A 108,551-nucleotide genomic window follows, 5' to 3' on the forward strand; every position below is an offset into this window, starting at 1 on the left:
CTGAGCATAGCAACATAGCAATAGCATTACAGAGCATAGCAACAATATGACTGAGTATAGCAACATAGCAATAGTATTACAGAGCATAGCAACAATATGACTGAGTATAGCAACATAGCAATAGTATTACAGAGCATAGCAACAATATGACTGAATATAGCAACAATATGACTAGTATATCAAATGTATGACAGAGCATAGCAACATGCTTTGAGTTCATCGTGACAAAACAGGAAACTTGCAAATTAATGTGTACAGCAATTTTATAAATTTTTCAAATCAGTGCCTCGCAACGTTTTGAAAAGTTTACAGAACAGGCCAGACATTGTTCGTGTACACAGATAAATATCCCACTGGTTACAATGTCGAATAAAGTACAACCCCTGGCAAAAATTATGGAATCACCGGCCTCAGAGGATGTTCATTCAGTTGTTTAATTTTGTAGAAAAAAAGCAGATCACAGACATGACACAAAACTAAAGTCATTTCAAATGGCAACTTTCTGGCTTTAAGAAACACTATAAGAAATCAAGAAAAAAAGATTGTGGCAGTCAGTAACGGTTACTTTCTTAGACCAAGCAGAGGAAAAAAATATGGAATCACTCAATTCTGAGGAAAAAATTATGGAATCACCCTGTAAATTTTCATCCCCCAAATTAACACCTGCATCAAATCAGATCTGCTCATTGATATTGACCCTATGTGTCTTTTTGCAAGGAATGTTTTTGCAGTTTTTGCTCTATAGCAAGATGCATTATCATCTTGAAAAATGATTTCATCATCCCCAAACATCCTTTCAATTGTCCAAAATATCAACATAAACTTGTGCATTTATTGATGATGTAATGACAGCCATCTCCCCAGTGCCTTTACCTGACATGCAGCCCCATATCATCAATGACTGTGGAAATTTACATGTTCTCTTCAGGCAGTCATCTTTATAAATCTCATTGGAAAGGCACCAAACAAAAGTTCCAGCATCATCACCTTGCCCAATGCAGATTCGAGATTCATCACTGAATATGACTTTCATCCAGTCATTCACAGTCCACAGTTGCTTTTCCTTAGCCCATTGTAACCTTGTTTTTTTCTGTTTAGGTGTTAATGATGCCTTTCGTTTAGCTTTTCTGTATGTAAATCCCATTTCCTTTAGGCGGTTTCTTACAGTTCGGTCACAGACATTGACTCCAGTTTCCTCCCATTCGTTCCTCATTTGTTTTGTTGTACATTTTTCGATTTTTGAGACATATTGCTTTAAGTTTTCTGTCTTGACGCTTTGATGTCTTCCTTGGTCTACCAGTATGTTTGCCTTTAACAACCTTCCCATGTTGTTTGTATTTGGTCCAGAGTTTAGACACAGCTGACTGTGAACAACCAACATCTTTTGCAACATTGCGTGATGATTTACTCTCTTTTAAGAGTTTGATAATCCTCTCCTTTGTTTCAATTGACATCTCTCGTGTTGGAGCCATGATTCATGTCAGTCCACTTGGTGCAACAGCTCTCCAAGGTGTGTTCACTCCTTTTTAGATGCAGACTAATGAGCAGATCTGATATGATGCAGGTGTTAGTTTTGGGGATGAAAATTTACAGGGTGATTCCATAATTTTTTCCTCAGAATTGAGTGATTCCATATTTTTTTCCTCTGCTTGGTCTAAAAAAGTAACCGTTACTGACTGCCACAATCTTTTTTTCTTGATTTCTTATAGTGTTTCTTAAAGCCAGAAAGTTGCCATTTGAAATGACTTTAGTTTTGTGTCATGTCTGTGATCTGCTTTTTTTCTACAAAATTAAACAACTGAATGAACATCCTCTGAGGCCGGTGATTCCATAATTTTTGCCAGGGGTTGTACAAACCTGCTCTCAGGACCATACAGAAGAAAAAAAATGCATACAATAAATGGTGCATGTTTTGTTGTGATAAAAAGACACTTTGTAAATGGTTCATGGGAAAAGTTAACCATCCTTTGCCAGTCCCAACAGGCACCACAGTTACTTATCCTTATTATTTACTTTTGTCATATTTTCTCTCAGAAACATGGCCCAAAATTGTTTGCGTGAACTGTGACACAAATTTAATTTTATCCTTCCCAAAACAATCTCACACAGCCAAAACACAGCCCCACCAAATAAAGTTTCTTCAGTGCATATTTTTATGCGGTTGTAAGGTAAGTGTGTTTATTACAGCCATCAACTGCTTCTAAAATATGAAAAGCAGATTTTATTCATAAAACTGTGACATTGAAAGTACACCTACATAACATAGCAGCAGATATACTGAAAATCTGATGCAAATTTGCGTTGATTCTGTAACAAACAAGTTAAGAGTACAAATAATTTTTAACGTGTGTTCCTTTTACATCACATTCAAAACTGCGTTTACGTTTAACAATACATCAACTCCTCCAGTAGATGGCAGCTACGAGCACCACCAATGAATCTTCGAGGAGTGAAGCAATATCCGATACAATGATCCAAAAAGGTTCAAAATCCATTTCGACTGAACGTAAAGCAGTCACGCCAATGAACGCTTAATGCCGATGTTTATTTGCAATTTCATGACAAAGTGGGTACACGTGTATGTGTATATGCTGGTCTGTGGCCTCATATGACCTGGAATTTGGTTGTAAGTAAGCTTCATCGCTATAAACCGAAGCTTTTCTTTTTGTTGACAGTATCTGTTTCTAGGTAACAGTGGTAACTACGGACAGTGACAAGGCTCAAAATTTACTGTAGCGCAAAAACGAAAAGTAAGCAAAGTAAATAAAACATTAGTTTCATAGTTTCAGTTGATAATCGTTATATATATATATATATATATATATATATATATAATATACACACCCATTTTCTCAATATTACAAGTATCTCAGTACTACAAACAATATCAGTAACACAGTACTTCAAGCTGTCTTTTGTAACTGTAGAACTGGAAAAAGAATGACTTCTTTCCTTTATTTCCTGAAGAGGAACTTGCAGAATTGGAGCATGTCTTAATGTAATATACTGCAATATAAAAAATATTTATATCATGATACAAAGTTCAAGCATTATTATGTCAAAACATGTTTTTGAATAGAAGAGTTTTAATAACTTATGTGTGCAATTAAATTCAATTTTATGAATGTACCCAGTGAAACCATCAGATCTCCATTTTCAAGAAAAAAACATTTCTATTACTTGTCTTTTGGTGCAAAAAGCATGCAGTTGTAAATTTAAAATATCACCTAAAGTGTAATTGAACAAACATATCTGGATTATGATTAACATCACTACAGTGAAAAAAGTGAAACACCAGTGCACTTCATTCAAAGTACTTATTTACATTTGTCTAATGGAAAATTGTGGTTTCCAGTTTAAATCTGCTGGAATCACTTTACCAAATCATAAATATACATTGTGAATAACTAAAAAAAAAAAAAAATAGCTGTAACAAATTTCATCATTTTTTTAAGTTGATCCAAAGTATCATTTTTTCCAGTGTACTCTGTACAATATCCTACAATACAGAAACATTATTAAAATATTGATATATATTCTAATTGCAGGTCTGCACACATGTACACTCTTGTGATTGCTTTGATTTCTTTGTAATTATGTTTGTATACGCTATATATCGTTGCAAGATATCTTAATCCAACTTGCCATATATGGAAGGTCACAGGTTGAGTTTCAATTTTAGGCTTTGCAGCAGTGTATACAAAAATGTTCAATTTTATGTTAACACATTCAGCCTTGACTCATGGAAGACGTGTTTTAACCTTGAGGCTGATCACTTTTCCGTTCTGACTGTAATTTGTGCAGCTTCACTCAGGCGTACGTGATGACCGCATACTCGGAGTTGGTGCTCATCTTGCGACCGATCTCTCTGGGCTGAGGAACGTGCAGCCTGTCAGCTGAACGGGACATCTGCAGGTTACACCTGAATTCGTCAGCCCACAACTGGAGGAAAAGGACAGAAAAAGTTAAGCATACTTTTCTAAGTATCATTTGTGGCAGGTTTCATGACAGATACACCGATAGTCTGTGGTGAACCAAAAAATAAAATCTATTCATCTCAGTAGCCATTTATGTTTTCTGCACAGAATAGTTTATATAATTTAGAAAATCACCTCACAGCTTGATGTGCAAACCAAAAAAAAAAACAAAAAAAAAAACAAAACAAAAAGAAAAACCCAAAGCTATAAAACAAAGCGTGAATGCATTATTATATTAGGTGCATCCGCTAGTGGCCAGGTGTGTAATAGATGCCGCCTCTACTGCTTGGTACAAATCATGGTTTGAGGATCACAGCGTGGTTCAAATCACGGTATATTTCTGTTGGGATTCCTCATGCAGATATAGACTAAAGCCTTACGTAAACTTTTTTAAAAACTAATATCACTTGAAATGTTCAACCATTTTTACATTCCTTTTTGCATAATCACATTAAAAACCAACATCTGAATATAAAGCATAGTCAGTTGCAGACCACATGTTTTTAAAAATGACACACGGTCCACAGTTTGGTTTTGGTTTTTTGTTGGACCCCAACTATCTATCCATATATGCATATGAGCACTTTTCCCAGAATCTTATTTGTTGTGTGGGCAGCTGTGGCAATAATATACTTAATATGATATGGTTTTATTTTTGAATTTGAATTTATTAGACACCCATGCACAACAGAATTTCACTCGTATATAAACAACCAAACTCATAACAGAAAAGTCAAAGGCGAACAGAAAATAAACAAAGTACATGGTGCCTAAAGGCACAGGCAGAAGCTGTGCTTATCAAAGCCTACACCCCTGTATAAAGTCAATTATTAGTCCCTGTATTAGTCAATTTCCAAGTTTTTTTGTGGAATTTTATCACAAATAATAATAATAATAATAATTATTATTATTATTATTATTATTATCATCATGCTCTGTCTCACACCCTATGACTGCTATAAATCTGCAGATACTCACTGATAAAATGCAGCACTAAATATTTAAATGAATGGCAATAACAACAATTTAAGTAATAACTTTAAATAATTCTAAATTTTGGGATCACAAGATGATAGTGAACACTCCATCTTCCTCTCACCTCTTTTGGAGCTCCAGGAGTCAGATAAGTAATTTTGGTGAGCTCTGGCGTGCTGATACCTCGGACGGGAATCATGATGTCAGCATATGGCACCTCAGCATCACTGTCATCTTCTGGGTTGAAAGAATGATTTTATTATCGTGAGTCATGCACCAAATGTTACGTCGGACCGAAGTATGCTTTGAACCACCAATTACCTTGTGTAGGAGTCGTCACTGTCACTCTGCTGCATTGTGTTGACGATGACCCTGAAGAATATGAAGAGCATGAATGCCGAGATTGCATTTAAAAGGATCAGTTATTGTGTGCTGCTATACTGTACATTTACTTTTAGCTGGCATGACAGCAGCATGAGAAGATCGTGGCGAGCTAAAAGATGATGGATGAAGAAATGAATAAAGAATTTTACACAAAGATGAAGTATGTGTTTTGAATGTTCTTTAAAAGCTACAGTGTGTAGGATTTGGCATCATCTAGTGGTGAGGTTACAGATTGCGTTATTCGTTCCCCTTTCACAGTTTTATTTCCCTTCAAATTTTCGCTTTTTTTTTGCAAATGGGGATTCATGTGCTTTTCCTTTGCTTGTGATAAGCAAAGACACTGTTGCACATAATGATACACTAATGAACATCTGGTGACAAAGACTATATTCGATTTTTCCTGATGAACACCTCTAAATCCTGTACACTGTAGCTTTCAATTCTGATTTGTACCCGTAAAAACTCACCCTGACAAGGAAACAGCAGGATTCCCTGGCAGAAACGTGGCATTATGAGTACTTAGACAAGTACACTGTGTGCATTTTGAATTCAGAAACTGCAAGCACATGCTTGTTTGTCATGTCACATTTCTTGTAGTTACCTTTACTATTCCTGCTGTGTCTGTTCCGGCTGAAACACAGATAAAAAGCCAATGCTGCAAGCACCGTGGCAACGGCAATCGTAACTCCTGCTACAATCTTAATTCCACCAAATTCTCCTGTTATTGGAAACAGTGGCATTAGTGTGGATGTGTATACAGCAATCAATTAAAATACATGCTCTGGATAAAATAACAGCAGGTCGGGGAATGATGGATGACATGAATTCAACATGCAAATTCCAGTTCCAAATTGCAATATATAGAGAAAAGTCCAGATAAGTACATTACAGTTGCATAATAAGAAGTCTAAGAAATCTGCTGTCTAGTGATTGACAGAAAAATTATGATACACCTGAAGCCAAAAGCGTTCCCCTCTCTGAAGCCACTTCAAGTGTTTTATCTTTCATAAATGCAGTTTTCTTCAATGTCAAAGTTAGTAAATCTGTTGTGCTGTGACACAATGGAAAAAGCATCAAACTATTATTAGATCACTGCCAATACTATACTCAACAAAAATATAAATGCAACACTTTTGGTTTTGCTCCCATTTTGTATGAGATGAACTCAAAGATCTAAAACTTTTTCCACATACACAATATCACCATTTCCCTCAAATATTGTTCACAAACCAGTCGAAATCTGTGATAGTGAGCACTTCTCCTTCGCTGAGATAATCCATCCCACCTCACAGGTGTGCCATATCAAGATGCTGATTAGACACCATGATTAGTGCACAGGTGTGCCTTAGACTGCCCACAATAAAAGGCCACTCTGAAAGGTGCAGTTTTATCACACAGCACAATGCCACAGATGTCGCAAGATTTGAGGGAGCGTGCAATTGGCATGCTGACAGCAGGAATGTCAACCAGAGCTGTTGCTCGTGTATTGAATGTTCATTTCGCTATCATAAGCCATCTCCAAAGGCGTTTCAGAGAATTTGGCAGTACATCCAACCAGCCTCACAACCGCAGACCATGTGTAACCACACCAGCCCAGGACCTCCACATCCAGCATGTTCACCTCCAAGATCGTCTGAGACCAGCCACTCGGACAGCTGCTGAAACAATCGGTTTGCATAACCAAAGAATGTCTGCACAAACTGTCAGAAACCGTCTCTGGGAAGCTCATCTGCATGCTCATCGTCCTCATTGGGGTCTCGACCTGACTCCAGTTCGTCGTCGTAACCGACTTGAGTGGGCAAATGCTCACATTCGCTGGCGTTTGGCACGTTGGAGAGGTGTTCTCTTCACGGATGATGCGAAGGAGATGTGTTGCACTGCATGAGGCAAATGGTGGTCACGCCAGATACTGACTGGTATACCCCCCAATAAAACAAAACTGCACCTTTCAGAGTGGCCTTTTATTGTGGGCAGTCTAAGGCACACCTGTGCACTAATCATGGTGTCTAATCAGCATCTTGATATGGCACAGCTGTGAGGTGGGATGGATTATCTCAGCAAAGGAGAAGTGCTCACTATCACAGATTTCGACTGGTTTGTGAACAATATTTGAGGGAAATGGTGATATTGTGTATGTGGAAAAAGTTTTAGATCTTTGAGTTTGTCTCATACAAAATGGGAGCAAAACCAAAAGTGTTGCGTTTATATTTTTGTTGAGTATATATTGCTTGGAACTCCATCAGGAGTTCATTTTTTTTTTTTTTGTGATATTGATTCAAAGTTTTATTAGTGTCACATCAAAGGAGGTTTTATCTTTTAATTTAAACTGAAGCCCAAGAACCATCATTGGTAGATAGAATAAACAGATATGTGTTGGGATAGCAACATATGAACAGCTAAACTGACCAAGTAGTAGTAGTAGTAGTGACAAACCAGAATATACTGCCACACAAAATCATTGCATTATGTGCAAATTTTTCATTAATGCCAGACAAATCAGACAAATGGAATGAGATAAAAAGGTAATGTGTAACTGTAGTGGAATAAATTGTAAATTAAATCCAAACATCATGTTTACTGCATAAACTAAGTATTGTTGTGAATTAACAAATTGTGTGCTGTTTTCATACTACTATCTTAAATAATGTAAATTCTGCTTATTTTTCCTCCATGTGGTACAGATCTGATTTTTTGTGTAATGTCAACATGCCAAATCATATTTTTAGTATATCAGATTGATTTGAGTTTAATTCTTGGCGTGACTGCTGCATGAACAGTCTACTGTTTTGAATAGATCAAACACAAAACCTGTTATTTTTCATATTATTCATTTTTAGAGAGGGGGTGGGGCGTGTATGTGTTCTGATTTATGTTTCCCATTTGATTTGTATGTCATCGCTATCATTGTGATGGATTGGTGATGCTCAGGCCAGATATGTGTCAGTTACTGTGGGGATCACATAACGACAAAAGTTTTTTTGTTTTTTTTTTTTCAGTTGGAAATATGACTTGGCAGCACATTTACTGAATTAAAACAGAAATATTTTTTGGTCTTGTACTTTAACATACATATGAACAACTGATATTGTTTGAGCCTAATTTATTAAGGTTTGCGTGTGTAAAAACATGCATAAACACTATTGCTCTTGCTGTGCACAAAGAGGATTACATCTGTCAAATGCACAAAACAGAATATGTAGTTAATTTAATGTATTTGGCTTTATGAATATGCAATTTGGGGGTTTTGTCCACCTGAGTGTGCAAACTAGAGGTGGGCGGATCGATCCTAATATCGATAATATCGATAGCAACGCTGGTATTGATATTGAATGATCCTCATGTAAAAAGATTGATACACAAGCTTTTTTCTTTCCTGCATGCACTGACTGCTGCGCATGCAGTTTCATCAAAGTCTGCTCTCTGTCTGTAAGAGCAGCGCTGCGCTGTGTCACACAACACAGAGCAGCACACCCTTGTATTGTGGTTTGTCAGTCCTCTACCTCAGGAGATTTTGTTTTAAGTTGTGTTGAGTGATATTTTTTTAAACAAAAATGTTGATTGTGATAATAAAGTATTTTGTTGTCATGTACAATGTTTGGCGAACTTTTATCCTAGGTTTTTTGGATCCTTTGGATCTATGAAGCTTAAATATGAAAACGTATCGGTATTGATGTCACAGATACTGGGCCTGTATTTACTTGGTATCGGATCAGTATCGCCCACCTCTAGTGCAAACTTCTGGGAGAAAACATGCAAATAGGTGAGATTTGCAAATGCAACATGATTTATCAAGGACAAAAAGATATTCAGTGGATGCTGATTTTATCTGTATTTTGCAAGTTTCAAACTGTACCATTAACTGAATGTACTTGACATGCTGCTGTTCCACAACACTGTTCCAGCATAACAGTCGGCTCCATACACACAAAAAAATCAATGTCAGACATATTTAAAGATTTTAACAATTTACTTGATGGTTTTTCCTCTAAGAATAAATGTCTCCATGTGTAACAGGTGGAACAGAGTACATTTTGGTGCATCTCATGACAATTCATCATTGAGGTGTCACACTGTGTTGTACAAATCAATACACACACAGATCTCAGGGTCTGGGATAATGCATGCACAGTGTGTGATTTGTGCTATGTTCATTGCACACAGACAGCTGTGCGTTGTACCGGCAGAAAGCAGCATAATTATTCACCATTTTGCTTCCATACTGTGGATGGAAGAATGGGTAAATCTCTGAAATAAGATGTATATTTTTTTAGTTACCAGCATGTGAACACACTTGTGGCAGAGTGTGTGCATAAAGAAGCACAATGTGGATACTGCAAGTGAATCCTGATCAATTCAGTTTACAGAAAACAGCAGAAGGCCTCACACCAAGAAATGACATAAAAGAGGAAGGTCACGTGTAGAAGAATTTTTAGGTCCATATTTGAACTGTGATGAACTATCAAGTGTCCTGATCCGAACTGTATGTCCTCTGGTTGAACTAGCAGGTGTTCAACCCAAAAAAAGGGGCTAGTCATTCAGTCTGTCAGGGGCTTTCCAAGGCCTCTTAGGTGCTTTCCCGCAGGCCACGTGCAGGGGCCTCAGGCCAGCTGCACGTGTGGCTGAGGCCACGTGCGGAGGGGGCCTCAGGCCAGCTGCACCTGTGGCTGAAGGTCTTTTAAAAAAATCAGTTGTAAATCCTTCACGTTTTAATGGGAGCGTTTGTCACATTGAAATAATGGCCTAACACCTGCTTAGGGTTCACTAGAGGACGCTTCCAATAGAAAACCATGTCTTGGGAATGAAATAAATAAAAAAGTCGAAGGAGGAGCGATGCCCGCGGGTCTCCAATAAATAGATGAGCGCGGTTGTCACCTATTCAGTCTCTCTAGAGGACTCAGTTTGTCTAAGCTCTGTGTCGAAGGCTTAAATAAACTTAAAAACTCTGTGCATTTTATCTTGCTTAAGGCTGAATTATTCTAAAGTGTTGTATCCTTTTTCTAGCATATCACTTGCAATTAGTTTGTGTTATCTAAATGAAGACATCCCGAGAAGACTAAAGACGAGCCGCGACTCACGTCTGGATTTGAGGAAATTCTTATTTACAATGAGAGTGGTGGATACATGGAACAGCCTGCCAGAGGAGGTAATACCACCACAGTGTGTAATCAGTTTGACAAACAGATTAGACAAACACTGGAGAAATGATGATAGTGAATGTAAGACAAACAGCATTAGATAAATCAATGAAATGTATGAGATAAAGAGGTGCTTTGCAGCTGCATCCAGTTACTTAATTGGCTGATTTAGTTTCATTTTGTGCTTACTGCCACTAACGTGCAAAATCCTCATTTACTCACTTTACCGGCCACCATCAATTGCACAATTACTTTTAGTAAAACACTCCCAAAACTGTCTCTATCTTAACCCATGAAAGTTTGGATTACGCATGCAATTTAGCAGTCGTTATCTGGGATCTTTGTTATTTCTCGTGTTTTTTGTTACCAGCACCAATGTGGCTATGCTTTTTCCAATTTTTATATAACATGAAGGGGGAGTTGTGAAGTGTGATTCTCTGTAGCGTCATTTAGAGGCAAAAACCCTAAATATTCAGAAAAATTATCAGTCAGCTTCATGCTAACGTTACTTCCTGCTTCTTGTACCCAAGTTACAATTTCACCTATGCCGATGGCTGCTCAGTCACATGTACGTTCACTAAAAAACAGATTCAGCTGATGAATTCAAATATTTTGAATGACTCTTACATCCTCACAGACAGGGATTACAGTGGCTCGACCTAAACGTGACAAGCCCCAACTCTGCCCACCCTCAAATCGGTTCTGAATCAGCCTTTTAAATCATGTAGTAAGACTCCAGATTTACAAACATGAATGTGAACTGTCCAGACAAGAAGATCAGACAAAAACAACAACAATAAAAGGGCGGAGGTAAGATTTGGATCAATTCAACTGCTAATGTGAACATGGCTTGTAAAGCCACCTTGACACTTGCACAAATTTGATCCCCGTATTGGCACACAATGTTGCGTGCCAATGAGTAAACTGTTGTAAACCGTGCAAGACTGCACACCAGTGCACAAAGAAAATTTTGAAATGTTCAAATCTTCTGGCATGCATAAATTTCATGCCACTTGCGTGAACTAGTTCTGGACTTTGCAACTTGTTTGCAAACACTTCGTGTCACTCCGCGTCATTGCGCGCAGGGCCTCGCACAACTTACAACAATTCATGACGAGTTTACTCACTGGGCAGCCGAGCTGCTCTGTGTCATTGTGATCCTGTCAGATCTCAGAAGCTGAGCTGTGCAGGACCTGGTTAGTGCTTGGATGGGAGACCTCTTTGGAACACCGGCAGCTGTGTGTGTTTCTCCGGGTTCCACCGGAGTTGCATCAGGAAAAGCATCCGGCGTACAACTTGTGCCAAATACCAATGCGGATCTGGCTGTATCCGCTGTGGTGACCCCGATCAACAGCCGAATGGACAACAACAACATGACGGGTTTACTCATTGGCACGCAAGACTGCGTCCCAGTGCGGGGATCAAATTTGTGCAAGTGTCAAGGTGGCTTAAGTGTCATCTCACCTCTTCCTGCATCTTTTGGTTCAACTGGAAGAGATGCTGGAAAATGTAAAACATACATGAGGTTTATATTTATGATCATCGTACAGTAGCGTGTGTGTCCTTATCACACATTTTACTGCGTACTCACCGTTCTTGTGATCAGTCTGAGGGTGAAGCAGCCAGCTCGGGGAAGTTGTTTGAGCTAAAAACAAAGCAGTTTTCATTGAGGTTAATTCAAAATGACTTCTTACTTTGTAATATTTGCTTACTTATCAGTATCATAAGATATGTGTACTTTATGTACCGTGGAAATACAGCGACACGACACGTTGTGTCTCTTGTTGGAGTTGGGGGTGTTCTTTATCTTCTGTGTAACAGGAGTAGTTGTACTTTACATCTTCCGTGGACACATTTGATAAATGCAGAGAGACGGTGCAGAAGTCGCTCCCGCTGGGTTTTCCAAGGCAGACAGAATTGGCCGATGTTTTGCTCCAACAGCCTCGAATGAAGCCAGAAGAACAGTTGTAGGTGCAGTTCAGCGTAACAGAATCGCCCAGAGTTACAGGCATGACTTCAAACATCATCTCCATGTTCTCAAAGCTCGTCAAGTCTGCAAAGATAGGAAAGAAATATGTCCACGGTCGCCTCAAATACACAACATGCGTGCAGTGTTACATATATGAATAAAGACAGCACTTTACCTTGGACCATGCAAAGAAAAAGTAAAATGATGAAGGCTGAGACTGTCATTGTTGCATTCAGTTTCTCGGGTTCAAACTGCGTTAAAATGTGTTGTGCTCTTATTTTGTTGCTGAGCTTGCACCTGGGTTGTACTGAGCAACCCACACATTTGCACAAATCCAGGGGTACAGGAAGTGGTACACCACAGGATTCAGAGCTGCATCAAAAAAAAAAAAAAGAAAAAGTATAATTCACAACTTTCCATTCACTGCAACCAGTTTCCTGCAAAGGAAAATTCAGTTAAAAAATATGTAGAAAAAATATTCTCTAATACGATGGATGATACGCCAACATTTTTAATTGGATCTAATGGTTTGTGCTGTTAAAAAAATGCATTTGCATTTAGTTGACCACTATTAAATGATTATGTGGTATGTGCAAAGTGACATGCAAAGAAATTGGCCACCATTGAGCTTTTACACATTTAAAAGAATTTTATGACATCAAATAATAATATCAATTACAAAAAAAAAAAAAAAAAAAAAAAACTAGAGCAGCGCACTCGTAGAGCGCAAACCTCCAGTTTCCAATTCCACAAAGTTTTACCTTGGAGAACATTTTCAATGTCAAAGTCATGTTAGAAGTGGCTTTTCATAAGCTAAATTAGATGTGATCAAGTATCAGAAGTATGTATTTAGTTCTTGAATCAAAGTTTTTTTTTGTGGTGTTGTCAGGTTTCTTTTTTTTTTTTTCAACTTTTTCGGTTTCTGAATTCTTTTCAGATAATATTTACAGAACATTGGTTATCTCTGCTATGCACAATTTGTCATTGCTTTTTGGCACTTTCACATTCTGTGGACGTAGCTGAAATTTCACATCTTTTATGGAAAATTCTCTACCACGGAAGTGTGAATGGTGAATTAGGAGACAAAATCTGCACAACACAAAGCCTGCATACTCAGCAACAGAAGTCTTTCTCTTTTGAAGCTGTCATGGGTGTGTTGGTGGCTTCCCTCACAAATCCCACTTAATATAACACAACTACATCATTACTTTTATAGCCACTTCACTTTAGAAAGTTGGAGTGTAGATCCAAGTACATTTCTGAGTCCCTGAATATCTCTTACAGGTCAGTTAAATGAATCATAAAGACATTAAAGTGCACAGTAGGAACAAATGAGGGAAGCCACCAAGACTCCTGCGACCCACTTGACACTTGGATTTTGGGGGATTTTGTTGTCATTTTTGCTTCTTCTCTCTGTTCAACTTTTAAATTTGTTATATACCCTGTATAAATGCAGTAACTGAGAGGATGTGTTTGTTGAGGTAGTACAGAGGCTGGCTTTAGTGCATCCTCATTCATTATGAAAATGGAAGCTGCGGTTACACCGCTGTCAGCGGTCGCATGGGAATCACATTTCATGCTCCAATTTCACTTTCGCTGACGAAGGACCTCTCATTTAATGCCCCGGAACAATCAGTCACATACACACAACCTCAGCTGAAAAATATAACTCAACACGTGTGGACTTAATTAGAGATTCAGTCCTAACGAGCTCAATGAAGGTAATGCATCCACTGTGTTTTGCGGTTTTGTGGATTTTTCTGGTCAAGGCACAAACCAGACTGGTGTCAGGTAAGAGCAATATTGTTCTGTGTGGAAGAAACTCCACCAGCATGGAGAAGACAACTAAAAGTGTCTTAACTGACATATTTCTGTGTGTGAGTGCAGACGGTCCTCAGAGTGAAGCTGAAGAAGAGCCTCAGTGTTCAGAGGGGATGTATGTCTCACACCGGCTGTGTCTGCAGTGCCCCTCTGGTCATTAGTAAGTTATCACATATCTTTGAATCAAGCTCTTCACAAAGTATGTTTCATTTCACCCACATCTGTTGATTTATTTGTTTGTTTGTTCAAAATATTTGAAGCCAAACTCCATGAATATTGGTAGAATGATGGATGTCGTCAGGAGGGAGAATCCAATAAATTGCTCTTTTAACTGCAAGCTCCATATGATTAAATGTGTAATACATATAGCTTCAGAATTGTTATGTGTGTCTTGGTGGCTTCCTTCTCTACTCTGTTCCTTGAAGCTGTGACTGGTGATGCAACAACTAAAGTTGCACTATGCACAAACGGCACTAAACACCTACAGAATTTTAATGGGTACCCTGGTGGCTTCCCTCACTAGTCTCAGAGTCTCTCTTCCATGAAGCTGTAACAGGTGATGCAACAGATTATGTAGTCTCTCAGATCACAGCCACGGATTCCTGTAGCTCCTTCAGAATTGTCATGGTTGTCTTGGTGGCTTCCCTCACTACTCTCCTAGTATGCTCCTTGAAGCTGTGATTGGTAGTGCAACAGTCAAAAAGCTGCACCATGTACAGTTTTTCTAATCACATCCACAGAGGCCTATAACTCCTTCAGAATTGTCATGGTGTCTTGGTGGCTTCCCTCACTACTCTTCTAGCCTCTGTTCCTTAAAGTGGTGACAGGTAATGCAACAGTCAAAAGTTGCACAACGCACAAAGGGCAATAACACCTCCAGAATTTTAGTGTGTGCCCTGGTGGCTTCCCTCACAAAGTCTCCGAATCTCTCTTCCATGAAACTGTAACAGGTGATGCAATAGACTATGTAGTCTCTCAAATCACAGCCACAAAGGCTTAGAGCTCCTTCAGAATTGTCATCAGTGTCTTGGGGGCTTCCCTCACTACTCTCCTAGTATGCTCTTGAAGCTGTGACTGGTAGTGCAACAGCCAAAAGTTGCACCATGTACAGTTTTTCGAATCACATCCACAGAGGCCTATAGCGTCTTCAGAATTGTCATGGTGTCTTGTTGGCTTCCCTCACTACTCTTCTAGCCTCTGTTTCTTGAAGCGGTGACAGGTAATGCAACAGTCAAAAGTTGCACTCTGCACAAAGGGCAATAACACCTACAGAAATTTATTAGGTGCTCTGGTGGCTTCCCTCACTAGTCTCGTCCATGAAGCTGTAACAAGTGATGCAACAGCCTATGTAGGCTCTGAAATCACAGCCACAGAGGGCTACAACTCCTTCACTATTGTCATGGGCATATTTTTGGCTTCCCTCACTAGTCTCCTTCAAGCACCACCACAATGGAGCTGAAATGAAGCATTCAAGATGTGCTCTTAATGTAGACTGTCAGCTTTAATCTTAGGCGTTTAACAAAAATAAGGAATGACAGCAATTTTTACACAAAGTCGCTCCATTTTCAAGTAATTGGACAAAGTAAACTTCAGGATTATTGTTTTTTATCAATCATCACTTTTACAGCTAGTTTTCTTTTGACAAGTCAGGGGATGGATACATGAATATTTCTATGATTCTGTGGCTGGTGATGCAGACACTGTGTGACAGTGTGCAGTCTCTCACATCACACCCACACAGTCCTCCATCTCCTTCAAAACTATCATTGTGTCTGGGTGGCTTCCTTCACTGGTCTCCTTTAGACACATTTTGTACAGAGTACTGTACATTCAGAAATCTGCAATTGTGTGTCTTCGGTTTTCTAATGAATATTGTTATACAGGAAGTCAGTGAGATCTTACACTCAATATAAATATATAGATGTTGCTCTTGAAGAATCACATGTATTGCAAACTGGTACATGCTGTCAGTCACAAGTAACACCATAAATTTATATATATATATATATATATATATATATATATATATATATATATATATTTATTTATTTTTACATTTTCTTGACGTAGTTGTCCTGGAAATGTGTCAGCACCACACAGATGTCCAACAGGAACATTCAACCTCTACACTGGGAAAAGCAGAATCAGTGACTGCAAGGTAATAACACAAAAGGCATCGGCACACCACCTGGCACCTGACTGAGCTCATCATTTTTTTTTTTTTTTGCCACTTAATAGGAAGGAATGATGATGTGTATGATTCGTTCCTGTGTGTTTCAGCCGTGTTTTCCAGGTCTGATCAGTTCAGAGGACAGAGTGGACTGTCGGTTGTGTCCTGCAGGTTTCTCTTGTGATCCAGCCAATGGGAGCCTCTATCTTTGTCCTCCTGGACAACATTCTCCTGAAGGGGTCCTTCACTGTCTGACGTGTCCGGCGGACTCTGTCTGCATTGCCGGGTTCCCTCAAAAGGTTGTGATGACAGCTTGTCACTTCCAGATTAATCCTCCAAAGAGCTGTTATGTGATAGGAAAAAAAACAACAACTCTACAATTAATGTGAGCACAATAATACTTTGTCTTTTTCACTTCCCTCTTATGGTCTCTCAGTGTGGGCCAGGCAAAGAGCCAAGTTTAGAGCACACCGAGTGTATCGACTGTCCACAAGGGTTCTATTCCACTGTGTGTACGATCAAGTGTCTTCAGTGTCCAGCAGGTATCACTACAATAAAATTAACTGATAATATATCTGAAATGACAATAACTACATTAACAAGAGGCTCTCACATATCAAGGGACAGTATGGTTTGGAACCCAACTAATATATTGGTTGGTCAGTCATGTTGGGTGATATGAGCCTTTTATAAATCTATCAGTATTGGTGTTATTTTTGCCAGTTATTTGCCATTATTATTCACTTATCTTGGCGGTGACATTGAAGTCTAAGATTAACCTATGAGGTCAGGAGAAACATTGAAGATCAAAATCCTGCAGAACAACCAAGTCATGAGGGCCATGGTCCTTCCATTCTATTATAGTCCATTTGTGAGACTTGAGCTGCAGCTTTGGCCTAAGGTGATGACTGGATGTTTGTTTTTTTGGTACCATGCTTCTCTGGACAATGCTTGGATACCGCTGGAGTGACTAAAATTAACCATGCTACTTGCATTGTGATGGGACATCAGCTGCAATTTTACAATCATGTGGCATTCTTCCTTGAGCATGATCCAGTGTGCAAGTACCTCAACAATGAGGTACTTGCACACTGGACCCAAACACCCAAAAATGGCCAAGTAGATGCCCACATGTGACCTGACTACAGCAGACACATGGCTGCTTTCATGAGCTGGGGGATTAACCAGTATCCTGGTTCAATATGAATCAGTTTCTGGGTGGTTTCATGCTGTGGTGGATGCAGCACCACTAAAAACCTATGATGCAAGTTGCTTTGACAATGCTTAATGTTCCATTAAGACATAGAGAAAGATTAATAACCAAAAAGGTGCAAATATCAAGGCATGTGGCACTGTGACATAAATACAAACAAACAAGGGTGCAATTTAGAACTAGAACGTAATTTTGCTTGCATAGACTGATTTTGGAGATCAAGCAATAATTGCAGATGGGCTTTCTGAGGTCCCAGATAGCTTTTCTGATTTCCTTTTCTAACTTTCGGAATTTAGTAAATTAGCATATGGTCCATTGATACTTATGTGTAGACACTAGTCCCTAGAGGCAACTATTTTTGGTTTCAAATCTGGGCAAATGTAGTCCCAGAAAATTCCGAATGTGACAAGCAAGAAACAAGTGTTGTAAACAAGTCAATGCTGCTAAAAATACAAACTTGCAGAAACAAAGATACTATTCTGACATGGTTTGCACATAAGACTGACATAGCATGTTTCAAGTACACACATATATGTCAGAAGGTCAGGGGGACATACCATATTCTGTCCCCCCTGGTTGAAAAGGTGGGGGGGCATGTCCCCCCTATCTCCCACCAAATTGCGCCCATGCAAACAAACAAGTCATTGCTAAGCACGGGTGAGACATAGCTAAAAAATCCAAATGGGACTCTCCCTGTGAGAATATGCATTTATGCAAACTTTAAAGTGCACTAATTCCATGTACTCCACATAAGGCATGCATGATCAGAATATCTACTTTCCACTGCTAAGCACTGGTGAGATATCGCTACAAGTTAAAAAAAAGTACAGAACCTCCTCAAAACATAACCAACTTATCTGCTTCTCAAAGTCTGTCTATGTTGGCAATATCATGTATCCAACATGCCTCATTCTTGAGTTATCATTTTCAGAAGAATACACACACAGAGACGTAATTCATTTTACAAGGTGACAACATCTAAATTTAGAGATTCTTGATAAAACAGTAAAAGTTAGTTCTCCGTCTGCCACAGGAAGCTACTGTCCAGACAGGGGAATGTCACAGCCGCTGGCCTGCGCTCCTGGATGGTCATCATCACCTGGTCAGACCTCTTGCCGCAGCTGTAATGACACCTTCACACCATGTGGGGGAGATATTGCTCCCCACTGGAGTCAGCCTGTCCAGAGGTCAAGCCAACTGGTGACCTGTCGGCCAGGGACGTATAAAGACACCACTGAAGAGTTACGTTGCCTGATTTGTCCCACAGGTAACCATTTTTCTCAAATAATTTACATTGAAATTCTAGAAAATCCTTCAATCCATTTGTTGTAACCACAGGTCATTACTGTGCGGGAGGTGTGGCTGTACCCTGTCCGGCAGGAACATACGGCTCTATGGAGGGTCTGCAGAGGCTGAGAGACTGCACAATCTGTCCTGCAGGTGTGCATGTATTCTCATTCACTAACCTGTTTAGTTGACACGCCTTGCAATAATGGCCTCCTGACCTTCTCTAAAAATGCTTTTCTCCAGGGTTTTACTGTCTAGAAGGAAGCTCACAGAGGCCGACCTCCCAGTTTATGTGTCCACAAGGCTATTACTGTGAAGACGGCACTGCCACCCCTCACGGGTCACCTTGTCCTGCTGGAACAGCTGGGGAACAACTGGGACAGACAAGTAGGGCGGCTTGTAAGAGATGTAGCGAAGGACGCTTTTGTCCTGAAGGTACGTCTGAGCGCTGATAGTCAACGGAACAGCAAACACTGAAATATAAAGAATCGCCCTGAAGAATGAAGAGAAAATGGGATACAACCTGTTTTATATGAGTTAGAGGAGTTGTATTATGCAAAACCAGATTTTACGTATTGCAGTTGAATATGGTTGGTGTAAATGTGATTGTTTGTGACAGGTTCTTCTGGTCCTGGTTTGCCTTGTGCCCGTGGGAGATACTGCCCGGCTGGCACCTTGGAAGAAGTAATCTGTCCTCGAGGCACCTTCACCCCTCATCAAGGAGCAATAAGTGAGGATAAAATGAGACAATGCAAACCTCTGCTAATGTGCAACCGTCTCTGGTGAAATTTTGAGAGGGCTTTATATTCATTTGTTTTCAAGAGTTCAGTCCAAAACCAAAAATGGTTAGTTGAGGCAATCTTGCACTTTAATGTTTCGGTGTCAGTGTGCAAAATATTCAAGAATTTGAACACACTGTTTTCATTTCATTGCTGCGAACCTATACATTTGCCCTCTCGTTTTCCAATAACTTCTCATTTTAAATTGCATTTTTCTCAGTTTATAAAAAATAGTCAAAAGTTTTTGCATCTGAAATCTACTGTTCGCCTTTTCATCTGATTGGTCACCTTTGTCTCTGATTGCTGATCCTTGTTCCTTTTCAAGTTCACAAGTTCAAGGTGTTCAACCCCCCCCCCCCCCCAAAAAAACCCCCAAAAAAACAAAAAAAGGTTTTTGGGCTGTTAAATCCTTGGTTTATGCAGGATAATGGAAAAAGGATGGTGCTGTAATCCAAAATTTCTTGGATTGAATCACTAAATTGACTGCCCCTTGTCACATGTTCATGATGTTCTTGGACAGAATTTCAATGTCTGTTGAATTGGTTGACCTCAGAGTTGAATCTCTGCTTTTTGCAGATGATGTGGTTCTGTTGGCTTCATCAGGCGGTGACCTCTGATGCACACTGAGCAGGTTTGAGGCAGAGTGTGAAGCGACTGGAATGAGAATCAGCACCTCCCAATCTGAGACCATGGTCCTCTGTTGGAAAACAGTGGATTGTCCCCTCTGGGTCAGGGGAGAGTTACTGCCCCAGGTGGAGGAGTTTAAGTATTTTGTGGTCTTGTTCCTGAGTGGGGGTAATTTGGAGCATAAGATCAAGAGACAGATCCAGGTGGCGTCTGATGTTTTACAGACGCTGTACCAAACCTTCAGGGTGAAGTAGGAGCTGAGCCTGAAGGTGTGACCAGTCAATTTATGCTCCTATCTTCACTTGTGGTCATGGACTTTGTGTAATGACTGAAAGATAACTGATATAAGCAGAGGAAATGAGATTCCTCCATCGGGTAACTGGGCTTACACTCCTGGACAGGGTGAGAAGCTTGACTATCCATGGGGAACTCAAAGTAGAGCTGCTGCTTCTTAGCACTGATAGGAGCCAGCTGAGGTGGTTGGGTCATCTGGTGAGGATGGCCCCTTGGTTGTCTTCTTTCGGGAGGTCTTCTAGGCACATCCAACCGGGAGGAGGTCCTTGGTCTTTCACAAGGATTATATCTCTAAGCTGGTTTGGGAACACCTTGGGACCCCCCCCAGAAGAGTTACAGAACTTGGCCCAGAATAGAGAAGTATGCTTGGCATGCTGGTGCTTAGCTGCTTAGTCTGCTGCCACTACGATCTGGACCTGGTTAGTCAGGAGAAAATGAATGAAAAAAAAAATTTGGGCGCTGTGCTTTGGGGAAGCTGTGCACATAAACGTCCAGCTTTGTCTCACCAATGATGAAAGATGCATGATAAGGAACCAGAAATGAAACAAACCAACTGATGTGCTTCCTAAAGGCCTTGTTGTTAATATCAAGTATCCATCATGTATCAATATTCCATCTCAAGGTGTTTTTTATTATGTTTTAATGTATTTTATTTATTTGTTTTATATTTTATGCATTTTTTTAATTGGCGCCATGTGGTGCTGTATTTTGTGTGCGTACCATCTCTACATCAGTGAACTGTCAGTGGTCCTCCAGCCTTTTTTTGAGGGGGGTAGGATTAGCACTTCAGCCACCATAAAAACACCATGTAAAGCTAAAACCTTAAAAAGTAAGATTCTTGCTCCATTCTCCGTGGGAGTAACTCTGCAGCTGCATTCTATCGGAAGGCCACGCACTATGAGGCGGATCATGGAAAGCTGTTTGGAGCCTCATCTCTGGATAAGAAGAAACCACAGAAGAGCACGAAGGGTCTTCTCTGTGGAGGATGGCGGATGGTGCGTTGGTAACGGGTCATCCTCTGCATGGTGGTGTCCAGGTCCAAGCCTGAAGTGGCTGAGGTGGTGTTATAAGAAAAAAATATTATTATGCTAAAATGTCAAGATTTCAGGTACAGTCGTGGTCACACATATATCCTTAATGTCACAATCAGGGGTATAATATGAGCCTTTTTATTAACGGTTATAGCTCTGCAGTCTGTCCACAGTGAGCCAAAAGTAATAAGACACTGCTGGAAACTATCAAAGAAACATTAAGAGACTATTTGAAAATGACAGATTTTTCATGTGATGAAAGAGGAAAAAATGAGAAACTGCAACAGATGGGCATCAAGGCGCCAAACGCAGAGGGTTTCTATTTTAGAAATAAATATTATGTGCAAAGCTGTAGCTGGCAATCCAGTATAAAGAAAATGATAGAGGACTTCCAAGGGAAACTAGTGTGTGAATTTCATGAGCTGCAAGTATGAAATATAGTTGGACCACAAAAAGTCAAAATGCTTCTTTTATAAATAACTGATATCTGTTATGTTTGAAGTATATAAATATATCTTATCGCGACAGTCTTCTCCTCGGCTCCAGTCATCCAAGCCTAATACTACAATATTATTCTGACTTCTTTCCCCCCAAGGTGTTAAAGATTGTCTCAAATGCCCGACTGGGTTTTACTGTCCTGAGGGGACCAGTGACCCAGTGCCCTGCCCACAAGGAACCTTTAACCCCTTAGAGGGTCAGGACGAACTGTCTGATTGCAGGGACTGCTCAGCTGGGAAGGCCTGCACACAGGTTGCTCTGAAAGCCCCTGATGTGGAATGCATGCAAGGGTAAGACTTAAGAAAACATTTCTGTCATTTTTTTTAAAGATACAGGTTGATGGTCTACCTGCTGGGCATTGCTGCCTCATGCAGCCCTACTGGTACCTTTGTGCAACTGTAACACCTCTGTCATCAGCTGTGGACCACCAGTCATGGATGTTTTGCTCCTTTAACCCCAATACATGTCCTAGTGGCAGAGCGATGGCAGGGATCTTTCCTTGCCACCCCTTCCTGGCTGATGCCCTAGGTGTCATTTGGCCTCCAACTCCTATGTTTCATCCTTAGCCATAGCCAGAAGCTGCCCTTCTCCACCTCCTCAGCCAGAGCTTCGATGGCTTCCCGGTACCCCATTCCTGTGCATCCCATGTCGTGGAGTAGGTGAACAGTTGAGAACCCGACAAAGCCCCTACATCCCACTTTCATGGGGCACATGCCGCCAGTTCTGCATACTTGGAATGCTTCCGTTCACAGGCAGCGTCCATACCCTCTTCCCACAGGACAGTGAAATCCACCAGCAGGATGGTCTTGTGTGACTCTGACCACATGATCAGGTCTGGCCAGAGTGATGTTTCTACAATCTCTCTGGGGTACTGGAACTTTTTCCACAAGTCAACCCTCATGGTCCACTCACTGCTGGGTAGGAGGAGTCTTGATGTTTCTCTCTGGTGGAAGGGGTTGATGTTCTGTCCTGCCCTTGAAAATGGGATGGGAAGTCTTGCTGGAGTAGGAGGTCTATGTTAGACTCCTTTCTGCTTGACTCTGCCACCTTCCTCAGCACCAGATCATGTCGTCACCTGTAGCGGCCTTAGGACGATGCTCTCTTGCAGCCCGACAGGATCTTCTGGAGGCTTGCATTGATGGTATTACAAAGTGGACAGGTTCTTTGACACCAAACCATTAGTGGAGGTTTCAGGGACAAGGTAGGTTGTCGTAGGTGGATCTGATCAAGAAGCTGAGCCTGGCTTTGGAGATCTTCCACAGCTTGGACCATGACATGGCCTGTCTGTGATGCCTTCCCATGACAACCAGCTTCTTTGTTGGCTCTGAGACACTGCTTTCATGTTAAGGTGTTTCTGCTCCATCCTTGTCACTTCTGCCACCACCATAGCTCTCCGCTCTTCCTTGGATGCCTTTTACCAGAAAAGGGGAGCTCACCCCCCCAAGGCCTGCTCCTCCCTCCTCCACTTGACCAATTACCTTGTTGTGGTATAGCCAGACCAACCTTTTCCTGGGCTTTCCTCTTTCTCCCTGTTTGTATCTATGAGCCAGCTGCTCTCACCAGCTGGTCAGTGGATTCCCTCAGCTCCAACACCACCCGAGCCTTCTCCTGCTTGTATCCCAGGCTGATGGATCGCAGCGGCAGTTGTAATGTGTTCCTGCCGAAGAGGCCTACGTCTGATAGACATCTTGGCAGTCCCAGCCACTTCCTGATGAATAAGTTTGCCAGCCTGTCCATCTTATCTGCCACTGAGGAGAGGGCTTTGCTCTTCTTCAGAGGTGAAATCACTCTTGGGTACAGTATGAAGTGGAAGCTCTATACATTGTACTTGCTGGAGAGTTGGCTCTGATTGATCCTGGTCAGGCCATTTGTGAGCTGCTTTCTCACTACTTCCCCCATTTGCCTGTCAGAGAGCTCTGCCATGTAGGTTTGACCCAGGCTACAGATGGGTTGACATCAAGCAATGGGATCTCCTCACCACCTACGACAAAGATGGTATGGTGGCACCTGACCCCTTTCCTCATGGACGACTATGCCATTAGCATGACAGTTGTGTTTTGCACAACATTTATCTACTTTTTACAGTTAAATATATTTGGGGTTTCATGTAAACATCCTTAAAAGTTCACCAGTGGTTTATCTAAATATGTAGAACTTACCCTACAATGCACAAATATGAAGCACTGTCTTAGACTTCGCTGACGTATGTCACAAAGTCCATATTTGAATTATTGCTTGTTTTGTCAGACACACCCACATAATCTGTGGAAAAAAAAGAGTTTATTCAGCAAAGACACTTACTGTTCTTCTGAGAGGGCAGCGCAAGCAGCTTCTTTCCATTTAAAGCAGCAGGCACACATGCAACTCAATACTTTCACTTTTAAGAATATACATCATGTCAGTTTCTATGGATTATTTAATATCCATTTTTAAAATGTTTGGTGTCCCAGAGTATATTAACTTGATATGAATATGTTTCATAGGACATCTGCTATCGAGATATTTTTGTGCTATTGTTTCTGCATTCCAGCCTTTGTGTCTGCTTTTGTGTGACTCCTAGGTTTGTCTGTCCCCCCGGTTCCTCTCAACCCAACACCCTGACAAATGCTTGTCCACCGGGTACACTGAGTAATCGAACAGACCTCACTGATCGCTCACAGTGTCAACAGTGTCCAGCACGATATGCCTGCCTACGAGGTGCCACTCACTTTTCATACACACATTTTAATTCCTTCGACCTTAAATGAGTCAGTTTCAGGCAAAAGTGAATAACTGTAATTCATTTTTAATTTTGGTTAATATTGATGGAAATCAGAGCAGATGTGGTTGTTGTGGAATTTTCATGATGTCAGCAGAGAAATGAGACTGATGAGCAAAGACCACCAGGAATCAATATATGATGCAGAGAGAGAATTAACTGCAGTTGAAGCACATTAACAGATATATCTGGAGAAAAGTCCCAACGGACATGCAAGCAAACATAAAACACAGTCTTCTCATCTTAGAAACTCAGAGAGCCATCTTAAGGACTCCTGCCTTAGTAAAACAAATCCATAATACAGACGTGGCCTTTGGTTAGGGCCCCTTCACACATAGTGCAAATTTGGTCGAAATGAGTACAAAGTGCGCTTGAAGCAGGACTCATATGCAAGAAGTGTAAATTCCTAGCTGCCTCGAACGCCTTGTACACCTGTTGCTACAATTATTTGCGCACACCAGCGGCTGAAAACAGAGTGTGTGCTGTGCGAGCCCATTGAACCCTCTCGTGGCAGGTGTCGGCCAAATTCCAGCTGACACACACAAACATTGAACACCGCTCGTGTGACACTTAGAAAATGTGTGGCCATCCATACTATCATCACGAAAACAGTCAGCAGACACTCATTGTTGAACTGGATGTAAAATCTGTCTAATTTGTCTAAATGCCCCACGACTCTGGAGTTGCCGAGTGCACATGTGACGCGCCAGAGTGTCGGCTCCCCCCACAACACACGTGTGCGTGTCACGCACTCCCCCCCGGACGAGGCGCCTCTCATCTGATCACAAAGTGACACCTTGGTCTGTGCACTGAACAGATGGGGGCATGGCAGCTGTTGACAACTCTGGTCATGGACATCAGAGCTGCAGAACATGTACCGTGTTTTGATGGACACGCGCGTGTGTGCTTGCTGTCCTCACATTGAAATACATAAAAACATATATTGCTTCTGTGACTGGCTGGAGAGCGCACACATTGACAGGTTTTTCCAGCTGGAACGGACCGTCAGTTCATGTGGACATGCAGCAGGCGATCTGAACGTCATATCTGTCTGACAGGACAGTGAGCGGTGCGCCGCAGGACTATATGACAGGCTAAAAGTATGACAAATACGCCACTTGCAGTCACTTAGCAGAAACACGCTGTACCAAACAGCGTTTGGTCAGTTATCAGAGTGCTTTTTTCTTTTTTAGATAAAAGGTTATCTGCTTGTTGATTTTAACCATTTCACGCTCCTGTTATAAGACACTGATTGTGGTGCAGTAGTAAAGTTTCCGTTTGGTAATCAGAACATGTGGGTTCAAATCCCATGAGTGGTATTTTTTTTTTTTAACCAGGGTTATTTAATCGCGTGGTTCTGTATTGCATCCCCCTTTTATGTATTATTTATGTCAACCCAGTGATATTCACAAATTATACAGCTGGTTTTTATTTTATTTTCCTCCACATAAGCAGCGCGATGTGGTGCACCTCGTCCCACAGTGCGAGCAGCTGTAGCAGTGTGCTCCTGCTTGAAAGACACCGTCGTGTGCACAAACCATAGCACGGGGAATGCGCACGCCTGCCTGTCGGTGCAATGTTTCGTGGTGCGCTACTTCGAACTGTTTTGCTGTATTTTGACCAAATCTGCACTGTGGGTGAAGGGGCCCTTAGTCTGGGACACAATCAGATGTTTTGTTGTGGACTCGGAGAAACACAACCTGTTCTATAAACACAGGCCAGCAGGTGATGGATGACCTTGGCCCAGTATGCAGACATGGGGGAACAACAATTTTTCACAGACAGTGGTTGAACTTTTATGTAGCTTAACTGTGACCTGGTAGACATGTCTGGGCTTATTGGAGAGAATAATCTTATCAAATGCACATGATGGAAATTAGGAGAAGGCGTGGTTGAAGTTACATACACTGTATCTTAAAATTAATTTGTCAGCTGCTTACATTTCCAAAGCCGAGGTTTGGTGGCCACCAAGGCCACTGCTGATTGTATTATCACCACAGTTACTTCGTCAGACCTTCCAGTAATCATTAAGCATTATGTGCACCTGTTTGTATTTTTTTCTTATTGTTACAGGAACTGGTGGTGTCCAGAGGCCACCACTCACATGTTTTGCAGGACATTATTGTCCTCCTGGAACAATGTTCCCCACCCAATACAAGTGTCCAGTGGGCACATGGAGCAGTCAGAGTGGCTTGCAAGCTGAAAATGAGTGTCAGCCATGCCCACAGGGCTGGTACTGTCTTGCTGGGTCTGGATCTCCAACAGGCCGATGTAGCTCTGGACACTACTGTCCTGAAGGTACATGTACATAAAATAAAAGTGCAGGTAGTGATTCATTTCATCCATGCAGTATCAAATCATAACATGAGTCATCTCAAGGTGCTACTCACAAGCAAGGTTCAAAAGAAGTTTTAACAAACTCATCACAAGAACCAGCATAAAACTTTCCAATGAACAGAATAAGCAGTCAATTATTTGTAATTACAGCTTTCCCATAATCCTTTGTGCTCCTGTGACATCACGCCACTGCCGTCTTTGTAATAGTAAAATCACAAAATCTCTCCTTGTGAAATCTGAGCAGCAAAAACAACACGGGCCCTTTTTAAGATACAATTGCAGATGGAGGTGTTTGTACAGGTCTGTATTTTGAATTAAATAATGAGGTCAAAAGCTTTGGTTTAGTTCACACAGGTGTCTTTTGTAGGTTTTGACACCAATGTGGCTGCGCATTGGTGTCAAATTATTATTTGTGTACTTGTTAATTCGAGGAAATAAAGAATGTGGATGAGGTTGCATGCTGTGATCAGCAGTGCTTTCTAATTGCAGTTTCCGTGTTTTACCACGAGATGATGTGTGTATGCACAGTCAGAACTGTACATATTTTTACACATATTCCCAAGTATAAATTGGTAAATTACACAGTTTGTGTATAAATGTTTGTGTGCATGGTTTAAACACAAATCTGTATGTATTAACAGTTGAAGAATGAGGCCCCTGGAGTTGAAAAGTTCCACGTTTCACAGCATCAGGGAAAGATTCCTGTACAGGAACAAACTTCATCTTTCCTTGACGCTGTGTCGTGTGAATGCTCCTGAAGAATCTTTTTTCATAAAGCATGGCCCCAAATGTCCAATACCGTACTTCTGTTCTCATCTCTTTTGTTGAATCAAAATATTCTTTGTACAAACCACAACCTACTTTCATGCACCTCCTTAGATAGTTCTACTTTTTTGTACCTCAGTGTTCTCTCATTTGTGATTTTGTCCTTTCTCTTTTGTGTTGTATTGAGCTTCCGCTGCACACCCTTCAATGCCCATGCCTCATTGCAGAACATCGTTGTTGGTTAGATGATTGTCCTGCTAACATTACCATGAAACTTCAACTTGAAATCTGTTGCCGATGCATGAAAAATATATATGTTTCTCAAGATGCTTAGTAAACATTTCAAGATTGCACACATCTTTGGGTACTAATTGTTGTTGCATCACCAGGGACTGCATATGGCTCCCAGTTCCCTTGTCCTTCAGGCACCTACAGCACCCGGATGGGGAACAGGCATCGAGAAGACTGTATAGTTTGCCCTGAAGGATCGTTCTGTCAAGATGGCACTTCCAAACCTTCACCTTGTCCTCCGTAATTATTAACTCTTTGTCCTCTCAGAAAGGCGAGCCAGGTTGTGTGAATGAGGATTACATGATGGATCGACTTGGTGTAATTTGCGTGATTTAGTATTTTCACTTGCCTTTTCCCAGCTCCACATTTCGTCCTCTGAAAGGAGGTCAGAGGCTGGAGGACTGCTCTGCGTGCCCTGCTGGCTATTTCTGTCCCCGCTCAGCCACCGTCAACCCCCAAGTGTGCGGAGCTGGAAGCTACTCAGTAAGACCCCGTCCAGTGGCATCTCCATAGAGGTTTTTGATTTACTAGTGTTGGGGCTTCATAATTTGTAACAAATATGCAAAATGCATTTTAAAGTAACATTTAAATGCGTTTTATATACTCATTAATTTGCAAACAGCACACAATAGATCAAACTAACAACAGCAGTTATTAAAAAAATTAGAACAGGCTGTCAGAGCTGAGCACTCTCAACTTTACACCATTAATGACAACAATAGAAGATGACTTACTCCGCTGGCATAACTTACCACTTACCATAATTGGCAGAATAGCAGTCGTAAAAATGAATATATTACCTAAATTAAACTATTTATTTTCAATGATTCCAATCCATCCCAAACCCACCTGGTTCAGAAAATTAGATTCAGTCATTTCCCATTTCTATTGGAAAAACAAACCACCAAGAATAAAACTAACTACTCTGCAAAAAAATACATTTCAAGGAGGTCTAGAAGCACCAAACTTTCAATTATACTCCCTGGCAAACCAACTACAATACATATATAAATGGACACACCCTACCCAATCTGATATCATCTGGCTAGACTTGGAACAAACTCTGTGCAAAGACATAAACATATCAGACATCCCTTTTATTACAAAGTCCATTAAACACCATACATACTTCAACGTGGTCACAATAGCCTCCACCCTGACAGCCTGGTGGAAATTCCACCAAATCACTAACTCCACTCTTGCCCCATCTAACTTCACTCCACTGTGGAATAACCCGGACTTTGTAAATAATAAAAAATCACTTAACTTTAACACGTGGGCTGAAAAGGGTATCACTCACATTAACCATATCTTCAATTCCAATGAACTTTTACAATTTCCACTCCTGATCCAGAGGTTTGGCATCGGGAGCAATCAGTTCCTGAAATACCTGCAATTAAAATCAATTCTACAAACAAAAATACATTTCAGATCATCAAATCTACAGCTCCCACCTGCAATATCACAATTAATTAATCTATCTTCATCCAAAAAATTACTCTCCAAAATATACAAAATTATTTTAAAACCTCTTCAAGAAATATCTCTGCCGACATCCAAATGGGAAAATGATTTGTCAATTTCTCCCGATGCCAACTTCTGGAATCAAATCTGTAAAAATATTTATTTTATGACTAATAATGCAAATTTACAATTGATACAATACAAAACACTGCATAGAACACATTACACGGGGGAAAGGTTATCAAAAATGGGACTCACATCAGAAATTTGCATGCACTGCACAGAGAACTGCAGACACATACATTCATGCAACATGGCACTGCACCCCCATCAGACACTTCTGGGAACAGGTTACACAGGCACTTTCATCCTTGCTGGACTGCCACATCCCATTATCTCCCGCACTCTGCTTGCTAGGGGACACTTCACTAATTACCAAAAAACTATAGATTTCAAACTGGTCCTCATAGCTCTAACCATCGCCAAGAAAACTATCCTCATGAACTGGAAAACACGAAACCGTATAAACATCAATTATTGGAGAAATCTTCTCACAGACTTCTGCATCACAATGCATCACACTGCAATATTCTTCACCTCCCTACAATGACTCAGCAGAATCCCAACCCTCCCACTTTCGGGGAGGAGGGAAGAAGAAAGAAAAGGAAGGAGGGAGAAGGAGAAAGGAAAGGGAAAGGGAAGGAAAAGGGAGGGGAAGGGAAGAGAAAAAAAAAAAAAAATCAAAACCATGTCACTCTTGACAGCACACTCGCCTCTACCCCCCTCACAGAACCCACTGGCATCTGGTAAATATTAATAACTTTTCTCTCATAACCTCACACCAGTTGTATGTGTGTATGTATGTGTGTATATATATATATATATATATATATATATATATATATATATATATATGGGTGTATGGGTGTATGTGTATGTATATGTATGTGTATGTATGTGTATGTATAAATATGTATATAATTTTTTTTATTTTAGGCTATTTATATATTCATTATTGATAATATAATAATTATTGATAATATTCTAATAATTATTTTTATATGATATATGACATGATATATGTGTGTATGTGTATATGTATGTATGTATGTATGTATGTATATATCCTTCCTCAGTTTTTCACGAAAATTTTACGATTACTTATATGATTAACGGCTGCATGAAATACTAATAGTGACAACAACAAAAGGACAGGTTAAATTAATATATATATTTAATATATATACATTAAAGATAATTAAAAATAAAACACTGCACATTCAAGGATCCGGTCTGTTTGTTTTTAATGCACTACATTCCACAATGTTTTTAATGCACCATACAAGATGAGACCCACACACAGACAAAAAAAAAAAGAATGGGTCAGATACAACGCAGTAATCAATGTCACACTATTTTGAAAGGTTGTTTAATCATTGTTGTTGTTGCTGTGGTACGGATTGATGTTATGATTATTGCTATTAATATACACAGATATATATTTTCAACAAAAATATAAAACACACCACTTTTGGTTTTGCTCCCATTTTGTATGAGATGAACTCAAAGATCTAAAACTTTTTCCACATACACAATATCACCATTTCCCTCAAATATTGTTCACAAACCAGTCTAAATCTGTGATAGTGAGCACTTATCCTTTGCTGAGATAATCCATCCCACCTCACAGGTGTGCCATATCAAGATGCTGATTAGACACCATGATTAGTGCACAGGTGTGCCTTAGACTGCCCACAATAAAAGACCACTCTGAAAGGTGCAGTTTTATCACACAGCACAATGCCACAGATGTCGCAAAATTTGAGGGAGCGTGCAGTTGGCATGCTGACAGCAGGAATGTCAACCAGAGCTGTTGCTCGTGTATTGAATATTCATTTCTCTACCATAAGCCGTCTCCAAAGGCGTTTCAGAGAATTTGGCAGTACATCCAACCAGCCTCACAACCGCAGACCATGTGTAACCACACCAGCCCAGGACCTCCACATCCAGCATATTCACCTCCAAGATTGTCTGAGACCAGCCACTCGGACAGCTGCTGAAACAATCGGTTTGCATAACCAAAGAATTTCTGCACAAACTGTCAGAAACCATCTCAGGGAAGCTCATCTGCATGCTTGTCGTCCTCATCGGGGTCTCGACCTGACTCCAGTTCGTCGTTGTAACCAATTTGAGTGGGCAAATGCTCACATTCGCTGGCGTTTGGCACGTTGGAGAGGTGTTCTCTTCACGGATGAATCCCGGTTCACACTGTTCAGGGAAGATGACAGACAGCGTGTGTGGCGTCGTGTGGGTGAGCGGTTTTCTGATGTCAATGTTGTGGATCGAGTGGCCCATGGTGGCGGTGGGGTTATGGTATGGGCAGGCATCTGTTATGGACGAAGAACACAGGTGCATTTTATTAATGGCATTTTGAATGCACAGAGATACCGTGACGATATCCTGAGGCCCATTGTTGTGCCAAACATCCAAGAACATCACCTCATGTTGCAGCAGGATAATGCACGGCCCCATGTTGCAAGGATCTGTACACAATTCTTGGAACCTGAAAATGTCCCAGTTCTTGCATGGCCGGCATACTCACCGGACATGTCACCCATTGAGCATGTTTGGGATGCTCTGGACCGGCGTATACGACAGCGTGTACCAGTTCCTGCCAATATCCAGCAACTTCGCACAGCCATTGAAGAGGAGTGGACCAACATTCCACAGGCCACAATTGACAACCTGATCAACTCTATGCGAAGGAGATGTGTTGCACTGCATGAGGCAAATGGTGGTCACACCAGATACTGACTGGTATCCCCCCCCCCCCCCAATAAAACAAAACTGCACCTTTCAGAGTGGCCTTTTATTGTGGACAGTCTAAGGCACACCTGTGCACTAATCATGGTGTCTAATCAGCATCTTGATATGGCACACCTGTGAGGTGGGATGGATTATCTCAGCAAAGGAGAAGTGCTCACTATCACAGATTTAGACTGGTTTGTGAACAATATTTGATGGAAATGGTGATATTGTGTATGTGGAAAAAGTTTTAGATCTTTGAGTTGATCTCATACAGAATGGGAGCAAAACCAAAAGTGTTGCGTTTATATTTTTGTTGAGTGTATGTGTATATGTATATATATATATATATATGTGTGTGTGTGTGTGTGTGTGTGTGTGTGTGTGTGGGTATGTATGTATGTATGTATGTCTGTGTACATGTATGTATATATGTATATATACCTCCTTGTGTATCATGTCTGTATTGTTTTATGTTATATGGTTATTATCCTCTTGCATTTATTTCTTTATATTACCGTTGTTGCCAGTGCTCGTTATTGCGTTTCGTTTTATGTTGTCATGTTGTCTTTGTCCTCTTGCCTTTATCTTTATTTATATTTGTTGCCAGGGCCTGTTATTGTTTGTCCCTATTTTCTGCACATTTATGATCTGTTATTAATTGTTTATTCTCCCAGATGTTAAATTTGTTGTGAAATAACACTCGTGTACTTTCTCTGTGCACACACACACTCTACACACATGCACATTCCTCCATATACTTTCTGTATCCCTTTATTTATTTGTGTTTCTGTCATGTTGTATGATTGTGCTATATGTTGTTTTGTAAAATAAAGGGAGAAAAAAAAATTTGAACAGTTACCCTTCTGACAGAACTTGAAAGCAAATGGAAAATTGGTAAAACTTACAAACAGAACAGTTGACAACTATGCAGAAAAATAGGACATATCCAGGTTGGAGGTGGTGCTGTCCTCCTTCACTCTTTCTGAATGTTGGATTGTCACATTTGTACTTTCCAATTTCACCTCCTTCTGGTCCCTCGACAATGACTTTTAGTTCTGTTAGCATGCCAAAGCAAACAAAATAATTGGGGTTTGGGGGAAACTTATCTTGTATTATCACGCAAGTGTTATGAAGTCAATCAACTGACCACTTGATTGTTTATTCAGCCCATTAGGGCACCTTCACGCATAACACGAAAGATGCAGAAACCGAAATAAAATCCACAAACAAAAACGACATGGGAAAGCATGAAAAGTTCCACCTGCTGTCGGGAGGAATGCACGGTTGGACAGGCATGCACGATACCGCGGTGACGGTTTTGTGCATGCTAGTGTTCACACGCACAAACACAGTGGGAGCACATGGAAAGTCGTGCACACAGCAGCGGAGGGAAAAATTTATAAAACACCACAATTTATAATACTTAATTCCTGTTATAAAGAGCAGATTTATCCTCCATCAAGACGTACACCAGGAAGTAATGAAATGATGTGGATTACTGTTCTCTCTTTCATGTTTTATATGAATTACTTGATGCACTCGTTTCATGAAGAGCCGGCCAGCTCCCGTCTCATGAAGAGTCGGCTCCCATCTCATGAAGAGCTGGGCTCTTGCGTCATGAACATATCAGCCAGCATGGCGTGTCCAGCGAGCAGTGATCGCTGCATATGTGATATGTGTTTTAATTATTACAATGTAGGGAAATTCTGCAGTGACACGTGTGATACACACGCAGACCACATGTGTTGAGGGGAAAGCCGACACTCTGGCACGCCACATGTGTGTTGCTTGGCGATGCCATAATCGTGGGGCACTTTGACAATTTTCACAGACAGCTTGAATGTGGTCAGCTCCTGTCTACTCTTGTACCAGGAGTGCGAATAGCCCCACTTGTTCTAAGTGTCCAGTGAGCGGTATTAGATGTTTGTGTGGGACACCTGGAATTTGGCTGACACCTGCCGAAAGGGGGATCGAATGAGCACATGCAGGGCATTCGCTCTTTCAGCCGCTGGTGTGCGCGAACGGTTGTGGTGACAGGTGTACGAGACGTTTGAGGCGGCTCCGTTTTTTCGCAAATGGCATGCAATTCCTCCTTCGTGCACTAGTCGGCTTCAGTCGTGTTATGTGTGATGGGGCCGTAATAATATCTCCCAGGTGCAATGAAACCTGAAGAATCCCCATCAGTTAGATCATCCATCCCTAAGCTTTAGAGCATTGGGGCCCACTTTGAAATTTGAAAATCATCTGGGGCCCACCCAAACCTTTTATGACAATACTGATCGATTCATCAGATGAAGAATTATTTCCATATATAAACATGCTTTGACTTCTGAGGACAGTTTTAAAAATAAACCAAAATAGCTGGGCAATTTTAAACTTTATTACATGATTGAAAAAGCAAATATTCATTTGTTGATTTTATTTAAATAAGCAGACCAGTATGGTCTAGCTGAGGTACTCACAGCACACGGGGGGTCACACACTTTGAGACTCACCAAATTAGAAAATGTTAATGGTGATTAGAAATCAAGTGTGAAAACAAGTTTTTTGAATGTTTAATATCAATTAGCGCAGTTATGGTGCAGCTATTGAAATTCATTGGAGGTGGAGGGATGCGGCCCCAACATATCCAACACTACAGGGCCTGGTCTAAAACATGGTCCACTGATAGAATCATCAGATAGCAAAGCTGATTTTTTTCGGCTTGTCCTTCCTTAAAGCATTCTCCTATTTTTAGGTTCCCATCCCACACACAGAGGTATTGTCTAACATTATTCATTGTCTATGTTCTGTCAGCCTGAGTACCAGTTGAATACATTATTAGAAGCTCATCCTTTGCTGTCATTAGTGTTTTTTCCCACCACTTTCCCAGTCAGATGTTTGTTGCCCTGGGGGTTTTCAGTCTGTCTTTGAATGTGGCCCTCCTCCGTGCTTGTTGTTATCTTTAGCTTCAGCCATTTGAATCTTCCTCCTGTCCTGCTGTGTGTAGGATGAAGGTTCTGCCGAGTGTTCTCCGTGCCTGCAGGGCCACTACTGCAGCAACGAAACCACCAGTGAGGAGGCCATGCTGAGCATCATGGTGTGCCCACCAGGCTTTCTGTGCTCTCAGGGCTTAGCCAGAGACCCTCAGCGCTCAGCCACCCTCTGCCCTCAAGGCTTCTACTGCCCCGGAGGAGGCATAGTGAGTTAGAGATATCGACAGATGCTTCAATTAAACATTTTTCAAAAGTAACACACATTGTTGGTGTATTATGATAAAGAACAGTAGTTTTTGATTCCCCCCACATAGGATCCCAATCCTGTGCCATGCCCCAATGGTACCTACGGTGAATTTCCTGGTCTGCGTGATGTCAGTGAGTGTGTCCAGTGTCCCAGTGGGAAATACTGTTACTCTGAGAAGCCTCGGGAGCAGCCTCTTACGAGACCGGTAAAATGTGTAACCACTCAAAAATAAAAACAATGTGTGAAAAACTCTAATATAATACCAGTTATCTCATATATTGTGTGGCTTCAGACTGGGTCATGTCCAGATGGGCACTACTGCCCCCGTGGGACTGGATACCCGTACACCTACCCTTGCCAGGCGGGCCAATTCAAGAACCACACACTCGGTCACAGTGGCGAGACATGTATTTTATGTCCATCCAGGCATTATTGTCACACTCCAGGATCTCACACACCGATAGTCTGTCCTCAGGTAGTATTAATCCACACTCTGAAAAACAGCTTTGTTGTGCGAGTGAAAGTGTGACTCTCTCTTCCCTTTCTATGTGTGTGTTACTCTGAATGTGTGATCTCAGCACGTAACATATTTCTCTCTCTGAGATTGTTTTGTATTTATGTCCAGCAATTAATTCAGATTTACCACATTTGCAACAACAACAACAACTGCTTCATTTCCTCCCCCAATTAAAAACAACAAAGCAAGGATTTACCCAGGATGAGCATAAAAACTGGACATTAAAGATGTAAATAACATAGCAGCAGCAGCAGCAAAGTAATGATAGAGATACTGAGAACTAAAAAGGGCACTCTGTTGTGAAAGTGTAGGAACACGGACCCACAACAGGGGGCGCAATGAACGGACAATGGAGAAGGTAAATAACAAGATTTACTACTGAAACAAGCACAATTAATATAACAAACACAATTTGGGGTCGAATCCGCTGGTGTCGTGTGGGCAGGCTCGAAGGTAGGAGACGTCCGTCTCAGTCGAACCGGAACCACCCAGATCTCCTCTGCCACCGAACCCTGGAAATACTGGAACCGCCAAGTCCCGAATTCCCAGGTGGCCACTGCCTCCGCTCGTCGGATCCGGTACTGCTGGCAGGAGAGCGCAACAACACACAGGCGTGGATGACCGCACCCAGTAACGGAGAGGGGAGAAGCCGCCTCCACCTCTTGTCAAAGAACAGCAGGAAGGTGAGTACTTATCCAAACAATGAAGCTATCTGTAGTCACCAGTCCTGAAAAGGTTTAACGGGTTTAGCTGGTTATGCGATATATAAATGCAGAGAATACTACCTTAGTCTTAGGCGATATCTCGGCACTGAGGTGGAGACGCCGTCCTCCTGATATACCTCTGTGCTGAGTGGAACAGCTGTGTCTGGTGATGGGTGACAGCTGTCACCCAGGCTACTCCCATGATGCGGCAGCGCCCTCTGGTGCCTGGAGCCCGCACTCCAGGCAGGGCGCCCTCTGGTGGTGGTGGGCCAGCAGTACCTCCTCTTCAGCGGCCCACACAACAGGACCCCCCCCTCAACGGGCGCCTCCTGGCGCACGACCGGGCTTGTCCGGATGGCGACGGTAGAAGTCGGCCAGGAGGGCCGGGTCCAGGATGAAACCCTTCTTCACCCAGGAGCGCTCCTCGGGTCCGTACCCCTCCCAGTCCACCAGATACTGAAAACCCCGGCCCATCCGACGGACATCAAGGAGCCGGCGGACAGTCCAAGCCGGCGCTCCATCAATGATCCGGGCAGGAGGCGGCGCCGGACCCGGGGTGCAGAGGGGTGAGGTGTGAAGGGGCTTAATCCGGGAAACATGAAAAACTGGATGTATCAGCAGTGAGGCCGGAAGCTGGAGCCTCACTGCGGCGGGGTTGACGACCTTGAGGATCTTATACGGTCCGATGTACCGTTCCTGGAGTTTTGGTGAGTCGACCTGTAGAGGAATGTCCTTGGTGGACAACCAGACCTCCTGCCCAGGACGATACTTGGGGGCCGGGGCTCGTCGCCGGTCTGCATGTTTCTTCGCCCTCGTCCGGGCCTGCAACAAGGCAGAGCGGGCGGCACGCCACACCCGACGGCACTTCCGTAGGTGGGCCTGGACCGAGGGCACACCGACCTCTCCCTCAACCACCGGAAACAAGGGGGGCTGATACCCCAAGCACACCTCAAACGGGGAGAGGCCGGTGGCTGATGACACTTGGCTGTTGTGGGCGTACTCGATCCAGGCCAGGTGGGTACTCCAGGCCGTCGGGTGCGCGGCTGTCACACAGCGAAGTGTCTGCTCCAGTTCTTGATTCGCCCGCTCTGCCTGCCCGTTGGTCTGGGGGTGGTACCCAGACGAGAGGCTGACCGTGGCCCCCAGTTCCCGGCAGAAGCTCCTCCAGACGTGTGAGGTGAACTGGGGACCGCGATCGGAGACGATGTCTGATGGTATGCCATGCAGACGGACGACGTGGTGGACCAGGAGGTCCGCTGTCTCCTGGGCCGTAGGGAGCTTCGGGAGGGCCACGAAGTGGGCCGCCTTGGAGAAACGGTCCACTATCGTGAAGATGACGGTGTTTCCCTGGGACGGCGGAAGACCCGTGACGAAGTCCAGGCCGATGTGGGACCAGGGGCGATGAGGCACGGGCAGTGGCTGTAGCTGCCCTGAGGTCTTCCTGTGGTCGGCCTTGCCCCTGGCGCAGGTGGTACAGGCCTGGACGTAGTCCCGGACGTCGGCCTCCAGGGATGCCCACCAGAAGCGTTGCCGGACGACTGCCACGGTCCTTCGCACCCCTGGGTGACAGGAGAGCTTAGAACCGTGACAGAAGTCCAGGACTGCAGCCCTAGCCTCTGGTGGGACGTATAGTCTGTTTTTTGGTCCGTTTCCGGGGTCCGGGACACGGGTCAGGGCCTCCCGGACGGTCTTCTCCACGTCCCAGGTGAGGGCGGCCACGATAGCGGACTCCGGGATGATGGGATCCGGGGGATCCGACGGTTCCGTTTTGACCTCATCTTCGTGCACCCGGGACAATGCATCCGATCTCTGATTCTTGGTCCCGGGACGGTAGGTAATCCGGAAGTCAAAACGGCCAAAGAACAGTGACCAGCGGGCTTGCCTGGGGTTCAGCCGCTTGGCGGTCCTGATATACTCCAGGTTCCGATGGTCAGTGAAAACCGTGAATGGCACGGCTGTTCCCTCCAACAGATGTCTCCACTCTTCGAGGGCCTCTTTCACAGCAAGGAGTTCCCGATTGCCGACGTCATAGTTCCGTTCAGCGGGGGTCAACCTGCGAGAAAAATAGGCACACGGGTGAAGGACCTTATCGGTCTTCCCGCTCTGGGAGAGCACCGCTCCTATCCCTGAGTCCGAGGCATCCACTTCAACCACTAACTGGCGGCTAGGATCGGGCTGCACCAGAACTGGTGCAGATGAGAAGCGCCGTTTCAACTCCTTGAACGCGGCCTCGCACCGATCCGACCAGGTGAAGGGAACTTTTGGAGAGGTCAGGGCTGTCAGGGGGCTAACTACCTGACTATAGCCCTTGATGAACCTCCTGTAGAAATTAGCAAAACCGAGGAACTGTTGCAGCTTCCTACGGCTTGTAGGTTGGGGCCAATCTCTCACCGCCGCAACCTTGGCCGGATCCGGGGCGACGGAGTTAGAGGCGATTATAAACCCCAGGAAGGACAAAGAAGTGCGGTGGAACTCACACTTCTCGCCCTTCACAAACAGGCGGTTCTCCAACAACCGCTGCAGAACCTGACGGACATGCCGGACATGAGTCTCAGGATCCGGGGAAAAGATGAGTATATCGTCCAGATACACGAAGACGAACCGGTGCAGGAAGTCCCGCAGGACATCGTTTACCAACGCTTGGAAGGTCGCGGGAGCGTTAGTGAGACCGAACGGCATGACCAGGTACTCAAAATGACCCAACGGGGTGTTAAATGCCGTCTTCCATTCATCTCCCTTCCGGATCCGAACCAAATGATACGCATTCCTAAGATCAAGTTTGGTGAAGATATTGGCTCCATGCAAGGGGGTGAACACCGAATCCAACAGGGGCAACGGGTATCGATTGCGAACCGTGATTTCGTTCAACCCCCTATAGTCAATGCATGGACGAAGCCCGCCATCCTTTTTACCCACAAAAAAGAAACCAGCACCCATCGGAGAGGTGGAATTCCGGATCAACCCGGCAGCTAATGAGTCCCGGATGTAGGTCTCCATTGATTCACGCTCCGGCCGTGAGAGGTTGTACAGCCTACTGGACGGAAACTCACTGCCTGGAACCAAATCAATGGCACAATCGTACGGGCGGTGGGGAGGAAGCGTGAGAGCCAGATCCTTGCTGAACACGTCAGCGAGGTCATGGTACTCCGCTGGCACCGCCTTCAGATTGGGCGGGACTCGGACCTCCTCCTTAGCTTGGGAGCCGGGAGGAACCGAGGAACCTAGACACTCCCGATGGCAGGTTTCGCTCCACTGAACCACTACCCCGGACGGCCAATCGATCCGGGGATTGTGCTTTAGCATCCATGGAAACCCCAAAACCACACGGGAGGTGGCCTGAGTCACGAAGAACTCGATCACCTCCCGGTGGTTACCTGACACCACCAGAGTTACTGGAGGTGTCTTATGTGTGATTGGTGGGAGTAGGGAGCCATCTAGCGCCCGAACCTGCACAGGCGAGGTAAGAGCCACCAGAGGGAGCCCTATCTCCCTGGCCCATCTACTGTCAAGCAGATTCCCCTCAGAGCCCGTGTCCACCAGTGCTGGGGCCTTCAGGGTTGAATCCTCATAAAGGATCGTGACTGGGAGTCGTGTAGCAATGTGGGTGTGTCCCACGTGAATGTTTTGGCCCACCCCTGGCCCAGTCTCTAGGGGCGGGCGTTGGAGTTTAACCGCTCGGGGCAGTCGTTTGCGAGATGCTCACTCGAGCCACAAACATAACAAGCTCCGTGGGCCCGCCTCCTTTGTGCTCCAGGTGCCCTAAATGTTGCCCTGCTCGTGTCCATAGCTTCGTCAGCAGGGGGAGCCATAGGCGCACGGAGCGCAGAGACAGAGGAGCGTGGGGAGGGCGGAGCTCGATCGGACCCGGAAGGGAGAGGGACGACGCGTGCCTGGCCACGCCCTTCGCCTCGTTCCCGACGGCGTTCTTTTAACCGGTTGTCGAGTCGTATGACTAGATCGATGAGCCCATCTAAATCCCGCGGTTCGTCCTTAGCCACCAGGTGCTCTTTTAGGACCAGAGACAGTCCGTTTACAAAGGCAGCGCGGAGGGCAGTGCTATTCCAGCCGGATCTCGCCGCCGCGATGCGGAAGGCGACTGCATAGGCAGCTGCGCTCCGACGCCCCTGTCGTATGGACAGTAGTGCGGTTGAAGCGGACTCTCCTCTGTTGGGATGATCGAACACCGTTCTGAGCTCCCGTACAAACCCATCGTATGTATGAAGGAGCCGTGAGTTCTGCTCCCAGAGCGCTGTAGCCCAAGCGCGTGCCTCCCCGCGAAGCAGATTTATCACATAAGCTACTTTGCTAGCATCAGTCGCGTACATCACGGGACGCTGAGCGAAGACGAGCGAACACTGCATAAGAAAGTCCGCGCACGTCTCCACACAGCCTCCGTACGGTTCTGGAGGGCTTATGTATGCTTCAGGGGACGGAGGGAGGGACCGTTGAACGACCAGTGGAACGTCACTTTCGCGCGCAGGGTCCTCGGGAGGGAGAGCCGCAGCGGCGCCCAAAGGGCGTGCCTCCACTTGTGCGGCGAGAGCCTCCACCCTGCGGTTTAGGAGAACGTGCTGCTCGGTCATTAAATCGATCCGAGAGGTGAAAGCGGTGAGGATCCGCTGCAACTCACCGATTACCCCTCCCGAAGCCTCCGCCGCGCCTTGGTCTTCCATTGGCCGTTCAACAGCCGGTTGACGCCCCTCGGGATCCATGACGCTGGCCGAGATATCCTGTTGTGAAAGTGTAGGAACACGGACCCACAACAGGGGGCGCAATGAACGGACAATGGAGAAGGTAAATAACAAGATTTACTTCTGTGAAACAAGCACAATTAATATAACAAACACAATTTGGGGTCGAATCCGCTGGTGTCGTGTGGGCATGCTCAAAGGTAGGAGACGTCCGTCTCAGTCGAACCGGAACCACCCAGATCTCCTCTGCCACCGAACCCTGGAAATACTGGAACCGCCAAGTCCCGAATTCCCAGGTGGCCACTGCCTCCGCTCGTCGGATCCGGTACTGCTGGCAGGAGAGAGCAACAACACACAGGCGTGGATGACCGCACCCAGTAACGGAGAGGGGAGAAGCCGCCTCCACCTCTTGTCAAAGAACAGCAGGAAGGTGAGTACTTATCCAAACAATGAAGCTATCTGTAGTCACCAGTCCTGAAAAGGTTTAACGGGTTTAGCTGGTTATGCGATATATAAATGCAGAGAATACTACCTTAGTCTTAGGCGATATCTCGGCACTGAGGTGGAGACGCCGTCCTCCTGATATACCTCTGTGCTGAGTGGAACAGCTGTGTCTGGTGATGGGTGACAGCTGTCACCCAGGCTACTCCCATGATGCGGCAGCGCCCTCTGGTGCCTGGAGCCCGCACTCCAGGCAGGGCGCCCTCTGGTGGTGGTGGGCCAGCAGTACCTCCTCTTCAGCGGCCCACACAACACACTCAGACTAAATACTGATCTCCTTTTTACAAATATACACGAAAATGGTTCCAGTTTAGGTTTAATGTTTTGTTTCACATTTTAAGGAAAAAAACAATGTGCAGATAAATTGAAATAGTTTACTCTCACTAAAACGTTGTACAACCCCAGTTCCAATGAAGTTGGGACCTTGTGTAAAATGTAAATAAAAACAGAATACAGTGATTTGCAAATCCTCTTCAACCTATATTCAATTGAATACAACACAAAGACAAGATATTTAATGTTCAAACTGATAAACTTTATTGTTTTTGTGTAAATATTTGCTCATTTTGAAATGGATGCCTGCAACATGTTTCAAAAAAGCTGGGACAGTGGTATGTTTACCACTGTGTTACATCATCTTTCCTTCTAACAACACTCAATAAGCGTTTGGGAACTGAGGACACTAATTGTTGAAGTTTTGTAGGCGGAATTCTTTCCCATTCTTGCTTGATGTACGACTTGTCCGGGGTCTCCGTTGTCGTATTCTGCGCTTCATAATGCACCACACATCTTCAATGGGTGACAGGTCTAGACTGCAGGCAGGCCAGTCTAGTACCCGCACTCTTTTACTACGAAGCCACACTGTTGTAACACGTGCAGAATGTGGTTTGGCATTGTCTTGCTGAAATAAGCAGGGACGTCCCTGAAAAAGATGTCGCCTAGATGGCAGCATGTGTTGCTCCAAAACCTGGATGAACCTTTCAGCACTGATGGTGCCATCACCGATGTGTAAGTTGCCCATGCCATGGGCACGAACACAACCCCATACCATCACAGATGCTGGCTTTTGAACTTTGCGCTGGTAACAATCTGGATGGTCTTTTTCCTCTTTTGTCTGGAGGACATGACGTCCATAATTTCCAAAAACAATTTGAAATGTGGACTCAGACCACAGAACATTTTTCCACTTTGCATCTGTCCATTTCAAATGAGCTCCGGCCCAGAGAAGGCGGCGGTGTTTCTGGATGTTGTTGATGCATGGCTTTCGCTTTGCATGGTAGAGTTTTAACTTGCACTTGTAGATGTAGCAACGAACTGTGTTAACTGACAATGGTTTTCTGAAGTGTTCCTGAGCCCACGCGGTAAAGATCCTTTACACAATGATGTCGGTTTTTAATGCAGTGCCGCCTGAGGGATCGAAGGTCACAGGCATTCAATGACGGTTTTCGGCCTTGCCGCTTACGTGTAGAAAGTTCACCAGATTCTCTGAATCTTCTGATTACATTATGCACTGTAGATGATGGAATCCCTAAATTCCTTGTAATTGAACATTGAGAAACATTATTCTTAAACTGTTGGACTATTTTTTCACACAGTTGTTCACAAAGTGGTGATCCTTGCCCCATCTTTGCTTGTGACCGGCTGAGCCTTTTGGGGATGCGCCTTTTACGAGCATACCCAAAAGCATACTCCTTATGAGCATACGAGCATACTCCTCATATACCCAATCATGACACCTGTTTCCAATTAGGTGTTTCTTGAGCATTCATCAACTTTCCCAGTTTTTTGTTGCCCCGTCCCAACTTTTTTGAAACGTGTTGCAGGCATCCATTTCAAAATGAGCAAATATTTGCCCAAAAACAAAAAAGTTTATCAGTTTGAACATTAAATATCTTGTCTTTGTGGTGTATTCAATTCAATATAGGTTGAAGAGGTTTTGCAAGTCATTGTATTCTGATTTTATTTACATTTCACACAACGTCCCAGCTTCATTGGAATTGGGGTTGTAAAACACGGAACAAAGCAAATCACATATTCATATGTATTTTTCAGTCAAATTCGTACATATCCTAGGTATTCCCATATATTCCTCTGCCAGTAGGCTGTGATCATATCTCTGAAGACAACATAGCGGATCAGTTCTGCAAAAAATAAAGTAAAGTAATAATAAATAAAAAAAAATTCAGTGTTTTCTTATGGGCTCCTTTACATATAGTGCGAATTTGGTTGATTTGTGCAGAAAGTGGCCATGAAGCAGGAACCGTGTGCAAAACGTGTAATTTCGGAGCTCTCTCCAACGCCTCGTACCCCTGTTGCTACAACTATTTGTGGACACCAGCGGCTGAAAGACAGAGTGTGCGCTGTGCAAACCCATCGAACTCTCTCGCGACAGGTGTCGGCCAGATTCTTGCTGACACGTGCATCTAACATCTAACAACAACATCTAACACCGCTCGCATGGCACTTAGAAAATGTGTGGCCATTTGTACTATCATCACGAAAACAGTCTGCAGACCACCACTGTCGAGGTGGATGGAAATTTGTCTAAGTGCCCCATGACTCTGAAGTTGCCGAGTGTGGCATGCCAGAGTGTCGGCTCCCCCCCAGCACATCAATCAATCAATCAATCAATTTTTTTTTTATATAGCGCCAAATCACAACAAACAGTTGCCCCAAGGCGCTTTATATTGTAAGGCAAGGCCATACAATAATTATGTAAAACCCCAACGGTCAAAACGACCCCCTGTGAGCAAGCACTTGGCTACAGTGGGAAGGAAAAACTCCCTTTTAACAGGAAGAAACCTCCAGCAGAACCAGGCTCAGGGAGGGGCAGTCTTCTGCTGGGACTGGTTGGGGCTGAGGGAGAGAACCAGGAAAAAGACATGCTGTGGAGGGGAGCAGAGATCGATCACTAATGATTAAATGCAGAGTGGTGCATACAGAGCAAAAAGAGAAAGAAACAGTGCATCATGGGAACCCCCCAGCAGTCTACGTCTATACCAGCATAACTAAGGGATGGTTCAGGGTCACCTGATCCAGCCCTAACTATAAGCTTTAGCAAAAAGGAAAGTTTTAAGCCTAATCTTAAAAGTAGAGAGGGTGTCTGTCTCCCTGATCTGAATTGGGAGCTGGTTCCACAGGAGAGGAGCCTGAAAGCTGAAGGCTCTGCCTCCCATTCTACTCTTACAAACCCTAGGAACTACAAGTAAGCCTGCAGTCTGAGAGCGAAGCACTCTATTGGGGTGATATGGTACTACGAGGTCCCTAAGATAAGATGGGACCTGATTATTCAAAACCTTATAAGTAAGAAGAAGAATTTTAAATTCTATTCTAGAATTAACAGGAAGCCAGTGAAGAGAGGCCAATATGGGTGAGATATGCTCTCTCCTTCTAGTCCCCGTCAGTACTCTAGCTGCAGCATTTTGAATTAACTGAAGGCTTTTAGGGAACTTTTAGGACAACCTGATAATAATGAATTACAATAGTCCAGCCTAGAGGAAATAAATGCATGAATTAGTTTTTCAGCATCACTCTGAGACAAGACCTTTCTGATTTTAGAGATATTGCGTAAATGCAAAAAGCAGTCCTACATATTTGTTTAATATGCGCTTTGAATGACATATCCTGATCAAAAATGACTCCAAGATTTCTCACAGTATTACTAGAGGTCAGGGTAATGCCATCCAGAGTAAGGATCTGGTTAGACACCATGTTTCTAAGATTTGTGGGGCCAAGTACAATAACTTCAGTTTTATCTGAGTTTAAAAGCAGGAAATTAGAGGTCATCCATGTCTTTATGTCTGTAAGACAATCCTGCAGTTTAGCTAATTGGTGTGTGTCCTCTGGCTTAATGGATAGATAAAGCTGGGTAGCATCTGCGTAACAATGAAAATTTAAGCAATACCGTCTAATAATACTGCCTAAGGGAAGCATGTATAAAGTGAATAAAATTGGTCCTAGCACAGAACCTTGTGGAACTCCATAATTAACTTTAGTCTGTGAAGAAGATTCCCCATTTACATGAACAAATTGTAATCTATTAGACAAATATGATTCAAACCACCGCAGCGCAGTGCCTTTAATACCTATGGCATGCTCTAATCTCTGTAATAAAATTTTATGGTCAACAGTATCAAAAGCAGCACTGAGGTCTAACAGAACAAGCACAGAGATGAGTCCACTGTCCGAGGCCATAAGAAGATCATTTGTAACCTTCACTAATGCTGTTTCTGTACTATGATGAATTCTAAAACCTGACTGAAACTCTTCAAATAGACCATTCCTCTGCAGATGATCAGTTAGCTGTTTTACAACTACCCATTCAAGAATTTTTGAGAGAAAAGGAAGGTTGGAGATTGGCCTATAATTAGCTAAGATAGCTGGGGTCAAGTGATGGCTTTTTAAGTAATGGTTTAATTACTGCCACCTTAAAAGCCTGTGGTACATAGCCAACTAACAAAGATAGATTGATCATATTTAAGATCGAAGCATTAAATAATGGTAGGGCTTCCTTGAGCAGCCTGGTAGGAATGGGGTCTAACAAACATGTTGATGGTTTGGAGGAAGTAACTAATGAAAATAACTCAGACAGAACAATCGGAGAGAAAGAGTCTAACCAAATACCGGCATCACTGAAAGCAGCCAAAGATAACGATACGTCTTTGGGATGGTTATGAGTAATTTTTTCTCTAATAGTTAAAATTTTGTTAGCAAAGAAAGTCATGAAGTCATTACTAGTTAAAGTTAATGGAATACTCAGCTCAATAGAGCTCTGACTCTTTGTCAGCCTGGCTACAGTGCTGAAAAGAAACCTGGGGTTGTTCTTATTTTCTTCAATTAGTGATGAGTAGAAAGATGTCCTAGCTTTACGGAGGGCTTTTTTATAGAGCAACAGACTCTTTTTCCAGGCTAAGTGAAGATCTTCTAAATTAGTGAGACGCCATTTCCTCTCCAACTTACGGGTTATCTGCTTTAAGCTACGAGTTTGTGAGTTATACCATGGAGTCAGACACTTCTGATTTAAAGCTCTCTTTTTCAGAGGAGCTACAGCATCCAAAGTTGTCTTCAATGAGGATGTAAAACTATTGACGAGATACTCTATCTCCCTTACAGAGTTTAGGTAGCTACTCTGCACTGTGTTGGTATATGGCATTAGAGAACATAAAGAAGGAATCATATCCTTAAACCTAGTTACAGCGCTTTCTGAAGACTTCTAGTGGCGACTCTGTTTTGAGAAATGTGAAGTTAGCGACACCAGCAACCATTGTCAATTGTCTTCCGGGGGCCAGAGCAGGCGACATCGAAGGACATTTGAAATTGCTGGCTAAGGCTAAGCGTAAATTGGTAAGATTGTAATTCACGTCGCAGTAATGACACTCGGTTACGCCAATCGGAGGTCACTAAAATTAACATTGAATCGGTGTGTAACTTTGCAACAACAATGTCGGACTCTGTTGTTTTCTCTGGGCCCCTCCCCAATCAGACCGGAGTGACATGTTTAGCCGCATGTTCTCCTTGAATTGCTGGCTGTCTGAGTGGTGTCCAAAAAATGAGGTGGGCTTCATTGATAATTGGCAAAGCTTCTGGGGAAAACCTGGTCTTGTTAGGAGAGACGGCATCCATCCCACTTAGAGGGAGCAGCTCTCATTTCTAGAAATCTGGCCAATTTTTTGGGATCCTCCAAACTGTGACTGTCTAGCGTTGGGACCAGGAGGCAGAGCTGTGGTCTTATACACCTCTCTGCAGCTTCTCTCCCCCTGCCATCCCCCTATTACCCCATCCCCGTAGAGACGGTGCCTGCTCCCAGACCACCAATAACTAGCAAAATCTATTTAAGCATAAAAATTCAAAAAGAAAAAATAATATAGCACCTTCAATTGCACCACAGACTAAAACAGTTAAATGTGGTCTATTAAACATTAGGTCTCTTTCTTCTAAGTCCCTGTTGGTAAATGATATAATAATTGATCAACGTATTGATTTATTCTGCCTAACAGAAACTTGGTTACAGCAGGATGAATATGTTAGTTTAAATGAGTCAACACCCCCGAGTCACACTAACTGTCAGAATGCTCGTAGCACGGGCCGGGGCGGAGGATTAGCAGCAATCTTCCATTCCAGCTTATTAATTAATCAAAAACCTAGACAGAGCTTTAATTCATTTGAAAGCTTGTCTCTTAGTCTTGTCCATCCAAATTGGAAGTCCCAAAAAACAGTTTTATTTGTTATTATCTATCGTCCACCTGGTCGTTATTGTGAGTTTCTCTGTGAATTTTCAGACCTTTTGTCTGACTTAGTGCTTAGCCAGATAAGATAATTATAGTGGGCGATTTTAACATCCACACAGATGCTGAGAATGACAGCCTCAACACTGCATTTAATCTATTATTAGACTCTATCGGCTTTGCTCAAAAGTAAATGAGTCCACCCACCACTTTAATCATATTTTAGATCTTGTTCTGACTTATGGTATGGAAATAGAAGACTTAACAGTATTCCTGAAAACTCCCTTTTGTCTGATCATTTTTTAATAACATTTACATTTACCCTGATGGATACCCAGCAGTGGGGAATAAGTTTCATTACACTAGAAGTCTTTCAGAAAGCGCTGTAACTAGGTTTAAGGATATGATTCCTTCTTTATGTTCTCTAATGTCATATACCAACACAGAGCAGAGTAGCTACCTAAACTCTGTAAGGGAGTTAGAGTATCTTGTCAATAGTTTTACATCCTCATTGAAGGACAACTTTGGATGCTGTAGCTCCTCTGAAAAGAGAGCTTTAAATCAGAAGTGTTCTGACTCCGTGGTATAACTCACAAACTCGTTAGCTTAAGCAGATAACCCGTAAGTTGGAGAGGAAATGGCGTCTCACTAATTTAGAAGATCTTCACTTAGCCTGGAAACAGAGTTTGTGCTCTATAAGAAAGCCCTTCGTGAAGCTAGGACATCTTTCTACTCATCACTAATGAGAAAATAAGAACAACCCCAGGTTTCTTTTCAGCACTGTAGCCAGGCTGACAAGAGTCAGAGCTCTATTGAGCTGAGTATTCCATTAACTTTAACTAGTAATGACTTCATGACTTTCTTTGCTAACAAAATTTTGACTATTAGAGAAAAAATTACTCATAACCATCCCAAAGATGTATCGTTATCTTTGGCTGCTTTCAGTGATGCCGGTATTTGGTTAGACTCTTTCTCTCCGATTGTTCTGTCTGAGTTATTTTCATTAGTTACTTCATCCAAACCATCAACATGCTTATTAGACCCCATTCCTGCCAGGCTGCTCAAGAAGTCCTACCATTATTAATGCTTCAATCTTAAATATGATCAATCTATCTTTGTTAGTTGGTTATGTACCACAGGCCTTTAAGGTGGCAGTAATTAAACCATTACTTAAAAAGCCATCACTTACCCAGCTATCTTAGCTAATTATAGGCCAATCTCCAACCTTCCTTTTCTCCCAAAGATTCTTGAGAGGGTAGTTGTAAAACAGCTAACTGATCACCTGCAGAGGAATGGTCTATTTGAAGAGTTTCAGTCAGGTTTTAGAATTCATCATAGTACAGAAACAGCATTAGTGAAGGTTACAAATGACTCTTTTATGGCTTCGGACAGTGGACTTATCTCTGTGCTTGTTCTGTTGGACCTCAGTGCTGCTTTTGATACTGTTGACCATAAAATTTTATTACAGAGATTAGAGCATGTCATAGGTATTAAAGGCATTGCGCTGCGGTGGTTTGAATCATATTTGTCTATAGATTACAGTTTGTTCATGTAAATGGGGAATCTTCTTCACAGACTAAAGTTAATTATGGAGTTCCACAAGGTTCTGTGCTAGGACCAATTTTATTCACTTTATACATGCTTCCCTTGGGCAGTATTATTAGACGTATTGCTTAAATTTTCATTGTTACGCAGATGATACCCAGCTTTATCTATCCATGAAGCCAGAGGATACGCACAAATTAGCTAAACTGCAGGATTGTCTTACAGACATAAAGACATGGATGACCTCTAATTTCGTGCTTTTAACTCAGATAAAACTGATGTTATTGTACTTGGCCCCACAAATCTTAGAAGCATGGTGTCTAACCAATCATTACTCTGGATGGCATTTCCCTGATCTCTAGTAATACTGTGAGAAATCTTGGAGTTATTTTTGATCAGGATATGTCATTCAAAGCGCATATTAAACAAATATGTAGGACTGCCTTTTTGCATTTACGCAATATCTCTAAAATCAGAAAGGTCTTGTCTCAGAGTGATGCTGAAAAACTAATTCATGCATTTATTTCCTCTAGGCTGGACTATTGTAATTCATTATTATCAGGTTGTCCTAAAAGTTCCCTAAAAAGCCTTCAGTTGGTTCAGAATGCTGCAGCTAGAGTACTGACGGGACTAGCAGGAGAGAGCATATCTCACCCGTGTTGGCCTCCCTTCATTGGCTTCCTGTTAATGCTAGAATAGAATATAAAATTCTTCTTCTTACTTATAAGGTTTTGAATAATCAGGTCCCATCTATCTTAGGGACCTCATAGTACCATATTACCCCATTAGAGCGCTTCGCTCTCAGACTGCGGGCTTACTTGTAGTTCCTAGGGTTTGTAAGAGTAGAATGGGAGGCAGTGCCTTCAGCTTTCAGGCTCCTCTCCTGTGGAACCAGCTCCCAATTCAGATCAGGGAGACAGATACCCTCTCTACTTTTAAGATTAGGCTTAAAACTTTCCTTTTCGCTAAGGCTTATAGCTAGGGCTGGATCGGGTGACCCTGGACCATCCCTTGGTTATGTTGCTTTAGACGTAGACTGTGTTTCATATTATTGTATGGCCTTGCCTTGCAATGTGGAGCGCCTTGGGGCAACTGTTTGTTGTGATTTGGCACTATACAAGAAAAAAGTTGATTGATTGATTGATAGTGTAATGAAACTTATTCCCCACTGCTGGGTAGTCCATCAGAGTAAATGTAAATGTTATTAAGAAATGAATGACAGAAATGATCAGACAGAAGGGAGTTTTCAGGGAATACTGTTAAGTCTATATCCATACCATAAGTCAGAACAAGATCTAAGATATGATTAAAGTGGTGGGTGGACTCATTTACATCTGTACGTGTGGTTCCCCCCGCTCGCACGTGGGGCATCTTTCATCTGTTCACAGAGTGACATCTTGGTCTGTGCGCTGACAGGACAGGGGGCGTGGCTGGCTGCCCCATAGCTGTTGAGACATCTCAGGTTCTGGACATCACAGCTGCAGCACACGTCCAGTGTTTTGACAGAGGCGCACATGTGTGTGCTTGTGTGTAAATCCATAAAAACATATATCACTTTTGTGATGGGAGGAGAAACGGGCCGTCAGTCTGTTTGGACATGCAGCAGGCAATCTGACTGACTGTCACGTCTGACAGGGCATGCATGTCGGGCCGTGAGCAGTGCACTGTAGGACCAGGACAAGCCAACAGTGTGACACATACGCCACTTTCAGTCATGTATCAGCAGAAATATGCCGTACCAAACAATGTTTGGACAGTCATCACAGCACTTTTTTTTCTTAGAAAATATCTTTATCTGCTTGTTGATTTTATCCATTTCATGCTCCTGTTATAAGAGAGTGATTGTTGTGCAGTGGTAAAGTTTCCATCTGGTAATCAGAGTATGTTGGTTCAAATCCTGTGGTGTTTTTTTTTTTATTTAACCAGGGTTATTTAACAACCTCTTGATGACTGTATGTCTGTGACCATGGATCATCTACAGAGGAACAGATGGATCATATTTGTATTGGCCACTTGATAAATGCAGTGTTTTTATATTGTGTGTGGGTTTATTTCATTTTAAATACATCCATCTCCTTCCTTATATCAGGCAGATTCCCACAACTTTCACAGGACTGCAGTTGTAGCCCAGTGGTAAAGTTTCTGACTGGTAATCAGAGCTTTCAGAAGGTGTGGTTTGAGTCCTATGGGTGGCATGTAATTTTTATTTTCAGCAGCTGCATGATGTGTAACCACATTGCGCACTTGCTGTGAAAAAGCTGTGTTCCCGCGTGCACAAAACCATTGCAGCATGTATTTTTAAATTCTTTATTTAGTTTTCTTCACAGCAACTGCTGGCAGTGTGTTCCTGTGTGCACGAACCATCACACTGGAATCATGCATGCCTGCCTGACGTTGCATTGTTTCGTGGTTCAATCATACGAGCTGTTTCACCATGAGTCGCTCTGAGCTGTACGTATTCACACTATGTGTGATGGGGCCCTAAGCTCTGCATTGTTGTTCTAACCCCACAACCATAACTCGTGTTTCTGAATACTAAATGTGAAATGTGCATTGACTGTGGGATTTCGTAGGGATATGCAAAAATATATGCGATGTCACACAAAATGTGCCATGACAATATCATTTCAAAAAAGATGAAAACAAAATTGTATTTTACCACCCGCAAGCAACAATGGCCTTACTGGCCACAAGGAAACTGCACTTAGCAATGAAACGTCACTGAACAAGTCCAGACATGCCTCTATGGCAGCATTCCAGTTTAAAATATATAAACGAATAACCACAATTAAAATGTTAATTGAACCTCCTCCTATAGGTAATATTTGCATCTTTTGTCTTCACGTGTATATATGTTATAATCCAAAATTTCAAAGCCGAATATGTAGTTTTACAGACCTACTGATGGAAATTGTGCCTGTACTTGCAGTGCTATGCTGATGACACATGTTTATCTCTCTGTCTAATGGTAAAATGATTTAAGTCCCATATTAAAAAAACATGCTATGTATGCATGGGCGCAATTTGGTGGGGATAGGGGGATATGTCCCCCCCACCTTTTCAACCAGGGGGGACAGAATATGGTATGTCCCCCCCCCCCCACCATCTGACATATATGTGTGTATTTGAAACATGCTATGCCAGTCTTATGTGCAAACCATGTCAGTCTTATGTGCAAACCATGTCAGAATAGTATCTTTGTTTCTGCAAGTTTGTTTTTAGCAGCATTGACTTGTTTACAACACCCATTTCTTGTTTGTCACATTCAGAATTTTCTGGGACTGCATTTGCCCAGATTTGAAACCAAAAACAGTTGCCTCTAGGGACTAGTGTCTACACATAAGTATCAATGGACCATATGCTAATTTACTCAATTCTGAAAGTTAGAAAAGGAAATCAGAAAAGCTATCTGGGACCTCAGAAAGCCCATCTGCAATTATTGCTTGATCTCCAAAATCAGTCTATGTAAGCGAAATTATGTTCAGTATGAGTGTTGTCATTAGTGCCACTTCGAAAATTAAATTCATGATAAGTAATTTATCCTAAACTTATGATCTGTTGTTTTTTCAAATTTATGCAAAAACAAATCTTGAGAAAAAAAATACAGTATGCGATAGTTAATAATGATTACGAGTCTGTTCTTTCATATTTATGAATACATTTTACCACATTGCAGTTGTTTTTTTAATGAGAACTCAACCTATCATTCTTTTTGAGTTCTACACATGTGGTGATACCTTATTTACACCAAGATGTTAATAAAATTAATGCTGGCTATTTTCAGAATAAAGTACTTATATCCACAGTTTCAAATTGCATAAGTCAAATGGTGTCCACTTTATAGTCTTCTCAAAACATTAAAATTGTTCTGGATGCTCAGAATGCATCTGAGATATCACTTGTTGGTTAAATTAATCAAACAGTCTGTTTTGAATTTGAGTTTTCATTTCTAAAACAGCGAGCTGGGCAGAAATCTCAAAAGACATGTTGGATGGTCATTTTTAAATTTTGAAAGTGATGGGAATAACAACAATCAGGATAGAATTTAAATGACAAGCCCACTCACCAAAACTCAAAGTTCCATCTGCAACTCTTTAAATGCAGTGTAATTAAACTGCACCTTGTCCAGAATGCAGCAGTTCGCGTCATTATGCAAACGGTCCGATACAAATGTATCACATGCACTCAAATCCCACTGCAATACAGAAGTCATTCCTTAATCTGTTAGTGTACTTAATAGTTTGATTGGGCCGGCTCACTGGCAACAGCCCAGTCAGACCTCTGTGGTCACTCAGTGATGGTCTTTTAATTCAGCAGAGAATTAGTTATTAATATGACAGAGGCAAAAAGAAAGGCCTCAGCAAATCAACATGAATTATCCAGAAAAATGTTGCAGGATCAGTTGGACCAACCCACTAAACAAAAATCTTTTTCTCATGTTCTCTCTGTGTGTCCCTCTGCACATCAATCTGTCATTCCATTCACAGGGCTTCTACTGCGCAGAGGGCAGCTCCTCCCCTGAACCGTGTCCCGAGGGCACCTACGGTTCTCGCCCAGCTCTTGGTGATGCGTCTGAATGCTCCCCTTGTGGTGGAGGCCAGTATTGCGCTGGTGTGGGTCTGACAGCAGCCTCCGGAACCTGCAAAGAACGCTTTTACTGTCGAGAGGGGGCCAAGTCTGCAGTATGAAAGTCTTCCTTTCATAATTGATCAACTAATCCTTCTTAGTCATGAATAATAACGTTGTCTCTAAATGATTTGGTGCTGCAGAGAGGAAACCTTCACACGCATAACTCAAAGAAATGCCAACTTGTTCGATTGAAGCTACAGGGTGTAGAATTTAGTTTCATCTGGTGGTGAGGTTACAGATTTCTCTTACCACTCACTTTGTTTCCTTTCTGATTGTCACTTCTTTGGTGACAGGCAGTCATGCTCCCTTGCCATCTCTTGTGAACAGCATTATGGTCTCCACAATTTCACCAATAAATAAGTCAGGCTTCTCAAACTTCTCTGCAACCACTAAAGAGCGTACAGGCGAGCGACCACTGACTCCTTTTCTTTTTCTTCAGTCATCCAGCCACATGGCACAGTGCAAAAGGTGGAGTAAGTCTGTCCCTTTTGGGCTACTGTAGCAACATGCCGGCCTCCATGAGGAGTCCTGCTACCATGTGAAGAGCTTATTCTAAGCTTATGAAAACACATTGATGTGTTGCTGCAGGTAACTATCATAGACTGTAAAATCCTGGTCTCTGGCTGGGACCCTACGTGACTTAGGCGGGACAAACGAAGCTCAAACACGCCCATCACAGAGTTACTGAATGAAAAGCTAAGAGGCTAACCTTGGTTTGGGTGTTTTATTAAAAGCATTTTTTGGATGGACTGGGTGATTTTTATCATAACTGATTGTGTGCAGAAATTAAAAATTATGATCAGCTTATTTCCTCGTGAAATCATGAATTAACCAGACCGAACATCACCAAGGTTCCAAGGTTGTTACAGCCAGGGGTGGCAGCGGGGACAAGTTCCCACTACCTAAAAAGTGCTCCCATATGGTGTGTGTCTCAAATAGCCTCTGGCAACCAAGCCCAGCTCCTGGCCTGCTTGTATGGCTTAGCTTCTAAACCCGGCAGAACTGTTTCTACTGACTGGAGAAAGGCGGGTCTCTTGCGCCTCAAAATCAGTTGCTTCAGGTGGATGGAACTTGTCAGCCTAGGAAGGCAGTTCATCTAGGAGAAGGAAACTGTGATCTCAAACCTCCACTGCCTTGCGGCTATAGCCAGGCTTGGACACCGCTTTCAGGAGTAAACCTTGAGGAACAATCTGGAGTCGGAGGTAGTCTGTTGCTGAACTTCAGCACTTCCTCGGCAACTCCTGTGACGCTGCCACTGCCAAACTGCATTGGCTTCTGCCTTTCCTTTGGACCACAGTAACGTGGAGAGGGGGGGACCTGGTGCATGGGCAACAGCAGATCTTCCTCCCACTGTGGCCAAGTGCTTGCTCATAGGGGGTCGTTTTGACCGTTGGGGTTTTTCATAATTATTGTATGGCCTTGCCTTACAATATGGAGCGCCTTGGGGCAACTGTTTGTTGTGATTTGGCGCTATATAAGAAAAAAGTTGATTGATTGATTGATTGATTTGCCTGCCCAGGCTTTGTAGCTCCACTGGAGAGGACATTCTAGCGTCATTGCATGATACCAGCGGATGCCAAGAGGGAACATCATTAAGCAACCGATAGCTGCTCAAAGTGTTAATGCCGTTTGCATACAAAATAAAAAATCACAAAAATTTCACTCGATGGAAATACTGTAGCCAGACATCTTAGGACAATTAATCATACAGCAAGACAAGTTATTACAGCTGATAGATTTTATGGGTTGTTACCAATATCTGGTAAAAATTTAATGTTAATAGAACTTTTATAAATATAGTTACTGAAAAAAACTAAAGTAACTATGTAACATATACTCAACAAAAATATAAACGCAACACTTTTGGTTTTGCTCCCATTTTGTATGAGATGAACTCAAAGATCTAAAACTTTTTCCACATACACAATATCACCATTTCCCTCAAATATTGTTCACAAACCAGTCGAAATCTGTGATAGTGAGCACTTCTCCTTTGCTGAGATAATCCATCCCACCTCACAGGTGTGCCATATCAAGATGCTGATTAGACACCATGATTAGTGCACAGGTGTGCCTTAGACTGCCCACAATAAAAGGACACTCTGAAAGGTGCAGTTTTGTTTTATTGGGGGGGGATACCAGTCAGTATCTGGTGTGACCACCATTTGCCTCATGCAGTGCAACACATCTCCTTCGCATCATCCGTGAAGAGAACACCTCTCCAACGTGCCAAACGGCAGCGAATGTGAGCATTTGCCCACTCAAGTCGGTTACGACGACGAACTGGAGTCAGGTCAAGACCCCGATGAGGACGACGAGCATGCAGATGAGCTTCCCTGAGACGGGTTCTGACAGTTTGTGCAGAAATTCTTTGGTTATGCAAACCGATTGTTCCAGCAGCTGTCCGAGTGGCTGGTCTCAGACAATCTTGGAGGTGAACATGCTGGATTTGGAGGTCCTGGGCTGGTGTGGTTACACGTGGTCTGCGGTTGTGAGGCTGGTTGGATGTACTGCCAAATTCTCTGAAACGCCTTTGGAGACGGCTTATGGTAGAGAAATGAACATTCAATACACGAGCAACAGCTCTGGTTGACATTCCTGCTGTCAGCATGCCAATTGCACACTCCTCAAATCTTGCGACATCTGTGGCATTGTGTTGTGTGATAAAACTGCACCTTTCAGAGTGGCCTTTTATTGTGGACAGTCTAAGGCACACCTGTGCACTAATCATGGTGTCTAATCAGCATCTTGATATGGCACACCTGTGAGGTGGGATGGATTATCTCAGCAAAGGAGAAGTGCTCACTATCACAGATTTAGACTGGTTTGTGAACAATATTGAGGGAAATGGTGATATTGTATATGTGGAAAAAGTTTTAGATCTTTGAGTTCATCTCATACAAAATGGGAGCAAAACCAAAAGTGTTGTGTTTATATTTTTGTTGAGTGTAGTTACTTTACTTGCTGTGTATAAATACTTTCACCCCCCAATTGTTGTCAAGGAGGAGAAAGTAGCTACAAAGACCAAATCAGGTTTTTTTTTTCCCCCTTATACCAGTTTAAAACGTTTTACCATGGCTCCTATCGTAACCTGCCTGCTTCTATAGCCAATCTCAAGCAGCCATTCAAGGAATTGCAATTTCACTTTTGATGACCGGAGGTTTGGGCTTGGTAATTATACACAATGAACAGATGGTTATGAATGCTTTGTTTCATTTCTGCTAATAAACACCCTTAAATCCTGCACCGTGTAGCTTAAGTGTATGGCATAACTTTACGATAAGATACGGAATACTTGCAGAAACATCATGTTGTTATTTTTAATGGCCATTCAAAGGATGTATTTGCTTCATGTTAGTTTGTCTCGTGTATCGTGTCTGTGTTCAGACTCCATCTGATGGGCTTACAGGAGGATTATGTCCACCTGGAAGTTACTGCCCACACGCATCATCTTCCCCCCTCCCCTGTCCCGCCGGAACCTTCAGCAGCAGTACTGGCCTCCGCAGCCTTCAGGAGTGCATCACCTGTCCACCAGGGTGATTTTTTTGTTGTTGTTTTTATGAGTAATACTAATTTTGAGAGAAATCCAAGGCTTTCCACTGTGTGCCTCTGCCTGTCAGTTTCTATTGCTTAGGTTCCAACAACACATCACCCTCTGGGCCCTGTTTCCCTGGTTACTATTGTACTGGAGGCTCACCTTCACCTGTTCAGAATGAGGCAGAGGAGGGTTATATACCTTGAAAGGAGCAGTCAAGGAAGAACCGTGTCCTCTCGGCACTTTCCAACCGGTATGTTACCTTATCTTGTTCTCCAGTATTACACATAAAGTAGAAGGACAAACAGATAAAGCTTCAATACGTAGGATTTAGGGGTGTTAATTGGCAAAAAAAGAAAAAAATACCTTCATAATCCAGATAAGCGGCAGAAAATGTATCAATCAGACAACTGTTCATTTGTGTATAATTTCTTGCAAAAACAAATCAATCAATCAATCAATTTTATTTATATAGCGCCAAATCACAACAAACAGTTGCCCCAAGGCGCTTTATATTATAAGGCAAGGCCATACAATAATTACGTAAAAACCCCAACGGTCAAAACGACCCCCTGTGAGCAAGCACTTGGCGACAGTAGGAAGGAAAAACTCCCTTTTAACAGGAAGAAACCTCCAGCAGAACCAGGCTCAGGGAGGGGCAGTCTTCTGCTGGGACTGGTTGGGGCTGAGGGAGAGAACCAGGAAAAAGACATGCTGCGGAGGGGAGCAGAGATCAATCACTAATGATAAATGCAGAGTGGTGCATACAGAGCAAAAGGCTGCACAGAGAACTGCAGACACATACATTCATGCAACATGGCACTGCACCCCCATCAACACTTCTGGGAACAGGTTACACAGGCACTTTCATCCTGCTGACTGCCACATCCCATTATCTCCCGCACTCTGCTTGCTAGGGGACACTTCAGTAATTACCAAAAACTATAGATTTCAAACTGGTCCTCATAGCTCTAACCATCGCCAAGAAAACTATCCTCATGAACTGGAAAACACGAAACCGTATAAACATCAATTATTGGAGAAATCTTCTCACAGACTTCTGCATCACAATGCATCACACTGCAATATTCTTCACCTCCCTACAATGACTCAGCAGAATCCCAACCCTCCCACTTTCGGGAGGAGGGAAGAAGAAAGAAAAGGAAGGAGGGAAAGGAAAGGAAAGGGAAAGGGAAGGAAAAGGGAGGGGAAGGGAAGAGAAAAAAAAAAAAATCAAAACCATGTCACTCTTGACAGCACACTCGCCTCTACCCCCCTCACAGAACCCACTGGCATCTGGTAAATATTAATAACTTTTCTCTCATAACCTCACACCAGTTGTATGTGTATGTATGTGTGTATATATATATAATATATATATATATATTATATATATATATTATATGGGTGTTGGGTGTATGTGTATGTATGTATGTGTATGTATGTGTATGTATATATATATTTTTTTTATTTTAGGCTATTATATATTCATTATTGATAATATTAATTATTGATAATATTCTAATAATTATTTTTATATGATATATCTTAGTGTGTATGTGTATATGTATATGTATGTATGTATGTATATATCCTTCCTCAGTTTTTCACGAAAATTTTACGATTACTTATATGATTAACGGCTGCATGAATACTAATAGTGACAACAACAAAAGGACAGGTTAAATTAATATATATTTAATATATATACATTAAAGATAATTAAAAATAAACACTGCACATTCAAGGATCCGGTCTGTTTGTTTTTAATGCACTACATTCCACAATGTTTTTAATGCACCATACAAGATGAGACCCACACACAGACAAAAAAAAAAGAATGGGTCAGATACAACGCAGTAATCAATGTCACACTATTTTGAAAGGTTGTTTAATCATTGTTGTTGTTGCTGTGGTACGGATTGATGTTATGATTATTGCTATTAATATACACAGATATATTTTTCAACAAAAAATAAAACACCCACTTTTGGTTTTGCTCCCATTTTGTATGAGATGACTCAAGATCTAAAACTTTTTCCACATACACAATATCACCATTTCCCTCAAATATTGTTCACAAACCAGTCTAAATCTGTGATAGTGAGCACTTATCCTTTGCTGAGATAATCCATCCCACCTCACAGGTGTGCCATATCAAGATGCTGATTAGACACCATGATTAGTGCACAGTGTGCCTTAGACTGCCCACAATAAAAGACCACTCTGAAAGGTGCAGTTTTATCACACAGCACAATGCCACAGATGTCGCAAAATTTGAGGGAGCGTGCAGTTGGCATGCTGACAGCAGGAATGTCAACCAGAGCTGTTGCTCGTGTATTGAATATTCATTTCTCTACCATAAGCCGTCTCCAAAGGCGTTTCAGAGAATTTGGCAGTACATCCAACCAGCCTCACAACCGCAGACCACGTGTAACCACACCAGCCCAGGACCTCCACATCCAGCATATTCACCTCCAAGATTGTCTGAGACCAGCCACTCGGACAGCTGCTGAAACAATCGGTTTGCATAACCAAAGAATTTCGCACAACTGTCAGAAACCATCTCAGGGAAGCTCATCTGCATGCTTGTCGTCCTCATCGGGGTCTCGACCTGACTCCAGTTCGTCGTTGTAACCAATTTGAGTGGGCAAATGCTCACATTCGCTGGCGTTTGGCACGTTGGAGAGGTGTTCTCTTCACGGATGAATCCCGGTTCACACTGTTCAGAAGATGAACAGCGTGTGTGGCGTCGTGTGGGTGAGCGGTTTTTGATGTCAATGTTGTGGATCGAGTGGCCCATGGTGGCGGTGGGTTATGGTATGGGCAGGCATCTGTTATGGACGAAGAACACAGGTGCATTTTATTAATGGCATTTTGAATGCACAGAGATCCGTGACGATATCCTGAGGCCCATTGTTGTGCCAAACATCCAAGAACATCACCTCATGTTGCAGCAGGATAATGCACGGCCCCATGTTGCAAGGATCTGTACACAATTCTTGGAACCTGAAAATGTCCCAGTTCTTGCATGGCCGGCATACTCACCGGACATGTCACCCATTGAGCATGTTTGGGATGCTCTGGACCGGCGTATACGACAGCGTGTACCAGTTCCTGCCAATATCCAGCAACTTCGCACAGCCATTGAAGAGGAGTGGACCAACATTCCACAGGCCACAATTGACAACCTGATCAACTCTATGCGAAGGAGATGTGTTGCACTGCATGAGGCAATGGTGGTCACACCAGATACTGACTGGTATCCCCCCCCCCCCCCCAATAAACAAAACTGCACCTTTCAGAGTGGCCTTTTATTGTGGACAGTCTAAGGCACACCTGTGCACTAATCATGGTGTCTAATCAGCATCTTGATATGGCACACCTGTGAGGTGGGATGGATCTCAGCAAAGAGAATGCTCACTATCACAGATTTAGACTGGTTTGTGAACAATATTTGATGGAAATGGTGATATTGTGTATGTGGAAAAAGTTTTAGATCTTTGAGTTGATCTCATACAGAATGGGAGCAAAACCAAAAGTGTTGCGTTTATATTTTTTGTTGAGTGTATGTGTATATGTATATATATATATATATGTGTGTGTTGTGTGTGTGTGGTGTGTGTGGTAGTATGTATGTATGTATGTCTGTGTACATGTATGTATATGTATATATACCTCCTTGTGTATCATGTCTGTATTGTTTTATGTTATATGGTTATTATCCTCTTGCATTTATTTCTTTATATTACCGTTGTTGCCAGTGCTCGTTATTGCGTTTCGTTTTATGTTGTCATGTTGTCTTTGTCCTCTTGCCTTTATCTTTATTTATATTTGTTGCCAGGGCCTGTTATTGTTTGTCCCTATTTCTGCACATTTATGATCTGTTATTAATTGTTTATTCTCCCAGATGTTAAATTTGTTGTGAAATAACACTCGTGTACTTTCTCTGTGCACACACACTCTACACACATGCACATTCCTCCATATACTTTCTGTATCCCTTTATTTATTTGTGTTTCTGTCATGTTGTATGATTGTGCTATATGTGTTTTGTAAAATAAAGGGAGAAAAAAAATTTGAACAGTTACCCTTCTGACAGAACTTGAAAGCAAATGGAAATTGGTAAAACTTACAAACAGAACAGTTGATATGCAGAAAAATAGGACATATCCAGGTTGGAGGTGGGCTGTCCTCCTTCACTCTTTCTGAATGTTGGATTGTCACATTTGTACTTTCCAATTTCACCTCCTTCTGGTCCCTCGACAATGACTTTTAGTTCTGTTAGCATGCCAAAGCAAACAAAATAATTGGGGTTTGGGGGAAACTTATCTTGTATTATCACGCAAGTGTTATGAAGTCAATCAACTGACCACTTGATTGTTTATTCAGCCCATTAGGGCACCTTCACGCATAACACGAAAGATGCAGAAACCGAAATAAAATCCACAAACAAAAACGACATGGGAAAGCATGAAAAGTTCCACCTGCTGTCGGGAGGAATGCACGGTTGGACAGGCATGCACGATACCGCGGTGACGGTTTTGTGCATGCTAGTGTTCACACGCACAAACATGGGAGCACATGGAAAGTCGTGCACACAGCAGCGGAGGGAAAAATTTATAAAACACCACAATTTATAATACTTAATTCCTGTTATAAAGAGCAGATTTATCCTCCATCAAGACGTACACCAGGAGTAATGAAATGATGTGGATTACTGTTCTCTCTTTCATGTTTTATATGAATTACTTGATGCACTCGTTTCATGAAGAGCCGGCCAGCTCCCGTCTCATGAAGAGTCGGCTCCCATCTCATGAAGAGCTGGGCTCTTGCGTCATGAACATATCAGCCAGCATGGCGTGTCCAGCGAGCAGTGATCGCTGCATATGTGATATGTGTTTTAATTATTACAATGTAGGGAAATTCTGCAGTGACACGTGTGATACACACGCAGACCACATGTTTGAGGGAAAGCCGACACCTGGCACGCCACATGTGTGTTGCTTGGCGATGCCATAATCTGGGGCACTTTGACAATTTTCACAGACAGCTTGAATGTGGTCAGCTCCTGTCTACTCTTGTACCAGGAGTGCGAATAGCCCCTTGTTCTAAGTGTCCAGTGAGCGGTATTAGATGTTTGTGTGTGGACACCTGGAATTTGGCTGACACCTGCCGAAGGGGGATCGAATGAGCACATGCAGGGCATTCGCTCTTTCAGCCGCTGGTGTGCGCGAACGGTTGTGGTGACAGGTGTACGAGACGTTTGAGGCGGCTCCGTTTTTTTCGCAAATGGCATGCAATTCCTCCTTCGTGCACTAGTCGGCTTCAGTCGTGTTTGTGTGATGGGGCCGTAATAATATCTCCCAGGTGCAATGAAACCTGAAGAATCCCCATCAGTTAGATCATCCATCCCTAAGCTTTAGAGCATTGGGGCCCACTTTGAAATTTGAAATCATCTGGGCCCACCCAAACCTTTTTGACAAACTGATCGATTCATCAGATGAAGAATTATTTCCATATATAAACATGCTTTGACTTCTGAGGACAGTTTAAAAATAAACCAAAGCTGGGCAATTTTAAACTTTATTACATGATTGAAAAAGCAAATATTCATTTGTTGATTTTATTTAAATACAGACCAGTATGGTCTAGCTGAGGTACTCACAGCACACGGGGGTCACCACTTTGAGACTCACCAAATTAGAAAATGTTAATGGTGATTAGAAATCAAGTGTGAAAACAAGTTTTTTGAATGTTTAATATCAATTAGCGCAGTTATGGTGCAGCTATTGAAATTCATTGGAGGTGGAGGGATGCGGCCCCAACATATCCACACTACAGGGCCTGGTCTAAACATGGTCCACTGATAGAATCATCAGATAGCAAAGCTGATTTTTTTCGGCTTGTCCTTCCTTAAAGCATTCTCCTATTTTTAGGTTCCCATCCCACACACAGAGGTATTGTCTAACATTATTCATTGTCTATGTTCTGTCAGCCTGAGTACCAGTTGAATACATTATTAGAAGCTCATCCTTTGCTGTCATTAGTGTTTTTTTCCCACCACTTTCCCAGTCAGATGTTTGTTGCCCTGGGGGTTTTCAGTCTGTCTTTGAATGTGGCCCTCCTCCGTGCTTGTTGTTATCTTTAGCTTCAGCCATTGAATCTTCCTCCTGTCCTGCTGTGTGTAGATGAAGGTTCTGCCGAGTGTTCTCCGTGCCTGCAGTGCCACTACTGCAGCAACGAAACCACCAGTGAGGAGGCCATGCTGAGCATCATGGTGTGCCCCACAGGCTTTCTGTGCTCTCAGGGCTTAGCCAGAGACCCTCAGCGCTCAGCCACCCTCTGCCCTCAAGGCTTCTACTGCCCCGGAGGAGGCATAGTGAGTTAGAGATATCGACAGATGCTTCAATTAAACATTTTTCAAAAGTAATACACATTGTTGGTGTATTATGATAAAAACAGTAGTTTTTGATTCCCCCCACATAGGATCCCATCCTGTGCCATGCCCCAATGGTACCTACGGTGAATTTCCTGGTCTGCGTGATGTCAGTGAGTGTGTCCAGTGTCCCAGTGGGAATACTGTTACTCTGAGAAGCCTCGGGCCCTCTTACGAGACCGGTAAAATGTGTAACCACTCAAAATAAAAAAATGTGTGAAAAACTCTAATATAATACCAGTTATCTCATATATTGTGTGGCTTCAGACTGGGTCATGTCCAGATGGGCACTACTGCCCCCGTGGGACTGGATACCCGTACACCTACCCTTGCCAGGCGGGCCAATTCAAGAACCACACTCTCGGTCACAGTGGCGAGACATGTATTTATGTCCATCCAGGCATTATTGTCACACTCCAGGATCTCACACACCGATAGTCTGTCCTCAGGTAGTATTAATCCACACTCTGAAAAACAGCTTTGTTGTGCGAGTGAAGTGTGACTCTCTCTTCCCTTTCTATGTGTGTGTTACTCTGAATGTGTGATCTCAGCACGTAACATATTTCTCTCTCTGAGATTGTTTTGTATTTATGTCCAGCAATTAATTCAGATTTACCACATTTGCAACACAACAACACAACTGCTTCATTTCCTCCCCCAATTAAAAACAACAAAGCAAGGATTTACCCAGATGAGCATAAAAACTGGACATTAAAGATGTAAATACATAGCAGCAGCAGCAGCAAAGTAATGATAAGATACGAGACTAAAAAGGGCCTCTGTTGTGAAAGTGTAGGAACACGGACCCACAACAGGGGGCGCAATGAACGGACAATGGAGAAGGTAAATAACAGATTTACTACTGAACAAGCACAATTAATATAAAACACAATTTGGGGTCGAATCCGCTGGTTGTCGTGTGGGCAGGCTCGAAGGTAGGAGACGTCCGTCTCAGTCGAACCGGAACCACCCAGATCTCCTCTGCCACCGAACCCTGGAAATACTGGAACCGCCAAGTCCCGAATTCCCAGGTGGCCACTGCCTCCGCTCGTCGGATCCGGTACTGCTGGCAGGAGAGCGCAACAACACACAGGCGTGGATGACCGCACCCAGTAACGGAGAGGGGAGAAGCCGCCTCCACCTCTTGTCAAAGAACAGCAGGAAGGTGAGTACTTATCCAAACAATGAAGCTATCTGTATCACCAGTCCTGAAAAGGTTTACGGGTTTTAGCTGGTTATGCGATATATAAATGCAGAGAATACTACCTTAGTCTTAGGCGATATCTCGGCACTGAGGTGGAGACGCCGTCCTCCTGATATACCTCTGTGCTGAGTGGAACAGCTGTGTCTGGTGATGGGTGACAGCTGTCACCCAGGCTACTCCCATGATGCGGCAGCGCCCTCTGGTGCCTGGAGCCCGCACTCCAGGCAGGGCGCCCTCTGGTGGTGGTGGGCCAGCAGTACCTCCTCTTCAGCGGCCCACACAACAGACCCCCCCCCAACGGCGCCTCCTGGCGCACGACCGGGCTTGTCCGGATGGCGACGTAGAAGTCGGCCAGGAGGCCGGGTCCAGGATGAAACCCTTCTTCACCCGGAGCGCTCCTCGGGTCCGTACCCCTCCCAGTCCACCGATACTGAAAACCCCGGCCCATCCGCCGGACATCAAGGAGCCGGCGGACAGTCCAAGCCGGCGCTCCATCAATGATCCGGGCAGGAGGCGCGCCGACCCGGGGTGCAGAGGGGTGAGGTGTGAAGGGCTTAATCCGGGAAACATGAAAACTGGATGTATCAGCAGTGAGGCCGAAGCTGGAGCCTCACTGCGGCGGGGTTGACGACCTTGAGGATCTTATACGGTCCGAGTACCGTTCCTGGAGTTTTGGTGAGTCGACCTGTAGAGGAATGTCCTTGGTGGACAACCAGACCTCCTGCCCAGGACGATACTTGGGGGCCGGGGCTCGTCGCCGTCTGCATGTTTCTTCGCCCTCTCCCGGGCCTGCAACAAGGCAGAGCGGGCGGCACGCCACACCACGGCACTTCCTAGGTGGGCCTGGACCGAGGGCACACCGACCTCTCCCTCAACCACCGGAAACAAGGGGGCTGATACCCCAAGCACACCTCAAACGGGAGAGGCCGGTGGCTGATGACACTTGGCTGTTGTGGGCGTACTCGATCCAGGCCAGGTGGGTACTCCAGCCGTCGGGTGCGCGGCTGTCACACAGCGAAGTGTCTGCTCCAGTTCTTGATTCGCCCGCTCTGCCTGCCCGTTGGTCTGGGGGTGTACCCAGACGAGAGCTGACCGTGGCCCCCAGTTCCCAGAAGCTCCTCCAACGTGTGAGGTGAACTGGGGACCGCGATCGAGACGATGTCTGATGGTATGCCATGCAGACGGACGACGTGTGGACCAGAGTCCGCTGTCTCCTGGGCCGTAGGAGCTTCGGGAGGGCCACGAAGTGGCCGCCTTGGAGAAACGTCCACTATCGTGAAGATGACGGTGTTTCCCTGGGACGCGGAAGACCCGTGACGAAGTCCAGGCCGATGTGGGACCAGGGGCGATGAGGCACGGCAGTGGCTGTAGCTGCCTGAGGTCTTCCTGTGGTCGCCTTGCCCCTGGCGCAGGTGGTACAGGCCTGGACGTAGTCCCGGACGTCGGCCTCCAGGATGCCCACCAGAAGCGTTGCCGGACGACTGCCACGTCCTTCGCACCCCTGGGTGACAGGAGAGCTTAGAACCGTGACAGAAGTCCAGGACTGCAGCCCTAGCCTCTGGTGGGACGTATAGTCTGTTTTTTGGTCCGTTTCCGGGTCCGGGACACGGGTCAGGGCCTCCCGGACGGTCTTCTCCACGTCCAGGTGAGGGCGGCCACGATAGCGGACTCCGGGATGATGGGATCGGGGGATCCGACGGTTCCGTTTTGACCTCATCTTCGTGCACCCGGGACAATGCATCCGATCTCTGATTCTTGGTTCCCGGGACGGTAGGTAATCCGGAAGTCAAACGGCCAAGAACAGTGACCAGCGGGCTTGCCTGGGGTTCAGCCGCTTGGCGGTCCTGATATACTCCAGGTTCCGATGGTCAGTGAAAACCGTGAATGGCACGGCTGTTCCCTCCAACAGATGTCTCCACTCTTCGAGGGCCTCTTTCACAGCAAGGAGTTCCCGATTGCCGACGTCATAGTTCCGTTCAGCGGGGGTCAACCTGCTTAGGAAAAATAGGCACACGGGTGAAGGACCTTATCGGTCTTCCCGCTCTGGGAGAGCCCCGCTCCTATCCCTGAGTCCGAGGCATCCACTTCAACCACTAACTGGCGGCTAGGATCGGGCCCTGCACCAGAACTGGTGCAGATGAGAAGCGCCGTTTCAACTCCTTGAACGCGGCCCTCGCACCGATCCGACCAGGTGAAGGGAACTTTTGAGAGGTCAGGGCTGTCAGGGGGCTAACTACCTGACTATAGCCCTTGATGAACCTCCTGTAGAAATTAGCAAAACCGAGGAACTGTTGCAGCTTCCTACGGCTTGTAGGTTGGGGCCAATCTCTCACCGCCGCACCCTTGGCCGGGTCCGGGGCGACGGAGTTAGAGGCGATTATAAACCCCAGGAAGGACAAAGAAGTGCGGTGGAACTCACACTTCTCGCCCTTCACAAAACAGGCGGTTCTCCAACAACGCTGCAGAACCTGACGGACATGCGGACATGAGTCTCAGGATCCGGGGAAAGATGAGGTATATCGTCCAGATACACGAAGACGAACCGGTGCAGGAAGTCCCGCAGGACATCGTTTACCAACGCTTGGAAGGTCGCGGGAGCGTTAGTGAGACCGAACGGCATGACCAGGTACTCAAAATGACCCAACGGGTGTGTAAATGCCGTCTTCCATTCATCTCCCTTCCGGATCCGAACCAAATGATACGCATTCCTAAGATCAAGTTTGGTGAAGATATTGGCTCCATGCAAGGGGTGAACACCGAATCCAACAAGGGCAACGGGTATCGATTGCGACCGTGATTTCGTTCAACCCCCTATAGTCAATGCATGGACGAAGCCCGCCATCCTTTTTACCACAAAAAAGAAACCAGCACCCATCGGAGAGGTGGAATTCCGGATCAACCCGGCAGCTAATGAGTCCCGGATGTAGGTCTCCATTGATTCACGCTCCGGCCGTGAGAGGTTGTACAGCCTACTGGACGGAAACTCACTGCCTGGAACCAAATCAATGGCACAATCGTACGGGCGGTGGGGAGGAAGCGTGGAGCCAGATCCCTTGCTGAACCACGTCAGCGAGGTCATGGTACTCCGCTGGCACCGCCTTCAGATTGGGCGGGACTCGGACCTCCTCCTTAGCTTGGGAGCCGGGAGGAACCGAGGAACCTAGACACTCCCGATGGCAGGTTTCGCTCCACTGAACCACTACCCCGGACGGCCAATCGATCCGGGGATTGTGCTTTAGCATCCATGGAAACCCCAAAACCACACGGGAGGTGGCCTGAGTCACGAAGAACTCGATCACCTCCCGGTGGTTACCTGACACCACCAGAGTTACTGGAGGTGTCTTAGTGTGATTGGTGGGAGTAGGGAGCCATCTAGCGGCCCGAACCTGCACAGGCGAGGTAAGAGCCCCAGAGGGAGCCCTATCCCTGGCCCATCTACTGTCAAGCAGATTCCCTTCAGAGCCCGTGTCCACCAGTGCTGGGGCCTTCAGGGTTAATCCTCATAAAGGATGTGACTGGGAGTCGTGTAGCAATGTGGGTGTGTCCCACGTGAATGTTTTGGCCCACCCCTGGCCAGTCTCTAGGGGCGGGCGTGGAGGTTTAACCGCTCGGGGCAGTCGTTTGCGAGATGCTCACTCGAGCCACAAACATAACAAGCTCGTGGGCCCGCCTCCTTTGTGCTCCAGGTGCCCTAATGTTGCCCTGCTCGTGTCCATAGCTTCGTCAGCAGGGGGAGCCATAGGCGCACGGAGCGCAGAGACAGAGGAGCGTGGGGAGGGCGGAGCTCGATCGGACCCGGAAGGGAGAGGACGACGCGTGCCTGGCCACGCCCTTCGCCTCGTTCCCGACGGCGTTCTTTTAACCGGTTGTCGGAGTCGTATGACTAGATCGATGAGCCATCTAAATCCCGCGGTTCGTCCTTAGCCACCAGGTGCTCTTTAGGACCAGAGACAGTCCGTTTACAAAGGCAGCGCGGAGGGCAGTGCTATTCCAGCCGGATCTCGCCGCCGCGATGCGGAAGGCGGACTGCATAGGCAGCTGCGCTCCGACGCCCCTGTCGTATGGACAGTAGTGCGGTTATTGAAGCGGACTCTCCCTCTGTTGGGATGATCGAACACCGTTCTGAGCTCCCGTACAAACCCATCGTATGTATGAAGGAGCCGTGAGTTCTGCTCCCAGGAGCGCTGTAGCCCAAGCGCGTGCCTCCCCGCGAAGCAGATTTATCACATAAGCTACTTTGCTAGCATCAGTCGCGTACATCACGGGACGCTGAGCGAAGACGATGCGAACACTGCAATAAGAAAGTCCGCGCAGTCTCCACACAGCCTCCGTACGGTTCTGGAGGGCTTATGTATGCTTCAGGGGACGGAGGGAGGGACCGTTGAACGACCCAGTGGAACGTCACTTTCGCGCGCAGGGTCCTCGGGAGGGAGAGCCGCAGCGGCGCCCAAAGGGCGTGCCTCCCTTGTGCGGCGAGAGCCTACACCCTGCGGTTTAGGAGAACGTGCTGCTCGGTCATTAAATCGATCCGAGAGGTGAAAGCGGTGAGGATCCGCTGCAACTCACCGATTACCCCTCCGAAGCCTCCGCCGCGCCTTGGTCTTCCATTGGCCGTTCAACAGCCGGTTGACGCCCCTCGGGATCCATGACGCTGCGGCCGAGATATCCTGTTGTGAAAGTGTAGGAACACGGACCCACAACAGGGGGCGCAATGACGGACAATGGAGAAGGTAAATAACAAGATTTTACTTCTGTGAAACAAGCACAATTAATATAACAAACACAATTTGGGGTCGAATCCGCTGGTGTCGTGTGGGCATGCTCAAAGGTAGGAGACGTCCGTCTCAGTCGAACCGGAACCCACCCAGATCTCCTCTGCCACCGAACCCTGGAAATACTGGAACCGCCAAGTCCCGAATTCCCAGGTGGCCACTGCCTCCGCTCGTCGGATCCGGTACTGCTGGCAGGAGGAGAGAGCAACAACACACAGGCGTGGATGACGCACCCAGTAACGGAGAGGGGAGAAGCCGCCTCCACCTCTTGTCAAAGAACAGCAGGAAGGTGAGTACTTATCCAAACAATGAAGCTATCTGTAGTCACCAGTCCTGAAAAGGTTTTAACGGGTTTAGCTGGTTATGCGATATATAATGCAGAGAATACTACCTTAGTCTTAGGCGATATCTCGGCACTGAGGTGGAGACGCGTCCTCCTGATATACCTCTGTGCTGAGTGGAACAGCTGTGTCTGGTGATGGGTGACAGCTGTCACCCAGGCTACTCCCATGATGCGGCAGCGCCCTCTGGTGCCTGGAGCCCGCACTCCAGGCAGGGCGCCCTCTGGTGGTGGTGGGCCAGCAGTACCTCCTCTTCAGCGGCCCACACAAACACACTCAGCCTAAATACTGATCTCCTTTTTACAAATATACACGAAAATGGTTCCAGTTAGGTTTAATGTTTTGTTTCACATTTAAGGAAAAAAACAATGTGCAGATAAATTTGAAATAGTTTTACTCTCACTAAAACGTTGTACAACCCCAGTTCCAATGAAGTTGGGACCTTGTGTAAAATGTAAATAAAAACAGAATACAGTGATTTGCAAATCTCTTCAACCTATATTCAATTGAATACAACACAAAGACAAGATATTTAATGTTCAAACTGATAAACTTTATTGTTTTTGTGTAAATATTTGCTCATTTTTGAAATGGATGCCTGCAACATGTTTCAAAAAAGCTGGGACAGTGGTATGTTACCACTGTGTTACATCATCTTTCCTTCTAACAACACTCAATAAGCGTTTGGGAACTGAGGACACTAATTGTTGAAGTTTTTGTAGGCGGAATTCTTTCCCATTCTTGCTTGATGTACGACTTGTCCGGGGTCTCCGTTGTCGTATTCTGCGCTTCATAATGCACCACACATCTTCAATGGGTGACAGGTCTAGACTGCAGGCAGGCCAGTCTAGTACCCGCACTCTTTTACTACGAAGCCACACTGTTGTAACACGTGCAGAATGTGGTTTGGCATTGTCTTGCTGAAATAAGCAGGGACGTCCCTGAAAAAGATGTCGCCTAGATGGCAGCATGTGTTGCTCCAAAACCTGGATGAACCTTTCAGCACTGATGGTGCCATCACCGATGTGTAAGTTGCCCATGCCATGGGCACGAACACAACCCCATACCATCACAGATGCTGGCTTTTGAACTTTGCGCTGGTAACAATCTGGATGGTCTTTTTCCTCTTTTGTCTGGAGGACATGACGTCCCTAATTTCCAAAAACAATTTGAAATGGGACTCAGACCACAGAACATTTTTCCACTTTGCATCTGTCCATTTCAAATGAGCTCCGGCCCAGAGAAGGCGGCGGTGTTTCTGGATGTTGTTGATGCATGGCTTTCGCTTTGCATGGTAGAGTTTTAACTTGCACTTGTAGATGTAGCAACGAACTGTGTTAACTGGACAATGGTTTTCTGAAGTGTTCCTGAGCCCACGCGGTAAAGATCCTTTACACAATGATGTCGGTTTTTAATGCAGTGCCGCCTGAGGGATCGAAGGTCACAGGCATTCAATGACGGTTTTCGGCCTTGCCGCTTACGTGTAGAAAGTTCACCAGATTCTCTGAATCTTCTGATTACATTATGCACTGTAGATGATGGAATCCCTAAATTCCTTGTAATTGAACATTGAGAAACATTATTCTTAAACTGTTGGACTATTTTTTCACACAGTTGTTCACAAAGTGGTGATCCTTGCCCCATCTTTGCTTGTGACCGGCTGAGCCTTTTGGGATGCGCCTTTTACGAGCATACCCAAAAGCATACTCCTTATGAGCATACGAGCATACTCCTCATATACCCAATCATGACACCTGTTTCCAATTAGGTGTTTCTTGAGCATTCATCAACTTTCCCAGTTTTTTGTTGCCCCGTCCCAACTTTTTTGAAACGTGTTGCAGGCATCCATTTCAAAATGAGCAAATATTGCCCAAAAACAAAAAAGTTTATCAGTTTGAACATTAAATATCTTGTCTTGTGGTGTATTCAATTCAATATAGGTTGAAGAGGTTTTGCAAGTCATTGTATTCTGATTTTTATTTACATTTCACACAACGTCCCAGCTTCATTGGAATTGGGGTTGTAAAACACGGAACAAAGCAAATCACATATTCATATGTATTTTTCAGTCAAATTCGTACATATCCTAGGTATTCCCATATATTCCTCTGCCAGTAGGCTGTGATCATATCTCTGAAGACAACATAGCGGATCAGTTCTGCAAAAAATAAAGTAAAGTAATAATAAATAAAAAAAAATTCAGTGTTTTCTTATGGGCTCCTTTACATATAGTGCGAATTTGGTTGATTTGTGCAGAAAGTGGCCATGAAGCAGGAACCGTGTGCAAAACGTGTAATTTCGGAGCTCTCTCCAACGCCTCGTACCCCTGTTGCTACAACTATTTGTGGACACCAGCGGCTGAAAGACAGAGTGTGCGCTGTGCAAACCCATCGAACTCTCTCGCGACAGGTGTCGGCCAGATCTTGCTGACACGTGCATCTAACATCTAACAACAACATCTAACACCGCTCGCATGGCACTTAGAAATGTGTGGCCATTTGTACTATCATCACGAAAACAGTCTGCAGACCACCACTGTCGAGGTGGATGGAAATTTGTCTAAGTGCCCCAGACTCTGAAGTTGCCGAGTGTGGCATGCCAGAGTGTCGGCTCCCCCCCAGCACATCAATCAATCAATCAATCAATTTTTTTTTTTATATAGCGCCAAATCACAACAAACAGTTGCCCCAAGGCGCTTTATATTGTAAGGCAAGGCCATACAATAATTATGTAACACCCCAACGGTCAAAACGACCCCCTGTGAGCAAGCACTGGCTACAGTGGGAAGGAAAAAACTCCCTTTTAACAGGAAGAAACCTCCAGCAGAACCAGGCTCAGGGAGGGGCAGTCTTCTGCTGGGACTGGTTGGGGCTGAGGGAGCGAACCAGGAAAAGACATGCTGTGGAGGGGAGCAGAGATCGATCACTAATGATTAAATGCAGAGTGGTGCATACAGAGCAAAAAGAGAAAGAAACAGTGCATCATGGGAACCCCCCAGCAGTCTACGTCTATACCAGCATAACTAAGGGATGGTTCAGGGTCACCTGATCCAGCCCTAACTATAAGCTTTAGCAAAAGGAAAGTTTTAAGCCTAATCTTAAAGTAGAGAGGGTGTCTGTCTCCCTGATCTGAATTGGGAGTGGTTCCACAGGAGAGGAGCCTGAAAGCTGAAGGCTCTGCCTCCCATTCTACTCTTACAAACCCTAGGAACTACAAGTAAGCCTGCCGTCTGAGAGCGAAGCACTCTATTGGGGTGATATGGTACTACGAGGTCCCTAAGATAAGATGGGACCTGATTATTCAAACCTATAAGTAAGAAGAAGAATTTTAAATTCTATTCTAGAATTAACAGGAAGCCAGTGAAGAGAGGCCAATATGGGTGAGATATGCTCTCTCCTTCTAGTCCCCGTCAGTACTCTAGCTGCAGCATTTTGAATTAACTGAAGGCTTTTTAGGGAACTTTTAGGACAACCTGATAATAATGAATTACAATAGTCCAGCCTAGAGGAAATAAATGCATGAATTAGTTTTTCAGCATCACTCTGAGACAAGACCTTTCTGATTTTAGAGATATTGCGTAAATGCAAAAAGCAGTCCTACATATTTGTTTAATATGCGCTTTGAATGACATATCCTGATCAAAAATGACTCCAAGATTTCTCACAGTATTACTAGAGGTCAGGGTAATGCCATCCAGAGTAAGGATCTGGTTAGACACCATGTTTCTAAGATTTGTGGGGCCAAGTACAATAACTTCAGTTTTATCTGAGTTTAAAAGCAGGAAATTAGAGGTCATCCATGTCTTTATGTCTGTAAGACAATCCTGCAGTTTAGCTAATTGGTGGTGTCCTCTGGCTTCATGGATAGATAAAGCTGGGTAGCATCTGCGTAACAATGAAAATTTAAGCAATACCGTCTAATAATACTGCCTAAGGGAAGCATGTATAAAGTGAATAAAATTGGTCCTAGCACAGAACCTTGTGGAACTCCATAATTAACTTTAGTCTGTGAAGAAGATTCCCCATTTACATGAACAAATTGTAATCTATTAGACAAATATGATTCAAACCACCGCAGCGCAGTGCCTTTAATACCTATGGCATGCTCTAATCTCTGTAATAAAATTTTATGGTCAACAGTATCAAAAGCAGCACTGAGGTCTAACAGAACAAGCACAGAGATGAGTCCACTGTCCGAGGCCATAAGAAGATCATTTGTAACCTTCACTAATGCTGTTTCTGTACTATGATGAATTCTAAAACCTGACTGAAACTCTTCAAATAGACCATTCCTCTGCAGATGATCAGTTAGCTGTTTTACAACTACCCATTCAAGAATTTTTGAGAGAAAAGGAAGGTTGGAGATTGGCCTATAATTAGCTAAGATAGCTGGGTCAAGTGATGGCTTTTTAAGTAATGGTTTAATTACTGCCACCTTAAAAGCCTGTGGTACATAGCCAACTAACAAGATAGATTGATCATATTTAAGATCGAAGCATTAAATAATGGTAGGGCTTCCTTGAGCAGCCTGGTAGGAATGGGGTCTAACAAACATGTTGATGGTTTGGAGGAAGTAACTAATGAAAATAACTCAGACAGAACAATCGGAGAGAAAGAGTCTAACCAAATACCGGCATCACTGAAAGCAGCCAAAGATAACGATACGTCTTTGGGATGGTTATGAGTAATTTTTTCTCTAATAGTTAAAATTTTGTTAGCAAAGAAAGTCATGAAGTCATTACTAGTTAAAGTTAATGGAATACTCAGCTCAATAGAGCTCTGACTCTTTGTCAGCCTGGCTACAGTGCTGAAAAGAAACCTGGGGTTGTTCTTATTTTCTTCAATTAGTGATGAGTAGAAAGATGTCCTAGCTTTACGGAGGGCTTTTTTATAGAGCAACAGACTCTTTTTCCAGGCTAAGTGAAGATCTTCTAAATTAGTGAGACGCCATTTCCTCTCCAACTTACGGGTTATCTGCTTTAAGCTACGAGTTTGTGAGTTATACCATGGAGTCAGACACTTCTGATTTAAAGCTCTCTTTTTCAGAGGAGCTACAGCATCCAAAGTTGTCTTCAATGAGGATGTAAAACTATTGACGAGATACTCTATCTCCCTTACAGAGTTTAGGTAGCTACTCTGCACTGTGTTGGTATATGGCATTAGAGAACATAAAGAAGGAATCATATCCTTAAACCTAGTTACAGCGCTTTCTGAAAGACTTCTAGTGGCGACTCTGTTTTGAGAAATGTGAAGTTAGCGACACCAGCAACCATTGTCAATTGTCTTCCGGGGGCCAGAGCAGGCGACATCGAAGGACATTTGAAATTGCTGGCTAAGGCTAAGCGTAAATTTGGTAAGATTGTAATTCACGTCGGCAGTAATGACACTCGGTTACGCCAATCGGAGGTCACTAAAATTAACATTGAATCGGTGTGTAACTTTGCAACAACAATGTCGGACTCTGTTGTTTTCTCTGGGCCCCTCCCCAATCAGACCGGGAGTGACATGTTTAGCCGCATGTTCTCCTTGAATTGCTGGCTGTCTGAGTGGTGTCCAAAAAATGAGGTGGGCTTCATTGATAATTGGCAAAGCTTCTGGGGAAAACCTGGTCTTGTTAGGAGAGACGGCATCCATCCCACTTTAGAGGGAGCAGCTCTCATTTCTAGAAATCTGGCCAATTTTTTGGGATCCTCCAAACTGTGACTGTCTAGCGTTGGGACCAGGAGGCAGAGCTGTGGTCTTATACACCTCTCTGCAGCTTCTCTCCCCCTGCCATCCCCCTATTACCCCATCCCCGTAGAGACGGTGCCTGCTCCCAGACCACCAATAACTAGCAAAAATCTATTTAAGCATAAAAATTCAAAAAGAAAAAATAATATAGCACCTTCAATTGCACCACAGACTAAAACAGTTAAATGTGGTCTATTAAACATTAGGTCTCTTTCTTCTAAGTCCCTGTTGGTAAATGATATAATAATTGATCAACGTATTGATTTATTCTGCCTAACAGAAACTTGGTTACAGCAGGATGAATATGTTAGTTTAAATGAGTCAACACCCCCGAGTCACACTAACTGTCAGAATGCTCGTAGCACGGGCCGGGGCGGAGGATTAGCAGCAATCTTCCATTCCAGCTTATTAATTAATCAAAAACCTAGACAGAGCTTTAATTCATTTGAAAGCTTGTCTCTTAGTCTTGTCCATCCAAATTGGAAGTCCCAAAAAACAGTTTTATTTGTTATTATCTATCGTCCACCTGGTCGTTATTGTGAGATTCTCTGTGAATTTTCAGACCTTTTGTCTGACTTAGTGCTTAGCTCAGATAAGATAATTATAGTGGGCGATTTTAACATCCACACAGATGCTGAGAATGACAGCCTCAACACTGCATTTAATCTATTATTAGACTCTATCGGCTTTGCTCAAAAAGTAAATGAGTCCACCCACACTTTAATCATATTTTAGATCTTGTTCTGACTTATGGTATGGAAATAGAAGACTTAACAGTATTCCCTGAAAACTCCCTTTTGTCTGATCATTTTTTAATAACATTTACATTTACCCTGATGGACTACCCAGCAGTGGGGAATAAGTTTCATTACACTAGAAGTCTTTCAGAAAGCGCTGTAACTAGGTTTAAGGATATGATTCCTTCTTTATGTTCTCTAATGTCATATACCAACACAGAGCAGAGTAGCTACCTAAACTCTGTAAGGGAGTTAGAGTATCTTGTCAATAGTTTTACATCCTCATTGAAGACAACTTTGGATGCTGTAGCTCCTCTGAAAAAGAGAGCTTTAAATCAGAAGTGTCTGACTCCGTGGTATAACTCACAAACTCGTAGCTTAAAGCAGATAACCGTAAGTTGGAGAGGAAATGGCGTCTCACTAATTTAGAAGATCTTCACTTAGCCTGGAAAAAGAGTTTGTTGCTCTATAAGAAAGCCCTTCGTGAAGCTAGGACATCTTTCTACTCATCACTAATTGAAGAAATAAGAACAACCCCAGGTTTCTTTTCAGCACTGTAGCCAGGCTGACAAAGAGTCAGAGCTCTATTGAGCTGAGTATTCCATTAACTTTAACTAGTAATGACTTCATGACTTTCTTTGCTAACAAAATTTTGACTATTAGAGAAAAAATTACTCATAACCATCCCAAAGATGTATCGTTATCTTTGGCTGCTTTCAGTGATGCCGGTATTTGGTTAGACTCTTTCTCTCCGATTGTTCTGTCTGAGTTATTTTCATTAGTTACTTCATCCAAACCATCAACATGCTTATTAGACCCCATTCCTGCCAGGCTGCTCAAGGAAGTCCTACCATTATTTAATGCTTCAATCTTAAATATGATCAATCTATCTTTGTTAGTTGGTTATGTACCACAGGCCTTTAAGGTGGCAGTAATTAAACCATTACTTAAAAAGCCATCACTTGACCCAGCTATCTTAGCTAATTATAGGCCAATCTCCAACCTTCCTTTTCTCTCAAAGATTCTTGAGAGGGTAGTTGTAAAACAGCTAACTGATCACCTGCAGAGGAATGGTCTATTTGAAGAGTTTCAGTCAGGTTTTAGAATTCATCATAGTACAGAAACAGCATTAGTGAAGGTTACAAATGATCTTCTTATGGCTTCGGACAGTGGACTTATCTCTGTGCTTGTTCTGTTGGACCTCAGTGCTGCTTTTGATACTGTTGACCATAAAATTTTATTACAGAGATTAGAGCATGTCATAGGTATTAAAGGCATTGCGCTGCGGTGGTTTGAATCATATTTGTCTAATAGATTACAGTTTGTTCATGTAAATGGGGAATCTTCTTCACAGACTAAAGTTAATTATGGAGTTCCACAAGGTTCTGTGCTAGGACCAATTTTATTCACTTTATACATGCTTCCCTTGGGCAGTATTATTAGACGGTATTGCTTAAATTTTCATTGTTACGCAGATGATACCCAGCTTTATCTATCCATGAAGCCAGAGGATACGCACAAATTAGCTAAACTGCAGGATTGTCTTACAGACATAAAGACATGGATGACCTCTAATTTCGTGCTTTTAAACTCAGATAAAACTGATGTTATTGTACTTGGCCCCACAAATCTTAGAAGCATGGTGTCTAACCAGATCATTACTCTGGATGGCATTTCCCTGATCTCTAGTAATACTGTGAGAAATCTTGGAGTTATTTTTGATCAGGATATGTCATTCAAAGCGCATATTAAACAAATATGTAGGACTGCCTTTTTGCATTTACGCAATATCTCTAAAATCAGAAAGGTCTTGTCTCAGAGTGATGCTGAAAAACTAATTCATGCATTTATTTCCTCTAGGCTGGACTATTGTAATTCATTATTATCAGGTTGTCCTAAAAGTTCCCTAAAAAGCCTTCAGTTGGTTCAGAATGCTGCAGCTAGAGTACTGACGGGGACTAGCAGGAGAGAGCATATCTCACCCGTGTTGGCCTCCCTTCATTGGCTTCCTGTTAATGCTAGAATAGAATATAAAATTCTTCTTCTTACTTATAAGGTTTTGAATAATCAGGTCCCATCTTATCTTAGGGACCTCATAGTACCATATTACCCCATTAGAGCGCTTCGCTCTCAGACTGCGGGCTTACTTGTAGTTCCTAGGGTTTGTAAGAGTAGAATGGGAGGCAGTGCCTTCAGCTTTCAGGCTCCTCTCCTGTGGAACCAGCTCCCAATTCAGATCAGGGAGACAGATACCCTCTCTACTTTTAAGATTAGGCTTAAAACTTTCCTTTTCGCTAAGGCTTATAGTTAGGGCTGGATCGGGTGACCCTGGACCATCCCTTGGTTATGTTGCTTTAGACGTAGACTGTGTTTCATAATTATTGTATGGCCTTGCCTTGCAATGTGGAGCGCCTTGGGGCAACTGTTTGTTGTGATTTGGCACTATACAAGAAAAAAGTTGATTGATTGATTGATAGTGTAATGAAACTTATTCCCCACTGCTGGGTAGTCCATCAGAGTAAATGTAAATGTTATTAAGAAATGAATGACAGAAATGATCAGACAGAAGGGAGTTTTCAGGGAATACTGTTAAGTCTTCTATATCCATACCATAAGTCAGAACAAGATCTAAGATATGATTAAAGTGGTGGGTGGACTCATTTACATCTGTACGTGTGGTTCCCCCCGCTCGCACGTGGGGCATCTTTCATCTGTTCACAGAGTGACATCTTGGTCTGTGCGCTGACAGGACAGGGGGCGTGGCTGGCTGCCCCATAGCTGTTGAGACATCTCAGGTTCTGGACATCACAGCTGCAGCACACGTCCAGTGTTTTGACAGAGGCGCACATGTGTGTGCTTGTGTGTAAATCCATAAAAACATATATCACTTTTGTGATGGGAGGAGAAACGGGCCGTCAGTCTGTTTGGACATGCAGCAGGCAATCTGACTGACTGTCACGTCTGACAGGGCATGCATGTCGGGCCGTGAGCAGTGCACTGTAGGACCAGGACAAGCCAACAGTGTGACACATACGCCACTTTCAGTCATGTATCAGCAGAAATATGCCGTACCAAACAATGTTTGGACAGTCATCACAGCACTTTTTTTTCTTAGAAAATATCTTTATCTGCTTGTTGATTTTATCCATTTCATGCTCCTGTTATAAGAGAGTGATTGTTGTGCAGTGGTAAAGTTTCCATCTGGTAATCAGAGTATGTTGGTTCAAATCCTGTGGTGTTTTTTTTTTTTATTTAACCAGGGTTATTTAACAACCTCTTGATGACTGTATGTCTGTGACCATGGATCATCTACAGAGGAACAGATGGATCATATTTGTATTGGCCACTTGATAAATGCAGTGTTTTTATATTGTGTGTGGGTTTATTTCATTTTAAATACATCCATCTCCTTCCTTATATCAGGCAGATTCCCACAACTTTCACAGGACTGCAGTTGTAGCCCAGTGGTAAAGTTTCTGACTGGTAATCAGAGCTTTCAGAAGGTGTGGGTTTGAGTCCTATGGGTGGCATGTAATTTTTATTTTCAGCAGCTGCATGATGTGTAACCACATTGCGCACTTGCTGTGAAAAGCTGCTGTGTTCCCGCGTGCACAAAACCATTGCAGCATGTATTTTTAAATTCTTTATTTAGTTTTCTTCACAGCAACTGCTGGCAGTGTGTTCCTGTGTGCACGAACCATCACACTGGAATCATGCATGCCTGCCTGACGTTGCATTGTTTCGTGGTTCAATCATACGAGCTGTTTCACCATGAGTCGCTCTGAGCTGTACGTATTCACACTATGTGTGATGGGGCCCTAAGCTCTGCATTGTTGTTCTAACCCCACAACCATAACTCGTGTTTCTGAATACTAAATGTGAAATGTGCATTGACTGTGGGATTTCGTAGGGATATGCAAAAATATATGCGATGTCACACAAAATGTGCCATGACAATATCATTTCAAAAAAGATGAAAACAAAATTGTATTTTACCACCCGCAAGCAACAATGGCCTTACTGGCCACAAGGAAACTGCACTTAGCAATGAAACGTCACTGAACAAGTCCAGACATGCCTCTATGGCAGCATTCCAGTTTAAAATATATAAACGAATAACCACAAATTAAAATGTTAATTGAACCTCCTCCTATAGGTAATATTTGCATCTTTTGTCTTCACGTGTATATATGTTATAATCCAAAATTTCAAAGCCGAATATGTAGTTTTACAGACCTACTGATGGAAATTGTGCCTGTACTTGCAGTGCTATGCTGATGACACACTGTTGTTTATCTCTCTGTCTAATGGTAAAATGATTTAAGTCCCATATTAAAAAAAACATGCTATGTATGCATGGGCGCAATTTGGTGGGGATAGGGGGGATATGTCCCCCCCACCTTTTCAACCAGGGGGGACAGAATATGGTATGTCCCCCCCCCCCCCCCACCATCTGACATATATGTGTGTATTTGAAACATGCTATGCCAGTCTTATGTGCAAACCATGTCAGTCTTATGTGCAAAACCATGTCAGAATAGTATCTTTGTTTCTGCAAGTTTGTATTTTTAGCAGCATTGACTTGTTTACAACACCCATTTCTTGTTTGTCACATTCAGAATTTTCTGGGACTGCATTTGCCCAGATTTGAAACCAAAAACAGTTGCCTCTAGGGACTAGTGTCTACACATAAGTATCAATGGACCATATGCTAATTTACTCAATTCTGAAAGTTAGAAAAGGAAATCAGAAAAGCTATCTGGGACCTCAGAAAGCCCATCTGCAATTATTGCTTGAGCTCCAAAATCAGTCTATGTAAGCGAAATTATGTTCAGTATGAGTGTTGTCATTAGTGCCACTTCGAAAATTAAATTCATGATAAGTAATTTATCCTAAACTTATGATCTGTTGTTTTTTCAAATTTATGCAAAAACAAATCTTGAGAAAAAAAATACAGTATGCGATAGTTAATAATGATTACGAGTCTGTTCTTTCATATTTATGAATACATTTTACCACATTGCAGTTGTTTTTTTTAATGAGAACTCAACCTATCATTCTTTTTGAGTTCTACACATGTGGTGATACCTTATTTACACCAAGATGTTAATAAAATTAATGCTGGCTATTTTCAGAATAAAGTACTTATATCCACAGTTTCAAATTGCATAAGTCAAATGGTGTCCACTTTATAGTCTTCTCAAAACATTAAAATTACTGTTCTGGATGCTCAGAATGCATCTGAGATATCACTTGTTGGTTAAATTAATCAAAACAGTCTGTTTTGAATTTGAGTTTTCATTTCTAAAACAGCGAGCTGGGCAGAAATCTCAAAAGACATGTTGGATGGTCATTTTTAAATTTTGAAAGTGATGGGAATAACAACAATCAGGATAGAATTTAAATGACAAGCCCACTCACCAAAACTCAAAGTTCCATCTGCAACTCTTTAAATGCAGTGTAATTAAACTGCACCTTGTCCAGAATGCAGCAGTTCGCGTCATTATGCAAACGGTCCGATACAAATGTATCACATGCACTCAAATCCCACTGCAATACAGAAGTCATTCCTTAATCTGTTAGTGTACTTAATAGTTTGATTGGGCCGGCTCACTGGCAACAGCCCAGTCAGACCTCTGTGGTCACTCAGTGATGGTCTTTTAATTCAGCAGAGAATTAGTTATTAATATGACAGAGGCAAAAAGAAAGGCCTCAGCAAATCAACATGAATTATCCAGAAAAATGTTGCAGGATCAGTTGGACCAACCCACTAAACAAAAATCTTTTTCTCATGTTCTCTCTGTGTGTCCCTCTGCACATCAATCTGTCATTCCATTCACAGGGCTTCTACTGCGCAGAGGGCAGCTCCTCCCCTGAACCGTGTCCCGAGGGCACCTACGGTTCTCGCCCAGCTCTTGGTGATGCGTCTGAATGCTCCCCTTGTGGTGGAGGCCAGTATTGCGCTGGTGTGGGTCTGACAGCAGCCTCCGGAACCTGCAAAGAACGCTTTTACTGTCGAGAGGGGGCCAAGTCTGCAGTATGAAAGTCTTCCTTTCATAATTGATCAACTAATCCTTCTTAGTCATGAATAATAACGTTGTCTCTAAATGATTTGGTGCTGCAGAGAGGAAACCTTCACACGCATAACTCAAAGAAATGCCAACTTGTTCGATTGAAGCTACAGGGTGTAGAATTTAGTTTCATCTGGTGGTGAGGTTACAGATTTCTCTTACCACTCACTTTGTTTCCTTTCTGATTGTCACTTCTTTGGTGACAGGCAGTCATGCTCCCTTGCCATCTCTTGTGAACAGCATTATGGTCTCCACAATTTCACCAATAAATAAGTCAGGCTTCTCAAACTTCTCTGCAACCACTAAAGAGCGTACAGGCGAGCGACCACTGACTCCTTTTCTTTTTCTTCAGTCATCCAGCCACATGGCACAGTGCAAAAGGTGGAGTAAGTCTGTCCCTTTTGGGCTACTGTAGCAACATGCCGGCCTCCATGAGGAGTCCTGCTACCATGTGAAGAGCTTATTCTAAGCTTATGAAAACACATTGATGTGTTGCTGCAGGTAACTATCATAGACTGTAAAATCCTGGTCTCTGGCTGGGACCCTACGTGACTTAGGCGGGACAAACGAAGCTCAAACACGCCCATCACAGAGTTACTGAATGAAAAGCTAAGAGGCTAACCTTGGTTTGGGTGTTTTATTAAAAGCATTTTTTGGATGGACTGGGTGATTTTTATCATAACTGATTGTGTGCAGAAATTAAAAATTATGATCAGCTTATTTCCTCGTGAAATCATGAATTAACCAGACCGAACATCACCAAGGTTCCAAGGTTGTTACAGCCAGGGGTGGCAGCGGGGACAAGTTCCCACTACCTAAAAAGTGCTCCCATATGGTGTGTGTCTCAAATAGCCTCTGGCAACCAAGCCCAGCTCCTGGCCTGCTTGTATGGCTTAGCTTCTAAACCCGGCAGAACTGTTTCTACTGACTGGAGAAAGGCGGGTCTCTTGCGCCTCAAAATCAGTTGCTTCAGGTGGATGGAACTTGTCAGCCTAGGAAGGCAGTTCATCTAGGAGAAGGAAACTGTGATCTCAAACCTCCACTGCCTTGCGGCTATAGCCAGGCTTGGACACCGCTTTCAGGAGTAAACCTTGAGGAACAATCTGGAGTCGGAGGTAGTCTGTTGCTGAACTTCAGCACTTCCTCGGCAACTCCTGTGACGCTGCCACTGCCAAACTGCATTGGCTTCTGCCTTTCCTTTGGACCACAGTAACGTGGAGAGGGGGGACCTGGTGCATGGGCAACAGCAGATCTTCCTTCCCACTGTGGCCAAGTGCTTGCTCATAGGGGGTCGTTTTGACCGTTGGGGTTTTTCATAATTATTGTATGGCCTTGCCTTACAATATGGAGCGCCTTGGGGCAACTGTTTGTTGTGATTTGGCGCTATATAAGAAAAAAGTTGATTGATTGATTGATTGATTTGCCTGCCCAGGCTTTGTAGCTCCACTGGAGAGGACATTCTAGCGTCATTGCATGATACCAGCGGATGCCAAGAGGGAACATCATTAAGCAACCGATAGCTGCTCAAAGTGTTAATGCCGTTTGCATACAAAATAAAAAATCACAAAAATTTCACTCGATGGAAATACTGTAGCCAGACATCTTAGGACAATTAATCATACAGCAAGACAAGTTATTACAGCTGATAGATTTTATGGGTTGTTACCAATATCTGGTAAAAATTTAATGTTAATAGAACTTTTATAAATATAGTTACTGAAAAAAACTAAAGTAACTATGTAACATATACTCAACAAAAATATAAACGCAACACTTTTGGTTTTGCTCCCATTTTGTATGAGATGAACTCAAAGATCTAAAACTTTTTCCACATACACAATATCACCATTTCCCTCAAATATTGTTCACAAACCAGTCGAAATCTGTGATAGTGAGCACTTCTCCTTTGCTGAGATAATCCATCCCACCTCACAGGTGTGCCATATCAAGATGCTGATTAGACACCATGATTAGTGCACAGGTGTGCCTTAGACTGCCCACAATAAAAGGACACTCTGAAAGGTGCAGTTTTGTTTTATTGGGGGGGGATACCAGTCAGTATCTGGTGTGACCACCATTTGCCTCATGCAGTGCAACACATCTCCTTCGCATCATCCGTGAAGAGAACACCTCTCCAACGTGCCAAACGGCAGCGAATGTGAGCATTTGCCCACTCAAGTCGGTTACGACGACGAACTGGAGTCAGGTCAAGACCCCGATGAGGACGACGAGCATGCAGATGAGCTTCCCTGAGACGGGTTCTGACAGTTTGTGCAGAAATTCTTTGGTTATGCAAACCGATTGTTCCAGCAGCTGTCCGAGTGGCTGGTCTCAGACGATCTTGGAGGTGAACATGCTGGATTTGGAGGTCCTGGGCTGGTGTGGTTACACGTGGTCTGCGGTTGTGAGGCTGGTTGGATGTACTGCCAAATTCTCTGAAACGCCTTTGGAGACGGCTTATGGTAGAGAAATGAACATTCAATACACGAGCAACAGCTCTGGTTGACATTCCTGCTGTCAGCATGCCAATTGCACACTCCCTCAAATCTTGCGACATCTGTGGCATTGTGTTGTGTGATAAAACTGCACCTTTCAGAGTGGCCTTTTATTGTGGACAGTCTAAGGCACACCTGTGCACTAATCATGGTGTCTAATCAGCATCTTGATATGGCACACCTGTGAGGTGGGATGGATTATCTCAGCAAAGGAGAAGTGCTCACTATCACAGATTTAGACTGGTTTGTGAACAATATTTGAGGGAAATGGTGATATTGTATATGTGGAAAAAGTTTTAGATCTTTGAGTTCATCTCATACAAAATGGGAGCAAAACCAAAAGTGTTGTGTTTATATTTTTGTTGAGTGTAGTTACTTTACTTGCTGTGTATATAAATACTTTCACCCCCCAATTGTTGTCAAGGAGGAGAAAGTAGCTACAAAGACCAAATCAGGTTTTTTTTTTTCCCCCTTATACCAGTTTAAACGTTTTACCATGGCTCCTATCGTAACCTGCCTGCTTCTATAGCCAATCTCAAGCAGCCATTCAAGGAATTGCAATTTCACTTTTGATGACCGGAGGTTTGGGCTTGGTAATTATACACAAATGAACAGATGGTTATGAATGCTTTGTTTCATTTCTGCTAATAAACACCCTTAAATCCTGCACCGTGTAGCTTAAGTGTATGGCATAACTTTACGATAAGATACGGAATACTTGCAGAAACATCATGTTGTATTATTTTTAATGGCCATTCAAAGGATGTATTTGCTTCATGTTAGTTTGTCTCGTGTATCGTGTCTGTGTTCAGACTCCATCTGATGGGCTTACAGGAGGATTATGTCCACCTGGAAGTTACTGCCCACACGCATCATCTTCCCCCCTCCCCTGTCCCGCCGGAACCTTCAGCAGCAGTACTGGCCTCCGCAGCCTTCAGGAGTGCATCACCTGTCCACCAGGGTGATTTTTTTGTTGTTGTTTTTATGAGTAATACTAATTTTGAGAGAAATCCAAGGCTTTCCACTGTGTGCCTCTGCCTGTCAGTTTCTATTGCTTAGGTTCCAACAACACATCACCCTCTGGGCCCTGTTTCCCTGGTTACTATTGTACTGGAGGCTCACCTTCACCTGTTCAGAATGAGGCAGAGGAGGGTTATTATACCTTGAAAGGAGCAGTCAAGGAAGAACCGTGTCCTCTCGGCACTTTCCAACCGGTATGTTACCTTATCTTGTTCTCCAGTATTACACATAAAGTAGAAGGACAAACAGATAAAGCTTCAATACGTAGGATTTAGGGGTGTTAATTGGCAAAAAAAAGAAAAAAATACCTTCATAATCCAGATAAGCGGCAGAAAATGTATCAATCAGACAACTGTTCATTTGTGTATAATTTCTTGCAAAAACAAATCAATCAATCAATCAATTTTATTTATATAGCGCCAAATCACAACAAACAGTTGCCCCAAGGCGCTTTATATTATAAGGCAAGGCCATACAATAATTACGTAAAAACCCCAACGGTCAAAACGACCCCCTGTGAGCAAGCACTTGGCGACAGTAGGAAGGAAAAACTCCCTTTTAACAGGAAGAAACCTCCAGCAGAACCAGGCTCAGGGAGGGGCAGTCTTCTGCTGGGACTGGTTGGGGCTGAGGGAGAGAACCAGGAAAAAGACATGCTGCGGAGGGGAGCAGAGATCAATCACTAATGATTAAATGCAGAGTGGTGCATACAGAGCAAAAGGAGAAAGAAACACTCAGTGCATCATGGGAACCCCCCAGCAGTCTAAGTCTATAGCAGCATAACTAAGGGATGGTTCAGGGTCACCTGATCCAGCCCTAACTATAAGCTTTAGCAAAAAGGAAAGTTTTAAGCCTAATCTTAAAAGTAAAGAGGGTGTCTGTCTCCCTGATCCAAATTGGGAGCTGGTTCCACAGGAGAGGAGCCTGAAAGCTGAAGGCTCTGCCTCCCATTCTACTCTTACAAACCCTAGGAACTACAAGTAAGCCTGCAGTCTGAGAGCGAAGCGCTCTATTGGGGTGATATGGTACTATGAGGTCCCTAAGATAAGATGGAACCTGATTATTCAAAACCTTATAAGTAAGAAGAAGAATTTTAAATTCTATTCTAGAATTAACAGGAAGCCAATGAAGAGAGGCCAATATGGGTGAGATATGCTCTCTCCTTCTAGTCCCCGTTAGTACTCTAGCTGCAGCATTTTGAATTAACTGAAGGCTTTTCAGGGAACTTTTAGGACAACCTGATAATAATGAATTACAATAGTCCAGGAAATAAATGCATGAATTCGTTTTTTAGCATCACTCTGAGACAAGACCTTTCTAATTTTAGAGATATTGCGCAAATGCAAAAAAGCAGTCCTACATATTTGTTTAATATGCGCATTGAATGACATATCCTGATCAAAAATGACTCCAAGATTTCTCACAGTATTACTAGAGGTCAGGGTAATGCCATCCAGAGTAAGGATCTGGTTAGACACCATGTTTCTAAGATTTGTGGGGCCAAGTGCAATAACTTCAGTTTTATCTGAGTTTAAAAGCAGGAAATTAGAGGTCATCCATGTCTTTATGTCTGTAAGACAATCCTGCAGTTTAGCTAATTGGTGTGTGTCCTCTGGCTTCATGGATAGATAAAGCTGGGTATCATCTGCATAACAATGAAAATTTAAGTAATGCCGTCTTATAATACTGCCTAAGGGAAACATGTATAAAGTGAATAAAATTGGTCCTAGCACAGAACCTTGTGGAACTCCATAATTAACCTTAGTCTGTGAAGAAGATTCCCCATTTACATGAACAAATTGTAATCTATTAGATAAATATGATTCAAACCACCGCAGCGCAGTGCCTTTAATACCTATGGCATGCTCTAATCTCTGTAATAAATTTTATGGTCAACAGTATCAAAAGCAGCACTGAGGTCTAACAGAACAAGCACAGAGATGAGTCCACTGTCTGAGGCCATAAGAAGATCATTTGTAACCTTCGCTAATGTTGTTTCTGTACTATGATGAATTCTAAAACCTGACTGAAACTCTTCAAATAGACCATTCCTCTGCAGATGATCAGTTAGCGGTTTTACAACTACCCTTTCAAGAATTTTTGAGAGAAAAGGAAGGTTGGAGATTGGCCTATAATTAGCTAAGATAGCTGGGTCAAGTGATGGCTTTTTAAGTAATGGTTTAATTACTGCCACCTTAAAAGCCTGTGGTACATAGCCAACTAATAAAGATAGATTGATCATATTTAAGTCATGAAGTCATTACTAGTTAAAGTTAAAGGACTACTCGGCTCAATAGAGCTCTGACTCTTTGTCAGCCTGGCTACAGTGCTGAAAAGAAACCTGGGGTTGTTCTTATTTTCTTCAATTAGTGATGAGTAGTAAGATGTCCTAGCTTTACGGAGGGCTTTTTTTATAGAGCAACAGACTCTTTTTCCAGGCTAAGTGAAGATCTTCTAAATTAGTGAGACGCCATTTCCTCTCCAACTTACGGGTTATCTGCTTTAACCTGCGAGTTTGTGAGTTATACCACGGAGTCAGGCACTTCTGATTTAAAGCTCTCTTTTTCAGAGGAGCTACAGCATCCAAAGTTGTCTTCAATGAGGATGTAAAACTATTGATGAGATACTCTATCTCACTTCCAGAGTTTAGGTAGCTACTCTGCACTGTGTTGGTATATGGCATTAGAGAACATAAAGAAGGAATCATATCCATAAACCTAGTTACAGCGCTTTCTGAAAGACTTCTAGTGTAATGAAACTTATTCCCCACTGCTGGGTAGTCCATCAGAGGAAATGTAAATGTTATTAAGAAATGATCAGACAGAAGGGAGTTTTCAGGGAATACTGTTAAGTCTTCAATTTCCATACCATAAGTCAGAACAAGATCTAAGATATGATTAAAGTGGTGGGTGGACTCATTTACATTTTGAGAAAAGCCAATTGAGTCTAATAATAGATTAAATGCAGTGTTGAGGCTGTCATTCTCAGCATCTGTGTGGATGTTAAAATCGCCCACTATAATTATCTTATCTGAGCTAAGCACTAAGTCAGACAAAAGGTCTGAAAATTCACAGAGAAACTCACAGTAACGACCAGGTGGATGATAGATAATAACAAATAAAACTGGTTTTTGGGACTTCCAATTTGGATGGACAAGACTAAGAGTCAAGCTTTCAAATGAATTAAAGCTCTGTCTGGGTTTTTGATTAATTAATAAGCTGGAATGGAAGATTGCTGCTAATCCTCCGCCTCGGCCCGTGCTACGAGCATTCTGGCAGTTAGTGTGACTCGGGGGTGTTGACTCATTTAAACTAACATATTCATCCTGCTGTAACCAGGTTTCTGTAAGGCAGAATAAATCAATATGTTGATCAATTATTATATCATTTACTAACAGGGACTTAGAAGAGAGAGACCTAATGTTTAATAGACCACATTTAACTGTTTTAGTCTGTGGTGCAGTTGAAGGTGCTATATTATTTTTTCTTTTTGAATTTTTATGCTTAAATAGATTTTTACTAGTTATTGGTGGTCTGGGAGCAGGCACCGTCTCTACGGGGATGGGGTAATGAGGGGATGGCAGGGGGAGAGAAGCTGCAGAGAGGTGTGTAAGACTACAACTCTGCTTCCTGGTCCCAACCCTGGATAGTCACGGTTTGGAGGATTTAAGAAAATTGGCCAGATTTCTAGAAATGAGAGCTGCTCCATCCAAAGTGGGATGGATGCCGTATCTCCTAACAAGACCAGGTTTTCCCCAGAAGCTTTGCCAATTATCTATGAAGCCCACCTCATTTTTTGGACACAACTCAGACAGCCAGCAATTCAAGGAGAACATGCGGCTAAACAGGGGCCCAGAGAAAACTACAGAGTCCGACATTGTTTTTGCAAAGTTACACACCGATTCCAATCTTACCAAATTTACGCTTAGCCTTAGCCAGCAGTTTCAAATTTCCTTCAGTGTCGCCTGCTCTGGCCCCCGGAAGACAATTGACTATGGTTGCTGGTGTCGCTAACTTCACATTTCTCAAAACAGAGTCACCAATAACCAGAGTTTGATCCTCGGTGGGTGTGTCGCCGAGTGGGGAAAAACGGTTAGAAATGTGAACGGGTTGGCGGTGTACACGGGCCTTCTGTTTAGAACTACACATCTTCCTCACAGTCACCCATTCGGCCTGCTTTCCCGGCTGCTCGGGATCTGCTGGAAGGGAACTAACGGCGGCTAAGCTACCTTGGTCCGCACCGACTACAGGGGCCTGGCTAGCTTTAGAATTTTCCACGGTGTGGAGCCGAGTCTCCAATTCGCCCAGTCTGGCCTCCAAAGCTACGAATAAGCTACACTTATTACAAGTACCATTACTGCTAAAGGAGGCCAAGGAATAACTAAACATTTCACACCCAGAGCAGAAAAGTGCAGGAGAGACAGGAGAAGCCGCCATGCTAAATCGGCTAAGAGCTAGTAGCTGCGCTAAGCTAGCGGATTCCTAAAAACACACAAAGTGAATAATGTGTAAATAATTTAGAGGTGATTCAGCAGAGGGAGTGCTTTAGTAAGGCACGTGAAGATTACACTGTGAAAAAATCGTTATCTAGTTAACTAGATCAATCTAACTGCGCAGATTAAACAGCTAACAGATACAGCAAAACATCGCTGTGCTCCGGAACAGGAAGTGATACAATACCGCAGTGAGAGCCAACCACCAATGAGAGCCAACCAATACAGTCACATCAATGTTACCTCATATGATATGATATGATACAAAACACACCAGAGAAACAAGAGAGAGAAACAAATCAGTCTCCCTAACACTTGCTCTTGCTCCGCCTCTTTTTGTAGTAGAGGCCTGATTAGCAGCAGTCTTAATTTATTAATTTTTTTTTTTGTTTTTTTTTTGTTTTTGGAGGATGTCCTACCTTTGTGTCTGCAGTATTTTTGGCTGCTTCACCCTCACGCCTGTTTTAAAGACACCTGCCGACCTACATTGGCAGCATAATGTGACCCCTTTAAGTGACGTAAAGAAACATGACGCTGCCATTTGTGGAATCTGTTGTCTTATTTTCTCAGCGTCGACGATCGCAGTCCTGCATCGAGTGTCAGAATGGCAGACTTTGTAACCAGACAGGCTTGTCCCACCCACCACTGTGTCCCACGGGACACTACTGTTCTCCCGGCTCCTCTGTCCCCCACCCATGTCCTCCTGTGAGTTATTTTTAACCTTCATGATCTTTATCAAATCTCCTACACGCTTGTTCAGATAGTTTAACAGTGTTCTGTGATCATTCAGGGCTCCTACTCCGATCAGCCGGGTGGAGACACCATGGCTCACTGTCGGCCCTGTGAGGCAGGGTGGTTCTGCAAGAGGCCCGGCCTGTCTGACCCAGAAGGTCTCTGTGACCCTGGACATTACTGCACCTCCGGAGCCTCCACTGCCTCTCCAGTAAGTGGATGCACTGCACCTGTTACAGTCGGCACATCATATTCTGACTATTATGTCCACATTTTCATAGGTGGGCGTGGCCTCTGGCAGCGTGTGTCCTGCAGGCTTCATTTGTCCACGTGGGACCCGATACCCCGAACAGTACCCATGCCCTCTTGGAACCTGGAGTAACTCCGTGGGAGCCAAAAACTTCTCCTCCTGCTGGCTGTGTCCTTCTGGACTCTACTGCAACAGAACCGGTCTCAGCCAACCATCTGGATCATGTGACGCAGGTGTGTGGAAATTACAGTATTTTTCCCGAAAAATGGAATCAAGCCATTTTTGCTCAGAATAGTTTCGAGTTTGCTTTTTTGTAGACGTGAACAGTCACAAACTGCATTTTTTGTAGTTTGTCAGTAAATTTAAAATCCGGTGATTTTCAGGATACTACTGTTCTGGAGGAGCCGTGACCGCCACGCCATCAGGTGGTCTAACAGGGGACGTTTGTCCAGTCGGACATTTCTGTCCCATCGGCTCATCTTCTCCTATCGTTTGCCCTGACGGGACTCACTCAAACTTTACTGGTACAGAAAAGAAATAAAAAAAAAAAAAATAATAATAATTTGAGCTTGTCCTGTAGGCTCACAGCAAAAAATGGTGTGTAAATTTAAAATGCATGATTTTATTTACTTTTTTCTCCACGTTTTGTGTTGCTGGCTGAAGGTGCAGCAGAGTGTGATGACTGTCCTCCAGGGACATACTGTCTGTCTGGAGAAAGTGTCCAGCTCTGCCCGGCGGGACACTACTGTCTTGGGGGTGGGGTCGCTGGCATCCTGCCCTGCCCTCCCGGAACTTACAGCCCTCACGTTGGCCTCAGCCAGGTGGAGCAGTGCCTCATATGTCCAGCAGGTGGGGGTGTTGCCACATGGTTCTCATCTGTGGTTCTCAGTGAATGTTGGAGGATAGTGCAGCAGATAACAGAATATTTGCAGAGGAATCCTTCAAATCTGGTTACAAGCACCAAAGTTTGACTGTGTATCAATAGGGGTCAATTGAAGAACTGCATAGGGGTAAAAAAAAAAGTTCCAATCTTATTGAAAGCTATACCACATTATATGTCTGATCACAAAGATTCCAAAAAGGTATAGTTTGGACTATCTGTGACTCAATGTTATGGAGTTATGGGGTAAAAACAGCAAGCATGGTGACAAAGGTCAGTTTCAGTTTGCACAGGGGTCAAAAGTAAAAGTTGCTCCAATTATGGCAAAACATGATGCAAATTATTGGTTGAGTTAATAGGGTTTTAAAAAGTAATAGTTTGCACCATGTGTCATGCTTAGTTATGATGTTACGGAGTAACATATGTCACATGCCATAGAATCCAATGGATGTCGACATTGTTTGACATTTGCTTTGCAAACCAAACATTCAACACAGTCAGAACTATTCCATTTGTTCCTATTAGTTCAACCAATAATTTGCACCACGTTTTACCAAAACTGAAGCAAGTTTAACTTTTGACCCCTGTACAAACTGAAACTGACCTTTGTCACCATTCTTGCTGTTTTCATCCCATAACTCCAGAACATTGAGTCACAGATAGTCCAAACTATACCTTTTTGGTATCATCATCAGACACATAATGTGGTATCACTTTCAATATGATTGGAACATTTTTTTAATTTTGACCCCTGTGCAATTCTTCAATTGACCCCTACTTGGCCCCCTATTAAAAATTCAAATGGCAAAAGTTGTTTTTCTACAATATGTACCAAAAGGTATACACAGTCAAATTTTGGTGCTTGTAACCAGATTTGAACTATTCTTAGAGTTACCTGATGTACAAGAATTGAAACATTAAAAGTTTAGAGGTTTAGAAAATGTTTCAGTTTCATTCATTAATTTTATTATATTGGAAGTATTTTTTTAAATAACTGATTACTTCATAGCTGTGATACTTGTGTTGGAGTCAAAGCTCCAATAAACATTTGAACATCTTCTGTGCCATGTTAGTTGTTTGGTAATTCTTTGTTTTTCTAACATGATGTCTCAGTGATAATTAAAATATAGCTACACCAAGCCAAACACGTGGTTTGGCCTGGATATGTGGAATCCAAACAAACATTTGATCTTGTCCATTTACTGTCACTGTGCCTTAAATAACCCTGAGCCAAAATTTAACTATAGTACTGAAAGAAAAACAACCTGAAATGATGTGCTGCAAAATGACTAATTGTTAAGAGTTGACAACAATCCTGAAAGTAAAAGGTTTGGAGGAGAAAACATCCTCCCACTCTAATTTATTAAAGCTACAGTGTGTAGGATTTATGGGTGCTTATTTGCAGAAATAGAATATAGGCTAACAAGATTGAGAACCCTCATTTATGTGAAATGGAGAATCGTACATTTTGCTTATCACAAGAGAAGGCAAGGGAGCATGAATCACAGTTGCCAAACGTGAAGGGAAACAACACTGCGGCCAGTGATTGCATCATGCAACCTGCAACCTCACCGCTAGATGACACTAAATGCTACATAATGCAGCTTTAAGAAAATCTGTGCTTCTTGGTATAAAAATATGCCGTATTTGGCAAAGAGATTCAGACTGACCTTTTAAAAATGTCTACATTTTTTTGGGAGCAGTCACTCAAATGAAACCAAAAAAGAGATCAAATTTATTGGAGAAGGTTCCATTAGAAACCTCCCAAATTACAATTTTTCAGTCAGAACTCATGCCAAATAGCATCGGATAGCTGTCATCCTGAGTGAATTTCACTGACTCCAGTGAAGGTTTGTCTGTTAACAGGGTTTTACTGTGAAGACTGGGGTCTGTTTGAACCCAGTGGACGCTGCCAAGCTGGGTTCTACTGTCGAGCAGGTACTCTCTGGTTCTGATACTACCAGTTCGTAAAACTCAACCATGGGGCTTCGTTTAACAGTGAGACCTGTGCTGAATTAAAGTATTCTCCAGCTAATAAATGTGCCACTTGTTAAGGTGTAAACTTTCCGAACCCTGACGGCAACTTCAGCACAGGTGTGGGTGGAGTTTGTCCAAAGGGAAAATTCTGTCCTGAGGGCACGAGTGTCCCATCACCATGTCCACTCGGAACTTACTCCAGCAGGTTGGTGAAGCAAAACATTACAGATAACACACACACACACACACACACACACACACACACACACACACACACACACACACACACACACACACACACACACACACACACACACACACACACACACACACACACACACACACACACACACATAACTGATTTATAAGACATTTTACCCGTTCTGTTTTTACCTACTCTCATCCCAATATGTATATTTCTACTGTCTATACAGTTATGTCCAACACACACATTTCTCAGTTGTGGACTTTTCAGTTTCTTCATGCAGCTGTACATGTGTTTGTTTGCAGTCTTTATTTGCCAGACAGCTCAGGCTGTAGTCCATGTCCTGCAGGTCAGTTCTGCAGCTCTGCAGGTCTGACTCAACCATCTGGACCTTGCCAGGCGGGTTTTTACTGCCCTGGAGGAGATGCGACACCCACAGGTAGAATGGAAAAATGTTGTTTTGTTTTTTCCCCAAGTTAATTTCATGTTTGCAAAGAAATATAGCAGGATCAAACCAGTTTGGGTGGTTGCAAATATCAATAATTTCACCAAATCAAGCAAGTCTGGGAGCATGTTCTGGTGGTGCGCTTTGCCGCATCCACGAGACACCATGGAGCCGCCTTCAGTCTGGGATGGCAGCCAGTTCATTCCCATATCTCTAAAATGAGCATCTGTCTGCCGTAGCCAAGTGAATCAAATTTACAACTCAGAATAAGAGATGAGTAGAAATGCAAAAACTTGGGGGGGGGGGGGGATTTCATCTGTCCCTGATCAAATTGATACGTATCTAGGTGCAGTGGCTACAATACAATTCAGGGACGATACTTTATTATGGAATAATTCAGTGCAATACAAAGCAATTCTTTGTTTAGTGTAAATGTATGGTTTCCATGAGAAATTATAATAAGCCAATTCAGTATTATAGTCATTTATTGGAAAAAAAAAAATAAAACAGACATTAAGGGTACATGGGAGATTTTAAATGAAATCATAAATAAGAGAAAAGGTGTTAAAGAATATCATGCCCTTTTATTTTTTACACAAGTACTGGTACAGTCATTAAGGACAATAAAGCTATAGCAGAACAATTTAATGATTACTTTGTAAATGTGGGTAAAAATTTAGCTAATTCAATTGTATCTTCTGGAATGCACTCTTTGGATTACAGTAAAACAGTTAATAACATTCAGGATTCAATGTTCATTAAAGAAACTGATGAATATGAAATAATTGACATTGTTCGTAAAGTCAAGGGGGGAAAAAAATCAACTGATAGCGATAATTTTGATATGTTTTTGATTAAAAATATTATTGATTGTATTGTTAAACCTTTCACGTATATTTGTAACTTGTCACTAATGACGGGGAAATTTCCTTTCAAAATGAAATTGGCTAAAAAGTGATACTGCTTGTTTAAATCTGGAGACAAACATGTCTTCTCAAATTATAGACCTGTCTCACTCCTGCCACAATTTTCCAAAATTTTGGAAAAGGTATTTTTAAAGAGGTTATATGATTTCATAACTAAACATCACATGTTTAGCGAACAGCAGTATGGTTTTAGAAAAAAAGACACTACTTCACTGGCTATAATTGATTTTGTTGAACAGATTACAAATGCAATTGAAATAAGCAATATACTGTAGGGTTTTTTTATTTACAGAAAGCATTTGATACTATAGACCATACTGTGCTATTGGACAAACTACAGATGTATGGTATCTGTTGGGAAGGTGTCGTAGCACGGACCCACAACAGGGGGCGCAAATGAACGGACAATGAGTAAGCCAAAAGGTAACAATTTACTGTTGTGACAATACACAACTAAATACACAGAAATTGCAAAGTCAATTAACACCAGGTGACGTGTGGGCAGGCTCGAAGATAGAAGACCCCGACGAGAGAGAGGCCACGTCCCACACGGCCTCCACCACCAACGGTCTGAAGAACACCGGAGCCGCCAAGTCCCGAATCCCCAGGTGACCTCTGTCTTCGGCTGTCGACCCTGGTACTGCTGGCAAAAAGCAGAGACAAGATGAATGAGTGTAAATCCGTACACTCAGTGGTCTACAGTCTGTACACAGTTAGGAGGGAGCACCTCCACCTCCAAATCACACACACTCGTGCAGCTCCTGATCTACCACTTATCTGGGATGGGGTGCGAGGTGAAGCCGTCACTCTCACACCAAACGCCAATCCTCCAGACAAGGCAACACTTCAGGAAAACGGCTGCAACAGAAGTTCAGTTGGTTACACAATGTGTCAGTCAGCAGAGAAATTACCTCTCGGTAGTCGATTTCTCGGCGAGGAGGTGGAGTTGCAGTCCGGCTTTTATGATGGTGATGATGATGATGAACGAGTGACAGCTGGTGCAGGGGATGAATGACAGCTGTCACTTCTTCTGGGTCTGGCGCCCTCTCGTGCTTGGAGCCCGCACTCCAAGCAGGGCGCCCTCTGGTGGTAGTGGGCCAGCAGTACCTCCTCTTCAGCGGCCCACATAACAGGACCCCCCCCTCAACGGGCGCCTCCTGGCGCCCGACCTGGCTTGTCCGGGTGTCTTCTGTAGAAATCGGCCAGGAGGGCCGGGTCCAGGATGAAGCTCCTCTTCACCCAGGAGCGTTCTTCAGGTCCATACCCCTCCCAGTCCACCAGATATTGGAACCCCCGGCCCTTACGACGGACGTCCAGGAGCCTGCGGACTGTCCAAGCAGGCTCCCCGTCGATGAGCCGGGCAGGAGGCGGCGTAGGTCCAGGTGCACAGAGGGGCGAGGTGTGGTGTGGCTTGATACGGGACACGTGGAATACCGGGTGGATCCGCAGTGAAGCTGGGAGTTGGAGCTTCACTGCGGCCGGGTTGATGATTTTGAGGATTGTGAAGGGTCCGATGTATCTGTCTTTTAACTTGGGGGAGTCCACACAGAGGGGGATGTCCTTCGTTGAGAGCCACACCTCCTGCCCGGGCTGGTACGTGGGGGCCGGGGACCGTCGGCGGTCTGCTTGGGATTTGGCCCTCGTCCGGGCCTTCAACAGGGCAGAGCGGGTGGTCCGCCACACCCGGCGACATTTCCGAAGGTGGGCCTGGACCGAGGGCACACCGACCTCTCCCTCCACCAGCGAGAATAATGGGGGCTGGTACCCCAAACACACCTCAAAAGGGGAGAGGCCGGTAGCAGACGAAACTTGGCTGTTGTGGGCATACTCGATCCAGGCCAGATGGTGACTCCAGGCCGCCGGATGTGCGGAGGTGACACATGGCAGGGCCTGCTCCAACTCCTGGTTGGCCCGCTCTGCCTGGCCGTTGGTCTGGGGGTGGTACCCGGACGAGAGACTCACGGTGGCCCCCAGCTCCTTGCAGAAACTCTTCCACACCTGTGAAGAGAACTGGGGACCACGATCCGAGACGATGTCCGACGGTATCCCATGCAGCCGCAAGACGTGGTGAACCAGGAGGTCTGCTGTCTCCTGGGCCGTCGGGAGCTTCGGGAGGGCCACGAAGTGGGCCGCCTTGGAGAACCGGTCCACTATCGTGAGGATTACGGTGTTGCCCTGGGACGGCGGGAGGCCCGTGATGAAATCCAGGCCGATGTGAGACCAGGGGCGATGAGGCACTGGCAGGGGTTGGAGGAGGCCCGTCGTCCTCCGATGGTCTGCCTTGCCCCTGGCGCAGATGGTACAGGCCTGGATGTAGTCCCGGACGTCAGTTTCCAGGGACGCCCACCAGAAGCGCTGCTGGACTACTGCCACGGTCCTACGCACTCCGGGATGACAGGAGAGCTTGGACCCGTGACAGAAGTCCAATACGGCAGCTCTTGCCTCTGGTGGGACGTACAGTCTGTCCTTGGGGCCAGTCCCCGGGTCCGGGCTCCTGGTCAGGGCCTCCCGGACGGTCTTCTCCACGTCCCAGGTAAGGGCGGCCACGACAGTGGACTCGGGGATGATGGTCTCGGTGGGGTTCGACAGCCCCGCTTTGGCTTCTTCTTCGTGCACCCGGGACAAGGCGTCTGATTTTTGGTTCTTGGTCCCGGGGCGATATGTAATCCGGAAGTCAAAGCGCCCGAAGAACAGAGACCAGCGGGCTTGCCTGGGGTTCAGCCGCTTGGCGGTCCGGATGTACTCCAGGTTCCGATGGTCAGTGAAAACCGTGAAGGGCTTGAAGCCCCCTCCAGCAGGTGTCTCCACTCTTCAAGAGCCTCCTTCACTGCAAGAAGTTCCCGATTGCCAACGTCATAGTTCCGTTCAGCTGGGGTCAACCTGCGGGAATAAAAGGCACAAGGATGGAGAACTTTATCAGCCTCCACGCTCTGGGACAGCACGGCTCCTATCCCTGAGTCAGAGGCGTCCACTTCTACTACGTACTGGCGATCAGGATAAGGCTGCACCAGAACTGGCGCAGTCGAGAACCGGCGTTTCAACTCCTGGAACGCGGCTTCGCACCGATCCGACCAGGTGAAGGGGACCTTGGTGGAGGTCAGGGCAGTCAGGGGGCTAACTACCTGACTGTAACCTCTGATGAACCTCCTGTAAAAATTTGCAAAGCCGAGGAACTGCTGTAGTTTCCTGCGGCTTGTTGGTTGGGGCCAATCTCTCACCGCCGCAACCTTAGCCGGAGCAGGGGCGACGGAGTTGGAGGAGATGATGAACCCCAGGAAGGACAAAGAAGTGCGGTGGAACTCGCACTTCTCGCCCTTCACAAACAGCCGGTTCTCCAACAACCGCTGTAGGACCTGACGTACATGCTGGACATGGGTCTCAGGGTCCGGGGAAAAGATGAGTATGTCGTCCAGATATACGAAGACGAACCGATGCAGGAAGTCCCGCAAGACGTCGTTTACCAAAGCTTGGAACGTCGCGGGGGCGTTAGTGAGGCCGAACGGCATGACCAGGTACTCGAAGTGACCTAACGGGGTGTTGAATGCCGTCTTCCATTCGTCTCCCTTCCGGATCCGAACCAGGTGGTACGCATTTCTAAGATCCAATTTCGTAAAGATTTGGGCTCCATGCAGGGGCGTGAACACTGAATCCAACAGAGGTAATGGGTATCGGTTGCGAACCGTGATCTCGTTCAGCCCTCTGTAATCAATGCATGGACGGAGTCCGCCGTCTTTCTTGCCCACAAAAAAGAAACCAGCACCCATCGGGGAGGTGGAGTTCCGGATCAGCCCGGCAGCTAAGGAGTCCCGGATGTAGGTCTCCATTGATTCGCGTTCCGGACGTGAGAGGTTGTACAACCTACTGGACGGGTACTCAACGTCCGGGACTAAATCGATGGCACAATCATACGGTCGGTGCGGAGGAAGAGTGAGCGCCAGATCTTTGCTGAAAACGTCAGCAAGATCATGGTACTCCTCTGGCACCGCCGATAGATTGGGGGGAACTTTGACCTCCTCATTAGCTGTAGTGCCGGGGGGAACCGAGGATCCTAAACACTCCCGGTGGCAGGTTTCGCTCCACTGCATCACAACCCCGGACGGCCAATCGACCCGGGGATTGTGCTTCACCATCCATGGAAAACCCAAAATCACTCGGGAGGTAGATGGTGTTACATGGAACACTATCTCCTCCCTGTGATTCCCAGATACAACCAAGGTCACTGGTTGTGTCTGATGTGTGATTAATGGAAGAAGAGTGCCATCTACCTGCAATGGTGCCGGCAGAGCCACCAGAGGGAGCCCTACTTCCTTTGCCCATCTGCTGTCCAGCAGATTCCCTTCTGACCCCGTGTCTATTAGTGCTGGGGCGTGAAGGGTTAACTCCTCACAAAGGATTGTTACTGGGATTCGTGCCGATCTGCGGGGTCTTTCCGCATGTGTGTTATGGCCCACCCTTAGCCCAGATTCTAAGGACGGGCGTTTGTAGTTTGACCGTTCAGGGCAGTCCCTCTGCATGTGCTCACAAGAGCCGCAGACAAAACACTCCCCGCGGGCCAGTCTCCTTTGTCTGTCAGTTAATCTTACTTTGGCCCTGCTCGTGTCCATAGCCTCCTCAGCAGGGGGAGCTGTAGCCCCACGGGGCTCTCTGGCAGTGAAGCGTGGGGACGACGTCGCCTTGTCGGAACCGGAAGGGGGAGGGACGGCTCGTACCCGGTCACGCCCCCCGGCCTGCTCCCGACGATGCTCATTCAAACGGTTGTCTAAGCGTATAACCAAATCGACAAGCCCGTCAAAATCCCGCAGTTCCTCCTTAGCCAGTAGGTGCTCCTTGAGGACCGGTGACAGTCCATTTACGAAGGCGGCGCGGAGCGCAACGTTATTCCAGCCGGACCTCGCTGCCGTGATGCGGAAGTCGACTGCATACTCGGCTGCGCTACGGCGCCCCTGTCTTATCGACAGCAGCACGTTTGAAGCGGTCTCGCCTCTGTTGGGATGATCAAACACTTGTTTGAACTCCCGTACAAACCCAGTATAAGACGTTAGGAGCCGTGAGTTCTGCTCCCAAAGCGCCGTAGCCCATGCGCGTGCCTCTCCTCGAAGCAGATTAATAACATAAGCTACCCGGCTAGCATCTGATGCGTACATGACAGGGCGCTGTGAAAAGACGAGCGAACACTGCATGAGGACGTCCGCGCACGTCTCGACACAGCCCCCGTACGGTTCCGGAGGGCTTATGTAAGCTTCAGGGGATGGTGGGGGGGTTTGTTGAACGACCAGTGGTACGTCTGATTCAGGCCCAGGACCAGCCAGAGGAGGAGCTGCAGCAGCGCCCTGATCGTGCGCTTCCACCCTGGCGGCGAGAGCCTCCACTCTCCGATTAAGGAGGACATTCTGCTCGGTCACTAAATCCAACCGAGCCGTGAAGGCGGTTAAGATCTGCTGCAGCTCACCCAACACGCCTCCCGCTGACGCCTGCGCTCCTGGCTCTGCCATTGGCCGTTCACGCTCGAGCTGACGCCCCTCGGAATCCATGACGATTGGCTGAGAAATCCTGTTGGGAAGGTGTCGTAGCACGGACCCACAACAGGGGGCGCAAATGAACGGACAATGAGTAAGCCAAAAGGTAACAATTTACTGTTGTGACAATACACAACTAAATACACAGAAATTGCAAAGTCAATTAACACCAGGTGACGTGTGGGCAGGCTCGAAGATAGAAGACCCCGACGAGAGAGAGGCCGCGTCCCACACGGCCTCCACCACCAACGGTCTGAAGAACACCGGAGCCGCCAAGTCCCGAATCCCCAGGTGACCTCTGTCTTCGGCTGTCGACCCTGGTACTGCTGGCAAAAAGCAGAGACAAGATGAATGAGTGTAAATCCGTACACTCAGTGGTCTACAGTCTGTACACAGTTAGGAGGGAGCACCTCCACCTCCAAATCACACACACTCGTGCAGCTCCTGATCTACCACTTATCTGGGATGGGGTGCGAGGTGAAGCCGTCACTCTCACACCAAACGCCAATCCTCCAGACAAGGCAACACTTCAGGAAAACGGCTGCAACAGAAGTTCAGTTGGTTACACAATGTGTCAGTCAGCAGAGAAATTACCTCTCGGTAGTCGATTTCTCGGCGAGGAGGTGGAGTTGCAGTCCGGCTTTTATGATGGTGATGATGATGATGAACGAGTGACAGCTGGTGCAGGGGATGAATGACAGCTGTCACTTCTTCTGGGTCTGGCGCCCTCTCGTGCTTGGAGCCCGCACTCCAAGCAGGGCGCCCTCTGGTGGTAGTGGGCCAGCAGTACCTCCTCTTCAGCGGCCCACATAACAGTATCAGGGGATTGGCATATGATTGAATAGTTAGCTATTTATACAATAGATAGTGTGTACATATTGGTGGAACAAATTCTGAACTCATGAAAATTACTTGTGGGGTGCCCCAGGGTTCAGTTCTGGGGCCGTTGTTGTTTCTTTTGTATATTGATGACATCAAGTCAAATCAAATCAACTTTATTTATAAAACACTTTAAAAAAAAAACAGCTGCAGCTGAAACAAAGTGCTGTACACAAGGGGGCATATAAAAGGTAACAAACCACAAAGTACAAAAAAAAACAAAAGTAAAATCAGTTAAAACAACCAAAACAGATCAAGATCTCATTCCGGGTTAAAAGCCAGTGCATAAAAGTGGGTTTTAAGATTAGTTTTAAAAACAAAAAGTGAAGAGGCCTGCCTGATGTGGAGCGGTAACTCGTTCCACATCTTTGGAGCCACAACAGAAAAAGCTCGGTCCCCTCTGAGCATACGCTTGCACCCCGGCACCTCCAGGAGGAGCTGATCAGCTGACCGGAGGTGGCGAGCAGGGGCGTAACAATGAAGCAGAAGACATATGTTTGGTTTCCACGTCCGTCAGTTGTATTTTGTTTGCTGATTATACGACGGTGTTTTGTAGTGGGGATCACTTGGGACAGACCTTGGACATGATGGAGAAGGAGCTACGGAAGTTTAAACAATGGTTTGATTCAAACAAATTATCGCTCCACTTTGGTAAAACAAAGTGTATCATATTTGTAAACAAGTCCAGGAGTTCCTGTAGAAATTTATTATTAAATGATATTGAAACTGATACAACCAGTGGCGGTCCTAGAGTGATTTACTCCCCGGGCGAAACCCCCTGCGTGCGCCCCCTCCCCCCGCGCACACTAATGTGGCCACCACCTCCGCCCCACCACCCATGAAAACACTAACTTCCTCCAGAACACCCACAATCCCACAAATTAACTCACAACAGCTGTTTTCAAGAACAAATTTCCGGTTTTAATGTCTACTGCAATAACAAACACAAAGATAAACAATAATTACTTCAATAAAGTTTTTGAACATAAAAAAAAACAAAAGACTCAGTGACTTCACATTACAACTATGTACAGTACAGGTATTTAAGAAAGCACAACTGCACTACAGCACCACCCGATGGTCAAAATATTGCACGTCATTCAGTTTTACCAACAGAGTGCACTTTGCATTATCATAGAGTACCATTCACCATAATGAACAAGACTTAAACCTCCATTAAAGTCGCACCATATAAATAACAAAAGAAGTTAAACAATCTGTATATTACAGAATACCATGAAGTGACAAAAAATGTACAAAAAACCCTATACATTAAAGTGGCAAAATGGTAAAGTGCAATCATGTATCATAAATAAATGAACTAACGACAGAGGTAAATTCTATACCCATTACTGTACACATAAGAAGAAATAACAAACACTATTGTGTATCATAAGTAACAGGAAGCAACAAGTGAAGAAGTTAACACTCTTTAAAGGCAAAAATGGCAAACCACAATAATTTGTCATAAATAACAAGAAGTGCAAAAGAAGTAAGAGGAAAACAGTCTATATACAAAAGTTTGCGGAGGGCATCATAATTGTTTGCCACAGTGCTCACTATCCGTGATGTGAAATTCCATCGAGTAGGAGCATTTCTGGGCAACCTTGAGCAGCCTGCAGACTCAAGAAAAGACATCCTCTTTGTGGATTTTGAGAAAAATGTGGCAAACCCAGAGAGTGATGCAAAAAATATTCTGCACTCAGATAAGCATTTAGCCTCCTGAGACAGAACCAGATTCAGTCTGTGTGCATAGCAATGCACAAACATTGCACTGGGGGCTATTGCTTTAACTTTGGCCTGCAAACCATTTAGAGCTGAAGCCATGACAGCAGCCATGGCTTCTTCATAAGGAAGGCTATCAAATGGCTTCGCCAAAATCCGGTCCACAACATTCAAATTGTCTGCCATTATGTGCAGCTTGCTACCTAGCTAGCTCGCTAGCTGGGACTGGGGCGAGGCTAGTGTGAAGTTTGTCCACCTGTGAGTGCTTTGTGATGGCGGAGGAGCTCAGCAGCACCCGCTGCTCGGTAGGGACAGAAACTGTGATAGAAGTCAGAAAGAGTGATAGAAGTCAGTCTCCAAACACAAGCAACTACAAAAAAACACATCAGAAATAGAAGCTCGATTTGTCGCTAGTCGTTTTTAACAAAGAAAATGCCGCTAAGACGATTAAGAAAGTCTCCGGTTCAACTCAGAACAGAATGAAAATTAAAAAATGCTCCCACGGATGTTTACACCAAAAGATCGCTGATTCGCTCATTTCGCTGTCAATCAAAAAGGGATTCAGCCTCAGACAGATCATTCAATCATCATGCAGAAGCTGAGCATCCGGGCCAGCCGAGGCCAGCCCACTGCCCCATAGACCCGCAGACACGCTGAGCGTCGAGGGGCGGGACAAAGCCCAGCATTTATCCAATGACTTGTCTCGTTTCGCTGCACTCTTTGCTTCGCTAAAGCGCTGTGAAGCTGCAGGAATACGTAAATCAATACATACCTTTTTCCTTTGCTCGTTTCTCCTTTTCTTCTTTCTTTTTCTTTCGAAATTGGGCACCTGATGGCTTTGATCGTTTCCTATCTATGTTTCTGTGTAGGCTCTCAGTTGTCCAGGTGGTTTCCATAGTAGAGAAGCTTGAATCTTTGACTGGACTGGGTTGCTTGACGTGAGGACGTTTCGCTTCAAATCACAGAAGCTTCCTCAGCTAAAATTCTTGCTCTGGTAGTCTGACTTCTGTCTTGACTCTTGTAGAGAAGAATAAACCAGAAGCCAACAAAAGCTGGAGTTTTTAACCTAACCAGACCCCTCCTACCGAGAGGCCGACTGCTATAGGCTAGTGACTAAACAATAGCTCTAATTAGCACCTATTGTGCGCTAGTTAGCACTCTCCTAATGATGGGATGGAAGTCTCCCCTGATGGCTCCGTTGACGACTCTCCTGATGACGTGAATGACTCATTACCATGAACAAAAGACTGAAACTGCTTTGACCTGAGTACCCCATTGTAAACAGGGGACAAAGCGTGTCTGAGACCCGCCCCCCGGTTGAGGCTGGGTTTCAACTGTTTTACAAAGAATGCTTCCTTGACACCTCTCTCAAACCATTTCTTCTCTCTGGCTAAGATTTTAACTTCCTTGTCCTCAAATGTGTGGTTAGTGTCTTTCAGGTGGAGATGAACTGCAGACTGAGGTCCACTGGCGACCTCTCTGCGGTGCTGGTATAGCCTCTTGTTTAAAGGTTGCTTAGTCTCACCTATGTAGTGTTCATTACAGTTTTCCTGACATCTGATATAATACACTACATTGCTCTGTTTGTAACTAGGGATCCTGTCCTTAGGGTGAACTAATTTCTGTCTGTGTGAGTGGGTTTTCTGTAAACCTCTGTCTGTCTGTCAGGAAAACTGTAATGAACACTACATAGGTGAGACTAAGCAACCTTTAAACAAGAGGCTATACCAGCACCGCAGAGAGGTCGCCAGTGGACCTCAGTCTGCAGTTCATCTCCACCTGAAAGACACTAAGCTTCTCTACTTTCCTATCCATGATTATGTTTTACTCCGTTTCGACCACCTCCTCATCCAAACATTGAATGATCCCCCCCTCCCCCTGCACAAACTCTGCACTGTGCAGCGTTGCTCACCTAATGCGAGAGGTGAGATGGTGGGGAGCACTCTGCCGTAACGTAACCACGAACTCCCCCGTCTGGACAACCCCACCCTGGTTTTATTTATTTATTTATTTATTTTTTGAACAGGTTTTTTTTTTTTTTTCCGCACACTTGTCTGTGTGTTTCTGTCAAAAATGTTAACATCTGGAACAACTGTCCAGACAATATTAAAGTACTTGGTACTTTAGTAGGCTTTAAAAGACATTACAAGAATAACAAAATTGCTTGCTATAGTTGAAGACTTAGGTCTATTGATTTGTTATTACTTTTGGGTTTGTGTGTTGTGTGCCAGTGTTTGGTTGTATTTTATAAATTTGAGTTCATTGACTTACTTTGCACGTTTTTTTTTTCTTTTTGGTATTGTCATCGTGTGTGTGTAATATATACATATATATGTGATTGTGTCGATATGTATTTATGAAATTGTGTTTATGTGTGCATGCGTGTATATATTCCTTATTTTTTAGTATAAAAAAAATAAGGGTGGGTATTTATAAGCTTTGCGTCTGCCCTCACCCTTTCGGCCACACTGGATCTTTATAAAGTTTTTTTTATGAGTTTTTTTCTCTTGAATCATGTGTCGAATAAACTCATTCATTCATTCAATTCCATGAAATTGCCATTGCTTAATCTTCAAATAAATCCTCCGTGTAGCCAAGCTGTCCTTATTTCATATAAGGACATTTAAATCCCTAAAATAAACAAGATGAATGAATAAATGTGTTGAACATGTTTGGTGTTATTGGAGACAGTCTGGACAAAAGGAATTTACAGATGGACAAGGATAGAGAAGTGAGCAGTGGATTTATACAGGAAGTCCTTCACTTGTGGTGTGTGCTCTAAAGGACTTAAAATTACTAAAAAAAAAACCCACTATATATATATAGAGAGAGAGAGAGAGATAGATAGATAGAATATTAGATGCTATTTGATGCAGATGAACACAGATTGCTGACCAACGACAATAAATGGTAAATGGACTGCATTTATATACAGTAGTGTTTTTCCATCTGCATCAGGAGCTCAACGCGCTTTACACTGATGCCTCACATTCAAACAGAGACACACACACACACAAACACAAACCAATGCACTACACCCCGGAAGCAACTAGGGGATTAAGGACCCTTAGTGATTTCTCAGTCTCACTGGGTTTTGAACCAAGGATCCTCTGGTCTGAAGCCCAACGTTTAACCACTAGACCATCACTCCCCATAGAAATAAAAGTCCATTTCAATTCAGTTGAAGTCACATTTTGGAATGCAGTCAGAAAAGAGAGAGAGAGCTGACTGAGCCAAAAACCAGCAGTGATAGCAAAAATAATTAATCAGGGCAGGAAACAAACCAACAGCTGGAACAACAAAGCTGAGTGCACAACACAAGCCGAAAATTGATTATTATTCAATGTCAGTTTATTTGTCCTTTTTTTTTTTTTTTTTTTGAAGAAACTGAGAAGACTGTTGGTATGGAGCTGTAATATTTATGAAGTTGATGGAAAGCTTGCAGGATGGTGAATCTGACATAAGATGATGGATTCAGTTGTTGACGATGGCCTGTCTGCAGTGGTTTTGTGTAATTATGGTGGGCGGCGCCTTCCAGTGAGACACAGACAGCTCTGTTATTAAG

General features: G+C 43.8%; 3 protein-coding genes across 4 annotated transcripts; 2 read left to right on the forward strand and 1 right to left on the reverse strand.

Annotated features, from left to right (window-relative positions):
* Positions 1-3,427: 3,427 nt before the first annotated feature.
* LOC117509126 lies at positions 3,428-12,740 on the reverse strand. Of its 2 annotated transcripts, none has more exons than XM_034168905.1 (10): positions 12,616-12,740; positions 12,219-12,524; positions 12,063-12,116; positions 11,936-11,971; positions 5,938-6,054; positions 5,804-5,828; positions 5,405-5,445; positions 5,274-5,324; positions 5,077-5,186; positions 3,428-3,942 (listed from the first exon to the last, which is right to left on the reverse strand). In XM_034168905.1, the coding sequence occupies exons 1-10, from the start codon at positions 12,662-12,664 to the stop codon at positions 3,811-3,813; spliced, it is 921 nt and encodes a 306-aa protein (XP_034024796.1). In that variant the 5' UTR covers positions 12,665-12,740; the 3' UTR covers positions 3,428-3,810. The 2 variants fall into 2 exon arrangements, with proteins under 2 accessions (XP_034024796.1, XP_034024795.1); XM_034168904.1 differs by having other exon boundaries at positions 5,077-5,189.
* A 1,373-nt stretch (positions 12,741-14,113) lies between these two features.
* On the forward strand, positions 14,114-58,357 carry LOC117508887 (multiple epidermal growth factor-like domains protein 6). The gene is made up of 20 exons (XM_034168729.1): positions 14,114-14,231; positions 14,328-14,421; positions 16,332-16,419; positions 16,542-16,730; positions 16,868-16,973; positions 18,678-18,911; positions 18,983-19,084; positions 19,175-19,366; positions 19,551-19,661; positions 22,258-22,450; positions 24,721-24,857; positions 26,992-27,216; positions 28,410-28,551; positions 28,671-28,794; positions 35,573-35,764; positions 35,873-36,010; positions 36,098-36,280; positions 54,475-54,669; positions 58,004-58,152; positions 58,237-58,357. Exons 1-20 carry the CDS (start codon positions 14,156-14,158, stop codon positions 58,355-58,357), a joined length of 2,991 nt encoding a protein of 996 aa, XP_034024620.1. The 5' UTR covers positions 14,114-14,155.
* Positions 58,358-62,906: 4,549 nt separating this feature from the next.
* On the forward strand, positions 62,907-96,187 carry LOC117508888 (neurogenic locus notch homolog protein 4-like). The gene is made up of 14 exons (XM_034168730.1): positions 62,907-63,042; positions 64,343-64,533; positions 83,216-83,410; positions 86,752-86,900; positions 86,985-87,153; positions 92,022-92,156; positions 92,242-92,394; positions 92,465-92,666; positions 92,817-92,957; positions 93,097-93,282; positions 95,180-95,251; positions 95,369-95,495; positions 95,801-95,934; positions 96,180-96,187. The coding sequence occupies exons 1-14, from the start codon at positions 62,907-62,909 to the stop codon at positions 96,185-96,187; spliced, it is 1,998 nt and encodes a 665-aa protein (XP_034024621.1).
* The last annotated feature ends 12,364 nt before the right edge of the window (positions 96,188-108,551 follow it).

This window comes from Thalassophryne amazonica, chromosome 4, assembly GCF_902500255.1.
Source record: "Thalassophryne amazonica chromosome 4, fThaAma1.1, whole genome shotgun sequence".
NCBI lineage: Eukaryota > Metazoa > Chordata > Actinopteri > Batrachoidiformes > Batrachoididae > Thalassophryne > Thalassophryne amazonica.

Bases quoted from the DNA above. Each gene is read 5' to 3' on its own strand.
- LOC117509126 (XM_034168904.1), bottom strand. From the start codon at position 12,664: ATGACAGTCTCAGCCTTCATCATTTTACTTTTTCTTTGCATGGTCCAA. The intron at 11,972-12,062 runs GTGAGTACGCAG...TACATTTTCCAG, and splicing joins TCAGACTGATCACAAGAACG to CATCTCTTCCAGTTGAACCA. The intron at 6,055-11,935 runs GTGAGATGACAC...TTCCAATAACAG, and splicing joins ACCAAAAGATGCAGGAAGAG to GAGAATTTGGTGGAATTAAG.
- LOC117508887 (XM_034168729.1), top strand. From the start codon at position 14,156: ATGAAGGTAATGCATCCACTGTGTTTTGCGGTTTTGTGGATTTTTCTG. The intron at 16,731-16,867 runs GTTGTGATGACA...ATGGTCTCTCAG, and splicing joins TTGCCGGGTTCCCTCAAAAG to TGTGGGCCAGGCAAAGAGCC. The intron at 19,367-19,550 runs GTACGTCTGAGC...TGTTTGTGACAG, and splicing joins AGGACGCTTTTGTCCTGAAG to GTTCTTCTGGTCCTGGTTTG.
- LOC117508888 (XM_034168730.1), top strand. From the start codon at position 62,907: ATGCACTCGTTTCATGAAGAGCCGGCCAGCTCCCGTCTCATGAAGAGT. The intron at 92,395-92,464 runs GTAAGTGGATGC...ACATTTTCATAG, and splicing joins GAGCCTCCACTGCCTCTCCA to GTGGGCGTGGCCTCTGGCAG. The intron at 95,496-95,800 runs GTTGGTGAAGCA...GTTTGTTTGCAG, and splicing joins CTCGGAACTTACTCCAGCAG to TCTTTATTTGCCAGACAGCT.